The sequence below is a fragment of the Pteronotus mesoamericanus genome, unplaced genomic scaffold (assembly GCF_021234165.1).
Source record: "Pteronotus mesoamericanus isolate MK-2021 breed Mesoamerican mustached bat unplaced genomic scaffold, CSHL_Meso_final contig_256, whole genome shotgun sequence".
Classification (NCBI taxonomy): Eukaryota; Metazoa; Chordata; class Mammalia; order Chiroptera; family Mormoopidae; genus Pteronotus; species Pteronotus mesoamericanus.
The window spans coordinates 5,043,758-5,166,682 of record NW_026555108.1 but is presented as its reverse complement, the minus strand read 5'-3'; the positions used below and the strand labels follow the sequence as shown (position 1 = coordinate 5,166,682).

The 122,925-nt window shown below is 48.4% G+C and overlaps 5 protein-coding genes and 1 pseudogene across 14 annotated transcripts; 2 read left to right on the top strand and 4 right to left on the bottom strand.

The window, feature by feature from the left end:
- Positions 1-26,172: 26,172 nt before the first annotated feature.
- LOC129071140 (uncharacterized) lies at positions 26,173-26,390 on the bottom strand (annotated as a pseudogene).
- Positions 26,391-42,740: 16,350 nt separating this feature from the next.
- NLGN3 (neuroligin 3) lies at positions 42,741-62,347 on the bottom strand. 2 transcript variants are annotated; one of them, XM_054574214.1, is made up of 6 exons: positions 61,750-62,347; positions 57,097-57,156; positions 55,252-55,401; positions 48,133-48,318; positions 45,265-46,054; positions 42,741-44,649 (listed from the first exon to the last, which is right to left on the bottom strand). In XM_054574214.1, exons 1-6 carry the CDS (start codon positions 62,204-62,206, stop codon positions 43,806-43,808), a joined length of 2,487 nt encoding a protein of 828 aa, XP_054430189.1. In that variant the 5' UTR covers positions 62,207-62,347; the 3' UTR covers positions 42,741-43,805. The 2 variants fall into 2 exon arrangements, with proteins under 2 accessions (XP_054430189.1, XP_054430188.1); XM_054574213.1 differs by lacking the exon at positions 57,097-57,156.
- A 4,433-nt stretch (positions 62,348-66,780) lies between these two features.
- On the bottom strand, positions 66,781-89,041 carry MED12 (mediator complex subunit 12). 9 transcript variants are annotated; one of them, XM_054574287.1, is made up of 46 exons: positions 88,793-89,041; positions 88,178-88,282; positions 87,777-87,968; positions 87,481-87,640; positions 86,010-86,191; positions 85,732-85,842; positions 85,364-85,618; positions 84,852-84,998; positions 84,590-84,689; positions 84,330-84,466; positions 83,735-83,866; positions 83,249-83,375; positions 82,557-82,786; positions 82,167-82,247; positions 81,866-82,036; positions 81,514-81,658; positions 81,297-81,347; positions 80,846-80,964; positions 80,538-80,681; positions 79,921-80,084; positions 79,580-79,711; positions 78,941-79,168; positions 78,621-78,765; positions 78,351-78,471; positions 77,920-78,021; positions 77,706-77,831; positions 77,279-77,454; positions 76,927-77,106; positions 75,836-75,907; positions 75,253-75,386; positions 74,916-75,077; positions 74,534-74,645; positions 74,312-74,401; positions 73,487-73,596; positions 73,105-73,240; positions 72,504-72,665; positions 71,057-71,431; positions 70,699-70,849; positions 70,344-70,549; positions 70,100-70,177; positions 69,955-70,009; positions 69,792-69,879; positions 68,056-68,281; positions 67,523-67,666; positions 67,223-67,304; positions 66,781-67,034 (listed from the first exon to the last, which is right to left on the bottom strand). In XM_054574287.1, the coding sequence occupies exons 1-46, from the start codon at positions 88,889-88,891 to the stop codon at positions 66,991-66,993; spliced, it is 6,489 nt and encodes a 2,162-aa protein (XP_054430262.1). In that variant the 5' UTR covers positions 88,892-89,041; the 3' UTR covers positions 66,781-66,990. The 9 variants fall into 9 exon arrangements, with proteins under 9 accessions (XP_054430262.1, XP_054430263.1, XP_054430252.1 ...); XM_054574288.1 differs by having other exon boundaries at positions 77,706-77,819; XM_054574277.1 differs by having other exon boundaries at positions 69,792-70,009.
- A 2,179-nt stretch (positions 89,042-91,220) lies between these two features.
- Positions 91,221-95,042, top strand: IL2RG (interleukin 2 receptor subunit gamma). The gene is made up of 8 exons (XM_054574289.1): positions 91,221-91,425; positions 91,646-91,799; positions 92,023-92,204; positions 92,410-92,549; positions 93,163-93,325; positions 93,835-93,949; positions 94,208-94,277; positions 94,615-95,042. The coding sequence occupies exons 1-8, from the start codon at positions 91,308-91,310 to the stop codon at positions 94,777-94,779; spliced, it is 1,107 nt and encodes a 368-aa protein (XP_054430264.1). The 5' UTR covers positions 91,221-91,307; the 3' UTR covers positions 94,780-95,042.
- A 568-nt stretch (positions 95,043-95,610) lies between these two features.
- Positions 95,611-97,412, top strand: CUNHXorf65 (chromosome unknown CXorf65 homolog). The gene is made up of 6 exons (XM_054574235.1): positions 95,611-95,635; positions 95,762-95,848; positions 96,045-96,179; positions 96,491-96,559; positions 96,974-97,080; positions 97,302-97,412. The coding sequence occupies exons 1-6, from the start codon at positions 95,611-95,613 to the stop codon at positions 97,410-97,412; spliced, it is 534 nt and encodes a 177-aa protein (XP_054430210.1).
- Positions 97,413-97,892: 480 nt separating this feature from the next.
- On the bottom strand, positions 97,893-105,053 carry FOXO4 (forkhead box O4). The gene is made up of 3 exons (XM_054574276.1): positions 104,177-105,053; positions 99,644-100,718; positions 97,893-99,330 (listed from the first exon to the last, which is right to left on the bottom strand). Exons 1-3 carry the CDS (start codon positions 104,636-104,638, stop codon positions 99,323-99,325), a joined length of 1,545 nt encoding a protein of 514 aa, XP_054430251.1. The 5' UTR covers positions 104,639-105,053; the 3' UTR covers positions 97,893-99,322.
- Between the last annotated feature and the right edge of the window lie 17,872 nt (positions 105,054-122,925).

The window sequence follows — 122,925 nt, the reverse complement described above, 5'->3', positions numbered from 1 at the left end:
GGACCTGGGCCCATCAACAGCCATCAGGCTTCCCCCACCCCTGGCCATAGGTAGACTGCATATATGGGCGAGCTGCAGAGGGCGTTCCTGCGCTCCCTTTATCCCTTATAGCTCCCAGCCTTTAAAGGGGTATGGCTCTGGGGAGGAAAAAAGGCATGGACATGCTTACTGGCACCTTGAGGTCAAGGTGGGGATGACACTACTTCCCCCATTTGGCAGTACCAGGATGCTCTTTGACTCTCTGCTTATTGTCCATGTCTTAAGTGGGTAGGGATGAACCAAAGTATTTCCAATCCCCTCCCAAAGCCCTAAAACCACTTCAAAATGCTCTTCTGCCCTCAGGGCCAAAGCAGTTGGACTGCAAGGCGTACCATGCGCAGCAACAGATCTTGGCAATCATTAAAGTAAACAAAGAATGTCAACCATTAACTGTGGCATCAGTCCAGTTTGAAGGAGGATGTACCTGAAGACCCTGCTATTCCTGTGGCCTGAATGGCAGCAAAAAAGTCAGTGAAGTCAACAGAAATTAGTTCCTTGCCTGTGTACGCCACCTCACCTCAAGCTCACTGCTTGAAAGAGAGCCAGAGCCTCGGCTTCCCTTGGCCAGACCTGGGCATATGAATACATCAATTGATGAGTCTTTACTGGACATCTACTGGGTACTCAGTATTGGATACATGCTGGGGACAGTTGACAAAAGAGGGGAAAATATCCCAACTGTTCTCGTTTATTTTTTATCCTTACATTTTGATTTTAGAGAGAGGGGAGAGAAATATCTCTGTGAGGGAAAGTACTAAACTATTAACAGCCTAATGGGCAGGGTATTGGCTCCTCAGGTTGCCTTCCCACACCTGGAGAACGAGCAGAAATAGCTAACTTCTGCATCCTTCTCACGACACCCTTCAAGCTTGACGCTTAGCCCTGTTTTTCTGGATATGACCCAGACTCCTTTCTGATTTTTCACCCCGACCACGCTACCTCTAGTGCCCTTGGATGAAAGTCCAGGATTGGAGTCAATCCTGGAACTTTTGACTACCCTCTTGCATGCAACCCAACTGGGGACCGAACCTGCAATGTAGGCCTGTGCCCTGACCTGGCATCAAAACTAGTAACCCTTCAGTTTACCAGATGATGCTCCAACCAACTGAGCCACACTGGCCAGAGCCCTAACTGTTCTTAAGACAACATACAAAGTACTTTGCAAGTATTACTTTATTTGATCCTCAAAACAACCCTATGCAGCAGGCATTATTAATATTTCCCATGTTACAGAGGAATTAAGGCACACAGAGGTTTTCATAACTGATGTCACCCAGCTAGTAACAAAGCTAGATTTGAACCCAGGCCGTCTGGCTCCAGAACTTGCTTCATTATCTCACAACTGATGAGCTCTGCAGGTCCCATTGAGAATGTGAGTAAGAACTGGTCCCTGGCTCTAGAAGGTTCTAAGCTAGCAGGAGAAATGAGATATGCACCTTAAAAAAACCCAAAGCAGTGGACATTCATTCCTCAATTTTTTAAAAAATATTTTATTTTATTTTTTATTTTTAGAGAGAGAGGAAAGGAGGGATAAAGAGAGGGAAAGAAACTTCGATGTGCAAGAGCAACATGGATAAGTTGCCTCTTGCATGCTTCCCACTGGCGATCTGGCCCACAACCCAGGCATGTGCTCTGACTGGGAATCGGACCAGTGACCCTTTGGTTCACAGGCTGGCACTGAGCCATACCAGCCAGGGTTAATCCTCAATTTTTCTGCAAGAATGTAAAGATACATTTGAAAGAACCTGATGGCTAGTAAACACAAGCCATAGCCTGCAGGCTGACCCAGTTTACAATTAGATTAGGAGAAGGAGGGCAAAAAGGTAACTTGCCTAGTTCACAAGAACAATATTGCTGGCAAACACAGTTGTTCACGAGTTTCAAACTATATCTTCCTAGAGTCAAGGGAAGGCTTGAAAAAGCCACATATAGTAAAATTGAAAATTGGATGAACATCCCGAAGTGTTAGAGACATGTACCTTTGTTCCTGCAACAAGGGAGCACGTCCTAAATGCTATCTGTAGATAGGAGCTACCAGATGGCACTCAGATGAAGAAAAGGGTAGGTTTCATGGAAAAGGCAGAGCTGGGCTCGGGTCATGAGGAGATGGAAGGCCAAACATTCCAGGTAACAGGAAGCTGCGAGATGTGTTCAGGGAATGGTGGGCAGACCCGTTTGACCAGAAGAGAGAGCTCCTATAGCAGAGCTCCTCACAAAGGGAACTACAGGCCAACATCAGTGTGTACTCATTGTTCCTTCGAGTTCTGATACGGGTTCTTTAAGGTGATTGCAGTTCTAGGTTACAGGAAGTCTATTTGAATAGTCTGTAGCTGTAAAAAAAATACTAGTCATAGAATCGACTTCTCCTCTGCCTGTTTACTGCTACTTGAACTGATCTTGTTGATGAAGTATTGATCCTTCGAGAGAGAGGTAAGGCAAGGAGAAAGAAGGGAGGACATGGGGAGGGGAAAGGTTGGAGGGAAATGGAGGGAAGAGAGGGAAGACTACTGCACTGAGCCATGTAAATCCACTTGCTCCTGGTAAGCAGCTAAAACCAGCCTCTGCCTTGCCCTGGCTGGTGTGGCTCAGTGGATTGAGCACCGGCTTGCAAACCAAAGGGTCACCAATTCCATTTCCAGTCAGGGCACATGCCTGGGTTGTGGGTCAGGTCCCCAGTTGGGGGTGCACAAGAGGCAACCACACATTGATGTTTCTCTCCCTCTCTTTCTTCCTGACTTCTCCTCTCTCTAAAAATAAATAAAATCTTTTTAAAAAATCAGCCTCTCCCTTGAATCCTAAGCCGACTTGCTTCTTACGATGGATGTTTTGGGGGAATATTGGAAGGTTTTACATCAGCCTGGTTATTTCCTTGGATTCTCTCAGGGAGACCGTCAGGGAGATGTTGACACATACAAAGTAAGAGGCCCTAAACATAAGTGTGCTGTCTCTGGCATGGCTCAGACATCAGCCCCAACAGAAGCTTTCCCCATTCCTGTTCCACCCAGGACCAGGAGACCACGTCTCGCCAGTGACATCATCGCAGTTCAGAGGTTCAGACCCCATCCACAGAATCAATGAGCAGGCTGGTGGGAGCTCTGCTCATGACATCACAGCAATCTTGAGGCTTCCTCAGATGGCATGCAGCAGCATTGCCTCGCATGTGGAGTCCATCATCCAGCCCGTCCCTGGGCCTCATTACTGAGCAAAATGTGGCGTTGTGTATGCCTTTGATCAATGAGACAGCATTGCTGTACGACTCAGAAATCAAAGTGGACAGCTTCCAATATAAATGGTGCTTAAGACACATAGGCAAAAAACTCTTCCCAAATGGGTCAGTAAGATGAAGGAAATGGGGAACCATGAAAATCTGCAGAGCATTTCAGATGTCCCTTCCCAGCTCAGGCTGCGGAAGATTATGCAAACTCAAACTGTATGTAAGGGCTGCTAGGGAAAGATGGAGGTGGTTCTATATTCATAATTGATGTTGGTTTTCAAAAGTCCTTTTCAAGAAGACACATAATTATATGAATGGGTCTCTGCCCCAGGAATTCATATTCTTAGAAAAAGTCAACTAGAGGCAGCTAATATTTTTCTGAGGGGGTTTCTAAAGTACTGTTCTTAGTGCACCAATTCACCTGACAGTTAAGCATATACCTTTTGCTTTAAGGACAGTTTGGAGTGGGGAACAAAAGCAAAGTGCTTTCAACACCTCTCTAAACTTAATTGTATGAAATATCCTAAAACCAACCCTGGCTGGTGTGGTTCAGTAGATTGAGCTCTGGCTTGCAAAGTGAAAGGTTGCCGTTTCTATTCCCAGTCAGAGCACATGCCTGGGTTGCGGGCCAGGTCCCCAGTGGAGGGCGTGAGAGAGACAACCAACTGATGTACCTCTCACACACCGATGTTTCTCTCCCTCTTTTTCTCCTTCCTTTCCCCTCTCTCTAAAAAGCAAATAAATAAAATCTTTAAAAAAGAAATATTCTAAAACCAGAGATCACATAATCAGGATGGTACATTCATTCTACCAAGAATAATGCATAAAGATGAGGCGGCGTTTTTTGGAGCTTATAGATTTCTTGGGAAGAAGAGCCTTCTGCAGCACCATATCCACTCTCTGCAATTTGAAATTCATTTTGCCCGGGTTTTTGTGTTTTATGAAGACCTTAATTCCTGGGCCTTGAGGAGTAACACTATATTTCACTGATGTCTGATCACTGCACCAACAGAGGGAATGCTTGCAAAAGATTCCAGAAAGTTCAACACCCTTTCACTAGACCAGGAAGCCAAGTGAAAAAAGTGAAATGGGAAATTGGAACTTTTGGGCTACTGTCTTTTCTTAATGTTTTTACAGATTTTATTTACTTATTTTTACAGAGAGGGGAAGTTGGGGACAAAGAAAGGGAAAGAAACATTGATGATGTGTGAGAGAAACATCAATTGGTTGCTTCTCACATGCTGCATGCCCCCAACTGGGGACTTGGCCTGCAACCCAGGCATGTGCCCTGACTGGGAATTGAACCTATGACCTTGCAGTTTTCAGGCCAGCACTTAATACACTGAGCCACACCAGCCAGGGGTGGAATACTGTCTTAATGATGCTTTTATTCACCCAGTACAGCTTGATGTCCACCTCCTGATCACTGTGCTCTAGGGGGTATAGTGCACTGTAAGGCCTCAGGAGTGGCGCAGAAGTCAAAAGTTCTCAGACTGAATCCAACCCTGGACTTTTACCCAAAGGCACTAGAGGTAGCGTGGTCAGGGTGAAGAAAAATGGGGCTAAGTGTCAGGCTTGAAGGGTGACATGAAAAGGATGGAGAAGTTAGCTAGTTCTGCTCATTCTCCAGGTGTGAGAAGGCAACTTGATGAGCCAATGCCCTGCCCATTAGGCTGTTAATAGTTTAATACTTTCCTTCTTGTTTTCTTTCTTTATATATACACCCGTCATTGAAATCATATTGTACATACAGAAGTTGTTTTTTTTTTTTCCATAGGATCCTTTTCCAGGTCTTCCAAATGGGAATCTAACGGTCTATCACCCACCCCTTGAAGCTGAGGATCCAATAACCACATGTAAACCAGACCCTAAATAGAAGCCTTTGCACTCACCCTTTCTGTCTAATCTTTGGACTCCTCTGCTTTTCCCTCTGTTAGCCAAGTTTGCCAATAATAACACCATGCATGACTCGTTTGGGGTCCCCATGCCTCAGTAATCACAACCACTGCCCTTGCCTCTTCCTGGAACCACCCAGCACTACCATATCAATGCTTGGGGAGTGCCCAGGCGGATGACAACTCCCTGAAGGCCAAGGCTTCTGCTCCCATGCATGTCTCATAGGACAGATGGTGGGCTACTCAGGTAGGAAACCCAGGCAGCTTTCCTCCTACTCCACCTGCCCAGCCAGCCCTGCTGCACATTAGAGGACTGAGTTCTAGGCCCGTTCAGATCTGTGAAATCACGAACTCCATTGCTTTCTGTCCGAAGATCGCCACATCCCTGTTCACGTACGTCCATCTTTCTTGTCAGAGATGGGGAGCCAGAGTACACGCTCCATGGATTCCTAGACTGACCCGCCAATGTGGATTCTGGCACCTGGTCCAGGGAGAGAACACTGGGCCAAAAGGGCACCCACAAGAGCGTGAGTCCAACTCTCTCCATAACGCCTTGTGCCTCTCAGAGAACCAGCTCAGCTCCAGCCCCAGCCAATACAGCAGTGAATGCGTGTGCGCGCGCGCGCGCGCGTGTGTGTGTGTGTGTGTTTGAGAGGGGGAGAGAGAGAGAGAGAAGGGGAAGATAGGATCTATCCTGTATACCTTCTTTACCTTCTCTAAACTGCCAAATCAGTCCCTGCAACAGGATCTGAGTACTATATGAAAAGAGGAGCTCTAATACATCTTCATCCTTCACAGCCTTCATTCTAACTAACCTGCTTTCCTTAAACTGTTCCTTGTGCCTGAACAGGATAATCCTGCTGCCAATCCTCCCAGACAAAGATTTTGTCTCCCCTCTTCAGTTTCCATTCTCATCTTGCCTTTTGTTTAAAGATTATGGTTCTGCTCTATGGCTTTGCTGCCCTGCCTCCTCAAGTGAAAACCAATTCTAGTTGGATGCCTAGAGGATCCTCCTCCCTCTGCTTACCCCAAAGGCAGACACATCCACAATAAAGATTCCACAACCTGTGGAACCGCTGCTTCGGACATAAAGAGCTCCAGATCCTCTGAAGAGGCCTCCATTTGGATTATATTTTCCCCCCATAAAAGACAAGAGTGACGGACCTGCTTCACTATCCCCTAGGAAGTCGGTCTTTGGTGGCACTGGGTTTGTCAGCACGAGAGTACTTTTCAGAATGTCAAACAGTTATTGATTTCTGAATCTGAGTTAGTGCTTTACAATAAATATTAACTGCTCTTTCTCACTGCCGACATTTCATCTCACAGTGTCAGGCCTGGGTTAAGCCATAGAATGCACTCAGGTGGGCATTATTCCTAGAGAACAATGTTGTCTACGGAACTGAGCTACACATCTTGATAAAGAAGCCGTGACTGATATCACATGAGTCCCAAGAACTTCCACAACAGTTTCATCCTCATCACAAGGCTTTTTTTTTTTTATTTTGGGGTGGGGGCTCTTTTTAAGGATTAAACTGAATTCTAAATTATGTTGACAGATATGTAGCATTGGAGTATTTTGCTCAATTTTAATGATGATAAGTTTGTCTCAGAGCCCAGAAGAGCAATTATTGATGTGGATTCCTTGAGCTGGCTGCTACTTCTAATTCCACCATACGCTGTAAGCCCTTACAATGAAATTCTGCATGTCAGAAGACCGTCCTAACACACCTTTCATAAGGATGCTCAAAGCCACTAGACATAGTGTGGGATTCTCAAACTGGATGGTATCTTAGACTGGGCCCCTGCTCTAGCTGTATTCCTTCTTGTTTTAAAAGTATTTTATTTATTTATTTTTAGAGAGAGGGGAAAGGAGGGAGAAAGAGAAGGAGAGAAACATCAATGTGCGGTTGCTTCTCACACATCCCATACTGGGGACCTGGCCTGCAACCCAGTATGTGCCCTGACTGGGAATCAAACCAGTGACCCTTGGGTTCACAGGCTGGGGCTCACTCCACTGAGCCACACCAGCCAAGGCTCTTTTTTCCTTCTTAAACCAAGTTATTGGAAGATACTTTTACATTTGCTGTCTACACTTCTTCATCACCCATTCACTCTTCAGTTCCTCTCCAATCTGGCTGCTGCCCGTGTTCCCTACTGCACTGAAACTGTTTTCACCAAGATCACTTTCTTGCTGAAGCCAATAGACACCTCTCAGAATGAGGCTTACTGACTCTGAGGTCTTTGATTCACCTGACCACCCCCACCTTCTTGAAACATCCTCTTCCTTTGATTTTTTCTTTTTAATGTTAATTTTATGTTAGCTGATCACACATTAAATACATGTTCTTTATAGAAAAAACAAGAAAACAAAAAAAATTGTAAGGATGAAAATAAAAATAGCCTGTAACACCTCCACCCAGAAATAATTATTACTAATAGGTGTGAAACCTTATAGTCATTTTTAATGAAAAGATAGGAATATACTTTTAAAATAAAATTGTCATCATATGCTACATATTATTTTTTCATTGAGGTATAATTGGCATATAACATTATATTACTTTCAGGTATACAACATTATGATCCAATATTTGCATATATTGTGAAATGATCACCACTGCAAGTCTAGTTATCATCCATCACCACACATAGCTGTAATTTTTTTCTTGTGATGAAAACTTTCAATGTCTACTATCATAGCAACTTTCAAATTTGCAATACCTCACTAACTGCATATACCAGGCAGTACATTACATCTCCCTGATTTGTACCTTTACACTCCCTTCGCCCACCATGCCTACCTTGCACCCTCCACCTCTGGCAACCGCTAATCTGTTCTCTGCAATACATATTATTTTACATCCTTTATTACTTGCCATTATAGCATAACCATTTTAAAATGTCACAAAATCTGCCCTGGCTGGTGTGTCTCAGTGGGTTGGAGCGTCATCCTGTGAATCGAAATGTCACCAGTTTGATTCCTGCTCAGAGCACATGCCTGGGTTGCAGGCCAGGGTCCTTGGTTGGGGGTGTGCAAGAGGCAACTGATTGATGATTTTCTCCCTCTTTTTCTCCCTCCCTTCCCCTCTCTCTGGAGTCAAAAAAAGAAAAAAAATTTAAATGTCACAAAATTTTTCTCTAAAACAGGATTTCAAATGGCTACATCATCTCCTTTAATTTTTGCTATACTTTTCTTTGAGTCACTCATGTCTGACTGCTCCATGCTTTCCTCTTCCTCTGCCCTTGCGTGTTGATGTTCCTCAGAGTTCCATTCCATCTGTCCTTATCACTTCTCAAACTCTCTTAGAGCAGTCTCATCCACCCCCACAACTTCAACTACTGGGAGTTGCAGTGAAACATGTACTCCCAAACCTGCTGTTCCTCCAGTGGTTTCCTTATCCCAGCGAATGGTATTATATCCATCCAATTACCCAAGCCAAGAATCTGGGGAGTTGGCATTAGCTTCCCTGTCTCGCTCACCCTCCTACCACTCAATAGATAACTAAACCCTGTAAGTTATTCTAATTCAAATATAAAGAATCAGAAGTGTTAGTGGATTTAAAAAAATATTTTATTTATCTCCTTTTTAGAGAGAGGAGGAGGGAGGGAGAAAGAGAGGTAGAGAAACATCAATGTGCAAGGGATACATTGATTAGCTGCTTCTTGCATACCCCTAACTGGGGAACCTGGCCCACAACCCAGGCATGTGCCCTGACTGGGAATCGAACTGGTGACCTTTCCATTTGCAGGTTGGCACTCAATCCATTGAACTACACCAGCCAGAGCAAAATCCTGTAAGTTTTACCTTATCATATCTTTTGGCTCATCCTCTTCCTTCCTATTCCACTTCCACTGCCTTGGTACAGACTCTGATAATTTAAATTGAATTACTAAACCAGTTTCCTGTCTCCATATCCCCTTTCATGGCCTCTTCCCATCCATTCTCCAAACTGTCTTCAGTGATCTTTCTAAAGTGCATACCTGATCATGTTACTTGCCTGCTTAAAATCCTCCATTGGCTCCTCACCACCTTTGAGGTAAAATCCTCATATAACACCTTTTCCCTATTTCTTTACCAACTCTTCTTCATTCTTTGAAACTCAGCTCAGATAGTCTGTCATTTACATACAAAGGCTAAGTAGTAGTGAGACATAACCACTGTTTTTTTGTGCTAAGTTCAGGAGTTTAAGCTTTATTCTTTCCATTTTCTCTGTCCTTACTTTTTCTCCCCTGCACTGTGTATCTCTGAGATAGCACTTATCACAGCCCACCATATTGTCTGTTTTCTTGTGTGTCTCTTCCATTAGAATACTGCTTTTAAAGGGCAGGGACCATTCATGTCTATATAAGTACCTCTGTGCCTAGCATGCAGTTGTTGTTTAGAAAAAGTTGGATGGCCCTGGCTGGTGTGGCTCAGTGGATTGAGTGCCGGTCTGTGAACCAAAGGGTTGCTGGTTCGATTACCAATCAGGGCATATGACTGGGTTGCGGGCCAGGTCCCCAGTAGGAGGTGTGCTAGAGACAACCACAGATTGATGTTTCTCTCCCTCTCTTTCTCCCTTCCTTCCTCTCTCTAAAAATAAATAAATAAAATCTTAAGAAAATGTTGGATGAATGACAATTGAATGAGTAAATAGACATGGCCAACAAAGAAAAGAACTTAAGGCCTCCAACCTGTCCTTAAGCTGTCAACATGATAATGCAGTCATCTTTTATCTTGGCCATATCCAAGGCATCACTTCCAGGATTGGAATGATCTGCATAGCAGCCTTAGCAAAAAACTTGTCCAGAATGGCCTGGCACAGACCCTGCTGCTGAGATACCATAAAGATGTGTTATACATGTCAACCTCCTTGGCCTGTATCACCCATCATGGTTACCACTCTTTCAAGAGAAATGATGCAGGGAGCTCAGTCAAGAATCACTTTTCAGGGAAAGATTAATTCCTGGGTCATGGTAGCCTCCCTTTACAAATGGCCGCAAAGAGTTTCTGCTTCCACTTCCTCACCTCTTCAGCATCAGTCACTGCTCTTTCCAGCTACATGTAACCTGCTGGCTGGGGGAAATGGACCTATATTGACCTCGGTTTATTTTAAAGAATGTGTAGAAGAATTTTGTCTGAGTTGTGTCACCTTTCCTACCTTGTTACCCTCAAGTAAACTGGTTGAAAATTACCAAGGCTGCTCAGCAGCATGTTGGTGGAGATTTGCCAACAAGGTTTCCCAGATTTGCCTTCTCTCCACATGTCACTCCATGTTCAGCAACAGGAGTTGGTCTTGCTGAATTACTAATGAAGTGATGTCTCAAGACTTGGCTACACAGTTTTCATCTGATTTTGATAAATATTTGTTAAGTACCTATTGTTTGCCAGGAACTCTGTCAGGGGCCATTGAGGATGCAAAGATAACAAAGAAAGTCTCGCTAGTTTAAATAACCAGCTCTACTATAAAGTAATTGAAATATGTGTTATACAGAGGTATAAGCAACATGTGGTAGGAACACAGGTGAAGAAAAGGAAGGGAGGCGAGAACTGACATTTACTAAACACCCATCTGGCCCTATCTGGTGTGGCTCAGTGGATTGAGTGCTGTCTTGAGAACCAAAGGTTGCTGGTTCAATTCCCAGTCAGGGTACATGCCTGGGTTGTGGGCTAGGTTGCCAGTAGGGGGCATATGAGAGGCAACCACATACTGAAGTTTCTCTCCTTCCACTTCTTCCTCCTTTCCCGTCTTTAAAAATAAATAAATAAAATCTTTTAAAAAAACACACCCATCTGTGATGGCAACTCTTGTTACATGTATTATCACAGAGGTTCATTCTGACTAGAGGAATCTGAAGTCTTCATGCACTACTAGGACATCTGAGTTGGCCCTTGAAACATAAGAAAGAATTTGGCAGGAGGGAAATCAAAGTAAGAACACTCAAATTTGAGAGAACAATATATAAAAAATCAAAGGGCATGAAAATGCATGAACTGTTCAAGGAACACACAGTATTGGGCATGACTGGCTCATGGGGTATATATAAAAAGGTAGTGTGGTTACGAAGCACGTAATGATGGGCTGGCACCAGGTTTTGGAGGAGTTTTGATGCCTAGCTTGGACATTTGAATTTAACTTAGTAGGCAAGGAGGACTCACTAAAAGGTTCTCAATGAGGGGAGTGACAAGATGGAAATGATGCTTTAGGGAGATTACCTTGGTGGGGTGAACCAGGGAGGAGGTAAGCCAGAGGTTTCAAGATAAGTAACAGGCTTTGTTCAATAAATCCAGGCATGAAATTCTAAATATTTGATTTAGAGAGGTGTCAGCAATGACAGATCTAATAAGAATGCAAGAGGCAATGTGGTATAGTACAAAGTGCATTGGACTAGAGCTTCAATAGCCCTGGGTTCCAGTCCTTACTCCTATTTGCAGGCTACAGTGATTTACCTTTCAGGGAATCAGTTTTCTTTTCTGAAAAGAAAAAAGGTGAAGCTTGAAGAAATAGGTATCTTTAGAGTCTCTCGCAGCTCTAATGGCCTCTGGTTCAGACTAAGTCACTTGCCCAAAATCACAGAGCCAGGATTTGACCCCAGGCAGTTTTGTCCACAGAGGCAGTGCGTTTGCTGCACTACTTGCACATTTCTGTAGGACCAGTCAACCACATTTGATAAGGGATTAGCTGACTAGGAGAATGGAGGAGCTGTCGTGAGCACCCTCATTATGACCCTGGTAGGCCGTACCTCTCGAGGAGGGTCATGTTATAGTCTTTCCTATAAGTCAGGGCACGCCTCCGACTCAGGGGAAGTAGATCGCCTGGCCAAGACTATACCTGGTAGCGGCAAGGAATGAGAGGAGAGCAACAAGAGCTGTTGCTCATACTCAGTTTTCATTAAATGCAGGTTCACACGAGATAGAACATCAACATTACATTAATATCGTATCCTCTACATTATAACACACAGTTGACACACAACAGTTAATGGGGGATTAATGAACCCGAATCTCAGAGTCTCAGTCCCAGGTCCAGGAGACAGCATCCGCGAGCAGGTGTCTCAGTCTTCTTGGAACAGTACCTCAGGCAGCATGGAAGTTCTGGAGCTCAGTTAGGCAGTCTCCAGAAGCACATGGCCCAGAGTAGCGTGGAGCAGCATCTGGAGGTGGGAGATTTGCTCTCTTGGTGGTGGCTCTGAAGGCCACCTCAATCATACTCATATTCTTGGCACCTGATTGAGCTGGGAAATTCTGTGGCTCGGGGCCAAGAGACCCCAGTGCTCTGTCAATAAGTGTGTCCTCTCTGCAGACACGTCTGTGTGTCAATATCTTGGCTGTGCTGCCCTGGCAGGCATTTGGCAGAGCACCTGGCGTAACTTAGGTAGTTTCCCTCTCGAACCAGCGGGTCATGACTGACTGGCAGCCATCTTGGTTGACATGAGTGACTCCATTTTGTTTTATATACTTTACGGTATCTCGACCAGACCAATGCCATTTTATTGGCCCTGCTCTCCACAGGTGCCATTAATAAGGTAGTGGAGTCAAAGAGGCAAGCTCCTTGTGGAGAAAAACAATGCTTCAGACATAGTGAGTGTGAGGTGTTAGTGAAACATCTAGCTAACTGTTGGAAGGACAGGATAGCAGCTCTGGAGAGAGGCATGGATGGGAGATTTCAATCTGGCAATCATAAACCTAAAGGTAATCCTAGAAGCTATGAAAACAGATGACTTTGTGGAAAGAGGAAGTAAGTATAGGAGCAAAGAGCAAAGACCCATGGGAAGTGAGAAAGAGGGTTGGGGAGAGATAGGGAAGGAAAAGCTGACTGTGAACCCTGAACAAGCTACTTCCATTTTCTGCCTCTTTAGTCTCATTATTTGCAAAATGAGGGGGTTGGAGCAAGTTAGCTGTAAGGCTTTCAGCTGAGGCATCTTACACATAATCAAAGAAGGTAGAAGAGAACAAAATGCCATGGAAACTGAAGAATAGAATTTCTAAAAGGAGGCTTTATGAGGTCGCTTGCATCCAATACCGCAGAGGGGTCAGGGGCTGAAGACTTATATGAAGCCACTGCATTTAGCAATTTAAAAATCCTCTCCAAGGTAAGAATCTCTCTCCCCCTCACAGGTCGCTAATTTTCTGTACACCTTCTCCTACCACTTGTAAACATGAACATTCTGCAAAATTCTGTTCTCTGCGCTTTACAGAGAGGCTCAGCCACTCTCCAAGATCAACTATCTCTACAAGGTGAATCAGAATTCTCTAGTTCACACCTTTCTTTTGCACTTCAATTTTTAAAAGAAGATTTTATTTTTATTTATTTTTAGAGAGAGAGGGAGGGAAACATCAATGTGCAAAAGAGAAACATCTATCCATTGCCTCTCGCATGCCTCCAGCTGGGGACCTGGCCCTCAACCCAGGTATGTGCCTTGACTGGGAATTGAACCAGCAAGCTTTCGATTCTCAGGCTGGGGTCCAATCCACTGAGCCACATTTCCAATTTACATTTCCAATGGCCTATTGGATATTTCCATTAGTCACTGAAATTTAGTTTGCAGTAAAAATAAATAATATTAAAAATAATAGCTAACACTTATTGAGTATTTATTCTGTTTTGTCCTATAAATAAGGTAAGTAGGTTATTATCCCCCATTTTACAGATGAGGAAACTGAGGCTCAGAGATGTTAAATAATGTGTCTAAGGTCACACAATTGGGATGTTGCAGAGCCAGAATCCTTCCTGATTCCACAGCTCAAGAGCTTTATAATTCACTATGATCAACTTAAAATCAAGTCATCATCTTTATTTCCTAAATCAGCTCCGCTACCTTACTCCTCTATTTCTGTTTCATTTTCCTCCAACATCTTGCCACTCTCTTAGATCAGGTTCTCACCCCCTCATGCTCAGACGATTATGGCAAGTCTCTCAACTGGTCTCCCCACTTGCAGTCTTGCCCTTCTAATTCTGGACATGTGCCCATTCACATGGGACCATTCTAGCTTAAAAAAAGTCCGAAGGCTTCCCATTATTTGCATTAAAGTCTGAACTCATTAACATAGCCAAAGGACCTCTTCACAGTCCAACCCTGTACCTTATCTACACTGAACCACTAAACATGACATAGACATTTATATCCGCGAACCTTTACTTGTATGTCCCTCTGGAATGCCTTCCTTCCCTGCCCTTTACCAGGAGAACTTCTGCTCATCTTTCTAATCCCAGCTCTTATGTCATTTCCTCTGTCAAGACTTCTCCGATACCCAACCCCTTCTTTTCTTTTTTTTTTTAAAGATTTTACTTATTTATTTTTAGAGAGAGGGGAAGAGAGGGAGAAAGAGAAGGTGAGAAACATCAATGTGTGGTTGCTTCTTGTGCGCCCCCTAAGGGGGACCTGGCCTGCAACCCAGGTGTGTGCCCTGACTGGGAATCAAACTGGTGACCCTTTGCTTTGCAGTCCAGTGCTCAATCCACTGAGCCACACCAGCCAGGGTTTCAACCCCTTCGGAGAGAAATGATGTTCCTTCTTCTGTGCTCCCAGGCTCCTGTGTCTGTCTCCTACTACACTGCGAGCACCTCAGGGATAGTGACCACAGCTGCTGCTTCTTCATATCTGCAACAGCCAGGGCACCAGATAAATATTTGCTGGAATTGAAAGAAATTTTAATACTCATCTTCCGTACGTTTGTTATTTAACATGTGGTAACTGGTATTGCTACTTTTAAAGGAAATGCCCCAATTCTGTTTTTTAGGGGAAAAAATAGTTCACACTGACAATCACCACTTCCTTACCTCCTATCATCATTCAGTCCACTGCAGTCTGGCCTCTGCCCCAACCCGTCTGCTAAAAGTGTTTTCATTATGTTCATAAGTGACTTCCATATTAGAGAAGCCAACAGGCGTCCTTGGAGGGAACTGCTTAGTAGTATTTGATGCCATGAACAAATCTCGCTTCTACAAAATTACTCTACCTCTGGCTTCCATGATACCACACTCATGATTTTCCTCCTCATTCTGTAATGTTTCTCAGAATTCTAGCCTCAGGTATATTCTTACTCCAAGACCCTTTTTTAAAAAATATTTTATTTTTATTTAATTTTGGAGAGTGGAAGGAAGGGAGAAAAAGAGGGAGACAAATCAATAGGTTGCCTCTGGCATGCCCCAACTGGGAGGCTGGCCCACAACCCAGGCATGTGCTCTGACTGGGAATCAAACCAGTGACCTTTCGGTTGGCAGGCCGATGCTCAATTCATTGAGCCACACCAGCCAGAGGCTACTCCAAGACTCTTGCTGAGTGATTTACTTGACTCTCATGATTTCAAGTACCATCTCCAAGTTCATGGCTCCTATAGCTCTGTTTCAGATTTTGATAGTTCCTACCCAACTCCACCCCTCCAGCCCATTCCAGCTATTCAAAGTGCGAACATCCATTTATCTGAAGATTTCCCTGCTCATCTCCTGGAGTCCGTACAAGGGCAGCAGATGAATATATAAGTAGTGTTCACCTCACATCTGGAAGGGTGTTTTAATCCATTTATGTGCATGGTAAAGGGCAAAGGTGCTGGGCACTCCTGTGAGTGTATCAGATAGTGACCATTTATAGATATATAAGGTCTGTCCAGAAGGTATCCAGCCATGTAATATGAAAAATGGAGACATTTATTGAAGGAGATACTAGATACAAGAAACATTGCACAGAGAACAATGATGCCTCAGTCCCCTTCAAAATAGGCATGTAGGGACCTCACACCGTTCTCCCAATTGCCATCAGCTGCTCCGTTGTATTTTCCTGAATCTCATCGATGGTCTGAAATCTCTTCCCTTTCAAAGGTGATTTTAGTTTTGGGAAAAGCCAGAAGTTGCAGGGCGTCAACGCTGGGTTGTAGGGGGAATGAGTCACCTGGGTCATCTGATGTTTCACAAAAAACTCTGCACAAGACGCGATGCATGAGCGGGTGCATTGTCATGATGAAGCTGCCAAAATCACCAGTTGCCCATAGCTGCAGCCTTCCGAATTATCCAGATAGTTTCCACGGAGGAATGTTCAAGCTTAAAGCAAATTTGGATGCAGATTCGTTGCTCTACTCACGCAGTCATTTGAAATGCAATGGCCACACAGGACATATGCTCACTCAATGACTTCTACTGCTCCCACTGGCTAGTACAGTGAAGTTGTCATTGTTCGCACAGGGGCATTCCAGTCCACTCTCCTTGGCTGCCAGGCTACGTCGATGTTGTACAAACTGCTCTCATTATATTAACGGCGGTTGGACTTTTTCTGGACAGGCCCTATGTAGTATGTCCATCGTAAGCACATTAAACTGAGATGAATAAATTCACCTAAAGACTTATATATAGAGACAAAAATATTTACGAGATGATGCTCCAACCAACTGAGTCACCCAGTCAGGGCTTAGAAGGAAAAATATTTAAAGAGTTCATATTCTGTCTTTGCCTCTTCCCACCACTATTCCCAATCAATAAACATGTACCCTGTAGTGAGGTAGCATAGGAAATGTGGACCCAATGTTTTCTCCTAATCGATCTCCAGCACAATAGGAATCCCATGACACCAAATAGGGTTCAGATTTACAGATTTTTCAACAACATGGCTCCTAATTGTATGTCCATGACTTCATCAAGGGTTCAACTCAAGAAATAATAATCTGACCTTGATCGGTGTGGTTCAGTTGATTGGGCATTGTCCCACAAAGTGAAAGGTGGCCAGTTCTCTTCTGTTCAGGGCACGTGTCTGGGTTCTGGGTTTGGTCCTGGATGGGGTGTTTAAGAATCAATGTTTCCTTCTCACATCGATGTTTCTCTCCCTCTCTTTCTCCCCACTTTACCTTCTCTCTAAAAATAAATAAATATCCCTGGCTGGTGTGGCTCAGTGGACTGAGAGCCAAACTATGGACCGAAAAGTTGCTGGTTCAATTCCCAGTCAGGGCATATGCTGTGGGCTGGGTCCACAGTTGAGGGCAAGCAAGAGGCAACCAATTGATGTTTCTTTCCCTCTCTTTCTCCCTCCTTTTCCCTCTATCTAAATAAATAAATAAATAAATAAATAAATAAATAAATAAATAAATTATTAAAAAAGAGAAATAGCAATCTGTCCCAAACTATCTTGAATTTCTCGAGAGAAAGTTCTGTCATCTCCGCCATGAGGTCTTCCTCATGGTTTTTGTTTGCTTGCTTGCTTATTTTTTGTAAACTTAACTCTTGTTGCTTGGGAAAAAACAAAAGTATACAAGGGAGGAGGATTTGACAGCATAGGTGGTCATTTACAGATTGCTTTTCTTCCTTATAACTTATTTTAAACTAGGAAAGTTCATATTCCATTTAAAACTAATATGATCAAAATATTCTAGTATGTATATTTTCTTTCTTGCATTTCATTTTACTTTTCTTTAGTTTTTTGGTGGTGACTTTGCTTCACAAAACTATACAGCTTTCAAGAGTACAACTCAAAAAAACATAATCTGTACACTCTATCGTGTACCTATCGCCCAAAGGAAAGTCTCTCTGTCTCCGCTTCCACTCCCTTTGCCCTCTTCCACCTACCCTCACCCCCTTTCCCTCTATCTATCACCGCAGTGTTGTCTGTGTCTATGTGTTATATATATTAACATGTATATTTTCAATTTTCATAGCTTAAAAGGATTTCAAGTATCTATAGCACTTGCCAATATGGAACACATTATTTTTGTGTCACAACTTAATTACTCTGAAAATTTCCCAACTTAAAATTTTAGTGCTGCTAACTTTCTTTAAAAAAAAAAAAACTTTTAAAGCAACTGTTAGCAAAAAATAAGTTACCTTACATACAAAAAATAAATACAAATATTAAGTAAATAATAATACAAGTGGTCACAAGATGTGGCAAAAACTGTAAAGGTGACTTTTTTTTTTCTTTTTTTATTGAATTTCTTAGAGTGACACTGGTTAATAAAATTATATAGGTTTCAGGTTTCAGGTGCACAATTTTACAGCACATCATCTGTATATTGTGTTGTGTGTTCACTACTTCAAGTCAAGTCTCCTTCCATCACCATCTATACCCCCTATACTCTCCTTCACCTCCCTCCACCCCCTTTCCCTCTGGTAATCACCATACTGTTGTCCATGTCCATGAGTTCTCTCTCTTTCTCTCTCTCCCCCGTTCCCCTCTTTTTGCTCAATTTCTCCTCCACTTCCACCCAACCCTCATGAAGATGATTCTTTTTTTATTATAGTTTATTGATTATACTATTACAGGTGCCCTGATTTTTTCCCCTTTGCCCCTCTCCACCCAGCACTCCTTACACCATTGTTCATGTCCATGGGTTATGCATATAAGTTCTTTGGCTACTGCATTTCCTACACTGTACTTTACATCCCCATGGCTATTCTGTAACTACCTATTCGTACTTCTTAATCCGCTCATCTCTTCACCCATTCCACCACACCCCCCTCCCATCTGGCAACCATCAAAATACTGTCTGTATCCATGATTCTGTTCTGTTCTTCTTCTTTGCTTAATTTGCTTTTTAGATTCAATTGTTGACAGATACGTATTTTTGCCATTTTTTTGTTCATAGTTTTGATCTCCTTTTTCTTAAATAAGTCCCTTTAACATTGCACATAGTAATTGTTTGGTGATGATGAACTCCTTTAGTATTTTTCTTGTCTGGGAAGCTCTTTATATGCCCTTCAATTCTAAATGTTAGCTTTGCTAGTTAGAGCAATCTTGGCTGTAGGTCCCTGCTTTTCAAGACTTGGAGCATTTCTTGCCAATCCCTTCTAGCCTGCAAAGTTTCTTTTGAGAAATAAGCTGACAGTCTGATGGGGACTCCCTTGTAGGTAACTAACTTCTTTTCTCTTGTTGCTTTTAAGATTCTCTCTTTATCTTCAATCTTTGGCATTTTAATTACGATGTGTCTTGGAGTGGACTTCTTTGCATCCATCTTGTTTGGGGCTCTCTGTGCTTCCTGGACTTATATGTCTATTTCCTTCACCAAATTAGGAAAGTTTTCTTTCATTATTTTTTCAAATAGGTCTCCAATATGTTGCTTTTTCTCTTCTTCTTCTGGCATCCCCTTCATGTGAATGTTGGACATCTTGAAGTTGTCCTAGAGGCTGCTTATACTCTCCTCATTTTTTTCTATTCTTTTTTCTTCTTGTTGTTCTGATTGGTTGTTTTTGCTTCCTTATTCCAAATCATTGATTTGATTCTTGGCTTCATCCATTCTATTGTTGTTTTCTTGTAAATTGTTCTTTATTTCAATTACTGTATCCTTCATTTCTAACTGGATCTTTTTTATGCTGTTCTGAGGTCCTCAATAAGTTCCTTGAGCATCCTTATAACCAGTGTTTTGAACTCTGCATCTGATAGATTGCTTATCTCCATTTTGTTTATGTCCTTTTCTGGAGTTTTGATCTGTTCTTTCATTTGGGTCATGTTTCTTTGTCGTCTCCTTCTGACAGCCTCCCTGTGTTTGCTTCTGTGTATTAGGTAGAGCTGCTTTGATTCTGTTTCTTGGTAGTGTGCCTTAATGCAGCAGTTGTCCTGTATGGTTCAGTGGCACACCCTCCCCTGAAACCCAAGCTGGGTACTCCAGGTGCGCCCTTTGTGTGGGCTGAGTACACTCTCCTCTTGTAGTTGAGCCTTGGTTGCTGTTGGCGGATCAGTGGAAGGGATTTAACCAGGCCAGTCAAGGTCAAGGGTTGGCTATGACCAGTTACCACCAACCCCTACCATCCATTGAGGATCAGCTGTGCAGGGGCAGGGTGGTGGTGCTCCAACGTGGTCTGTAGCTGTCCACTGGGTGCACAGGCCCTGAGGTTTCCCGGGTGATGCAGGCTAAGGTCAGCCCACCCCCTGTGCTCTGCCTGGGGCCATCCTGCCTGAGCTGTAAAGCAATCTGAGATGCTGCTACTTGTGCTGGGCTTAGAGAGTCCCAGGTGGAGCCAAGCTGTGAATCAAGGCTGGCCTCTGCTAGTGCCAGGCCTGGGGCTCACTGAGGTCAGCGGTTGCTTGTTTGAGAGGATTTAGGAAGTTGTGCAGCATGAGCCAAGACCAGCCATTCATAATGAAAAGCAGCATGGGTGGTCCCATAAGTTGGGTGGGGTGGAGTTTCTGGGGATCTCCAAGGAGGGTCAAACAGTGTTAACCAGACTGATGGAGTCTCAGATATGGCACCAGCTTGCCAGCTCTGTGGCTCTGTGAGGGGAAGGTTTAGAAAAGGGACAATGGCCTCTGCGCCTCTTGATGCCGGACACTTCGGTTCCTCCTTGTATGCCACTGGTGCCTTTCAAGCTGCTACCCTGCTGCCGGAGCTCAGAGGGAGTGAGTCTGAGTAGGAGGTGAGTCTGTGTATGGGTTCTTTAAGAGGAACTGCTTGGATCTCCAGAAGTTTCTCCCACCAACTAAATCCCTGCTGGTTTTTGCAGCCAGAAGGTGCAGGGACTTATCCTCCTGGCACTGGAACCCTGGGCTGGGGGACCTGGTGTGCAGCTGGGACTCCTCACTCCTGAGACATCCTTCTGTGATTTTTATCTACCACATGTGGATATGGGACCAGACCATTCCATGTTCTGTGTCTCTGCCCTTCCTACCAGTCTGGATGGATATGGTTTCTTTAATTCCGTAGTTGTCAGACTTCCGTTCAACTCAATTTCTGACAGTTCTGAGTGATGGTTGCTCTATATTTTAGTTGTAATTTTGATGTGGTTGTGCGAAGAGGTGAGCCATGTCTGCCTACACCACCATCTTGACCGGATGTCCCTCAGTGATTCTTGAATGATTAAAGTTTGGGAAATATTGCCAGAGTACTCATGTGAGAACTGAGCTAATCAATGTCCTGGGAGAGTCTAGCAAGACACTCTTGCATTGAGTTACAGAAAAGATTAAATTACAATCCAATGGGTTTGCGGAGGATGGATTTCTATCCAGATTTTATGGTCTCTAGGAGAAGGCTGAAGGTGCCTAATCCAAGAGGGCAGGCACATGCCCAGGCCCGTCAGGAAGAGCTGGATCAGTACAAGGACCGAGGCTAAGGTAGAGCAGCCCAAACCTTGCTAGCTCTAGATCTGTGTTTCCAATGGTGTTCTAAACATCTCCTGGCTATTCCTCAGAAACCTCTATTGGTATTCTGGAATTCACTTATACTGTTAATTATTTTAAAGGACTTACTAACTTTTTTTAGAGTGGCTTTAGATTCATAGCAAAATTGAGAGGATGTTACAGAGATTTCCCATATACCACTGCTCCCACACATAATAGCTTCCTCCATTATCACCAACTCTACCCCAAGTGGTACATTTCTTACAGTTGATGAGCCTGCATTGACACATCATCATTACCCAAAGTCCCTAGTTTACATTAGGGTTCACTCTTTTTTTTTCTTTTTCTTTTTCTTTTTTTACTTATAAATCATGTTTATTCTATTACAGTTGTCTCATTAGGTTTCACTCTTGGTGATGGTGTACATTCTATGGTTTTAGAAAAAGTATAATGGCTTGTATCCACCATTATATAGTATCATGCAGAGTAGTTTCTGTATAATACTGCAGTAAAAATCCTCTGTACACTGGATACTAGATTTATTGGTGTGATCACTTTGTAAGTTATATAAATATCTAATAACTGTGTTGTACACCTGAAACTAATGTAACAGTTATTGTATGGCAACTGTAATTGAAAAAAAATTAATTTTTAAAAATAAAAATGATTAAATAAATAAATGTTTTAAAAAAGTAATAAACAGTACCACTAGGAAATGACACATTCATTCCTAGAAACAGTAAGGAGACTTCAAAAGAGGAAAAAATGCCCATTAAAATGCAATAGAAACCATAAAAGGTATTTCTATTGATTGACCACAGGTGGTCTATAATATTTTGTGATTTCTATATTTCATTTAAACTCTCAGCAAAAATTTAAGCAAGTGATGCTACAACCTAAGTATTATCCTTCAATAAAAAATTTCCCTGGTTCAAAAAAACCCTATCCTTCCCTTCCCGAATCCCTAACCCCTGGCAACCACTGACCTTTTTACTGTCTACATAGTTATGCTTTCTCCAGAATGTTACATAGTTGGAATCATACAGTATTTAGTCTTTTCAGGTTGACTTCTTTCATTTAGTAATATGCATTTAAAGTTTCTTTATGTTTTTTTATGGTTTTATAGCTCATTTCTTTTTAGCAAATGAATAATATTCCATTATTTGAATGTACTACAGTTTATTTATCCATTCACCTATTGAAGGAGATCTTGGTTACTACCAAGTTGTGGCAATTATGAAGAAAGTTGCCATAAATATCTGGGTACAGATTTCTGAGTGAACATAAATTTTCAACTTCTTTGGGTAAATACCAAGGAGTGGCGTTTCTGGATCATATGGTCAGAGTATTTTAGTTTTTTGTAAGAAACCGCCCAACTGTCTTCCAAAGTGTCTTCCATTTCGTATGCCCACTAGCATTTGGCATTGTCAGTGTTCAGAGTTTGGCTATTCTAATGAGTGCATAGTGGTATTTTAGTGCTTTTGTTGTTGTTTTTTTATCCTCACCTGAGGACATTTATTTTCATTGCTTTTAGAAAGAGAGGAAAGTAGAGAGAGAAACATACACGTGAGAGAGAAACATCGATTGGTTGCCTCTGGTATGCACCTGGACCAGGGACCAAACCCGCAACCCAGGTATGTGCCCTGGCTGAGAACTGAACCCGCAACATTTTGGTGATGGGATGATGCTCCATGCAACTGAACCACACTGGCCAGGGAAAGTTTTTTTGGGGGGGAGAGTGCATTTATTAAAGCTGGGGGCAGTGAAATAAGGAAGGGCCCAGGATAGAAGAAGCAACAGGAGAGTGCTTAGGCGGGGCTGCTTCGGATCTCTAGAAATATTACTGGAAAAAGTGAGTCAAGGAGGAGCTGCTGTCAGCTCACCGAAGAGCCAAAGAAAAGGGGGCTCTGGGGACAGGTTCAGGGAGTTAGCCCAGGGTGAGCTGCTGCTGCCCATTGCTCCCCTGGCTGCAGGTCTCCTGGGGACCTTTAGAGTTTAGGAGATGCATGCCTGTGGGGACGGAGGGAGGAGGGAAATGCATGGGCATGCATCCAGGAGGGAGAGCACACTTATTATCGAGTTTTAAGAGTTCTTTCTACATTTTGGGTAACAGCCCTTTGTCAGATGTGTCTTTTGCAAAAATTTTCTCCCAGCCTATACTCATTCTGTTGACACTGTCTTTCACAGAGCAAGTTTCTCATTTTAATTTTTAAACTTATAAGTTCTTTCTTTGATGGACTCTGCTATTTTTCATGGTGTTGTATATAAGAAGTCATTGCCAACAACAAATAAAAAACAAGAAAAAAAGAAAATTTTAAATGAAAAGAAAGAAAACCACATATAAAAAGAAAGAAAAAGTCATTGCATACTCAAGGTCATTTAGGTTTTCTCCTAAGTTATCTCCTAGGAGTTTTATAGATGTGCATTTTACATGTAGGTCTGTGACCCATTTTGAATTATTTTTTGTGAAGGGTGTAAGGTCTTTTTCTAGACTCATTTTTTCTTGTATGTAGAGGTCCAGTTGTTCTAGCACCATTTGCTGAAAAGACTATCTTTGCTCCATTGTGTTGCTTTTGCTTTTTTGTCAGAGATCAGTTGACCATATTTATGTGGGCCTATTTCTGGGCTTTTTATTGTGTTCTGTTGATCTCTTTGTCTATTCTTTTGTCTTGATTACTGTAGCTTTATAGTAAGTCTCCATGTTGGGTAATGTCAGTCCTCCAACTTTGTTTTTCTTCTTCTTCAGAATTGTATTGACTATTCTGAGTCTTTTGCTTCTCCAGATACACTTTAGAATCAGTCTGTCAAAATCCAGAAAATAACTTGCTGGGATTTTCATTGGGATTGCAGTGAATCTATAGATCAAGTTGCAAAGAACTGACATCTTGACAATATTCAGTTTTTCAGTCCATGAACTTAATGTATCTATGCATTTATTTAGCTTTTCTTTGTTTTTGTCCATCACAGTTTTGTCATTTGCTATATATATATATATATATATGTGTGTGTGTGTGTGTGTGTGTGTGTGTGTGTGTATATATATATATCTTTTTAGATTTATATCTAAATATTTCATTTGGGGGGTGCTAATATAAATAGCATTATGTTTTTAATTTCAGATTCTACTTGCTTGTTACTGGTATTTAGGAAAGCAATTGACTTTTGTATATTAATCTTGCATCCAGCAACTTTGTTATAGTTGCTTTATTAGTTCCAGGAGCTTTTATTGGTCAATTCTTTTAAATTTTCTACACAGATGGTCGTATCACTTGCCAACAAAGACAGTTTCATTCCTTCCTCCCCAATCTGTATAACTTTTCTTTTTCTTGTTTTATTGCATTAGCTAGAACTTCTAGTACAATGTTGAAAAGGAGTGGTAAGAAAGGACAATCCTTGCCTTGTTCCTGATCTTAGGGGAAAATCTTCAAATTTCTCACCATAAAGTATGTAGGGTTTTTTTGTAGATATTATTTATCAAATAGAGGAAGTTTCATTTTATTCCTAGTTTACTAAGAATTTTTATCATGAATGGGTGTAAGATTTAATCAAACACATTTTTGCACCTATTAATATGATCATGGGATTTTTCTTATTTTTTTTAGACTGTTGATGTGGTTAATTACATTAATTTATTGTACCAGCCTTGCATGCTTGGGATAAAAACCCCTACTTGGTCATGGTGTATAATTTTTTTTATATATTGTTGGAGTTTGCTAATACTTTGTTGAGTATTTTGCATATATGTTCATGAGAGATATTGGTCTGTAGGTTTTTTTTTCCTTGTAATATCTTTGGTTTTGGTATTAGGGTAATGCTGACCTCATAGAATGATATTTGTTTTGCTTCTATCTTATGAGAAAATTATAGAGAGTTGGTATAACTTATTTCTTAAATGTTTGGTAGAATTCACCAGTGAACCCATTTGGGTCTGGTGCTTTGTATTTTAGAGGGTTATTGATTCAATTTCCTTAGTAGATATAGGCTTACTCAGATTGTCTATTTCTCCTTGTGTGAATTTTGGCTGCTTGTGTCTTTCAAGGTATTGGTCCATTTCATCTGGGTTATCAAATTTGTGGACATAAAGTTGTCCATGGTATTCTTTTATTATCCTTTTTTTCTTTTAAATTTATTCTTTTATTGTTCAAGTACACTTGTCTCCATTTTCCTGCCACCACTTTACCCTGCCCCACCCTATTATTCTTTTTTAAAAAACTTTATTCATTTACTTTTAAAGAAAGGAAAAGGGAGGGAGAAAGAGAGGGAGATAAACATCAATGTGAGTATCAGGTCCCAGGTACATCAATCAATTGCCTCTTGCACACCCCCAACTAAGGAGCTGGCCTGCAACCCAGGCATGTGCCCTGTCTGGGAAATGAACCAGCAACCTTTTGGTTGGCAGGTCAGCACTCAATTCACTGAACTATACCAGCCAGAGCTTTATTATCCTTTTAATGTTTGTGGATCTGTAGTTATAATCCCTCTTTCATTACTGATATTAGTAGTTTGTGTCCTTTCTCTTTTTTCTTAGCCTGGCTAGAGGCTTATTAATTTCATTGAATTTTTCAAAGACTCTGCTTTTATTTTCATTTCTTTTCTCTATTGATTTTCTGTTTTCAATTTCATTGATTTCTGTTCTAATTCTTGTTATTTTTTTCTTCTGCTTACTTTGGATTTAATTTGCTCTTTTTTCTAGTTTCCTAAGGTGGAAACTTCGATTATTGATTTGTAGATTTTTTTTTCTAACACTATAAATTTTTCTTGCTAATACTTTATTTAATTTTATTTATTCTTTTAATCTTCACCCAAGGACATACTTATTGATTTGAGAGGGAGAGAGAGAGAGGAACATTGATTGGTTGCCTCCCATACCTGCCCTGACAGGGAAGCAAACCCACAACCTTTTGGTGTACGGACAATGTTCCAACCAACTGAGCCAGCTGGTCAGGGCCACTCCCACCTTTCTGATTTCTGTTTACAAAATAAATCTAGTGTCATTAGATTTTATTTGTTTTTTTCTCTTGCCCTGTTGCCAGAGGTACTGCAATACTGGGTCAATGCGCAGAGTGGATGGAGCAAGCTCCTATTCCACTTCCCAGCTCCAAAAATTCATTTGAAAAAAAAAAGAAAAAAAATCCATTTGATATAATGTCTTCAGATAGAGGACGTATCAGATATTAAACTGATAAGAACAGATACTACACTTCATCTTAGTCAAAAGGCCAAGAAGCCATAGGTGTCATTAGATTTAGCATGATTATTTACATAAATGCATCAGGAATGATAATTGGCCACATAGGCCTTTAAAAGTTTGCTTTGCTGGAAGTTTTCATAAGGAATTTCACATTAGACTTTTAAAAGCCATCTGAAGACTAAAAGGTCCAGTCAAGAACTTGCCACCGGCCCTGGCTGGGTAGTTCAGTTGGCTAGAGCTTTGTTTCCATATGCCAAGGTTTCGGGTTTGATCCCCGGTCAGGGGCACATATAAGAATCAACCAATGAGTGCATAAATGAGTGGAACAACAATTCAATGTCTCTCTACCTCCCCCCACCCCCAACCAGCCAGAGCTGTTAGTTAAACATTTACTAGTACACCACTAGACACCTCCAACTCAATATGTTCCAAACCAAACTCTCCTCCTGTCAAACCTGTTCCTCCTCCTAGAGACCCAATCTCTCTGTGAATGATGTCACCACAGACTCAGGTGTCAAGCAAAAAATCTTTGGAGTTGTCCATGGCTCCTTTCTCTGCATCACTCACCATATCAATCGCTGAGTCTTATCAACTCTCCCTCAGAATTCTTTTCCTGAATTAATCCTCTCTGTCACTATCTTAGTTCAAACTCCCACCATTTTTTATTTTAGTAAAAATATTTTATTTCTTTACTTTTATAGAGAAGGGAAGGGAGGGAGAAAACACCAATGTGTGATTGCATGCCCCCTACTGGGGACCTGGCCTGCAGCCTAGGCATGTGCTCTGACTAGGAATGGACGTTTTGCGAAACGACATCCAACCCACTGAGCCACATCAGCCAGGGCAAACTCCCATCATTTTTTGCCTGCACAATTGTAATAACCTCTTGAGTGGTTTACCTGCCTGTAGTGCACCTGGGCACTATTTCCCATAGTCTTCCTAAAACACATGAATGCAACTGAATCACTTGCCAACATGAAGACTATAGCTGGCCCTCCTTTACCTGTGGGACAATGTCCAAACTCTTTATCCTCACCCAGAAAAGCTTTTGTGTCCCTGACTGGTGTGGCTCGGTTGTTTGGGCATCATCCTGCAAAGCAAAAGGTCATTGGTTTGATTCCTGGTCAGGGCACGTATGAGAGGCAACCGATCGATGTTTCTCTCCCTTTCTTTCTCTCTGCCTTTCCCTCTCTCTAAAAATAAATAAATAAAATCTTTTAATAAACGCCTTCATAATCTGGCCTTTAGACTCATAGTTCCCACCTCTCCCTACCATATACCCCAGTATGAATTCCATATTGTTCATCAAATGTGTCCTACTCTTTCAAAACGTTTTGCCTTGGCCCGTGTTATTCCTTCTGCCTGAAATCCTCTGCACCACTCAGAGCCTGGGGACTTTCTCCTCCTCTTTAAAGACCCAGCTCAGCCCTGGCTGGTGTGGCTCAGTGGATTTAGTGCTGGCCTGCAAACCAAAGGGTTGCCTGTTGAATTCCCAGTCAGGACACATGCCTGTGTAATGGGCCAAGTCCCCCATGGGGGGCTCACAAGAGGCAACCGCACATTGATGTTTCTCTCTCTCCCTTCCCTCTGTCTAATAAATAAATAAACAAAATCTTAAAAAAAAAAAAAAAGACCCAGCTCAGGGTTAATATTCTTTGTGAACTTTCCCAAGAAAAGTTAGTTTCTTCACCTCCATACACATAATCTGTTTGTACCTCTAATAGAGGATTAATCACATAGTATTGTAGCTGCCTGTTTTTTACAGGTCTGTCTTCTCCACTAGACAATCTTACCCCAGTGCCTAACATTGCACTTGCAACATAATGGGAGCACAAAAGTGTCGTTTAAAGACTAGTTAGGAGGGTGAATGAATGGAGTCGATTCCTAGCTCTGATAACTGGACTGTTAACTGGTTTCTTGTATAAAAGCATCTATCTTAGGCCCTTTTTCTGGTGTCTCCAGCTCCTTAGTCCTACCTTGGTGCTCTGTCTGGCGCCTTAGTCTTCTCAAGAATAGCGCTTCATCTAGCTCTAGCCAGACCTTCTGACATCTGGCACTCTGCTCTGGAAGCCCAGGCCCCATTGCAGAGCCTCTGTCGCTGGCTACCAGATACCCTGGCTGCCGACCACCTGCCTGTCCACGCTTCCTGCGAGTGTCTGCTGCATCCTGGTTACCCAGATGTTTCCTCTACCTGCCTGTCTACATAGCTGGCTGGGGGCTGTGCTGCTGCTTTAGGATCTCCTGCTTTCTACTAGTTTGCCCTCCCTGTTCAAACTTCCCTTGCCACGAAAGTCATCCTATCTCTATCATTGTCCAACTAAAAGATTATGTAGTGCACACTGATTAAATTCATGAACTCTAGACTCTAACTGACTAAATTCAAATATCACCTCTTCCACTTATAGCCAGTTGTATGATCTTGGGGCAAGTCACTTCATGTGTTTGAACCACAGCTGGCTTATGTGCCAAATGGGCCTGATAATGACAGTTACATCATAAGGTTAATATGAGGTTTAAATAAAATAATGTGCTTAATACAGTACCTGGCACATAGCAAATACTCAAGAGCTATTTGCTATCATTATTATTTTTATGTTCCCAATATCTGTGACAGAGCTGACACCCAACAAATGTGTGTTGAGAGGGGAGGAGGAGAAGAAATGAGAGTCACAGGTTATTCAAGCTTTCCTTATCAAAGTCTACTCAATCTGCTAATCCTACTCCCACCTCAGATGCAAACACCGTGTAGCCATTTGGTTCTGTAATTCAGCTGTTTGTGACATCCTACCTCCTTCAGGAATCCTTTGCCATCAAGAGCCAATAGCTTTGCTCTCCTAATCTCCCGAGATCTAAAACTCTCCCAATTGCCCACCCCCACTTTCCAGCGCAATTACATGCATTTATCCTGACTCCTTTGCCCCAGATTGCATTGACCCCTAGATGTGTCACTGGTGTCACCATCTCTGGACTACACATTTTACACATTAGCCCACTCCCCCCACTACGTGTATGTGCTTTCTGTATTTTCGGTGTCACTCAACCCTTATTGCCTCTGGTTGTCAGGATAAGGACTGTGTGTAAACTAATGAGAACAGACAGAGCTCTGGCACAGAGAAATGTTTAAGAATTGTTTTGTGATAAAGATTAAGGAGAGGAGGTAGAAGCTGGAAGGTGGAGAGGACTTGTGTCTCCCCTTACTGTTCACCCCAGCAGGGGCAGAAAGCATGCTGTCTCTTTCCTGGTCATTGGCTACATTCCACTCAGAGGCCGGAGGGGCAAGCCTGGACAATGCAAATGAGCTGTAGATGGGACTTAGCCAAGGGGCCTCCACAGGGAGAGCACCGGGGCTGGCTAAAAGGGAATAGCAAAGGAAGGTGCCTACATTTCTCAGCACCTTCTTTGTTTCCCCAAGCTGCAAAGTACTCTTTTCTCCCAGAGACACAATACCAAAGTGCAAAAGCTCCCTCCCATGAGGAGCCTGAGTCTGAGAGCACTTGCAGACTGGGTGGTCTCCTAGTCTTTAGCCTTTGGTATGACACTCAGGATCTGTCCTGTGCCCACTATGCACAAACCCTATACAAGGAAGGCAGTGTTAAACCTAGGCAGAACTGGAAGGTGTCATCACAGGTTTTTGCTGTGGCATAGATCGCCAGAGCATGAAAGAGCAATTTAGCCTACAAGTGCCCAAAGGGGACAAATTTAGCCAGCTCCTCACCAACTTCCTACTATAGATCTATTGGCTTCACTTGACCTTGTCCAGGAATGCATGCTGTGAGCACCTGCATGGGCACAGTGTGGCAACGGACTCTTGCCCCCGTGAAAGTCCATTCATTCACCTATTTAAAGAGACTGGGGTCTAGGACAGTTTCTTAATTCAGTCTCAGCTCCCTACTTGGTTTTGCTTCCCTTTCTCTCTCCCCTCTATTAACGACTCAATGTCTGTTTCCTCTTCAGGACTGCAGTCCCCGGCATAGTGGTCATTTATGCCTGATGCAGATGCCGAAGAGACCCACAAAAATGTTTGGGAACTTTGAAGCCTAATTTGTCTGCCTGGACTCCTCCCTCACTGAGGCCGGCGTTGGAGTGGGGCAGCTTGACCTCTGCTAGGTACTCAGAGCTGCAAAGCGTTTTCAGTTGAGCTGGAAACAGAGGCAGAAGCCCTGCTGGCATTTCTCGCTCACCCACCCCCATCATGTGAAAGGCAGAGTTCAAAGCACAGTGACAGGTTAAGCTCCTTATAAGGAAATGAACCTCCTCTTTCCTGCGCGGATCTTTTTATTTTTTCTTTTTTGCTTCTATACGTTTAAAATGCACTGTAAAAACTATACCGACAGATTCACAAAACCCATTCCCCTGAGAGTGAGGGACAACTAGGAACGAAAGGAGAAGAGATGGGCGGGGCGAGTCTGAGAAAAGCGAGTGAGCGAAAAATTTCAGGGATGAGTCATCAAAAAGAAGCTGGGAAAGAGCGGAACTAGTCATCTGAGCTGGGAAGGAGACGAGCATTCATTAGACCCAGATCGTGTCAATCACATCTGTTCCACAAATGACCTGAGAGCCTGCCGGTCTTCTCAGACGGAAAAGGGGTCCCGGTGGGCGGTCTCAAGGCTTTGAAATAGGAAAAGGCAGCGCAAGCAGCCGTCAGAGGCGTCTGAGGCAGCGCAGGCAGGTTTGTTAGAAAGATGGCGTTTGCCATCAAGGTCACATGGCCACTTTAGGGCACTAACGGAAATGCCGGTGAGAATAATAGAAAGAGCCACCATAGGATCCAGATTTTCAGAAGCAGTCTAGAATCTATTTTTTTTTCCAGTTAGACTCGTAAACACATTTGTGTTTGTCAGAACACCTGTCCTAAAAACATCAAGATAGTATGTGAAGGGGTGGAGTTTCCCTGGGGCTCTTTGCTCTCAGGGAGCAGGAGAGAGTCTGGGGAGCCCAGAGCTCAGGGTAGAAGGCAGCAGGGGCCAGGCCAGAGGCCGCCTGGGAAGATGATTGCCCCAGGGTCTGCAAGTCTCACCACATCTACGTCATGCTAAAGTGTACGCAGCTTGGTCTAACCTCTGACCTCTCACTTGTTTTGATTGCCCTGTATATTGCACCAGATAAATTTACCTACAGTTAGATTTTTGGTTGATCCACTATAGGATAAGAAATGTGAATTGACCCATTAAGCCCTTTGTATGTTCTTAACATTTGGTTTCCTAGCAAATATTTCTTTTTAAAAATTGCAGCCCTATTGTATCTAAAGTATAGGATAAAAATGGATTTGTTAACTTCTTAGGCAGTCCAGTTAGGGGGCCTCCATTCATGCTGGCTGGTTTAGGAGGGACCAGAGAAGAGCCAGGGCATATACAAGTAGTGATCCGAGAATGAAGCTTTCTAATGCAGCGAATTCTTTCCTTTTCCCCTTCAGCCATTTTCATGCCCCCATCCACTGTCCATACTCCAAACTAAGAGCAGGCACTCAGAAGAACCTGAAAAGGCAATGCCTGAGACAGTGGGTCACTGCAAGGGGACCTGACATGGAGGCAGTGGAAGAAGGATTAACTTTTTCACTAGCTCAGTCTTGTCCTTACTCAGCCGTCCCAATTTGAGCCATCCCCTCCTCTTACCCTCTACTACCCCATTGTGAGGCATCATCAGACCAATCCAGTTTTAGTTTTACTGACTACTTTGAATCTATTCAGGAAGAGGATTAGAGGAAAAAGGGGCCACCAACTCTGTTCTATTCTCCAGGGCCTCAGTTCTCTCTCCTCTAACTTTTTAAAGATTTTATTTATTTTTATTTTTCTAAATATTTATTTTTAGAGAGAGGGGAAGGAAAGAAGAGAGAGAGGAAAAGAAACATCAATGTGCAAGAGATACACCGATCAGTTGCCTCTTGTGCACCCCCAACTGGGGACCTGGGTCACAACTGTGGCATGTTCCCTGACTGGGAATTGAACCAGCAACCCTTGGTTCTCAGGCCAATACTCAATCCACTGAACCACACCAGCCAGGGCTATTTATTTTTATTTTTAAAGAGAGGGGAAGGGGGGAAGAAAGAGAGGGAGAATGTGGAGGGTAGGACCAATAAAATGGCATTGGTCTAACAAGGTAGCATAAAGTCTATAAAACAAAGTGGAGTCACTCATGTCAGCCAATATGGCTATCAGTCAGTTATGACACTTTGGTTCAAGAGGGAAACTACCTAAGTCACGCTGGACGCATCTGGCAAGGAGACACACCTAAGATATCTGCACATGTGATCAGAACACCTGTGTCTGCGGAGCGGGACCACCCATAGGTAGGTCCACTTTCAGGGTATGACTGAGGTGGGCCCCAGACCACTGCTGAGACAGCCGAGCTCCACACGCCAGAACGCTGCTCCACGCCACGCTGATCTCCCTTGGCATCAGCCACCGGAGGCTCTGCCCTGCTGGACTGGGGACTGCATCTGCCCGCTGCCCGCCTGGCTCCAGAGATCCTTCCTTGCACGATGCTCACAACTCCCTTGCCCACTGTGCTGTCTCCGGGACCTGTAGGCTGAGGCTCTGGGACTTGGGTTCATTATCCCCCATTGATTGCTCTGTGTGTGTGTGTGTTATATTTCTCTTAGATTGTTAGAGAGTAGGATGTTAACATATGTTGATGTTCTACTTAGGGTGAACCTGCATTCAATAAAAGCTGAGTGCACAGTATAGTTACTGTGTGTGACTCGTGTCTATTCCTTGGTGCTGCGTTGCTCAGTAGGCAGCTAGCCGAGCAGTTGCCTGGCTGACTTATAGGAAAGACTATACCACGAACAGATGCTTGTGACATACAGAAACATCGATGTGTCAGAGAAACATCAATCAATTACCTCTCATACGCCTCCAACCGAAGACCTATCCTGCAACCCAGACATGTGCCCTGACCAGGAAACAAACTGAGTGACCTTTTGTCCACTGAACCACACCAGGCAGGACTGCCTCCCCTAACTTTTTAGCTTCATGTAGCTTCAAGGAGCAGATCTCTTGAGGAGTTTGGGCTCAGTCACTCTAGAACAGTATAGCCCACTCAGAAGGAAACACTTTATTTAAAAAAAAATTGTTCTTGGCCCTGGCTGGTGTGGCTCTGTGGATGGAACTTCGGCCTGTGAACCAAAGGGTCGCCAGTTCGATTCCCAGTCAGGGCACGTGCCTGGGTTGCAGGCCAGGCCCCCAGTAAGGGGCGTGTGAGAAGCAACCAAACAATGTATCTCTCTCTCTCTTTCTCCCTCCCTTCCCCTCTGTCTAAAAATAAATAAAATCTTTTAAAAAGTTGTTTTTGACATTTTACAGCAGTACTTCTTTTATTGTTTACACTGTTATAGATGTCTCCATTTTTCCCCCTTTGCCCACCTCTGCCTAGTCCCCACCCCCTTCCCTGTAGCCATCAGCGCACTGCTGTCTGTGGCTATGGGTCATGCATGTATATTCTTTGGCTAATCCCTTCCCCTCCTTTCATCCAGCCCTCTCCTCCCTGCTCCCTTCTGACAGCTGTCAGTCTATTCCATGTGTACATGCCTCTGTCTCCATTTCGTTCCTCTGTTTATTTTGTCCATTAGATTGTACATAGGCGTGAAATCATATGGTATTTGTCTTCACCACCTGGCTTATTTCACTGAGCATAATGCTCTCCAGGTCTATCCATGCTGTCACAAAAGGTAAAAGTTCAGAAGGAAACACTTTAAACCTGAGTTTATAGGGAACCAGACCCCTCACAATAATTTCTCTTGGCCACCTCTGAAAAGGAGATCTTATATGTCATTTGTTACAGATATTCAAGCCATTATAAGAGAGTGTGTGTAAGTGTTGGAGGGAGGGTACATGGCAAAACAATCCTGCAGTACTTGGGGAAAATACGCGTTCCCTGGGGGGGTGGGTACTCTGAGGAAAGGGCTGCCATGAGGCCTGGAGCAGCACTTTCCCTTTCTCCCACTTCTTTTCCATTATCCAGACCCCAGAGCGCCTCTGAGTGGCTGGCTGTACCCTCCTGGCAGGAAGCTAACCCATCCCTAGATGCTAGGTGGCAGTATAGTGCCCTAAATTTAGGAAGGAGGCAGCAGCCGTACAAGCATGTTATGTGCTATCTTGGACACCAGGTGGCGCCAAATTATAACCTAAGTCCAAAGAAACCGGCAGGAAATGGACCTTGAGAGCCCTTGAACTATTTTCCTCTCTCTCCCTGCTCCTTACAGGGAAACGAGAATAAGAAGCCTTTCAGATAAAGGGGAAGGTAACTCTCCTTCCATGAAAATGCTTGACTCCTTAAGCTAGAGCCTCTTCCAGCTGAAGGTTTCTAGGATTTGTGGCCTTAGTCTCTCTCCCTCTTGTACCGAGGGTGTCCAAACTTTTGGCATCTCTGGGCCACACTGGAAGAAGAAGAGTTGTCTTGGACCACACATTAAATACATCGTGACATGTAATCACAGAAACAAAAAAAATCTTATAATGTTTTAAGTAAATTTACCATTTTGTGTTGGGCCATATTCATAGCCATCTTAGGCTGCATGTGGCCGGCAGGCCACAAGTTGGACACCCTTGTTTATTTCTCAGCTGCAGCAGATAAGGAAAAAAGTGATTTCCTGGAATCTTTCCAGATGCCTCCAGCCTCCAGAAAAGTTGTTTTTCTTCAAGGAGGTCAGCTGAAGAAGAGACGTGAGGCCTAAGAAGCTCTGCTCAAACGCAGGCCCCCTCCTGAAGGACCGAACTCTTCAGCATGGTGTGATGACTGTGTCTACAGAAGTCATGATGTGGCTGACCAGCCTCACGGCCTCTTACAGGCAAACAGGACTGCTTCCAGCACCTCGAGCATGAGCCACGGATTCCATTCCTAGGTTCCTCCACGTAGAATGCTGTCCTCTCTCAGCCATTTCTATCTGTTGGATCTGTTCCCCTTGTCGATGGGCAGATAGAACTCTATGAAGCCTTCCTTGATTTCCCCCAGTTTAAAGGGACCTTCCTCTTCCATATCACCACAATAGCTTGTGCGATTTGTCCTATTTTTCTGCTTTCTATCATAGTTATTTGTGAACATATCTTCCCTGCATGTCAGATCCCCAAGGGCAAGGTCCATATCTTATTTATCTTTTTTTCTTCTTATTTGTAGCTTATTTATCTTTTTTCTTTTTATACCCTATACTGGTGAAAACAATAGGCAGTTAATAAATTATAATGAGGATATCTTACATTCATATGGGGCTTACAGTTTACAGGCTCATTCACATCCATTTTCCCATTTAATTCTCACAACCGCCCTGTGAGATAGGTGTTATCATCCCAATTTTACAGAAAAACAAACAGACTCAGAGAAGAGAAACAACTTGCCCAAGGTCATACAGCTAGGAAGAGACAGAGATGGGTATAAGTGCAAGTTTTCTGACCCTAAATTCAGTTCTTATGACTTTCTACACCAGAGCTGTTGGCTGGAAATCTCTTCGTGAAGACTGAAGCCATGGGACTTATTGTAGGAACTGGGGAAAGAGAAGCCAAGATCTAAAGGTCAAACTTCTCTCCTTCCCTCCCCGCACCCTTCCTTCCACTTCCTTGTTTCCAAAGAGGATTTCAGAAGACAATCTTATTTTGTTTAAGAATGTCCTGGTGTGAGATGTCCTTGTGGATAAGAAGGGAAGATGTGGGGTGAAGACAGGGCAGTAAGCTGTATTCACAGCTGGTGACTAATGGATCTTTGTCAGCCTGGAGGGAGGTCCCCGGCCTATCCAATCATTTAATTAACAACTTGGATCAGGACGCTGATGACATGCTGATCAAATTTGAAAATGATGTGAAGCTGGTTTCGGGAAGATCCCGAGGGGCCACAACGAACCAGGAAAATGAAATGGAAAGTTTCATAGTTGAGTTTGTTCAGACCAAATGCTTAAGTGTAAGGTAGGAGAGAGACATGACTTTGGAACAATCTGTGTGAAAGGTTTCAGGTATTTGAGGTGCCTGTAAGCTTGTTATTTTTGAAGATTTTATTTATTTATTTTTAGAGAGAGGGGAAGGGAGGGAGGAAGAGAAGGAGAGAAACATCAATGTGAGGTTTCCTCTCACGTGTCCCCCACTGAGAACCTGGCCCACAACCCAGGCCTGTGCCCTGACTGGGAATCGCAGGCCAGCACTCAATCCATTGAGCCACACCAGCCAGGGCAATATTTTTGGCACAAACTGCCTGAAAGGCTACTGCATCTGGGGCTAGGATGAGGGAGATGACAGTGGCACTGCCTCTCTGCTCCTTAGACTGCAGGAGAGGGCTGTCTTTAGCTTTAAATACCACACAGGCACTGGGGCATTAGCGACCTGCAGCACTCACAGGAGAGAGAGACCAGGAATGTGAGAGGACTTGAAAATCCTCATATATGACCTACTGGGGCTGTTTAACCTGGAGAAGAGATCAACGTGGTGACGGTGGTCGTTTGGGATCCAGTTTTCACATATTGGAAGGTTCATAATATAGAAGAGGAATTCAGTTTGTTTTGCTCTGTATGAGGGAGCCACCAGGAGCAAAGGGCAGGTGCTATGGGAAAACATATTTTGACTTTTCTTAAGAACTTTACCATGGCTCAGGATGACCAAATATTATGCAACAGTTTGCTTGGAAAGGACAAGGTTTTCCCATTACTAGAGGGATTTAAGCAGATACTAGATAACTATTTGGCAAGGTGGTTTCAGAAGGAAATCAAGCATCAGATCACAAGGGAGGGGAATTGGGCAGTCATCAAAGCTGTTTTTGACTGTAATTTTGGGATGTGGGTAGGGGGGTTGGAGGTGAAAATAGTTGCAGCCCTCAGAGTAGGTGCCTCTTAACCAGTTATTATCTCTGCTTCCAGTCTCTCCTCCTCCAGCCTACCAGCATCTAGGCTCCAGAAATATTTTCCTAAATACTTTCCCATGAGACCCTCCAGTATCATAGAATTTCAGTAACCCTACATGGTCATCTGGTTTGGTCCTTTGTCAGATGCTTTCATCGCCTTCGCATCATCCACACAAAGTGGTTGTCCAGTCACTGCTGGAATATCTCCGGTAAGGGAGAACTGCCTACCTTTCTGGGCAGTCCATCCTAATTTCAGAGAATTCTAGTCACTAGAAAGTTCTGCCTAAACACAGTGAAATGCTTACGTTAGGATGTTGAGATTTGGGGTTTTCTTCTCTGGTTTGGAAAATGTTGGTAATAAATTTTATTTTTTATTTATTTATTTTTTGTTTTTATTTTAAAAAAGATTTTATTTACTTTTAGAGAGGTGAAAGGAGGGAGAGAAACATTCATGTGTGGCTGCCTCTCACGCGCCCCCTACTAGCGACCTGGCATGCAACCCAGGTATGTGTCCTGACTGGGAATCGAACTGGCAACCCTTTGGCTTGTAGGCCGGCACTCAATCCATTGAACCACACCAGCCAGGGCTATTTTTATTATTTTTTATTATTTTATTTTATTTTATTTTATTTTAAGACCTGTATGGTTTTCTTAACCAATGTCACACCAACAAATTCAATTAAAAAAATAAAAGAGAAAAGAGAGGAAGAAAATAAAAAGATCTGTTCATTGTTGTCCCAGTTAATAAATTTTAAAAGGACTTCAGGAGGCCGGAATCATGAGCTGAAACTTTTATTATCATTTTTTCATTATAAAAAAAGAAAGGAAAAAAGCATCTTCCTTATGCCAAACTAAAATCTGCTTCCCTACAACTTTCATCCATGAGATCTTGGAGCTCTTAGACCTACACACAGAACAAATCTATAGCTTCCTCTTCCCCATGAACCCAGTAATGAATTGCTGACAGTGGACAAACTTCTCTTGGGATTTGCCAGTCCCTTCACTATTCTCACCACTCTCTCTCTGGATATACTTTTGTTCATAACTCCTTTGAAGTGTGATGCCCGCAACTGAACAGAGGGCCTCAGGTGTGGTCTGGCCCATGTAGAGTAGCACAAGATGATCACCTCCTTTATTCTGGACACTATCCTCTTATTAATACAGCCCAAGGACCCAAGACTTTCTGTAGGAACCAAACCACGCTTTTGACTCACAGCCTACGATGAGCTTTCATTTACTCTAAAACCGTCTAAGCCACATCTCTCATATCCTACACTGATATTCCATCTTGGAATTCAAACAAGTGACTTTATATTTGTCCCCATTAACTTTCTTTTTTTTTCACAACTGTAAACATTATTGGAACCAACTTCATATTTGTACATATTTTTTGAATATTTGTCATATCTGAGGTTCAAGACTATGGCCATCTTGTTCACTGTTGTCCTTCTAGTTCTGGATACAGAATTGATAGTCAGTTCTGATGAGCTCATTGTAACCCATATGTCCTGGGATTCTCCATCTTCCAGTAGTGATTCCTCAGCTGTTGTTGAGCTCTTCTCCTAGTTGATGCACTGGAACTGCAGTCTGTGCCAGGCTGCACTTCCCAGGTATTTCTGGGGGTCCCTGAGGAAAGCTACCCTGTTCCTTGTATCTGTTCTAGGTCTTTCTCTGGGCTTCAGCTCTTAAGTTCTCTGTGTGGGACATCTCTCACTGCCTTAGCCCTAAACACAGTGAAATGCTTAGACCTCCTACTGGATGCCTAGGAGCCTGGATATAAGAACAGGAAAATGTACCACAGAAAGGTTATGTCCCTGCTAACTTTCACTTTACTATAGTGAATCCACCATACCAGACTCTCGACATGTCTATGAATTCTGATTCTGTCACTTTGGCTTTGTCTCCCAGCTGTGTGTAATTTTTGAATTTGATCTAGTGGCATTAAAACAGAACCCTTTTGTGTGTAGTCATTCAGTTGGTTAAGAGTCTGCCCACGTATATCTGTATCCACCCTGAATTTCTACATACTGTCCCAAGAGTATCATGAGAGAATGCTTTGCTGAACTCTAGATACACTGAAGGTGTAGCATCCTCCTCATCTACCCAGCCAGTCATCCTTCAAAGGAAATGAGCTGAATGGGGGATGATTTGTTTTTCCTGAGACCATGGAGGTGAAAATAGTTGTAGCCCTTGGAGGGGCTGAGCAATCTTCGCTTCCCTTTGTAAGTGCTCACCAATCATCCTTTTAATCACTTGTTCTAGACTCTTGCCCTCAATCGATAGTACACTTATTAACCTATCATTTATGGACTTCATCTCTTCCCATTTGTTAAACTGTGGAGCCATGTTTGCCCATCTCTAAGCTTCCCTGTGCATCTTCTTCACTGTCTACAGCAGTGGTCCCCAACCTTTTTGGCACCAGGGTCTGGTTTCATGGAAGACAATTTTTCCATGGACCAGGGTTGCGGGGGATGGTTTCAGAATGATTTAAGGGTGTTACATTCAAGATCACCTGTGCAGCCCAGTTCCTAACAAGCCTGGACCAGTACAAGTCTGTGGCCTGGAATTTGGGGACCCCTGCTCTATGGGATTTTCATAGCCACCACCAGTTGTCCTACAACGTGAGCTGCAGGTCCTCACACTGCACTGAGTTGCTGTCAACCCAGGCTATGAGATGCAATTACTCAGAGCAGCTAAAGACTCTTGGAATAGCCTGCCTTTAGGGGCCTCTCTCAGGTGCTCACTCTGTCCTTTCTACTCTGGAAATTCTCCTCACAGAAGAGAAACAGCAAAAGAGAAGCTGAGGGTGTTTCTCTCTCTCTCTCTCTCTCTCTCTCTAAAACTGTTGGCAAAAGGAAAGGTCAGAGCGTTCCATGACTCATCCAATAACACCCTCACTCTTCTGCGGTTATGAGGACCTCCACAACCTGCCTTTTCAATCTGATGCCCAAGCATTTAACTTAAACCCTCTACTTCAGTCAAGTCAGTCCCTCGCTTGCAATTCATGCATGCCTAGACCTTCTCATGTGATTGGTCTGGCTGAGCCTTTTCTCCCAATTTGGAGTGTGCACTATGCCACCCACCCACCCAAATGCCCCCACAGCTTTTCTTGCAATTTCTCCAGCCCCTTTAACCTTGACCATAAAACAGAAGTCATGTTAAATTATGCATTTCACTCATTTTATCATAGTTCAGTTTTGTTTTCCTGATAGTATGCACCCCAAGAGGGGGGAATGTTCTATTCATCACAGTATATAAATTTGCACAGGGCCAGGGCTACCATTTTGACAACCATACTCCCTTTCTATGGATATTTTCACAGTGACCAACCCCTGGCCTTCACACACACCACACGTTCAGACCCCAAGATAGCTGTGTCCAGCTCTTGAAAAGACTAATACAGAAACCAGATAAATCTAGGAATGCAGGCTGGACCCAGTCTAGGCACTAATGATTTTTGCAATGTGAAATAAAATCTAAGTATGTCCTCAGCCCCTCTTTAAACAAGGAGCTGGGATTTTGAGCTGGGCTCAGGGCTGGCTGTCAGCAATGGTGCTAAGGACACTCAAACTACCTGGGCACAGCACTGACTGCCAATGAGATTGAAACCCTGCCTGTCTTGGAGGCTGCCTCTTCCACCCAGACCTTTCAAAGGTGTGAAAATGAACTGTAATCTCTCGCTGAGGGGTCCCAAAAAGGATTGGAGCTGGGTTTGCTATAGCACCTTGAGTTCTTAGAGGAGAGGCAATGTCTAAATCCTTCCCAAATAGAGAGGCTCCTAAGTTGGAGATAGACACACACACCTACACACACGCACCCAAAAGAGAGGAGGCCATGTTTGGTAATATCTGAGATGGAGCGACCAAAGGATTGTAACAAGACTGACTTTGAATTGAGCTAAAAAGGTCATGCAATTGGCCCTTTGCTTCCAGGAAGATGAACACCAATGTTTTCCTTAGTAGTCTTTTGTTCAGTTTGGCAACTGTTTTGGAGGACTTATGAAGTGACTTACAAAGTGCCATGATCACCAATCCATATCAAAGCTTCTCCTTGTGTCTAACTTAATCTTTTCCTCTCTATCATTCTCAGAAGAAATGGCAGCTCTGTCCTTATTTAGGAGTTAGATTTTTAAAGATGATATAACACACGTGTCACATAGTAGGTGCTCTACAATTACTGAATGTTACCTCACCATGTTCCTCCTAACTAAATAAAAAAAAAATCTAGTCCTTTGGCACATTGTTTTTGGTCTTCTCCAGACCCTCTCCCACTTTTCCACATATACTGAAAAAGTGTTGACCAAGGGCAGATACATTATACTTTAAAAGGTATAACCAATGCTAGGTAGAGTGGAAAAAGTTGAGGACCGTGGGAAAGGTCATATATTTCAGGGCTGCATTCCAGGTCTGTTTCTAATGTTAACTGTGACATTTTGGACTTTTCTGGGCCCATTTCCCCAATTGCAAAATAAGTGTGTTGGACTAGATGACTCTGAGGTTATTTCTAATTCTAAAACTCAGACTCTGATTACTTCCCAGCAAGTTCATGCTATATTTTTGTTATTATATAGTAGTATTCATGTTAGTTTGGGAAAACAGAAAGGGAGGGAAGGAGGAGAAACCATTTCTACACTATGGACTCATTCAGCTGCAACCCACGCTTACACTCTGCCCCCAGTTCTTTTGTTAACTCTACTGTGTCAAATGAATCATTGCCTGTCTCTCTTATCCCCATGCACCATATGAGTAGATTGGTTCTTGGTTTTGATTCTTATACCACCTCATGTTTCTCCCTTCTGAACATCTTCCTGTTGGGTTGGTTCATCTCCCTCATTTTGTCAGGGTCACTTTGAAGAATTCTAATCCTGATTTCTGAGGTGTCAGCAACCCCACCCAACCATCACACTTGATGAGCAAACTACTGGTTCAGCCCTTCAGGTCAATAAGAATAATATGAAATACCATAATGCTAACCCGGTGGAACCCCATTGAATCTGTCCCTGAGGGTCTATAGGGAACCACTGATCATAATCCTGGAGAAAAATTGTTCCCAGGGCCCCAGTGACTTCTCCAGTTCCAATCCACAGAACAGGACACAAGCATTTCTGGGGAGAAGAGGGCCCTGCTCTGTCAGTCGCCCAAGGCCAGGGAGTCCACAGACCCGATGCCTTGCCGGATTCAGACATGAGTAAGAATCTCAGCATGTTAGAGGTCAGACCTCCTCCCAGTCCCCAGTCCAGGATGAGGGCAGGGTGGTGGCCCCAGTGGCCTTGGCAGCGTGGGTGGAGGCGGCAGCAGCACGATGGCATACAGAGGAGAAAGAAGTGTTATTTTTGCCATTTCATTAGAAGGCCACGAGGCGCTAAGAGAAGGCTTCCGCAGCAGGAACCCAGAGTCCTGGGGACATGGACGGCAACCTGATGAAGAGTGGAGAGGCCTTGATGCGGGCCCAGCAGAGTGCAGCCCAGACATGCATCAGCGAAAGGCACGGGAGGCAGCCGGCTGCTGGTTCCTAGCCTGCAGAGGCACCCAGCTGGGAGGTCTGTCAGGGCAAGGCCTGCGCAAGGGAGGCAAGTTGGGAGTGCTAACTGGATTTTTTATTTTTATAACAAGACACTGTGTTTAAAATTTTTACAAAGGACAAACTCCATGGGTTTCCGTTAGTGTTTTAAGAACTTTTCTTTAAAAAAAAAGAAAAAAGCCAACAACAACAAAAAAAAAAACACTGCCTTTTGGAAAGAGGAATGACAGACACAAAAGAGACTGTAAATAAAATGGGGTGAATTTCTGATAGCATTACCCCAAGGGCAGAGGCAGAGCCCAGATTATACCTGGGCCCGATAATGACATGGCCTCCACAGAACTTCATTCACCAAATCTACGCTGCAGACTCTGCAGCCTGCCATGGGGACATAGAGATGGCCGGACAGTTCTCCCCTATGGCCCTCCAACCCCATGCAGCGGTAGCCCCTTCCTCCTTCCACCCATGGTCTTACTCAAATCTGTTTCTTTCTCACGGGTCCTGTTCCTTGGTCGGATCATGTGAGCACTGGGGTTCCCAGAGCCAGAACGACCTGGGCCTGGGGCTTTCCCTTCGGCAGCCTCTTTGCACTCACAGGTTGGAGAAACATTTGTTCCAAATTTTTTTTAAAAAAATCAACAAAAACAAGACCCAGAGAAAAAGACCAAGTCTGGGGGAGAAAGAGCTACTGCGCTCTTTACAGCTCCCAAGTCTGGAGTTGGTCGGTGGTGCGGTTCCAAGAGAGGTGGAGGGCGAGCACCAAGGGGGTATCCAGCTGGTGCTCTCAAGCCCCCAGGAGTGTCTGGTCAGGCTCAAGGAGCTGGCTTCAGCTGCTGTTCCATGGGTCCTCAGCTTCCCAAGGACTCATTTGCGTCCCCATTTGAAGGGTTTGTTCAGGTTTACTTCCTTATTTGTGTTTTTGTACATGCGGGCGCATGTCCACATCTATGTTTGTGCAGGTGGGTCTGCTGTCGGGCGTGGCTGCGTGCGTATACATATATGTCTGTACGTGTGTGTGTGTATGTGTGTGTGTGTGTCTGTGTCTGTGTCTGTGTGTGCATGTGTGTTTGTAGATCTGGGAGGGAGGGAGCCGGGAGATAGGCTGTGCTCTGGGCTGGAGCTATACCCGGGTAGTGGAGTGTGAGTGGGGCAGCCCAGTACTGTTGAACCCTGCGGCAAAGGTGTTATAGGGGTGCAACGTCTGCAGCCCTACCAGGGAATTGGGAATCATAGTGATGGTGTTGGGGGTCATGAGTGGGATATCATCAGGGGAGCGCCGCAGGGTCAGTGTGTAGTCGGGCAGCGCAGTGAGGCGTAGTGTGTCGTGGGGGGGACCGGCCTCACACTCGTGGTGGGTGGGGCCGAGCTGTAATGCTGCCAACTCCTCCTCAGGAGCAGCTCCTAATTCGGGGGCCCCGGCTCCCCTCTGAGGGCTAGGCTGCCGCAGGGGCTCCTGACGCCGTTTGTCCTTGCGGTAGTAGAGGGCAGCGAATGCCAGAACGTTAAGGAACAGAAGGGAGGCCCCCACGGCAATGGTGACACTTAATTCAGTGGAGTAGTCACGAGGGTTCTCCACCAAGAGTGGCCCTGCATCCTGACCCCCGTTCCAGGACCCTTGGGCATTCTCATTGCTATAGGCAGGGGAGATGGCTGGCCGCTTGGTGCTCCAGGTCTTGCCATTGGGCCTTCGGGTGATGTGGGAGCTGTGGGTGGTATCCGGAGGCGGCACTTTGGTGGTTGTGGACGTATAGTGGAACATGTCATGCAGGTTGTATAGGTGGGGCACCAGGTGTTTCCAGAAGGCCACCTTAGTGGCCCGGTAATGATCGCGGACCCTCGGTTTCAGCCCGATGTGAAGGTAGAGCTGGTCTCGGGGATTGTATTTGGACCAGGCCACTTCCTCAAAGCGGTTGGCCTTGGTGTGAATGAACTTGGTGTCCTGGGGGACCGGCTTGTTGGGATCCCTGCAATACCACATGGAAATCTGGGGTTACCACTATACCTAGATGAGGAAAGGGCCCAGCATTCTTCCTTTCACACCCAACTTCCCACTGTTTTCATCTTTTTCAGGGTCTCCCCACTCCTTTGTCCATACTCCTCTTCTTCCCCAACCTTGAACTCCTATTGCCCACAGCATCATGGAACCATACAGTCCTTCCCTGTGCCTGTCCTGTGAGATCATGCTGTGACACTTTTTCTTCTCACATGCTATTGAGCATTCATCAATCTTTTCAGCTGCCCAGTTTTCCCGAGAGCCCTTTAAAGGCTCTTTCTGAATGTACTTTATTCCTACTTCACATGGCCTCTGACAAATTAACCTGGAATCCCATAGTTCAGCCAATGACTCTCACTCCTGCTCAGTCCTAATGTCAACTGAGTTCTGAGCCTCAGACAAATTTTTTAGAGAAGGAAATGGCATGAAAGACTCCAAAGGAAGAAGTAGGGAGGCCAGGTGAAAGGCTTAGCAAGCAAGATTTGGGGAATACCTTAGGAAGGGAGATGATGGAAGAGGTTTAGATAGAGGAGCAGAGGGGACGGCATGCTGGGGTCCTAAAGAAGAACCCCCACTTTCTCCTTACCCGGTCTTGGCAAAGTTGGTCCAGTAGGTCATGACGACAGCACTGAGCATAACATCATTCTTGGAGAAGTTGCAGGGGAAGAGGTCAGTGGGGCCCACCATAGGGACACCGAAAACATAGGGTACTTCGTCCCCATGAGCTGCATCTGACCAAGCAGGCTTCATGAGGCTCTGGCAGTGATGGTAGAAGGCGTAGAAGTAGGTAGGTGAGCCATAGCGGGCATGCAGATCAGCTGTTACTACTGAGGGCTCCACCCACTGGTGGTCCGTGAAGAGTGCCACCAGGGTTTTACGGCGGGTCTCAGGGTTGTCACGGTCTGCCCAGTCTGTATACATAAACTTGATGGTCTCCCGTAGGGTGTCCTTACCCTCAGGATATCCGTACAGATTGTCCACAAAGTTGGAAACTGAGTAGTCAAAGTCAGTTCCAGAGACACCATCCTCAGGGTCCACCACCCCTTCCACAAACTTGAGCCCCTCACCCTGGTTGACACCTAGCATGATGTCATAATTGAGGAACTCACCCTGTTCCATGAGAATCTCGGGGTCATCAGGAATGACATCGCCATCAATCACAGGGCCAAAGGCTACATGGTAGCGAGCTGGCTGGATGTCCTGCTCTACCAGCTCCTTGGCACTCTTTTGCCGAAGACAGTCCACCATATCCACTGTGTCTAGCACATTACAGCCCACCTTGTCTGCCAGTAGGCTAGTATACTTCACTGGCTGGTAGTTCACAGCCCAGCTAGACAGAGCAGAACCACTTTGGATGATGGCCCTCTGAAAAAGCCCTACGAAAGACAGGCAGCACCAGGTCAGATCTGTTTTGTCACCCACAGCCCAGACCCCCCTTGCCTGCCTCTGACAGGCAAATCAAACAGCTCCCCATTCCTTTGTTACTGGTGCTGCCCTCTGGGTTGAATAGGTTGGGAAGGAGAAACGACCCTTTGGGCTGGAATGATTGGTGAGGACCAGAGGAGGGGTCGCTGGGTCCCTTCCCTGACTGGTCCCCGACTTGCTTCTTGCTTCCTTGTCCTGGGGCAATGGTTGGTAACTTGGGGGTTAAGGACATGCCAGGAAGGATTAACCCCTTGGGTCCCAGACATCAGCTTCCTTATGCTCCCTCTCTTTATCTCTCCTTGTTTTCCCCTCTTGCTTCCTGCCCAGCTGGGCCCAGTTCTGTGCCAGCGCACCACCAGGGAGCTGGCGCTTCCACCACAAAGGGGTCTTTTTCATGAGAGATGAGAAATTCAGGCAGGAGAGAGCCTCACATTCTGGGAGTTTGGGGAAGGATTCTGAGGGCAAAGGTCTTGGGGTCTGAAAGTCTCCAGGGAATGTGCTCTCCCAGTCCATAGTCTCCACAGACCCTTTCCTTTTCTTAAAGCTACTGGTGCCTCTGATCCAGATTTTCCCCTTGTTGAAGGGGAGCCAGTGTTCCAAACTCAAAAAGTGAATGATTCTTCCTTAGGGAAGAAAAAAGGGTATCATTCTCTCCCTGGCCCCAACATTGCCAAAGGATAAGCTGGGCCTCAGGCGCACAATTCCACTCCTCTAAGAGAAAGGCAGTTTGCATGGGCAGGAAGAGAGGGAAGGAAATACAGATGATGACTTAAGAGATGGCCTCACTTTTCGAGAGATTGTTCTTCATGAGTCAATGACAGAAAGGCAGTGAGAACAAATCCTTAAAGCAGCCGAGCCTGCAGGGACACGGGCCCGCTATGAGACAGAGCAGAGCGCCAAGAAAGGCCTTCTCCTCCCGGGGACAGTCCCCAGTCAGAGGAAGCACTGTTCGTCCCCCTCTTCAGACAGAGGCACCCTCACAGCCAGCCACCTTACTCTCCTTTGTGGAAAAAGGGACCCTTGCTCCCATTAACTGTCACGTAGAAACACATTCTAAGGTAGGATGCAGATCCCACCCTCGTCTTCCCCCGCGAAAGTAGTCCCTGGAGAGATGGAAAGGGACTTTCTAGGTCAGAGGAGGTAATTCTTCTCTCTCAGAGAGACAGGCCTTCCTCAAAGAGAGACTGAAAGTCTTCTTGTGAGGTTATCTCTAACTCAAGGGGTTGATTTCAGTGAAAACAGCATGTCTTCTCTCACAGGTGTCCTGACTTCATAGAAGAGCACCTTTACCTCTCAGACACAGAATGTGCTGGAGTCCGGAGGTGACAAGAATATTTCCTATGAGCAAAAGAAGGGCCACTTCAGCTCTCTTGGAAGAGTGGAGGGACTCATGGCCAGGAGAGAGGGTGTTCTTGGGGCTAAAAATCAGAGTTTCCCTTGGCAGGGTAGGAGGTCTGGAGTCTGATAATAGGTGACCATCCCTCAGAAAAAAACTGCTCCTACAGGTTAGCAGTCCTCACTCATCTCCCCCCTCAAGGACAGTTCTTCAGGGTACTGTACAAGAACTGTATTTTCATGTACAGTTCTTCAGAGAGAAAGGTGAAGGAGTGTTTCTTACACCTAAAAACTAACTGCCACCCTAGGGCTCTATCTTGCAGTCATGTGTCCTTCTCCAAACGAAAGATTTCCCTGACTCAGAAAGAAAATTGGTCCCTTCAGAGAGAGGCACTGGGCTTCCACTCTCCCAAATAAGACTCCCACGTCAGAAGAGGATGGGAATGGGATCACTTTCTCAAGCTGCAGGTGGGACTCTCTCCTTTCTCTCCCACTGGGAGAATTCCTTCTTCCCCTAGCAAAACATTGGCCTTCCCTTCTGTTTCTCCGCAAAGGGATACTGAGCTGAGGTGGGCTGACTCTCCTGCTGCTCCTGGGCATGGAGTGGGACGCTCGAGAGCCTGCAAGGCCTGAGGTGCCGGGTGGGTAGCCAGCATGCTTTGCTCGTTTATATTCTTCCCCCAGAACTACTCACCCTCAGAGTGATGTGACAACGTGAGGAGGCTGACACAGGACGCACCAATGCCCGAGCCAAAGACGGTAATACGGCGCGGATCGCCACCAAAGAAGGCAATATTCTCGCTCACCCAGCGGAGGGCCTGGATTTGGTCAAGGAGCCCATAGTTGCCCTTGGCAGCCTGATCTCCAGTGCTCAGGAAACCTGGATTCAACAAAGGGCAGGAGGACAGTGAATACGGAGGGATGGAGGGTGTGGGGTACAATGGTAGCGGGAGTCGGGGCTGTAAGGACAGAGGATGGGCATGCAGCTTAGTTCTATCCGCCTAGCTAGTATAAAGCAGTACTCCTTTCTGCAAGGTCCAGCAAACATCAGCATGGCAAGGATCAGCTCCCTGCCCCCCACCATTCTCCGGTTTGGAAGGAGGGATCTCCAGACCATTTGAAGGGGATGCCTCCTGCTGGGAAACTTAACCTGCAGGAACTGCACATGGCCAGGACCCAGCAAGCTCTGCCCTGATGTGCTATCCACGTCATGACTCAAGCACCTGGCGAGATAGAGTGCTAAGAGCAAGGACCCTGGACTTAAATTCCTTGGTTCGAGTCTTGGCTCTACCACTTACTAGTGAAGTAGCTTTGGGCAAATTATCTAAAATCTTTGGGCTATAGTTTCCTCTTCTGTAAAATAGGGATTAAAAAAATTACTCCAATGGGTTGTTACAAGGATAAAAGGAGTATGAATAGACATCTCCAATATGCTGAGCACACTGTAAATTTATAGCTACTTCTCTTTACTCTTCCTTTTCTCTCTGAAGAAAGTGAAGATCCCAAGATGCAACAATTCCTAAGCTCTCCTTGCCCTTTCTGAACAAGCTAGTCCACCTCCACTTCTTTCTGGGGCTCCGGATGCCCCCTTCCCCTCATTCTCAGGGCAGGTCTTTATTTCCTTCTTCCAAGGACCTAATGAATCAGAAACTCCGGGATGGGGCCCAGCAATCGGCGTTTTTAACACACTCTCCAGGTGATTCTGATGCCTGTTAAAGTTGGAAAACCCCTGGATTAGACCATCTTTTTAATCTGGTGGAGAAATAGGGAAGTCAGTGCAACGCGTTACCACAGAAACACGTCTTCCCGCCCACCCAGTGGGATTTGCTGCCGAGGAGACATGTCACCATGGAGACTACCTTCCCACCCACCTGCTGGGATTTGCTGCTGTGGAGACTTGTTGCCATGGAAACTACGTTCCCACCCACCTGCTGGCTATCCCACAGAGATGTCCTATATTCCCCCTGCCCCACCTTGCTTCCATTTTAAGATGGATCCTGCTGCCTCATTTCATCCCTCTTCCCTGATCCCTAAGCTCCTTGGAAGGCTCTATCTCCTCCCACCCTAGGCTTTCGGGAGGATTCTTTCCACGTGGGTAATCATGGTGCTCCTATACTCTGGAAACCCATACCTAGATCAGTATTTTTTGACTCCACAGTGAAAAGCTCATTCACAGCACCTGGCGCCACCTTTGTGAGAGGCCATGTTTGAGGAGGCTCCCTCAGCTCACAGAGAGTTCTCTGACAGTCCTGGAAGTCCACGGGAAGAAGGTGAATTCAAAAAGACTCGAAGAGGCACAAGACATCCTCACTGTCTTTCTCAAGTCCTTCCGTTTCTAGCTTCTGCAAGAGAGCTAATTTCACCCTCTTCAAGTGTGTTATTAATTTACCTTTGGTACAATTAAGTATGTAAAGTACTTAGTTATTCCTCTCAGGACCTAGTCACAAGCCCTCTTCAGCCCCAGGTTCCCGATGAAGAAACGAGGAGGAATTAGAGAAAGCCTGAATGAGGATGAATGGAGGAGCCCTTGTTCCTCTAGACAGGGGGACCCGCTTCTCCGGGCCCATTCACAAACTGAAGCTTCTCCAACAAATCTTCAGAGGACTTAAGTCTTCTGACCGCCCTGGCTGGTGTGGCTCAGTGGATTGAGTGTCAGGTTGTAAACTAAAGGGTCGCCAGTTTGATTCCCAGTCAGGATACATGCCTGGGTTGCAGGCGGGGCACCTAGTAGGCGGTGCTTGAAAGGTGGCTACACATCGATGTTTCTCCCTCCCTTCCCCTCTCTAAAAATAAGTAAATAAAATCTTTTAAAAAATTTAAAAAAGAAGTATGCTGACCAAGATTCAACCCAGCTGTCCAGGCCTTGAGATCCCCTGGCAAAAATCACTAGTGCTTCTCTTAGCCCACCTGTCACGTTCCCCACCACACTTTCCCTGTACCCTCTTTCCCTTTTCTCCAATTTGGGCAACAGCAGACTTGGACTTAGCCTTGGCCAAAGAAGGTGTCGTTCAGTGAAATGTGTCAAATACATCTGTCCTAATCAGGGACAAGAGCCTGCATTTAGGTGAAGTAAAGTCAATTGCTTCAACATGTACCAGTTTCCTGGGTTCGGAACAAAGGCCTGAAAGGGCTGGGGTGGGGGTGGCTGGTGTTGCTCAGTGGATTGAGCACCCGGCTGCAAACTAAAGGGTTGCTGGTTCGATTCCCAGTCAGCGCACATGCCTGGGTTGCAGGCCAGGTCCCCAGTGGGGAGCGCGCAAGAGGCAACCACACCTTGATGTTTTTTCCGCTCTCTCCCTCCCTTCCCCTCTCTCTAAAAAATAAATATTTAAAATGTAAAAAAAAAAAAGGGCTGGGGGAGGCAGGGTTCGACCATCACCCTCGGCTCCTTCGGCTGCCAAGAACCTTGGGATAAGAAAGAAGCACTGCACTGAAGCACGTGGATGAAGCCTATCAACCCTCCCTACTACAAGAGTCCTGCTTGAAGTGCTATATGCAGCAGTCTCAGGAAGATGATACAGCAAACATGACCCACCACCAGCCCACCAAAGCTGGCAGTCTGGGACAGCAGTCACCCACTGCCGGCTCCCCTGCAGCTCAGCCATCCATGCAAAGCACATGAGAATGAGGCTGAAATACCAAACTTCATAAACTGTTAGAGTAAATCTGAGCCAGTCTCTTTGGACCCAAGTCTATGCTGCAGTACATGGTAAGTTGCTTGTCAACAGAAGACGGGAACCTGGCATATGGTATCAAATCCAGATATCCATGTCACGCAAGGCTTGATGTTTACCAGGCTTTCGGTTTGCCTGAAGAGTACCTGAGCAAGGATGTAGGATTAAATTCTGGAACCCAGAGTAAAACTTGGCAAGCCCCTGCTTCCCGAGCCCCAGGGATAGCCACATCCTATATCCTGCTGGGGTCCCTTTCTTTTGTTGGTCTCAAGCCCAGTGGGAGCATCTCAAATAATAGCTACTCCTCTGCCTTGGACATTGTCCAAATACATGAATTACTCAAGATGTCTAAAGAAGCACCTTAGAGTGAACAGTCTGTTTGGGCTCAGCGCTCCAGAAAAGCGGGTGGGAGGGAGGGTAAATGAATACACATACAGCAGGTCCTCAAATAACGTTTCCTTCAACCTCATTTTGTTGTAATGTTATAATGCTGATGAGATACCACAGGAACTTAACTCATTTGTATGAGGGTGTCCAACCTGCAGCCCACGGGCTGCATGTGGCCCAGGATGGCTATGAATGTGGCCCAACAGAAGACTGTAAATTTACTTAAAACATGATGAGGGTTTTTTTCTCTGTGTGTGTGTGTGTGTGTGTGTGTGTGTGTGTGTGTGTGATTACATGTCACAATGTATTTAATGTGTGGCCTAAGACAACTCTTCTTCTTCCAGTGTGGCCCAGAGACGCCGAAAGGTTGGACGCCCTGATAGCCTATGGTCAGATTGGTATCATTACATGTTGTTCCCTTTACAGTCACAGAACCTAGCAACAATACTAAGTGAGGACTTGCTGTAATCGAGGTCCAAAACTGGCCACCTGTTCTGGGATGGTTTGAGAAGCAAAACAACAAAGCCTCAGCTACACTGAGGAAAATTCCCAAGTGCCAGGGACAAACCCATGTTCTACATCTGGCATGAAGAGACAAAACCTTCTTGTATGTACCCAGAACCTAATCAGTGGCTTACTGATTTTATTTGTGTTTCAGAGCAGGCACTGAAGAATACACAGGAAGCAGTAAAGAACTTCTGATGGAATCTTAGTTTATGACTCCTTAGTTTATGTGGGTAGTATTATTTTGATCATTAACTGCTTATGCCCAAAGAATAATATTTCTGCCCCCAGATATGCTGTTTTGGTTATCCAAATGAGAGGAGGTTGTCAAGTTGGGGGTTCTCAGCCTGGATTTCATGGATGAGCTTCAGTGGGAACCATGAAATATTGTGTGTGTGTGTGTGCGCGCGCGCGTGTGTGTGTGTGTGTGTGTGTGTGTGTGTCTCCAGGGAGAGTCAATAGCTTTCATCAGAATCTCAAAGGGGTCCAAGGCTCCCCAAAAGGTTAAGAACTTCTGCTGCAGAAGCTTAAGGGTCAGAACAGTGGAAGGGTCATGAAGTGATCGGCAAATCATAGGGAGTGCTCCCCAGCGACAGACTTCTGTGCAGCCCACAGCTCCCAGCTGACGCTTCAAACCAGAGTGTCTCCTGTCTGTCTCCTTCCTGTGTCACCTTTCCTCTTTGCTCTCCCCTGTCATTTTTCTCTCTTCTTTCCTTTCTTCCCTCTTCCCCGCCCCCACACCTCCTCTCTCTTTCCGTCATCCATAGCCAGTGCAATAATATGGAACTGAAGCACAACCTTAGTATTCTCTGTACTTTCCAATACATGTTTGAGAATGAAACTTTGTGTTTATAAATTTTAGAAGCAACTGAGTTGAATGTTTTCTATTACTATCATTAAGAAAACAAAATAGCAAAATTCCTTTTGGCCTTAAACTACCAGGTGAGTGTGCCTGTATATCTGTGCATGAGTATGTTTGCATGTGCATCACTCTTGAGGCACTGTGCAGCCTTGGAATGTGGGTTTGCAGCCACCTTCATGGGACATTTTTACTGTCATAGACTCAACTGCCCTTTCTCAGCAGGACAGTGCAGCTCAGGAGAGCCCTGCTGTGATGTCTGGGGCGACTCAGAGAGATAGAGGAGCAGCAGCATGATGGACCCCAAAGCACATCACACTGTTGACCGGCGGGGGAGATGCCCTGTGTGCTTCATGCCCGGTCTCCAGCTGCCACTGAAGGGCACTCAGGCTCCACTTTTTCCAGGGAATGGCACTTCTCCGGTCTGAACGCCCAAACAGCATCTTGCTATCCCACATAGTATTAAGGGTAAGTCAAGAGAAGATTGCCTTTTTGCAGACATAACTGCACCCACCAGTGAAAAGCTGTACCGAACCCTCTGGGATTAGAACTAGCAAAGCAATATCCTCAAAAGGAAATTAAAATAAGGTCCTGTCAGCCAGCTAGCCATGCAGGAAGCCATGCCTAATTACTGTTTCAACACAGAGGCCGACGGACCCAACAAACAGCCTGGACCCACACTGCAACCCTGGGGACACAGGCCCTCCTGGCTCCAGGGATACAGGGCTGCCTGTGCTCTCTGAGGCCTAGGTGACCGTCTGAAAAGGAGAAAGGACCTGTATGCTTAGTCACTCTCTCCGAGGCATGTGTTTACCTCAAGATCTTTGCCACGCGTAGGCATTAACCATCACCAGGGAAGGTGCAGGGTGGAGCAGCAGCCTGAATCACTGAAACAAGTGTGTGGATGACAGAGTGCGTTTGGGGAAGGGCATGTGTATGTGTAGGAGGAGGTATTTGAGAAATAAGTGTATATGCATGAGAGTGTGTTTGTGTAACGCGTGGGAGTGAATGGAGATGTCTGCATGGACAGAGTAGAAGAAATGTGTACGTGTGTGTATATGGGGTAGATAAGTGTGGGTGGGCATGAGTGTGGCAGTGAGTAGAGATGTGTGTCCATGAATGGCTGGGTGTGGATATATGAATGTGTATACATTTGTAGGGTAGTCTGGGGAATGTGTACCTATGTAAGTATTGGATGTATATATGCAAGGTATGTATGGGACCTGTGTAAGGTATGTATGGGACCTGTGTGTGCGCATGGGTATATGTGTAGGGGGGTCAATGGGTGTGTGTATATGTGGGGGAATGTAGATGTAGATGTGGAAGCAGGGCTATGAGATGCATGTGTGCAGTATTTTTTTATGTCTGGGGTGGGGAGGTGTGGATGTGTGGGTATGGGTGTAGGGAGGGGGAACATAGGTAGTGTTTATGTAGGGAAGGTGAGAGACAGATGTGTCTAGGTGGGTTTTGGATGGATGCAGAAGTGGGGTGCATAGGGGGAATGAGTTTGTGTGGAAAAAATATATGTATGTATATGTAACGTATGTATGTGTGGAGTTTGTGTATGAATGTGCAGGGCGTGGGTCTTTGTGTGGAGCATACATATGGGGGTAGAGGAAAGTGTGATTGTGGTTATGTGCGATGTGTATGGGTGTAGATATGGGTATAATATGTGGAAATAGAGATATATGGGAATGTGTGTGTGTGTGTGTGTGTGTGTGTGTGTGTGTGTGGAAGGTGAGAGAAATCTATGTACATGTGGGATACCGATATGCAGGGTATAAGAGATATATGGGCATGTGCGTGTATGTGTGGGGGAGACTACATGTGCTCAGTGTATATAAAATGCTGGGGGAATGTGTGTATATGTGAGGGGGTCTATAGATGTGGATGTGGGGGTCTACATGTGTATGGCTATGTGTCTATGCTTGTAGGGGGTGAGAAATCACTGTATGCATGAGGGTGAATGAGGGCGGTGTGCATGTGTCAACATGTGAGGCTGTGTGGGTGTGTGGATATGTGACTGGCTAGAAGGAATATCTGTGTGTGTGCTGGCTGTTTAGGGCTGTGTGATGTCGGCGGGTAGGGACGAGGACAGGATGCTAGAAAATTAATGGGCCCTACAAGACTCAGCCAAGCAAAAGCCTGGAAGCAGATACCTGGCTTAAGGCTTAAGTGAAAGTGCGAAGTTTGAACTGAACATCCAGGAAAGGGCCTGGGGCCATAGCGAAGCTCCCATCACTTGGGCAGTGGTAATGGGATAACATTTTGACAGTGCTCATTAGCATCAGCTAGAGAACCAAGGACACCAGGTGTTAACTCCCCAACACCCCTTCCTCCCTCCTTGAGAACCCAGGCTTCCTTCTAGGCGCCTAGCAGGGAACCATACCTAGCACCCCAACCCGATAGTTGAGGGTGATGACGATGACGTTGCCATAACTGGCGAGGACGCTGCCATCAATCATGTTGCCTGTCCCTTCCATATAAGAGCCTCCATGAATGTAGACCATGACGGGCTTAGCGCCACTGTCCCGGATGTCTGTAAGGAGAAGGGGTGAGACACAGGCTGGGTAGGATGCCCTTCCTCCCCCACCCCCGCCAGCCCTGGGCGGGGAGGGGTGTGGGCAGCAAAGCTATCCCAGGTGCCAGGACACCACCACCATCTCTGAGGGCAGGACTCACGGGGCTACTCAGCCTGGAGCTCAAGCATCAGCCAGAGACACTTGGACTTCAGTGATATTTTTAACAACTCTGGTTTCAAGCGCCTCCCAGCAGCCAGGCGCGCCCGATACAGTGAGGCCTAGGTAGGCTGTGAATGGGGCCCTTGAGGCAGGGGTGGGAGCAGGAGGAAGAGGAACAGCTGGTCCCTTGGCTGGATTGAGTGAGTCCCTGCCCTGAGCACCCCGGAGTCCTGGGACCTGATATGGCTTTAGAGATCAGGGGCTGGGGAGCCCTGGAACCCCCAAGACTAGACCAGTTCCATGGAAATACGGCCATTGGCAGCAGCTGGCCCCCCAGTGCAGACAGAGACAAGAGGGCTGGGAATAAGGGGTAGCACAGGGAGAGAACAAGGAAGAATGTGGAGGAAGGGCAGTGAATGGCAGAGATGGGGTAGGAGGAACCTTAGTGACATGGTCTCTCAGCCATGTGCTCATGTACCCCATTCTCCCTGGGCATCAGGCAGCCTTATCTGGAGCCACTGGGGATGTGGAAGAGGAAAGGGCAGAACTAGGAAGGAGAGACCCCACCCCCGTCAGCATTAGGATGAAGATGGAGCCTCCCAGAGGCCATACAGCGAGGGACCTTAATGTGGCTGCTCCCAAACCCCGGCGGCCCCGGGGGCAGGGACGGGACTGGTGTTCAGGAGGAGGCTCCAGCCTGATCACCTCTACTTGCAGCCTCTCAACACTGGGCCACGCCAGCGCAGCCCCACCAGCCACCAGTGGGCCCCCTGACCTGTCTGGCCCCTCCGGGGGTGGAGGGGCAGGGCCAGGGCACGGAGGTAGAAGGGAAAGCTCTGTGCCGCGGAGCAAATACACCGTTTTCCCAAGGACGAAGGAAGACTGCTTCAGCCATCACTCAAGGATCTCATGCCATCTACCGACTGCACTGTGTTGTCCTGGCTTTGGCCTGGCGCCATCGTCCCCAGTCCTTCTGGCCCTGTCCTGCACCCACCGCAGCACCCCACCCCAAGGCCCTCTCTGTCTTGCTGGGAGAAGGCTGGGGAGGTTCTAGCTAGAGCAGTTTGTTGTCCAGCCCCTTTGATTTGTCGCTGCCTCACTCCTCAGTTCAACATCCTGCTGAGCCCCGTCCCAGCAGCCAGCCTCCCCAGAAAACACAGGTGTCCCCTCAGTGAAACAGGCATCTCCTCACCTTTCCTCAGCCCTGCTTTCTCTCCACTCTCCCTGCTGCTCAGTAGGGGCAGGGGCCCATGAACCACAGCAGATGGGGAGGAAGCTGTCTCCAGCAGTAAGACTGAGAATGGGTGGGGGAGCGGGGCGAGGACTTCCTCATGGCTCTGCTTGTGGTCCCCTGCTCCCCGCCAGCCATGTCCATCACCCTGGATCTCCCAGTGGCCAATCAGGCCAAAGATGGATGAACAGCCCAACGGCCTTGTACAGAAACAGAAACACACCAACGGACGGACAGACAGACAGACGGGGCTTCTCCCCATCGAGAGGGGGAGGGGCTCTGTGCCATGCACCAGCCGCCGCGCCCTGCAGCCCCCAAATACCTTCATCTTCATCCCCGTCATTATCCGCTAAGTCCTCGCCCTGTTTCTTAGCGCCGGATCCTGGGGACCAGACACGGGGAGACACAACAGCACAGAACAGAGAACAAAACAGAGAGAGAATTCAAAAACAGCATGACTGCAGCGTGGCCCAGCAAGCCAGCTCTGGGCCTGGGCCCAGGACAGGCAGGAGGGATGGCAAGAACTGAGGGAATGGGTGGGCTGAGGCCCAGACCTTCATCAGGATGATGGTGTTGCAGGCTCCTGCTGTGCTGGCCTCCCTGCACCTCCCTGCCCCGCCTCCCTGTCCCCAACAGCCCATCTGGACCAACTGACCAACTACCTTCCCTGCTAGGGAGGAGGTAGCAGCAGGTGGGCCAGGGCACAGAGCCAGAGAGCCACTCAGGGAAGGGATTTATCCCGTCTGCGAGGGGCTGTGCGTGTGTACACAGGCAGGCTGAGCTGGAGAGCGGGGCAGGCACTGAGTGTGCGAGGCGGCATTGCCAGCATGTATGGATATGGATGCGAGCTATCAGGGTGGAGCAAGGTGCCAGGGATCCCAGCCCTGAGCTCCCCGGGCCCAGTGAGCAGGCTCAAGCTGGGCCTCAGCTGACCCTGATTCCCACAGGAGAAAATGGGAGATGAAGCTGTCCCTCTGGTATTCCTTTTCAGGGCCCCTGCTTTGGTTAATGGCGAATGGAGTTCCTGCCCATAGGAACCAGGCCTGAGAGCAGCAAGCTTTGCTCTGAGATCTAGAGAAAGCCAGAGGAGGGAGGGGAAGAAGGAGGCGGGAACAGAGAAATGCAGTGGAGGGGAGGAGAGAAAAGGAGAGAAAGAGAGACTGAGATAGGAATAATGATAATAGTTCGTACTATGTACCGAGTATTTATATCATGTGCCTGACACTCTACTTCTGCCATGTGGTTTGATCCTTACACCCCAGTGAGGTGGCTACTATCTTTATTCTTGTTTTCCTGATGGGGAAACTGAGATTCAGAGAGGGAAAGTGACTTGCTCAAGATCACAGAGCTAGAAAGTGCTAGAGGTGAGAGTCAATCCCAGGTCTGCTTGACTCCAAAGCCCATGGTCTTTCCACTGCACCATGCCATCCTTTGGGGACAGGGAAAGGGGAGGGAAAAAATACATGAGAAAAGAGGTGGAGCATGGAGGGGAAGGGAGGGAGGGAAGGGGAGAAAAGAAGAGATCAGAGGAGAGCAGAAAGACACTTAGGACCTGGGGGTTGGCTGGCACCAGTTGTCCTTCCTGTTCTAAGGACACGAGAAGCACACCTTGAGAATGAATGGCTCCGGAGAAAGGGGACCCACTGCCTGGATGCTGGGCAGTGTGTGCAAACAGAGGCCATTCTGCTGGCGCCCAGGGCTTCCCCTTTTCTCTAGGACACCAGTTACTCTCAGCCTGGAGGCAGCAAAGAGCCTTCTTTCTCAGCTGGCCTGGGCTCCGGTCACTGAATTCCCTTCCAGCTATTAATCAAAACAGGAACCGCCCTCATAATACAAAATGGCTTTTCAACCAGGACACGAGCCCAGCCCAAGAGGCAGAGACCGCCTCCAGCTTCCCAAGCTTCCAGTGGCTTCTACCGTCTTAACACCTGCCATGAATGCTCCCAGAGACCCTGTGAGACTCAGGGCATCACCATCCACACAGTGGACAGTGCCCCCCTCCTACACAGAAATGAATCACTCATCCCTAAACATGAATCCCCTCTAACTTGCGGGGAGTGGCGGTGGGGGTGAGGATGGGGCAGGTCTTCCTCAGGAAATCCTTTACTTCTCATGGGCCTTGATTTAGAAGATGCATCCCTCCCACCCTCCAGGAGTGTCCCTGGGTCGCTGTACTGCCCCAGCCTCCCCCACACAGATGCCTTTGCACCTTCAGCTTGGCGCTTGCTGAACAACTCCTTGCTGCCGTGCCTGTCACCCAGGCCAGCCCACCCGCCATCTCCCATCCTGACACGGTACCACTGCAGGACCCCAGCCCGGCCAGCCATGCCTTTCCTGAGGCACACAACCCCAACCGCCTCTGTGGATGAGTCTCCTCCAAATGGCCAATGGGCCCTAGATAGGGAACTACTTTGAACAGCTCAATGACCAAATGACCTCCCCCATACCGTCTGAAACCCTGCTTCCCAAAGTGGCCTGTAGGGTGCAGCTAAACCAGCTGAGGCTAAATACTAAGCTAGGAGCTTCTTCAGAGCGGTGATCAGACCTTCAGTTATTACTAAATCTTACCTCTGTCTCATTCATATCTCTCCATATCCCAACAACACCTAGCCTTACCCCCAGTCAGCTATCATGATCGGTAAAGGTATCAGGGTGGAGCTTATAGCCAGCTCTCAAGCCAAAGTCTCAGGACTGGATTGGACTGCCCTAGGCTCTTACTGGGACCCTGGGGGAGATCATTCCTCCTAGGAAATGGATAAAGTTAAGGTCATCCCTCCCACCACCCCACCCAAGTAAGTAATTCAAAGGAGTAGGTTTAAGGGGCCCCTGCTTTCTGAATTCATTGATAAGCTAATGGCATGTTAAGGACAGACCAGTCCTCTACCACCTTCAGTTGAGGAAACAGAGATTCTTAAAGGAGAAGACTTGCCTAAGTTCTCCCTGTGAGTTAGTGCGGAGCTGGGACTCCCTTGGTCAGGTTTTGTGGCGGCCAGACCAGCACCACAACGCTTCTTCATATGTGCAAAAAAGGTATTTACTAATAGCCTACTGTGTGGAGGATCCTGGGCTGGTGTGGGGATAGGGTGGGACACCTCCTCGGGGCAGCAGGCCTCACTCACTGTTTAGTGTGCGTCAAAAGCACCTAGTGCGCATGCCCAACATGGAGATCCCAGGCTCTGCTCCCTGACATTCTCACTCAGCAGGGAGCACCCAGTCCCGCTTAGGGGAACCCTGCTCTAGGATTTCAAAAGAAAGCAAACTCCAGGCTTGCCTAAGGGATCAGGCTGATTTTCCACCAGTTCCTTAGGCTGTTACTGTTTCCAGTTCGGCCCAACCCATCCATACTTCACCAGTTTTCAGAGTTGGGGAGGTGGGAATGACTAGACGGGAGTTGCCTCGCGTGCTACAGTGGAAAGATCGCTGCCCTGAGGGTCAAGAGACCCAGGTTTTGGTCCCAGCTCTGCCACAGACCAGGGATGGGGCCTTGAGCAGCAGCAAGTCACTCCCCTGGGCCTGTTTCCTCACCCATGAAATTGGGATACCGATTCCCACCTTAGAAGCTCCTAGAGATGTAGGGAGGGTTTTATGAGGTAAGTATGAAAGCACTTTACAGAAAACATAAAGCGCTATTCAAACATGAAGATTTATTACACAGGGGGAACAAATTCCTCCCAGCAAGAGGGTCAATTTTAAATGCACGATCTCGTGCCTCCTGTAGAGTCCATAGTTCCCAGAGACGCCCGAGGTCTGCCACCAGACCTGCCCCAGTCACTCAGCTATATTCTGGCTGGAGGCAGCGGGGCTGGGGGCAGGATCACTAAGCCTGTGTAAGAGTATGGCCTCAGTTTCAGGGCTGAAGAGTTAAGTCTAGGCTATCAACCCAGAAAAGAACATGGAAGGATGAGCCCGTGGCTCCCCCACCAGGAAAAGGGCAGAGCCTCTGGCCCCATCTTAGCTGCCTTGAACTCTCCTGAGGTGGCCTGGGGGAGAACCAGCGGCTCTGTCCTTGGCCCATGCTTAAGGGTGGAAGTGGGGACTGGGAAGACTGGAAGAAACAAGGTTGCTGCTTCTGCTCTGAATCTGCCTTAGGCCACCAGATCTTCCCTGAAAAGGCAGCCAGGGCCCTTGGATGAGGTGGAGCTTCAGTCTGCTCACCGACCGCCCCCTGAGCCTGGGCTACTTGAAGGAAGGCTGGGTCTTCAGGGGTAAGGGCAGGTGGGCAGGCAGCCCTCCCTCTCTCTCTCTCTCTCCCTCCCCGCCGGCTCGCTACCTACCTCCTTTCCTACAAATTTTCTTGTTGGGCTTTCGGGCGCATTCCTTGGAAATCCGCTTTACTGTAAAATGAATAAAAAACTAAAAAATAACAGGAGGCCTCTGCCCAGGGGCATGCATCCCCCCACCCCCAGGCCCGAAGAGCTGCTCTGCAGGTGGCACGTGGCAGAGAGCCTGTCCCACCACCTCCTTGTTTCTGTCACTTACCTTAATGTGACCCCCGCGGGAGGAGGCACCAGCTAGTCAAAGAGGAGGCACCTAAGCAGTGCCCACCAGGCTTGTCCCCACACCCCCCGCACACGCACCCAGCTCCCTCGGCTACAAACAGCTACCACCTTTCAAGGCAGGTGGAACGGCAACAGGGGGCTTGGCGGAGCCAGCATCCTCCCGCGGGCAGCTGCCGACAGTGACCCATACTCCCCCAGGGGTCCCCCATCCAGTACTCTGGCCCTAGACTTGTCAAAGCTCTCAGGCCTGGCCAGGCCCCTCCTGGTAACAGTGTCACTCACACATGGGAGCTCAGACAATGCTGGGAGAGGGAAGAACAGGGAGGAGGAAGGGGGAGGCCAAGCAGAGTGATGGTTAGAAGCATTTTCATAGACAGACAGACGCATGCTGCAGGGCACACAACCACATGCAAGCCAGAGACACACCGGAGCAGGTGGGAGGCGGGGAGGGGACAGTGCCTGGCCTCAGCACTCACCATCCTCCGTGGGCACATAGACATTCAGGTAGAGGCAGTCTTCATTGGGCTCCTGGATGTAAGTGGCGACGATATCCAAGTTGGCAGTGAACCAGACGGGGAGCATGACTTCGGGCACAGCTGTGTGGATGTTCTGGGGGCACACTGGGGGAAAGTGTGTGGCGTTCCGGATGCCTGACCAGGACGGGGGCGGTTCCGGGGGCAGGAACCGTTTCTCGCCGATCGGAGGAGCTGCGTAGGGTACCCCCAGGTACTGGTCCACAGGCCCCAGGATCTCACTGGGCAATGGTACCCGGGCACCCCTTAGCTTCCCAAAGTGAGTATTGACTGTGGGCGCTGGGGCCTGAGTACTGGCCCTCAGCACCAAGCTGAGAAACCACAGGGTGAGGCACAGGCTCCGGCCAACTGTGGGCTTGGGGCTCAGGGACAGCAAGGGCAGGCCAAGCCGCAGCCACATGTTCCGGGCAGGGGGACTGGCAAGAAAGGCAGACTCCAGGGTCACAGCATCAGCCCAATAGGCAGCCCCTTCATGGCCACACTGACTTGAACCTCAAAACTGAGCTCTTGAGGGACACCTGCAGGCGCCGGGCCACGTAGAGAGCAGGTCGTCCAAGCACCACAGCTTCAGAAAGGGGACTCCCTCAGGGCCAGACAGGCCTGTGGAAAGAGGGAAGTATTTGTCATCCCAGACGGTCAGGAGGGCTATGGAGTGGGTCTTTGGGGCCCGGCTGGGCTGGGGCCCTTTCTTCTCCAGTTAGGAGAGGTTTCACTTGCCCACGGGTCCAGGGACCCACAGACGATCTCCGCTGCCAGCCAGAACCATTCAATGTGCCTGGCCATGGTTGGAAAACCCAAGGGCCTTGACAAAGTGACAGTGGTTGCCACTACAAGTTCTCAGTCCCCAACCTGAATTCCTCAGCCAATGGAGCTCATGGGGGCCAGCTGGAGCCAAAGTTGCGTGTGGTAGCAGGGCTGAGGAGAACTGGAACCAGAGTTGAGGTCCCTGCTGGGCACGCTGCACGACCACTGAGCTCTCTAGCCCCCGCCCCCCCAGGACAAAGCCCACAAAGGGTCGGGAACCACACTCTGGCACCTTATGGCACAAGAAGGGAGAGCAGCAGATAGGCAAAGGGTCCCAGATAGGCAAAGGGTTTCAGATAGGCAAAAGGCCCCACAGAAAGACCCCTCATGGTCAGGGGGGGCGGGAGCAGGGGGCGGGGAAAGGACAGCCATTTGCCAGAGACCCTCCTGTACGTTTCTCCTCAGCCCTGACTGCTCCCAGATCCTGAAGCCTCGGTCATGGTCATTTCTGTCAGCTATCTCTGAGTCTCACAGAGTGCCAGGACTCAGGCAGAAACCCTTCTGCCTAGCACCCTAGGCATTGTTGATGCTCAGCCAGCGGAAAATAAACAGCGGAGTGCAGGGAACACACACTCAGAGACTCACAGAAATAAACTCACAAAGTCTCAGAGAGGGAGTGACAGAGACCAAGCCGGATAACAGACACTGCAATATTCACTCACGGAGACATACATTCCAAAGCCGCAGACATCCCCTCACAGAGTGCCACATTCTGAGACAGAGAGCGTCACCGATCCAGAGACTGACAGAGACGTACATTCCGAGACACACAGAGACTTACTGAAATATAATCACACACCACTCAGGTAAATATCCAGAAACACATGCAGCATGAGGGTGACACATAGGTGGAGACAGAAACAGAAATAGCGACACAATCAAGACACAGAGGCCTTCTGACAGTTCCACGGTCAACACATATCCACAGGCACACAAAGACACTTGTGCATGGACACACACACACAATTTTATTTTCCCCCAGTTCTCCAGCTTTCCAAGATTGCAGGCCTTCTCCTTTAAGACTTAAAGAACTGCCTGAAGGGGTGGGGGAGGGAGATTGGGAACCGCCCGGCAATCGGCCACCTCGAGAGGGGAATGAGAGAGAGAGAGAGAGAGAGAGAGAGAGAGAGAGAGAGAGAGAGAGAGAGAGAGAGAGAGTGTGTGTGTGTGTGTGTGTGTGAGAGAGAGAGAGAGAGAGAGACAGAGAGAGACACAGAGAGAGACACAGAGAGACACAGAGAGAGAGGGCGCGCGCGAGCGCAGAAGGAGGTGAAGGAGGGAGGGCGGGCAAAGCGACTAAAGGGGTGGGATCTCAGAGAAAATGGGGAGCAAAGTATGGGGGGGTTAGATCCCAGGCACTGCCCATAATGTACCCGGGTGCAGGGAGGAGGGGCAGGGGAAGGAAGGGGTAGGAGTAGGGAGGTGGGGCAGGAGGGAGTGGGTGTGTGTGTGTATGGGGGGGGATAGTCCGCAGCTGAGTTCACACAATCCCCCCATTCACCATCTCCATGGCAACTCTGGGGCACAGACCGCTCATTCACACGGCTTCCCCACCAGCACCCCCCCACCATTAACCCTCTCGGTGCCGCCCCTCCCCACGAATTCCATTAACCCTTTCCAGATGCCTCCCTCTCCGGTACCCCTTCGGCGCCAAATGTCGATCCCCTTTGAGTCAATTCCCTGCAGCCCCTCCCCCGTGACCACCTAGACAAATCGACCCCCAAACGCCCTCTGTACCCTAGGATCCACTGTGAGTCCCCAAGGCCAAGATCTGCATCCTGGTCCAACTTGCAATTTGGGAGAAGACAAGGGGAGGTGGCAGTGCCGGGGATTAGAATGGCATCTGGGGGTACTTTTTAGGCTGGAGCAGTGTTGGGCGAGGGACATTGTGCAGGAATGCACTGGTATTGCAAACCGCAGTATTGGGGGCTACCAGGGCTCTAAAAGGAATTGAGGGATGGAGCTGCATTGGAACGGGGGAGGATAGGATAAAGGCCTCTGTTGTGGGGGGGCTGCAGAGAGTGGGGGAGGGAGCCTGGCTGTGAGATGCTATGATGGAAAAGGAATGGAGCTGCACTGCGGGGGAGGGGGGACTGGCAACGTGCAATACGGGAATGGGGTTGGGGGCCCTCAGTAGGGGTATTTTGATGAGCATGCGGGCCGGGCTGTGGAAATAGAGGGACCATGGGCGGGAGGATGGAAGGATGCGGGATTCGGGAAGGTGGAGGAGCAACGGGGAGCGGGGGAGGACTGGGGTGTCAGGGGTGCCCATGAAGAACATGGGGTTGAGAAGGATGGGGAGCACTGACTGGGGAGTGGAGGAGCCCGAGCTTGGGAGGGGGGTAGGATCGGGGCAGGGTATGGGCAGCTAAAAAGGATGAGAGACCGGGGCAGGCGGCCTCACCTGTTCCCCCGGCTGTTGCGAGCAACCGAACCGGGCCGCGGACCACCCATATCGCCTCCAGGCCAAGGGCTCTGCACCCGAATCCCCGAGATCTGCTCTCCGGCTGCCTGGCTGCTGTGCCCGCGCACCGAGGGGGCGCGCTGCGCGTGCCCGGACACGGGGGGGCGCGGTCCCTGCCATTAACTCCTTTTGTGCCAGAGATGGCTCAAGTCCTGGGGCATGGCCCAATTCCTCCCATGCTCAGGCATGAAGTGCTCCCGCGATCCCTCTTCCTCCCACACACCACACCCATATCACAAACAGGTGATCTTCCAGGGCAGCTAGTCTGAACTTTACCTGCAAAGCTTGAGACCTTGAAACAAAAGGAGAAACTGAGGCACAGCCTGCAGGAGCCCCCCAGTCATACTCCGTCAAGGCACAGCTCCATCTCACTCAGCATCCCTCACCCCTCCTCAGCACTGGGGCCCTGGTCAAAGAGCACCAGTTGTGGGGGGCACTTTGCCCTCATCCTGTTGTTCTCCCAAAGGTCAACGAGGTCCCTTTCTGCTGCTTCTGGTGGGGAATGTCAACCTCAGACTGTCAGCATGTCTCCCCTCTCGACCCGGCTGTCTTTGTGTCTTGTGTTCCTGTGTGTGGTCCACCTGTTCAGTTTGCTTAGCACCCCACACCCGGCAAAACCCATGGGCGTCCCTTATCCCAGCCAAGCCTTTACCCCTGTAGCTCCTCAGAACGCTCAGCAGGAGAAAGCTTCCGTCATGTTTGCCTTCGCCCTGTCAGCGAGGTCCATTCCTTGAGCACACAACTCTTTAGTCCGGTACTTCGTGGACCTCAAAGAGGGAGTTTTGTTTTTTGGTTTTTTTTGTTTTGTATTTTATAACTTAGGTATGGATTGGTGCTCCTGGTTTTAGCAGCACACTCAACCCTCCCCAGTGATATAGTGCAAATACATCCTGGGTGTTATCCTGAGGTTATCAAGTCATCCTGTACGCCCACCCACAGGGCTGCAGCTGGTGCACTTCCCGCCCCGGCTAGGCACACCAGAAAACGCCATGGTGGTAAACCAGTTGGCTCTCCTGGAGAGCCTTAGATCTAGGGTGTCAAACCTGCAGGCGAGGGGGCTGCGCATGGCCCCCTCGCAATTGTGACTCTGCAGCAAACTTTGAGTTATCACTACTCTAAGATGGGAGTGACCCACAGCTACCCTGGGTAACTGCCAAGGCGAATCGTGTGAAAGCAGGCAGTTCCATCCACACCCGCCTTTCTCCCCCTATTCGATGGTGACACTCGCTAATGGAGGGTGGTTTTTCATCCCAGAAATGTGAACTTCAGGGAAGGTCTCTGTCTAGGATACCACTTGGTGCCCGAGGGGGACCACACAAGGGGGCAAAACAGGTAGTCAGTGTCTGCCACCCCCTCCACCCTGGAGCTTGTTTAAAACGCATCATGTGGGATGGGTGGAAGAAGAGTCAGGTTCCATTGATTTTTTTCCTCTGCCTTGATTGGCCACTGCCCAATCCCAATGGTATATCCGCCATGGGGAAAAGTCCTCCAGATGCTGCATACTTTAGCTGAGAAGGTAAACTGCCCTTTTTAAGAGACCGAGGGCCCAGGTAGCAATCCCATTCAAATCGAGAAATTTAGGGGATGGAAGGTAAACAGGAAAGAGTATGTGAACAGAATGAAGGCTCTGACTTGTCCATGCAGACTCCGGTACTCTCCCAATGGCCCACCCTTCCCAGACATGCAGAACTCACACGCGCCCTTTGCAAAGAAGCTCTGTGTATTGGGTGCAACAGCTCTGGGGTCTCTATATAAATAATATACAAAACCCAACAGCTCAATGGCTCACATTAACAAAAATACTAAAAACTCATTAAAAATGGAGCCTGAGGGAAGAGCCCCAACCACTAAGGGGATTGAGAGTTCAGAGAAAAGGGTGGGGTCACATCCAGTCACAAGCGGCTCCTCCAGGTGGCTCAGTAGCGTCCAAATATGTTGGTGCTGGGCTGTGGCTGGGTATCTGTGAAAAACCAGAGATGATTAGGGGTGGGAGGCCAAGCAGGGCTGTGGGTAGGCACGGGAGGGCTATTCAGATGCCAAGGGAAGGGATGCTTCCCCCCATAACCTGACCCGGAAGCAACTGCCTCAGCTACCCACCCCCCGACAATTTATTCCATGGGGCTCTCCTGGGAAGGCAGGCAGGCTTACTGGAGAGCTGTTGCTGGAGCTGCCGGACCAAAGCTGCGGTCTGTTGCTGTTGCTGGGTCTGCTGAAGTCCCTGGCGCTGGAACTGAGGTGGAAATGGGAAGTGGAAGACTGAAGTCGAACCTTCTCCTTGGAACCTTCCACTTCCTTCTCTAGCCTCATCTCTCCATCCCTTTATAGCATGCCATGCATGCCTTGCCTCCTACCTCTACCCCATGGCACGCTGTCCCCAACCTGGCTCACTGACTGCATGCCCAACCTGGGCAGCTGCCCCTGAGCCTGGGGCTTTAGTCCAGCAGCTACCTGGGGCTGGGACTGGGGCTGGGGCTGGGGAGGAGCCGCTGCTTGCTGCTGCTGCTGCTGTTGCTGCTGCTGCTGTTGCTGCTGCTGGTGTGCTTGCTGTTGTTGCTGCTGCTGTTGCTGCTGCTGCTGTTGCTGCTGCTGCTGCTGTGAGAACATGAGAGCTACTTCTGAGGAGGGCGAGGCAGCTGAGCCCAGGTGTGGAGAGATGGGGATAGGGGAAGAAGGAGCGGGGAAGGAACTTTGGGTCCACTGCCCTCCCTGCCTCGCGGAGGGTACAGAGAAAGACACCTAATCTAGAGTCCCCAGCAGGTAACTCCCAACTGTCTCCCACTGGGACTCCCAGAAAACAAAACGGGGCGGGGGGAGGAGAAGGGTAAACTGATTTCCTATGATCCCACTGCAAGCCAGCCACTCTGCTGGGTGCTTTTCCTGCACTGCCTCAGTCAGTCTCTATAAACAACCCGCAGGAGCCTAGGCCTCTCTCCCTCCTTCGGCTCCCAGGTCCCCCATGAACTATGAACTCCAGCCCATACCCGCAGGATCTGCTGCTGCTGCTGCTGCCGGATATGGTATTGCTGTTGCTGTTGTTGCTGCTGTTGCTGCTGTTGCTGCTGCTGCTGCTGCTGTTGCTGCTGCTGCTGTTGCTGCTGCTGCTCAGGCAGGATGGCAGCTGATCGGACGGCAGCCTGGACGCCCTGAGCGCCCAGCGGTGTCAGAGTACCTATCATAGGCGTTTGCTGCAGTGCCTGGTGTGAAAACCTGCGGAGAGAAGAGACGTCCGTCCGGACGTCAAGGCCCAGGTGGGCAGAGAGGTGGAGAAGCCCCAGGTCCTAACCTGACACTTCAGCAAGTTATTTCATTCATTCCTCCTGTCACTAACCAGAAGAGTCTATTGGGGTCCTGACAGCTTTCTAAGAAGGGGAATAATAAGGAGCAAAAACAATACCCCATCTCAGTGTCTCATTGCCTTGGTGGGTAAGAAGTTTTCAATTCTGTTTTTGCTATTTTTCTCTTATAAAAATGAAAAAACAGTCTCAGCACAGGATAAATATTTTGTTAACACTCGGTGAAGTTTTAGTTGTTGGTGGTCATCCCCAAGAACATTCCAGGGGCTTAAAGACAACCGAGTTATACTGCTCCTTCCACTGCCTCACCTGTACATCACTGCACCAGGCTACTGGCCGGGCCCCTGTCTCAAGTCTCGCACCTTCCCTATGCACCCTACTTACACGTTCCACATCAATCTCTCGACATGCCCAATTTGTCCTGTCAGTTTCCTGATCCAAAGAGCTTTTCCAGAGCTGCGTCCCAGTTCTGCACGCGCATTCAAAGCCCTCTTCAACCTGCCCACTCCTAGCCTGTTCCTTACGACTTCCGTGGCATGGATTTTACCTCCATCCAAGCTCTTCTCCTACCTGTCCTCACTCCAGCCCCCATGTCTTTGTTCACGCTATGTCCTCTACTTGGAATCCCCCTCCTCCTCCTCCTCTGCACAAACCCCCATCACAGCTGCCCTTCAGTGCAAGTCTGACCCCCTTCACAACATTTCCTCCGATGACTCAGGCCCACAATGACAGCACTACCCACTTTCTCCAGGTTCCCATTTGATTCCACAGCACACAACTGCACACCTGATCCTGTCTGTCCTCAGAATGCTCTCTAAATATTCTTCTGTGTAAGTCTCGTCTCTCCAACTAGAGTTAACAATTCTTTGTGGGGAGGGACTTTCTAGTTCCTTTGAAAAAATGTCTTTCCTCACCCCAACCAGACCTAGCACAGTGCTGACCACACAGCAAGCAGTTAATACATCTAAGTAAAGGCCTCTGGTCCACCGCACAGTGTTCTCAATCCTAAGCTGCAGAGCCTCAAGGCACGCTTATGTCTTAACTAAGGCTTGACTAACGTTCAGCACAGTGGGCGGACATGTTCGTTGGTCCGTTCCAGCGTGAGACTATTCTGATGCCAGCTTGATGCCTCCTTATCATGCAGTGTACCTATGAACCCCAGCTTTTCTCTTGTTGTAGTCACATAAATCATCTCCCTTCTCTGGGCCTCAAAGAAATGTAGGGAAAGTAAGTGTGAGGCTGACTACCGGTCACCAGGGTCCCTTCCTGCTCTGGCATTTTCTGGCAATAGGGCTACGTGGTCAGCTAAGTGTTCTCGATGTCTCCAGGTCTGACTAGTCCCATTGCCTCCAGGCACAGGTTGTCGCAGGTCAAATGTGCCTCTGTACCTCAGTGTCTTCACGACCCCCCGCTCCCTCGGGTACCTTTGAGTGGAGGTCAGCCCATGTCCATAGGTCGGGGCCTGCTGGTGCACATAGCCACTGGGCCGCTGTTGCAGGTGGCGAGTGGGATCTACAAGAGTAGGATTGGTAGAAGGGTGGGTGCTCTGATAAGGCTGGCTGGAGTAGCTGGGGGGCACCATGGTACCTGCGGGGCCTGCGTGTTGCTGCAATCCCACATGAGAAACATAAGGAGTGTAGCCCTGGATGGAAGGAGGAGAGAGCGTCAGGGACAAGAGCGTGCAGAACAACTTGCCTCGAGCTCCCCAACTTGCACCCTCTCGTGCCCTTACCTGGGAGGTCTGCAAACCGTAGGAAGAGCTCGGAGTCATCTGGTGGACAGATGACTGGCCCAACATCCCCTGACCTTGCTAAAAGGGAAAAAGGAGACAAACTCAAACTCCTGAAATACTTCCCACCACCTCGTCTCCTGTATCTCCCACTCTGCATGTCCTTGTGAAGATCCCAAGTGTCTCCTCAGTCCTGTGACCCTCAAATGCCCCTCTCCCTGGGGGCCCTCCCTACTGCCCCTCTCACTATCTTTGCCTGGAGCTGTTGGCGGAGGCGCTGTCCTTGGGGCACCGCAGGCTGCTGCTGTCGGTACACGGAGGTCTTGTAAGAGGAGGGTTCCAGCCCCATGACGCCAGTCATGGTCGTGGGCAGCACTCCAGGGTAAGCTGGTCGGGTCGGCAGCTTCTGCATTGGTAACCGCACGGGGCGGTATGGGTCCACACGAGGGCCACCTGCAAAGGGGAGCAGGCTGACCTCTCTCGACTCCTTGTCCCTTCATCCCCAGGCTCGGTGACCTGGTTACCCGCAGCTCCTAGAAGGGGCATCCTCCCTCAGGTGGGAGGAGCCCAGATAAATCTCTCATTCCTGGCCTGGCACCAACCTGCAGGTAGTGGCTGGTTCTGGGTGTAGAGGCCTATGGGGCCCTGCCGGTAGCTAACGTGGGTTATGGAACCAGGGTTAGCGTGGTGCAGGAGGTCTGGAGGCACTGTCACGCCGTAGGGGCCACTCCGTCCTGGGCCCATTCCGTAGTCCTGGGTGAAGAGCAGAGGACAAAGGTGAGGGGTGGTGGTGAAGGAGGTCTAGGAATGGTGATGGGGAGCTGGTTCCACACGGTGAATTTTTATAATTCCAAAGGCCACTCTGCCCCATGGGCCCCTACCCCCTCCCACAAACCAGAAACCAGACAGATCATGGGGAGAGAGTGGCCGTGGAAGATGTGTCATGGGGGCGGCACTAACCTCTGTCTTGGTGGCCGGCTGGCTGCGTTTCTTGCCCTTGGTGGGTTTCTTCTTGCGTTCCTCAGTGCTGGCTGGAGCAGCCCCAGGTTTGTCAGTTTTGGGGGGCTCTGGAGCTTTTTTCTCAGGCTCTAGCAGCGTGGGAGCTGGGGGCTCCTCATCTTCTGGCGGCAGCGGCAGCGGCTCCAGGTAGTAGGCCCGGGGCCGGGGCCGCAGGTGCGTGTGGTAGAGCAGCAAACGCTGCTGCTCCTCGCCCCGAGCCACGCGCCGGTCCACCCGGACTGTTCCGAACCAGCCCCACGACAGGGGCGCTGACGGCTTCAAGCCCTCAAAAAGATCCCAGGGAGAGATCTTTTGTTTGGTGGAAACCTGCAGACCCTGCTCCAGAAAAGGAGAAACAATAAGCGGCTGAGGCTTGGAACACAGAATTCAGACCTTGAGGACTTACAGGAAAGGGGAAATGTCTGCAGGCGATCAAAAAAAAAAATCACGGGCAGATTTAGGGGAGGCAGTCAGAGGAAGACAGAGACACATACGTGCACATGGAGGACAGGGAGTTTAAGAGGAGACAGGGTGATGGGTGTGTGGAACACAGAGACAGAGACACACAGAGACATTCCAAGGAAGACAGAGACAGGAACAAGGAGAGAACAGGCAGCGAGAGACTCAAGACAGGCAGAGAGAACAAAGAGATGGGCAGAAAGAGAAAGGCAAAGTGAGAGTCAGGCAGAGAGAGAGACAGAGAGAGAGAGAGAGAGAGAGAGAGAGAGAGAGACAGAGACAGAGAGAGACAGAGAGAGAGAGAGAGAGAAACAGAGACAGAGAGAGAGACAGAGATACTCACGAAGAAAGACAGAAGCAGATGGGCCAGGGAAAGAAATGAGGAGAATGTAAACATGAATGGGTTTGACTTTGGATTTCAAACTCTGCATCCTCTTCTTCCTCTCTGCCATACATATTGATTATGGTTACTCAACATATACTGCAACTGACAGAGAGAGGCAAAAGAGAAAACTGTGCAGAGATGGGTCAGTAGAGGGAAAGAGATGCAGCTATGAAGGAGATAATGGGCTGTCAGCCAGGCAGATGGGTGGGGTGCAGGCAGGGGCGAAGGAGGGCAGGAGACGGGTGGGGCAGAGGAAAGAGGAGGGCGGAGTGCTGAGAAACGGGTGGCATGTTAAAAGGTGGGTGGGAGTGGTGAGCAGTGGATAGGGGTGAAGGGAAAGACCAAGGAAAGAGGGTGAGACCCCCAAGATCGGGAGAAGTATTAAGTTAAGCGATGCGCTCAATGCCCCAGAGATGGCTCTCACCGCAGAGCCTGATTGACACCGTAGCCTGGTGGCCTTGGTAGCTACAAGGTTAATGCAGGAAAGGTTCTGGTCCAAAGGGGCAAAAGGCAGGGGTGGGAATTGGGAGGCAGGGGTAGGGGCTGAAAGACAATGGAACGTGCCTCCTTCTTGAAGATGGAATCGAAGCCAGCAATCTTGTTGCCCTTGGTGTCAATAAGGGAGCCCTGGGGCTCACAGGTGATGACATCTCGGGTCTGCTTGGGCAGTGGCAGCAGCTGGCGAACCTTTTCCAGACTGTCTGACTGGCGCTCCCCCAACTCTTTCTGCAGGCACAGTAAGAGGGAACAAGAGTTCAAGAATACAGAAACAGGCTGGTGTGGCTCAGTGGATTGAGCACCAGTCTGCAAACCATAAGGTCACCGGTTCGATTCCTGGTCAGGGCACTGCCCAGGTTGTGGGCCAGGTCCCTCTCCCTCTCTCTAAAAATAAATGAAAATCTTTAAAAATTAAAAAAAACTAACCAAAAAAGAATACAGAAATAGGGGGACAGGAAGTCTCAGGGGACAGCACAGAACCTGGCATGAAAACACTCAAGTCCATCCTTGCCATACGAATAACGAAGAAGGAACAACTGTGAAAGAGAAGGGTGGGGGCTCTGGCCAGAGCCAAGTCCCAGAGGCTGGATGGCCACCGCAAGGTCAGGAGACAGGGAGCTGAGAAGAGTCCAATTTCCCAAGCCTCGCCTTTGCCTCCGCTGCTCACCCGCAGCTTCTTCACCAGGTTCATGTAGGCACGTTTGTTCTCCTCCATGCTGCCTTGAGAGATGCTGGACATGTCCGCGGCCAGGGTCCCATTGATGAGCACACTCAGCATGTCCAACACAGTAGTGAAGAGCTCGCTAATACAGGAAGCCAGGGAGAACACCGGAGAAGAAAGAGGTGAAGGCAAAGGCCTCAGGGTTGGACCCGAGCAGAGAGTAGTGCTTAAGATGTCACCCCAAGGGCATCGAAACCAGGTGGAGAACCCAAGGCCCCTGAGTCCGCAGCACCATGGGCCACACCGATTGCAGTAGGTCGTGCACCTGGTGTGGGGGAAGGGGGACCCTCTTGGGTACAAAAGTCCAGGGAGGGTTGGGGTGCTTTACTTGTTGGACTGCATGTCAACAGTGCCACTGATGATGATCTCCAGAAGGAGCACTGCCCACTCCGTGGTCTGCTGGGTGCTGCGCTGTACCGTGTCGAACATGCCACCCACCTGCCAGGACCGCAGCAGGTCAGTCAAATGGCTCAGGGCAAAGGCCAGCATTTAAGGAAAACTGAGATCAGAACCTGGGTTGGGTAGGCTAGGGACATCTGAGGTCAGTGTTCCAGTTGTACCTATGACTTGTTACATGATCTCAGGCCAATGACTTAATCACGGACATCTGTGGGCCTAGGTTTCCTTACTTATTAAATGACAGGAGTCTGCCCTGGCTGGTGTGGCTCAGTGGATTGGGTGCCAGCCTGCGAACCGAAAGGTCGCTGGTTCAATTCCCAGTTGGGGTACGTGCCTGGGTGGCGGGCCAGGTCCCCAGTTCGGGGTGTGCAAGAGGCAACTGATCAATGTTTCTCTCCCTTTCTTTCTCCATCCCTTCTCCTCTCTCTAAAGGTAAATAAATAAAATCTTTAAAAAAAATGCCAGGAGTTGGACTAAAGGATATCCAGGATCCCATCCAACATTCCAAAGTGGGTTTCTAGGTCTTCTAGGACCTGGCCAGAATCTAGGAGAGCTGAGGCTGGGCTCCTGTCAGGATCCAGTCTCCTTCACCACTTTCAGGCCCTGCTTCTTTTAGGAGATGGGTGAATGCCTGAAGACCCACAACCACCCAGGCCCTCCATCGGCACGCTGGAGGCTTCCCTGGGCTGGGGCTTCTTCGCTCCACATATTGAACCCCACGCCCTTCCTTGTTCTTCCCAGCTTGCCCTCTCACCAGGTTGAGCCGCAGTTTGAGGGCCTCATGCATGAGCTGCTTTGGTTTGCAATCATCTAAGTACTGGTCATCTCGCCAATTATTCACAATCTAAGACAGAGACAAGTAAAACATACAGCTCAGGGACCTCCCTATTTCCATTCCAAAGCACCCACGGTGTCCACGTCTTGGGTGCATCCTTCTCTGCCCTCCTGCCCAGCCCTGTGCTCCGGAGATCTATACCTGGTGCACCTGGCTATAGAGGGAGGTAAGGAGTCCCTCGCGCTGCTCATCCTGCCCTTTGAGACAGGTCAGCACCAGGGATAAGAAGGGCTGCTGGCTCAACAGGGACATGCTAGAGATAAGAGGAAAAGAAAAGAAAGAGAACAGGACCATAGGTCAGAGATCAGGCAGCTTCCAACCTCATCCCCCCTCAAGCCCTAGACCCTACTATGTTAAGTCTAGCCGCTTGCTCAACGATGCCCACCCTTACCCTCTGATTTTCCACTTTTCCGCAGGTTTTATTCTCACCCCGCTGCCCCAACTTTTCTTCTTCACTGGGCTGCCTCTTCTCCTTTCTACCCCTCGATCCTGCACCCCCCCACCCCCCGCACAGCTGCTTTACCTCTTCTGCTTTTGTCGATCACGTTCCTTGCGGGAAGAGGAACCCAGGTGCTGGCCCTTCTCCAGTTCTTCCCCAGCAGCCTTTAACACATGCCCCTGGACTGACGTGGGCAGTTTAGCAATGAGGGGGGCCACCAGCCAGACACCAGAGCGCTCTATAGAACTGGAGGACAGATAGAGTCCTCAGCGTTACAGGGGAGCCAGGCAAGCTTGGTAGATTCCAGCCTCTCCTTTCCAGGTGGGCATGCCTGCCATCTACCTCCACATGGCTGAAATCAATCACGTTGCCAGCAGAGAGACTCATAAGGGGGATGGGTCCTAACACGTGTCTACCCAACCTGAGCACGGGCTTGGTCTTGTTACTGCTGGGCATGTTGCTCGCAGTGTTTCCAGAAGACGACCCTGTCTCCGCTGACTGTTGAAAAACCTCGATTGTGGCCTTGGCAATGTTCTCTAAGAGGGAGTTCATCTCCTGGGGGGTGGGGAGGAAGGCACAGGGATGTTAAATAGGTAGCTGGGGGTGAAGGAAAGGGATGGTGGCAAAGAAGGGAGATGGGGGCAGATGAAGGCACCTGTGGAGGTTGACAGGAGGGTAGGGACACCACTCTGCTGGGAGTCATGCCCCTCAGGCCCTCCAGATTTTTCCAGTTTCCCACTGTCTTCTCGGTGACACACCTCCTTACAGTTGCGGCCCTCAGAAACGGCCTCCGCCACTGCCACCACCAACCTTTCCCATAGTTCAGAGCCCCAACACTCCCAGCCCAGCTCCCATATCAGCGGCTCCACACGCCAGCCACGTTTCCATCCCCTCTTATCTCAAGACCTGCAGGGTAGGACCTAGGTTCTTCTATGGTGGACCTCCTCCCGGACACACGGAGCTAGAAGTGAGTATGGGAAAGAGAGGGCCAGGGCCCCACTCACGTTGTTTGGGGTCTGCTTGATCATTAGCTGCAGCTCCAAGGAAGACTGGCGCATGGTCCACTGGTCCAAGTTCTGGGATAGAGACCCCACCCCCAAGCCGGTCAGCATCGCGTCACCCACAGCCACTCATCACCCCAAGGCCAGTACCTGATCTGCACATCCTTGAACCACACACTGAGAGGGAGCTCTGTGGCCCCCGCTTTAGGAAAGACTGCATGTAAATAACTCAAAAATGGCTGAAAAAAAATCTAACGTCTTTTAAAAGTGGTTCAGGAAAGATTTCACATCCTGCCCCAGATTCCCATTCCAGGGCCTCGCATTCCTTAGCACAAGGAAGTTCTGCTTAACACTTCACCTAAATCCTTGATGTTAAAGTGGGAGCCTGCTTCTCCTGTTTCAAACCAGCTGCTCAAAGTCCTTCCCAGACCCCAAGGCTACTGTTAGCTAATTTGTCTTCGGCATTATCTCCTCGGGGCTGAAGAGACCTCATTCCTTTAGCAGCTCCTTAATGGCTTTATTTTCCCACTTTGCAAGTCACCTGAACAACTGAAGCTGCTAAGCACAAAGGGCACATGCATGCCTGGGGTCACAAACTGACTCTCAGCTTACTTAACCTCTTCAAACCTCAGTTTCCTGAAGGGCTGAACAGAGATAGTGATGGTATGAGAGATAGTCATGCCTATTTCTCAGGGCCATAAAGATTAGATGTACACAGGGTGCCGAGCCGCAGTCCCGGCATGCGGGCAGACACTAGCGCAGCCACTACTGAGTACTACGACTATTCATTACTGAGCCACGGCCAAAATGCCAAACATGCGAAGCCAAAAACTAGGCCCCCCAAACGCCATGCCTCCCTCCGATAAGCTATAGGCCCACACCATCCAAATAGCCGAGCCCTCACCCAGCAGTTCAAACTCTAAAGCCTACACCCTTTCGGCTTGACTTCGAAACACTGTTCCTCACGCCACCCCTCACCCACATCTCTGTCTGTCTTCCTGCTTAACTCCACCTCTTTTTTCGCTCAAGGTGCCCGTGGTTTGGGCCCCGCTGCTCCCACCAAGACCCCCGAGGCCTCGGCGAGGGGGGGCTACCTGGAGAATGCGCTTAATGCGCTGCCGCTGGGGGTTCTCCCCGTCCTCGTTGTCCAGCAGTCGGTGTGGGTAGCAGATGAGCTGCATGAGGCGCTGGGCCTGAGCACTGCTCAGCACTGGGTCTTGGAGGTCATTGCTGTCCTCACACAGCGATTTAAGGCAACGTTCTCCTACCCATTCCTAAGGAAGCTGATCATCAGGGGACTGGGGCGACCAGTGCAGGGGGGGTGGTCAGGAATAAGGGGGTTGGTGCGGGCCATGATGTATAGTAGAGAGGTGGTGTGCCCATGGCTGCGAACAGGACTACATTATACACAGGCATTGAGGAGGCGTGGGGGAAGGTGAGACTGACCTGTTGGCAGATGCTGCGCAGCACGTACTTGGCATAGACATCCAGACTGGCTGTCTCCACAGAGATGTTGCGGCCACCCTGCCTCCGACCGCCACTGCCCCCTCCTCCCTCCTCCTCTGGAAGTTCTTCTGTCCCTCCTGTCACAGTGAAGCCTGAACCCTTCAGTTCCGCATCCCCTGTGGTCCACAGGCAGGAGATAGGGAGGGCAGAGTGAGATCCGAACCCTGTGTGGAGACCCACCCCGGACCCACAGAGGCAGCAACTCCCCAAATCCTCCCCTACGGGACAGAAATATACTTCCCTCCCTCCTCTCCTCCCTAAAGGTCAGGAAGACCACCTTCAGGAGAGAGAAAGAGTGTCCTTTGTAGTTTAGCTGGCACTCCACCCTATACACACTTCTGGCACCACTCCCTTCCTACCCCCATACCAAGTACAAACACAGCCTTGAGAACAGCAAACACAGCTCCATCCACGATGCGGTTCTGGGAGGCAGCCAGCAGGTGGCGGTCACAGGAGGAGCGGATTCCTACAGTAGGCTTGTCTGGGGAGGGAGCTGAAGTCAGGGGAAGCAAAAGTAGAAACAGTGGTGGGGGTGTAGCCACACTTTCTACTGCTAGCTGGCTCAGATGGGGATCACTTACTTCCATCTGACTGGCAGGGATTGAGCTGAGGTGTCTTGAAAAGGTGGAGGAGGATGCGGCAGGTGAGCCGGGCCCCGGGCTCAGAGTCCTGTTCGCTGCAAGCTACGGAAAGGAAGACAACGCAGATCGGGCAGGATGAAGGCGGGCTGTATGTGGCTTTGTGGAGGTGGGCAGTCAAAGGGGAGAGGAGGTCAGGCAAAAGCAGAGAAAACAAGATAATGCTGCAGGAGATGCGGAGCAGCCAACTGTTTGCTGTGGAAGGGGCGTTCCTGGATGGGTTACAAAACAGGCAGATGAGGGCTGCAAAGGCAGGGCTAGGAAGAGGAGCCCCAGCCCGAGGCACACCACCGGGCCGCGAGGGAGCCCTCCACAGGGCGTGCACTGGAATGTGGGGTCTTAGCCATTCCGGGGGTCCTGCACTGGCAGTTTACCGGCATTCAGGAGGGAAGGGATGGCAGCACAGCGGATCAGGTCCTCTAGGAGCAAACACTGCCGAGCGATGAGGATGGCGACGAAAGTAGCCAGGGAGTCGTGAAAAGACAGGTCACTGACCTGGAGGCCAAAGCACACAGATCACAGCTCAGGGCGGAGAGACGGTGCCAACCCGGAACTCAAATCGGTATGTGCTGCCTCGGTTCCTGAGGGCAGGCCCTGCCCTGTCCCCGGCCCAGGCCCCAGCGGGACCCCCGCCCAAGTCTCACATCTACATTGCAGAGGAGGTCGTTGAAACCACAAGTGCCGTTGTTAGAGGAGCAGCACAAGGCCTTGAGTACTCCCAGCCATTCCGCACTCAGAGACTTGCAATAGCCAGTCAGCTCGGCACACAGGATGGCGATGTCATTCACCCTGGGGAAAAGGACAAATGCCCTCAGGAAAAGCCCTGTCCCACCAAAGCTCAGACTCAGTCACTTTTCCTCTGCACCCCGGCAATAACCAAGGTTGCAGGGCCTCCCCGGCATCTCATCCCTCCCAATACGGGGCAGGAGCACAGTGCCCATTCCTCACTCAGTACGCCCCATACCTATCGGGATCATGGTGCCCCACACAGACGTGCATAAGGGCATTGCAGACAAAGCTGTAGCGGTTAGCAGGGTTCTCACTAAGACTCTTGCCTAGCCCCGTGTAGGTGAAGGTGTGAGCGGCAGGGTTCTCCAGAGTGTCAATCATGAACTCGGGTGCCCAGCGCATGTTGGACTCCGATGGCTCCACGTTGCAGTAGATGGTGTTCTTCACCTTGGAGCAGAAGTCACTGCAGGGGCAGGGGGAAGGAGTTAGTAGTGTTGGAGGTCTGGTGAGGTAGGGGGCCGGTCAGGAAGGGGAGAAAAGAAAAAATGGAGAAAGCGAGAGACCGGGGACCTTGGGACAAGAAAGAGAGATGGGACAAAGCAGACTAGGCCAGAAAGGAACCCAGGGAGAAGGCGGAGGGGCCTCTGGAGGCAGGGGGAGGAGGGTGGGCCCCACAGAGATGGGCTGGAGCTGAGGCCAACGAGGAAGAAGGCCCACTCTCAGGAACCAAGAACACGTGCAGGACAAAGTCCCCAGACAGCCCTGCAGAGGCAGTGGGGGTCCTGAGCTGTGCTCTGCTCCCGTGGGCGGGCGGCAGCGGGAAGGAGACAGGACGGGGTCCCGCTCTCAGCCCCTTCCCTCCCCCCTCTCTCACCTGAACAGCTCCCCAAACTTGGTCTTTAAATGGCTACAGGAGGTGTACAGGTCATAGAGATAAGCAAGGATACAGCGTTCTGCAGACGAGCCATCAGACCGGTTCATCCCATGTTTCACTACGCCACACAGCCTGTCATGAGAAAGCGAGGCCAGGGGGTCAGCAGAGAGTGTGCGGGGGCCTGGCACACAAAGGTCCCCAGACACAGATTCAAGTCTCTTGGCAATACCCTCCCCGCCCCAGCTGAAACCACCGCGAGCGCCCCGCACAAGCTTCGCAACCACTTCTACCGGCATCCACCGGAGCCCTGTGTGCTTCAGCGATGGTGAAGCTCTGCTTACCCCTCAAAGACCTGTGCCATCTGGTCCTGGTTGAGGATGAGGCAGGCATGATAGTGCCGCAGGACAGCCACGATGCACAGGCACAGGCTGGTAGTGTAGCTGCCCACTAGGTCGGAGGATTTGAGAAGCAACTCGGCCTCGACGACACTCAGTTCATTCAGCAGCTAGCAGAGTGAGTGGGGTGAGAAACAAGAAGCAGCCCCGCATGTTACACAGAACCCCGCTTCCCCCAGAGAAACTGGCAAAGCCAGGGCCCGGCTCCGGCCTGCTGGAGCCGCCTCGGCCTACATGGGCCCTGCTGCCATATGCTGCTGCCCTTTACTCCATTAACTGCGTCGGCCACGTCAGTCTCTGGGATCCAATTCTATGAACTCCACAGCGGGAGGACAGCCTGTGCCCGATGCTCTTATCTGTGTCTTGGGCCTCCCCAGGGAACGCTTGAGTCTCTGCTCCTGCCGTCTTTGCTGGTGTTCCACTCCCCCCACCCCCACCCCCACCCTGTGCTAGTCTCTCTGCCCCTCCAAACAGCCCGGGACTCTGCCTTGAGCCTGTACTAGCCTCATGACCCTGCGCAGCACAAACTCTTTCCTCTACCCTTATCTCCCCAGCTTCCCCACCTGAATGGCAAAGTCGATGAGGCCACTGATGCTGAGTGAATATTCCATGAGGTCGAAGATGAACTGCACATGCTGTACCAGAGGCAAATGGTAGGACATGCCAAGGGCAAAGCTCGTGATCTGCTCCAGAACATTCCGGGAGACCTGATAAGGGCAGTGGGAGTGAGAAGGGAGTGGAGAGATGTGGGGGAAAGCAGGAAAGGAGGGCGGTGGAAGGGATGAGACCCGGGAGGCTTAACCTGCCTGGAGGGAAAGAAGACAAGGCGGGAGGCCAGAATGTGGGAAGGGGGCTGGACTTAGGCCCACACCTGAGCTGTGACCTGGTGTTGGTCATAATGTGAGAGGTGCTGGAACTTAGCAAAGATGTCTTCAGCAGTGGGGAAGGCTTCAGGCCGGTTGCGCCGCCGCTTCTGCCCATCCTCCCCACCTGAGGGGACAGTTGCAAGGAACCAGTCGGACACAGGGAAGATAAACTAGTTGACAAGGGGTGGGGTGGGGAATGGAGAGAAGGCTATGGGTTGGGGGTGGGAGGGTGGGTGGGAGGGAGGGAGGGAAAGGGGGAGGAAGGGAAGGGAGGGATGAGGGAAGAGGGGAAGGGAGGGCCAAGGGAGGGGTGGGGGAGGGATGGAGGGCACAATGAAGTGAAGGTTTTGAGGACCACAGACTATGTGGACCTTAGAGGAATACATACGGGGAGGTGCTAGGTTGAGGGAGGGAAGGGAGGGGGAGGGCGGGCATATGGGGCTTACTGTGAGGTACCTAAGAATGTCAGGTCTCCAGGATTCAGAGGCACAATAGGAGCAAGCTGGTCTGCAGAGGGGGGGAATGAGGGGGGAAGTTTCAAAAGGACTAGAGCTCTCAGGAGACTCCAAGAGACAGGACATTGGGGCGTGACTGGGAGTGCCCTATGCTGGGGAAGGGAACACTGTCTAGGGCGCCCTTTGGGGGTGAGCCAGTTAAGGAGCCTCAAACCCACCAGTTTCTGCTGTCCCCTTGCGGTTCAGAACCTTCAGGATATCCTTGGTAATTTTCTTGATGGCATGGCGGGCATCATCTCGCTGCTTTCCCACCCCAAACAGTACGACCAACCGCTGGTTGCACTCATGGCTGCATGACTCCTCCTGCATCCCAGCAGCACCATCAGACTCCGGCAGGGCATCGCTTTCCCTCCTCTTAAAAGCATGCGCCATGCCCCTCAGCAGCCCAGCGCTCAAGCCCTTCCTTCCCAGCGCGCTGCACCCTCAAGAAGGGCTCCAACCCCTCCGCCGGTCCTGGGACAGAAACCTGGGCTCAAAACAGACGGTCGCAAGGTATTGGGGAAAGAGTACCTGGGGGATTGGAAAGTGTGTGGCATACTGCACGTGCCGTGGCTGGTCGTACAGAACCCCGAGAGTCCCTTCTATCTTTTCCTTGGGTGGCGGCTTCACCTCCTTCTCAACATCTGCCTTCTCCGGGGACGGACTGCCCTTCCCCTCACAGGGCATCGTGGGGGAGAACAACTAAGCGAAGGGTGAAAGGGCAGACCGTTTAGAGGAACAAAAGTGGATGAAGGGGCAGAAAATAATTCCCAAAGAGGCGCCATGGCAGGCCCTCAGGAGCTGCGTTATCCCACACGAGGCTCTGACTTACTGAGAAATCAGGCTTCTCCATGTCCTCAAAGAGCACACTGGAACTCGGGTCGATGTCCATAGACTCCGAAAGCCCTGGGTCCTGAGGGCACAGAACATAAGTGGAGTTGTTTTAGCCCCGGGGAGCTTGCTCGCGACCCTCCAGAAAAGTTGACGGGGGAGCTGGACAGAGGAGACCATAGTGGGAAAAGCACCAGATCTGGATTTTGGCAGCATCAGGCAGGCGTGAGGATCCAACAAAAAAGAACGACGCGAGAGTGCCTTGTACACCAGGGAGCACGCAGCAGGTGCTCCCCTCGGTACTAGGTAAGGGACTCTCAGAGGACTCCGGGGGCCAGGGGTGATGGGAACATGGGAAGAAGGCATCCCGGGCCAGGAAAAGCTCACTCACCTCCAGCTTGCTGCTGCTGCTGCCCTCAGCCTCCTTGCGCTCTGGGTCATCAGCAGGGTCGTCAAAGGGAGAGGGAGGCCGGGGACCAGGGGCTCCGAAGGCAAGGTCCCCTCGGGAGATGAGGGTACAAGTATACATGTTGTGGGAGAAAACATCATGTCGAATCAGTTCACAGAACAGCAGTACCAAGTTAAAGAATTCCACCCGCTCGCTCTCACTCCGGGGGTCCGCTGGAAGGGAGGGAATGAGAAAAGGTGAGTCAGGAGAAGCAGGAAAGAGATGGGCAGGAAGAGAAACGGACACACCTCAGGCATGCTCCTCCTAGAGTGCCCAAGGTAGGCGAAAAGAAACACTGATGAACAACAGAACAAACAAAAACTGCCAAGGGACAAAGCGCGGTTGGTTACCCCACCTCCTGCCCCACACACCACCTCGTGAAGGAATATAGCATCTTTGTTCCTAAGTGTACGTAACAGTGTTGCAATCGTTCCTTCTGGTTTTTGTTCTTCTCTTTATTTCTCTACTCTGTGAAACTGTAAGATGATCAAAGGCTAGAATTATGTTCACAACTCATTCAGCAGAGAGCCCAAGACACAAAAATATACTAGAAGGCCCTTCATGATGCTTTCTGATGACAGTAATGGGTAACTGAGTCTAGGCCAAGGCAACCAGAGGGTGGCAGGGGTCCATACTCAGCATGGGAGCCTGGGTATCCAGAAACTGCAGGAGGACATCCTGGAAAATGGGAGCACTAGGAGCAGAAAGGGAGCCAGAGGCGATGGAACCTTTCTCATCTGCAGCTTCTGATTCTCCACAACGCTGTAAGATGAGAGAACAAACTGCAGGATTGTTTTTCCCTGTTGCTTTGCTCCTTCCTCCATGTGTAATCCTGAAACTACCACCTGTTTTGTCTCCACCCCGAGCTTTTTCATTCCATTCCCCCTTTGACCTCTATTCTCTTCACTCCCAACCGAAGCCTTGGCGGCTTCTGTAACTCCGACATCAATCCACTCCCCTTTCTACTGTCGCCTCATGTCCTCGACCTTCCCCATAGGTTCTCTACTGCTTCTTTATTCTCACAACTTCAACTCTGCTCCCACTACCAGCTCATTCTGTCTCCAACCCCAGCTGCCACTGCCCCACTGTACGATCGTATTCCTTTCTCTCTGCACCCTAACCTCAGCTTCAATCTCTGCCTGTCTCTTCTCCAGGAGCTTGGCTACCACCATAGCACGATGCCGACCAGAACGCTTGCAGCTGACAGCCCATTCACACAGTAGTGATACCACAGCATCATCATCTGAGGAGATCTGGGGACCAAAGGAAGACAGGAGCGAGTAAGATAGGGCTGAGCACAAAGAACTCAGTTGCAGTTTTGTAAACACTGGGTCCCATCTCATGCCCTGGCTGGTGTGGCTCAGTGGACTGAGCATCAGCCCTGTGACCTGAAAGGTCACAGGTTCGATTCCCAGTCGGGCCATGTGCCTGGGTTGCGGGCCAGGTCCCCAGTTGGGGCACGTGCAAGAGGCAACCAGTCAATGTTTTTCTTGCACATCGATGTTTCTCTCCCTCTTTTTTTCCCTCCTTCCCTGCCCTCTCTAAAAATCAATAAATAAAATCCTAAAAAAAAAAACAAAAACAAAAACTAGGCTCCATCTTAAAATATCCTAAGACCAGTAAGATCTCCTGGTTTTCATGCCTCACCATGCCTCCCCCTCATATACTGTTGCTCTTGCAATGTTTTCGGCTCGTTTGGTTCCCCTTCTTGCTTACCTCATGCCCATCCTTGCTAGGCCCCAACCCAAAGATTCGGTTACAAAGGGAGTCAAGAGAGTTGCTGAAGTCAGAGCGGTCAAAACTATGGCTGTCCAGCACTTCCAAAGTATGGAGCACCCGTCCAATGGTGAAGCCTAAGGAGGGAAAGTGGCAAAGGGGATGTAGGTGCCCATGCGTTCCAACTCACAGATCCCTGGCCTTACCAACCCCACCCTTTCCTGAGGCATCTTTCTTACTATCTTCCGTCTGGCACCCACCTGCTGTAGCTTCCTGGCACTTATCAAAAGACCAGCGAACCTCAACTGCCTGTCCGCGCTCCTTGATCTGCTGTTCGATCTCCCGCAACTTTGCACGGACCTGCAATGTCGATGAGGAAGGCTTTCAGGATGTCCCAAGGCACTCAGAAGGTCAGGCCTCCCCACCTGAAAGAATACTGCTGGACTCCAACTCACTATTTCTGAAAGAAGGACTGGGCCTCACCTCCCAGTCTGGGGGTACTAGGCAATGGCCCCGACTTACCTGCTGAGTGAAGGCACTGTTGCCCTCTGGCATGGGCAGGTTGGAGGGGGCAATAGGCAGGTGGTCAAGTGGCGAGCCAGTCTTAATTCGGCTATCAGTCAGCGAGTAGTGCCAAACCAGAGCACTAGGACAACACAGGAGGATGGTCTGCCAGACAAGAACCGCTACATCAAACTCAGTTGCCGTGCCTACCTCTCTAGAATCCCATTCTCAGACCCAACCCTTAGAGTTCCGATCCAAAGTTCTAAGTCCCTGGGGTGGCATCATCCGCTCTCTGAGCCCCTTCCCTCATCCACTCTCCTAAAAGCCCTCGGGAATACTATTCAGCCCCGGAAGAGAACTAAGTCACTGAAAAGGAACTAACAGCCCATGAGTGAAAAGCAATAACCTCCAAGCAAGTACTCAGTGCCAACTCCCACCTCCGATTTAGAATCACCCCCACTTCCCAGGACAGGCACCCAATGCCTCTCAGGGTGCCTCTGAACACTTCCTTGGGGCCACCCAATACCTACCTGAAGGATACAACTGAGGCCGAAAACAAGGGGCCGGTGCTGAGGGCACATAAGCAAGTCACTAAAGGGTGTGGAAGGTGTATTGCTAGTAGGGGGCTGAGGAGCAGGGGTGGTGGGCAGTGTGCTTGTTGACTGAGCGGACATAACGTGAGCTGAGTGACTGCTCATGCCGTCCAGTTGCAGGGCCAGTCTTCGCGTACAGAAGTAGGCAAGGCGGCGGGAGAGGTATGCGGATTGAACGAATTCCCCAGAGTACTGTGAAGGCACAATGAGCAAATTCCTCGGTTCTCTCCAAGGGACACTGCTGTCGCATCTCATTCCTCCTCAAACCCTCCCTAGACCCACCCCCCAACATTCCTAGGCCTTACTCGAAGCAGGAGGGGCAGCAGCAGTTTAAGCAATTCATCCTCCCCAGGGCGGATTTTCTCAAAACACTCAAGCACCCAGGTCAGGAACTCGTGCCTGTCCAGCATTCCATCCTACAGGAACCAGGGGTGGGAAAAGTATTCATTTAGCCAAAGGGCTGTTAGATAAGAGGCAGATACAATCAATGAGAGGATAAAGAGAAGGTGGCAGGCAGATTCCGTTCTCTACCAGCAGAGTACAAGATCAGGCTCAATCCGGTGTTCTACGCAACAAGCCCTACCTGAAACATGAACATGGCCAGCTTCTCATTGTAGTCCCACTGCCGTATTGCCAGCTCTACATCATGGGGCAAGGGCCCTATAGTGGAACCACAGCCCCCACTGCCTGCAGGCCCTGGTCGGTAGTACTCAGCCATCTTTTGCAACTGCTCCCATAAGTACTTGGTGATGATTTGAGTCCACTCTAATGGAAAGACGGGGAAAGGGCTCCGTTATACTGTCCCTCTGCTCAGAACACCTTCTGTTCCCCACCCCATCCCATCCCCCACCCCACTCCAATCTCCATACAGCAGTCCCTGCTTATCTGGAGTTTTGCTTTCCGCCTTTTCAGTTACCCACAGTCAAAAGCGGTCTGAAAATAACTAAGTTTTCCCAACCATCCACATCATCTGTTCCTGATATCCAGCCATCAACACTGTCATTCATGGCTCCATGATCCAGGATCACCCAAAGCAGATGATCCTCCCTCTGATGTATTGTCAGAAGGTCAACAGTGGCCTCATACTAGATCACAATGGCTATGACGTTCACCTCACTGCATCTCATCGCTCGGGCATTCTATCATCTCACATCATGTCAAGAAGAAGGGTGGGTACAATACAGTAAGGTATTTTAAGAGAGAGACCACATTAACAAAACTTTTATTACAGCATATTGTCATGATTGTTCTATTTTTAGTTACTGTTGTTAATCTCTTATTGTGCCTAACTTATATATTAAACTTTATCCATAGTTATGTATGTATAGGAAAAAACATAGTATATATTGGGTTTGTTACTATCTGACGTTTCAAGAATCCACTGAGGGGCCTGACCAATGTGGCTCAGTTGGTTGGGCACTGTCCCACAAAGCAAAAGGTTGCTGGTTCAATTCCCAATCAGGGCACATGCCCAGTTGCGGGTTCGGTCCCCAGGTGGGACACATTTGAGAGGCAACCGATCGATGTTTCTCTCTCACGTGGATGTTTCCCTTCCTCTTTCTCCCTCCCTTCCCCTCTCTCTAAAAAAAATAAATAAAACCTTAAAAAACAAAAAGAATCCACTGAGGGTCTTGGAACATATCCCCCTCGGATAAGGGGGGATACTATACTCCTAAATCCTATTCATCCTCTTTGGCTCATGTCAACTGTTCTCAAAAGAAAGTCATGTTTCTGTCCACTGAAGTCTCAAAGAAGTCTCTGCCTCCCCTTTTGACACTTACTACTTTCTATACTTGATTATGTGATTTGTACACGTGCCTTGGCATTCCTACTAGACTATAAGCATCCTAAGGGCAGGGATTAGGTACTGGTCATCTTTATAGTCCAGTACATGCACACAGTAGACACTCAAGCTACTGAATGTTTACTAAATTGAGAGAATGCAACGTACAAGCAGATAGAAGGAGTACAGACAAAGAGAATAATTCCAAGGGTCTATCACTCCTTGAAGTGATCAGTGGTGGGACGGACCCTTGGTGTTAGAAGTTACTCACCCATGAAGGGGTCAATGACATGTCTCTTCTTAACCTTGGTCTCAGTGATTGCTGCATAGTAGGCACAGGTCATCTTAATGAGCCAGGCAGCCCGCATCACAGGCACTGTGTATTTGGCTAAGTACCCAAACACTTCTTCCTTCTTACTGAAAATGGGAACCTGGATGGAGATCACAAAGAGTGAGACCTCTATTGCCACTACAATATGTCGGCCACGTAGCTGAATCTGGGAACAGGAGGGTACTTGGTACCCATGCTCCCCGCCTTGGCCCGAGGAACAGGAAACAGTACCTCACCTTCTTGGCTAGTTGTGTGAGTGGCTTGGTGCCAGCCAGGTCAGTGAACCAGGTGTTAATGGCACTCTGGGATCGTGCAGTCACCAGCCAAAAGTTGTCCTTCTGGTTCACTTGGGGCTTCCTGCGACCAGTGTCAGGGAGGGTGTTACAACGTAACTTCTCTGCAATAATGCTGCTGAAGTTGGAACTGATCTGAGGGAAGAAAACTATACCTCAGAGTGGAAAGAAAGGGCAGAAAGAGGTGGTCTTGACTTTGAAGGGCAACTGGCAACATGGTAGCATTAGGTTATGAAGGAAAACTCAGCCACTTAGGTCGTCCCTTTAAGTCTTCCCAACTCACGACCTTTGCTCCTTCTCAGATTCTTCCAGCCTTTTCCTTCAGCCTGGCAGGGTTTTCTCACCTTGGCAGGATTGAAGTTGACATTCTTGGCACTGCCATGTTCATCCCCAGAGACAGCAGGCTGGTTATTGAAACCTTGTTTTACATTCAAGGCCGTCAGTTCGTCCTAGGGCAGGAAAGCGACATTTTAGCTTTTCTTCCCCTCTTGGGGGTAGTGGTGGTGGGAGAGGAGGGCAGGAGGAAAGGAGGGAAGAAGAGGGGGGACAAGGTAGGAGGAGAACTCTTAGTAGCACAGATTGTTATTTAGCGCGAGGCCCTGATATTCATTTAGACCCACCCTCATCCCCCCAAGTCACTCAGGTTCCTCATCACCCAGAGCTCACCCAACCGCACTCTTTGCCTACATGCTGCCTTAGACAACTTTCCGAGGGGTGTGTGTGTGCAGAAGGGGGTGCCTCCAGCGTGGCCCCTCCGTCCTTCCGTAGTCACACCCAGAAACCGCCCCCCCCACCCCGTGTCCTCCAGGTTCCACTCTCCTGCACCCACTTTACTCTTTCCCCTTTCAGGACTTTGGCTCCCATCAGACAGCTCCGCACCCCTTCCCCAAAGCCTCGGTGATTCCTCCCGTGCTGACCGCTGGCCCTGGCCCCGCGACAACCCCGGTTTGTGAACGTACCTCCTTCTGTTTGGGATCTTGTGGGTACACATCGGGAGGCCCCAGCCGCGGCCGCTTCAGGGGCCGGTGTTCGTAGCTTAAGATCCCGAAGGCCGCCATCTTGCCCAGCCCGGACCGCCGGAGGCCCCAGCCGGGCCGGCTCGGCGGGAGGGGGAGCGGCCAGGGGGGCGGCGTTGGCGAGGACCGCGGCCGAGAGACAACAGGGGGGCACGTTAGAAACTCTCGATCATTGCCGGAAACTACCGAAGGGAACCGAGGGATGCCGGAAACCGTCGGACAATACCGACCTCTGCGGGGCGGGGCCGGGCCAGCGAGGGGCGGAGCTCCGCGCCCTGGAGCCTTTTGGCCGCAGATCGATTTCACTCCACCAGCAGCTGCGAACGGTCGCGAAGCCGCGCAGTGGGCGGAGATGCGAACCCACGAGGCCGGAGGCTGTCGCGTTGCCGAGCTGTGACTGGTGCTGGCTGCCGGGCGCCTCACTCAGTTCTTGGCCTAGAATGGGTGCTCGATAGCACTGGTTTCTGCGTCGGAAAAATGGGTGTACTTAATGGAGCTTTCAAAGGACTGTTTTGAAGATTAGAGCCCTTGTATGCTGAGAAAGCACTCACTAAACCCCAAAGAGCTAAATCTAATCCCTCAAGGTCTTTATGGTCTAGCACTGAGATTCTTTCTTTTACATTGATTTTAGAGCGAGGAAGGGAGAGAGAGAAAGAGAGAGATCTGTGTCCCACTTATCTATACATTAATTGGTTGCTTTTTGTCTGTACCCTGACCGGGATTGAAGGTTGTATGGGGATGGTGCTTTAACCAACTGAGCTGCCCTGCGGCAAGGCCTGGCGCTGAGATTCTTAACCTTTTCTGATTCACAGCCCCTTTGAGATGCTGATGGAAGCTGTGGCCTTTCTCCCACAGAAGGGAACGTAGAGACGAACAAAATGTTGCGATTCTTTCCAGAGAGATTCTTACACTCCCTGAAGCTCATCCATGTATCCCCTAATTTCCAGGAATTTCAAGTTGCTCTAGCGACAGAGGCGCCTACTAAGTGTCAGATTCTTTTTAGACATTATCTCATTCAATGAGTTAGGGATTACTTTCATTTTATGGACAAGGAGGTTGATTTTCAAAGAGCAGAAGTTCACTGGCCGGTTCTTATATAGCTACTAAGTAACACATCTGAGACTGGGATTTCTTTTTTTTCTCCACTCTCGGGCCAATAGTCTTTCGATGACGGTACTGCCTTCTAGAGAAAAGACACAGTGCTGTAATAAAAGTAACATTACAATAAATAAAAATGAAACTAGCAAATGACAAAAATAATAACAAAGTTCTATTGAATCACAATGGGGACACACATTAATTCTGATTGTGGAGAGGAAACATTCCGCTTGGAGGAGGTAATATTTGAGCTAACCCTGAGGAATTTTAACAGAGAAAATTAGGGTGGGTTACAACATAAGCACAGTGTCTGGCACATATTAAAGGCTCAGTAAATGTTTGCTGAATAAACAATTTTTGTAAATAGTCTCTCCTATCAGCTCTGTGTTTTAGGGAACATAAATCTGGCAACGGGATGAAGAATGGATTAGAGAGCAAGGGGCCTTTGGAAAGACAGGCCAGTTGGTGGGTTGTAGTAAGAATCATGACTAGAGGGAATGAAAGGCTGATTTAGCACAGTGGCTGTGCTCATGGGAAGGAGGGCGCTGCTGGGAGAAGCACCATAGAAAGTAGAGCTGATTGGATTCTCAGGGTGAGAAAGGGGGAGGAGTTGGAGATGACTTTGAGCTTTCAAGTCTGGATGACTGAGAGGGTGATGATACCATTAACTCAGATGGGGAATACAGGAAGGGAAGCAGATTTAGGGGAAGATAATAAGTTTGAAGCTGGCACTGTTGTCCCTCCATTTCCAGAATCTCCATCTAAGTCAGATCTCCTCCCCAGTCTCAACAGAGGCCCAGCTCAGCCAGGAGCTAAGAATGGATGTCCTGGTTTGGATTCAGTCAGAGGAGAGAGAGCTATATATGTGCCCACAGGAGTCAAAACTGTATTTTCCATCCAGCCAAGAGAGTAGAGCTTTGACAGGTTTCAGGGTGGCTGAGCCAAGGAAGGAACATAGCATAGGATGGGAAAGAAGTTCAGACCTTCCAGTACATAGGATGAAATGATTTGGATGAGAAGGTGATTGGGAATGGTGGAGATGGAGATGGTGTTAAGATCCTGCCCAGGATCTAGGTGGTCTAAGGACTCTGCAGTCTGTGACGATGTTATAGACCCAGACTACTTAACACTACTGCACGGCTGCGCGGCGTTACACCTACAGATTAGATCAACCACGTAATCTCCCAGAAGACTTTGCCCGTCAGAGCACCCTTTTGCCACACCCTCTTAAAGCCCTGGTTTCTAAGGTTCTTTCCACCGGAAGCTATGACAGAAGGAAATGTCTGGGTGAGGAAGGGTAGTGGGTGAGGGGCCCAGGTTCCTGACACAGTACACGCAGGGAACGAAGAGCGAGAGCGCCATGTTGAAGCGACCACTGCCACTCAGATTCCTCTTGTTCCTGCAGCTGCCTTTGCTTGGGGTGGGGCACACCCCAGTGGTCCTCACGCCGCCTAATGGGAATGAAGGCATCACAGCTGGTGCGTAACCTGGGACTGGAATGGGTTGGTGATAAGGGAGGTTGTCGGAAGGGGCCATACAGAAATCTGGAACCTGCCACTGGACGTAACAAGGATGTGGACAGAGTTTAAGAGTGCTGTGGGGAGGGTGGGGGAAGGGTTTCCCTACCTCATGCTGCTGCTTCTTACGACCATCATTTCTTCTCTCCCCTCCCCCCACTTCATTTTCTCCCTGACCTAGATTTCTCCCTGACCTCTACGCTCCCTGGGACCTTCGCTACATCCACCCTGCCCCTCCCAGGGGTTCAGTGTTTTGTTTTCAATGTCGAGTATATGAACTGCACTTGGAACAGCAGCTCTGAGCCCCAGCCCACCAACCTGACGCTGCGCTATTGGTATGAGAAAGAAAGAGGGGATAGCACAGGGGTGGAAGAGGAGGTGGGCTGGATGTGAGAGACTGCATAGGAGCCAAGAAAGAGGTAGCCAGCACTGCAGGCTCTCCAACATTTTCTCATGGGGTAAGTCATAAGTCAGCTCAGAGCAGATGAGGATGGGCTGTGGATGTCTGTAGTACCCAAGTTTACCCCCGCGTTCCTCTTCCTTCCAACCCTTCTCTAGGTACAAGAACTCTAATGACAAAGTCCAAGAGTGTGGCCACTATCTCTTCTCTTCAGAGATCACTTCTGGCTGTTGGTTGCAAAAAAAGGAGATCCATCTCTATAAAACATTTGTCGTCCAGCTCCAGGACCCTCGGAAACCTAGGAGGCAGGCCATACAGACACTAAAACTGCAGGATCTGGGTAATTTGAAAGGGGGCTCAAGAGTCCAGGGATTGCGGGACATTGGAGTATATAGAGCCATGTTCCTTCACCGTTAGTGTACCTGGGCAGAAAGGAGGGGGTGCGGGTTTGGGAGGAGGGGAGGAGGAGGGATCAGGAGCACTATCTTCAGGATCCTGACTTGTCTAGGCCAGGGGAATGACCACACACACACACATATCTCCAGTGATTCCTTGGGCTCCGGAGAACCTAACTGTTCAAAAGCTGAGTGAATCCCAGCTGCAGCTGAACTGGAGCAACAGGCTCTTGGACCATTGTTTGGAGCACATGGTGCAGTACCGGAGCGACCGAGACCACAGCTGGACTGTGAGTGACTGGGGATGTGAACGTAGCAGCTAAGACCAAGCAAGTGGGGATAAAGGATTCAATCAGCCAAACAGGAGAGCCTGACCCCAAGCTCCTGTTCTCTGCCTTCCGGTTCTGTCCACCCTCTGCCTTCCTCCTACTCTTTCCTTAGCATCACCAAGTGAGTTTTCATTAGGGTTTCCCTACCCGCAGTCTTCCAAACACCAGACAGGCAAGTAAACCAAAGGAAGCCTTTAAGGGGACCTGGAGGCTGTGGCCGGTGTGGCTCAGTGGATTGCGTGCTGGCCTGCGAGCCAAAGGGTTGCCTGTTCAATTCTCAGCCAGGTTCCCAGTTGGGTGTGTACGAGAGTCAACCACACATCCACCTCGATGTTTCTCCCTCTCTTTCCTCCTCCCTCCCCCCTCTCTAAAAAGAAATAAAATCTTTTTTTAAAAGTGGGGGATCTGGAGAAAGGCATTAGGTGCTAGTCAGTGAAGGGAGCCATGAAGCTTGAGTCGTCAGAAGAGGAGGGAGGGACTGGGAAGAGCCAGAGGATGACGTGAGGGAGGGCCGGCCATTTTGATTCTCCCTTTTATAGACATCCACCTTTCCCTCACTCTCTTTCTCCCCAAGGAACAGTCAGTGGACCACAGACAAAGCTTCTCTCTGCCTAGTGTGGATGGGCAGAAACTCTACACATTTCGTGTTCGGAGCCGGTATAACCCACTCTGTGGAAGCTCTCCACATTGGAGTGAATGGAGCCAACCGATCCAGTGGGGCGGCCATACTTCAAAGGGTAAAATGGACTGCAACCCACGAGCGCAGCGCCGCAACCTTTCTAGCACCACTGTCTTTTGCTCTACCTCCTTATCCCTAACCTTCCGAATTTGGTGGCCCATCTCCCCTCGCTGTTCAACCCCAAACTCCAGGAAGCAGGGGTCGATGTGTTGTTAGGGTAGGGGGATGGGTTGAGAAGGAGTCGAAGGAGCGCTCAAAGGGGAGACAGCATGTATACGCTCTCCCTACAGCATTCCCAGGACGGTGGATTTGGCTTTGGAGCGACCAAATCTCAACCAAATGCCTCTGCCATTTACCGCCTCTTTGATCTCGGGCACGTCGCTAACCTCTTTGACTGTCTTTCCTCATCTGTAAAAATGGAGATACTAATTGGTCCCTCCTCTCAGGAGTTGTGAGGATAAAGCATATGGAAGGTGTTTAGCACAGTAGGTGGGGCTCTACCAATGTTGGCGCATCGCAGGGACGCGCCAAGCGTTAGGGCTCTTTTCCCTTTCCTCTTCTCCGTAGAGCCCCCGCCGTGGTTTGAAGTGGAAGCCGTGATCATCCCCCTTGGCTCCATGGGACTGATTATTATTAGCGTCCTCGGTATTGGCCTCATCTGCGTGTACTGCTGGCTGGAAAGGTGAGATTCGGGAATCCCAGGAAAAAGAGGCAGGGGTGGCTGGGGCTGGTAGAGGACGCTCCTGATTCCAGGGCCTCTAGAAGAAGAGGGCAGGACAGTGAGGAATGACGGGGAATCGGCCAAGTGGACCGGGGATGGAAGGAAGCTGCAGGCACGAGAACATGGAATCCCTTTATTCCATATGGGAGAACTGGGGGGAAAGGGTAATCAAAGAGCGTCGCCAATGTGCTCTTGCTCCCTTTCTCTCCCCCTGCCCAGGGTGATGCCCCGAATTCCTAACCTCAAGAGCCTAGAGGATCTGGTTACGGAATACCACGGCAACTTTTCGGTGAGAACATGGTCCTGGGCGGACTGCAGTCTGTCAACTGCCGACTTCCTGCAGGAAGACAGACAGAGTGTGGGGGGTGGGCGAAGGGGAGAGGGAGCCTGCACTAACTGTCAGTATGTGGCCGACCAATTGCGGGGTGGAGAAGGCAGAGAGAGACCCGCGGAAGAGCTGATTATAGATTGGCTCAGGCAGATGGAAACGGTGGTATTGGGAGCCCAGGAGTCTGTGTGTCCCTTCCATAATCACAGTGGTGAAGAGAGCGCTCCCTTGGCACAGAGCCTGGGTCTTTTATTTCCTGCCCGTTATTGACCCCTGACCTGGAGATATCTGTCTTTAGGCCTGGAGTGGCGTGTCTAAGGGCCTGGCGGAGAGCCTGCAGCCAGACTACAGCGAGCGGCTCTGCCACGTCAGTGAGATCCCCCCCAAAGGAGGGGCTCTCGGGGAGGGCCCTGGGGGCTCCCCCTGCAGCCAGCATAGCCCCTACTGGGCCCCCCCGCGTTAAACCTTGAAATCGAAAACCTGAGCCCTGATACCCTGGCAGAACTCCAGGGTCCCGGAGCCTAAACTGTACTAACATCCCCTTATCCAACCCGCCTGGGCCCAATTCTCCCCTAGCCTCACTGTGGCTGATTTTGAATTTTGTGGCCCCTCTTCCTGCCCCCCCCATTCAGTATCTACTCCTTAAGAATTGCCCGTTTGCCCTGTACATGTTTCTCATCTCCCGCAATCCGGCCCTTCCTCTTCACAGAATCCTCCCTCCCTCCCTCCCTCCGCCCTTCCCTCCCTGTTTCCATTTACCCTTCAGTTGTTCCCAAATCAATGAGAAATAAAGTTTCTGCTGATAATCATCAAGAATGTCTGTTGTTGGGGCAGGGGGCAGGGGAAACATGAGGTACAGTAAGAATGGGGGCCATGGCGCTGAGGGTAGGGAAGAGGAGCGCTAGACTCCAAAAAAAATGCAGTTCCAGAAATTCAACTTTTCTCTAAGGTGCCCTTCCGGGGTCCAGTTTAGAGTTAGGTTGACCACGTTGCCCCAATTCCCAATGAGTCTTCTACAGACCTCACCCAGGCTCTTCTCTCCTCATCCTTGCTCTGGGTTCCATTTCTGACCTCATAATCCCCCCACTGCAGCCTCTGGCCCCACCCCCTAGCGATGTTGGTTATCCACAACTGCTAACAGCTCTCTCCTGCCTTCCTGGCCTGGGCTTCCTCTGGCAATGTAATCCATCTGCCTCTCCAGTCACCCAACCCCATGGATTCCCCCAAGCCTCCAGAACACACCCCTTCTCCCTGACTCATCAGGCCTCTCTCTGAAGAGTAAGACCTTGACAGTATGTTCATCTACATCAAACATGGAGGTGAGGGTCAGTCATCACGGAGGAACTGGAGTCCGTGTGTAGGGTTGGGAAGGTTTGAGGGCAGTGGCGACCACAGGGACGGTCTAACCAGGGAAGGGTCATGTTCCCCATCCCATCTCTTCTCAGATAATCAGTGTTTTATTGTCAATACCAACTGCGCTGTTTGCCACTTGCTGACTTACGTCCGCAGTAAAGTGGGGTTGCCTAAAACAGGTGAGGAGTTTGGGGAGGGGTCTAATGACCAAGGGTCAGAAGCAGGAGGGTCATCTCTGGCCCATCTCTGGCCCCTGGGGCCTCCTGCTGGCAAGAAGAGAGGTCCTTGAATCCGCTTCTGGATAGGATTGCTGGTTCCTTTTGCCCCCACTCACCTTCCGGAGCTGCCCCAATTACCCCTGTGGCCTCCCTCCAGACACCATCGATTTGTGTGATACAGCGGGGACAATGAAGTTGTTCTTCCTGATGAAGATACCTGGAAACTATGCCAACAAATTCCTTACAGCTCGAAACACCTACTATGTTTGTAGGGTGGCACGTGGGACACCAGGTAGAGGCTGGGGAGCATTCCGCAGAGGTGGAGCAAGGCCCTCAGGGTGGATGGTGGATTTTGGCCTTAAAATAGGGCACCCTCAACCAGGTCCAAGTGACCGTGTCTGGTCAGCCTAAGAAGGGGCACTGCCTGTGACAATAGGTCACATTCACGCATACCATGTGTCCCCCCCAACCTGGATGTGAGGGGAGGAGATAAGGTCAACCAGCTCAGGGTAGTGTTGAGTGATAGGGTCCTGAAATCTTGGGCTTTGGAAGGGTGGAGCCTGGGCGACACGGACTGGGACTAGCACACTGCTGTATTCACAGGAACCCCACTGCAGAACGCCTACATAGCCTTTGTACCCCTCCTGAAGGATCCAGATCACACAATAATCGGTAAGGAGCGTGGCAGAGAAAGCGGGGAACGTACAGTTCCGCGTGTAGCTGGTGATGGAGAATATGGGGTGGGGCTGCTGTCATGCAGCGAGGAGGATCACAGGATCCTGCGAAAAGGGGAATAGGGTCCAGGTCCCCTTTAGGAGGGATGCTTAGCTCAAACCGGGTGGAATGGGTGTCATCCCCCCCTCCCCCCATTTCTCCGCCATCTTCTCAGTATATCTCCCTGTCGGCACTCGGTCATGTCCATCTTTCCCTTCTTCTTTTCTCTTGGAGCTGAGGCATCTTCAGACCACCCTTCAGGCTAACTTAAGGCCGGGTTGCTCCAAATGATCATTGGAGTAATGGGAGGGACACGGAGGGTAGGTGAGGTCACTCGTCCTCAGAGGCGGGGTGCCTTTTCCTGGTTTCCAGATGCCTTGCGCACACAATGCGACATACTGGAGAGGAGCCGACAGAAACTGCTTGGACTCCAAGAAGCAAAGAAAATCTCTAAAATGGAATCCACGGTGAACCTTTTAGTAAGATCCCCAAATGTAGTCTGTCCCGGCCCCCCCGCTTCCTTCCAAGCCAACTGGACTCCTCCACCACTGAGGAGGCCCTCTGGGACCCCTTTCCTTTCCAAATTCAACATCCATGCCCAAGCCCTGCCTTCCACCTCCTTTGTCCCGCCTTTGGCCCTAGTTTGCAGGGAGCTTCCTTGCACGAACCTCTGTATCTGATGGACCCTTTCCTTTTCCAGACCAAAAAGGGTGACGACAAGACTTCTCGCAAGGGACCGTTCCATAAGGCCAGGGTAGGCTTTGTCACTACAACGAAGCAGAAACCAAAACCAAATAAAGTGACCAAGTGAGAGCAGCAATACTAAGTATGAGATGACTGGAATTTAATGTGAGGTTCCTTTTTCAAGAGACCCCCTTCTCCCAGGAGTTGCAGGGAGGCTTAAGCACGTCCCAGGCACCCTGGAGGATCTGAGGGTGGATAGGAGTAGCAAGAGAGGGCTTGGGCGTGCACATGGGTGGGGGTGAGGGAAGAATGGGAAGCTTAGTACAATGAGCCTTTGAGGGACAGAGGGACCGAGTACGGGGGTGGGGTCTTTTCTGGTCAGACTGCCGAAGGAGGCCTATCAAAGCCGGCCCACTCCTGCTCGGGTTAGGTGGCGGACGGGCCACTTCCCTCCTCCCACCCCCACCCTCTGCCCCTGCAGAAATTCCCCCACCCCCACCTCTCAGCCTCTGGGCAGTCCCTCCCGCCAAAACTTTGCCTCTCCCCCTCCCTCCCCCTTGTCCGAGGCGGGTAGCAAAGCAGCAGAAACCAGAGCTGGTTATAGGCATTTATTGAATTTATTCATTTATTGATTTGACACACTACCCCACTCAAATCTAGCACATGATACAATCTGGGTAGGCCAGGCACTGACACAGGAAATGATGGGAACCCACAGCAGGGGTGGGGGAGGGGACAATGCAAAGGGGACTGGGGGAGGGGCTGCTTTGGGGGCTGGGGTGGAGGAGCCCCAGATGGCCTCCCTGGCAGGTGCTAGTAAACCTGATCCACATTCCCCTCCATCCAGGCTCATTTCCCAGACCCTCAGCCAAGCTCCCCAGCTCCCCCTTCCCTGTCCCGCCCCTCCCCCTGCCTGCCACCACACACACTTCCACATAACCCCTGTAGTCAGGCAAGGGGGAAGAAGGGCAGGGACAGCTGTCAGGGGCCTTGAACAGGGAGGTCTCTGTGCCTAACTTTACCACCCTAAATCCTTCCCTCCTTCTCTTCCCCCTCCCACCCCTTCCCAGGCCACAAACTAATTCCAGGCCTTCCATGCGCTCCCCCACTGTCACACTAACCCGTAGCGGGTCAAGGGAGAGTGTGGCTGCATCCTAATACCACGCACTCCTAGGCATGAGGTGGCTGAAGGCAGGAGGCTGGCTGAGCTTTTGTGGTAGAGAAACTGAGCTAGTTCTGCACCGACCTTGCTCTAGACCTGGCCCACGTGGGGGCCTCCCCTTGCTCGGGGCTGCTTCCCACTGCTGCTCCCCGGACCCTACCCCCCTTCCCCTTCCCCAGGTTTCCCCCAGTAATCTCTGTAGTGTTTGCAACATGTCACTATGACAAAGCCTTCAGAAAGGAAAAAAAGAAAGCATTCTCTCCATCACTAGCACCTTGCCACTGTTAAAAATCTCTATATTTTGTGTTTATAGTTCTTTAAAAGTTTATAAAAAGCCTTTCTGTTATCTGCAGTCTTCCAAGGGTCATTTGGCCTGGTGAGCCACTCCAGTGCTCAGACCTTGGCCCTTCCAGGTCCCCGCTACCCCGCCCCCCACCCCCCACCACTGGCCTAAGAGGCCACTGCATACAAACCCCAGGCTCAGCGTAGCCTGGACCAGCTCAGATAAGATGCTACAAAAAATCCTGCTCCCAAAGGCAGAGGTAAGGCCACTGGTGACTTCACATTTCCAACAGCACTGCTCGCCCCTGCTACAAAACCTAGGGGGTGGGAATGGGGGAGCCGAGGATGGCTCCCAAGAGGGGGCCTTACCCCTAATTGGCACAGTGAAAATAAACCCCCTCCCTTTCCCTCCCCCCACAGTTCCTACACGGGGCAGCTTTATCTTTATAATTTCCTCAACACCTGTGTGAGTAGATCTCACCCTAGCTCTAAAGTAGGATCCCAAATTCCCGGGGTGAGGTCAGGGGTCAAAAGTGGGTATGGGCACCCCTGGCTCCACCTCCGAGGCAGGGGACAAAGCTTCCAGCCATGGCTCAGGGATCTGTGGGAAGAAGAAATGGAGCACAAGGTAAGAGGCTCACCGGGGGCATGACCACGTTCCACCACCACGGCCCACACTCAGGGAAACAGGGACAGCCCCTCTCCCGTCTTTCTGTGCTACCCGGTAGGGCTGGGCACCGCGGTGGGGCCTGGAGGTCGTACTGGAAAACGCTGCCACTCCCACACGACAGCCTCCTCCCGATCCCCCGGGAGCTCCACCTGCCCCCCTGTTCCCAGCCTCCCCCTCGCTTGGACCGAAGAGGTAGCAGGGCCCCCCCTCAACCCCGCGCGCGCCTAGGCTGGGGGTGCGGTACCTGGCTCGAAGTTGAAGTCCAGTCCCTCGCCCCCATCCATGAGGTCACTGATGATGTTATCCATGTCACACTCCAGGTTCTCCAGATACATGTCAAGATCGAGATCCTGAGGCATTCTGGCTTGGCTTGTAGCTTCGGTAGAAGGTGTAGGCACAGGAGTCCCCAGGGTCTTGGGGACGGGAGCCCCCGCCATGACTGGAGGCGGTGCTATCATCGGAAGCGGGGGAACCAGACCGCTGGGGCCTGGAGCCTCTGGAGGCTTGGGACACAGGCCCACTCCTGTGGCCACATTACTGGAGGAAGGTATGCCCCCCAGCAACAGAAGTGTGGGAGCCTGGGACAGAATGGGATCTACCTGGGTCATGAGGACATCGGCAGGGGGGGGTGGTGTGTCGGAGGTGAGCAGGGCCTCCAGGGACTGGGAGCTGGAGAAGCACCCCTCTCCTGCTGCCAGCGGCCCCTCTGCTGGGCTGAAGAGGGAGGTGCTGTAGGTGTGCAAGGGGCCCGGAACCCTAGGATGCTGCAAAGAGAAGCCAGAGAGACTACTCCGGGAGAGCAGGGAATGGGAAGGTGTTAGATTGAGCCCATCTAACAGCTCCAGATCTTCCTTTAGGGGCGGAGGGACGCCCCCTGCATAGCTGCTCACTGAGGCTGGCATCTCCTCCGCCGCCGCGGCCGCCGCCGCCAGCACCTCGGACTCCGGCCGCAGCGGGGAGAGCCGGGTGCTGACAGTGCTGGCGTTCGAACTGCTTCGTGGACGGAAGGTGGTCCACACGTCGGCTTCCTCGCGGTTTCGAGAGCAAGGGCTGCCTGACCACTTGGCAAAGTGGCCAACGGGGCTCGTCGGAGTGGCACCTTCGGGCGGAGCTGGCAGCACAGCTGGCTTCTTCTTGGGCGCCTTGCTGCGGCCCCGGAGCAGCTTGCTGCTGCTATCCATGGAGGCTGCCCGGCGGCGGGGCGCCTTGCCGCTTTTGCCCCCCTCGGGGTTCAGCATCCACCAGGAGCTCTTGCCGGTAGCCTCGTTGTGGACCTTGATGAACTTGCTGTGCAGGGACAGGTTGTGGCGGATCGAGTTCTGGAGAGGGCAGAGGCGGCAGAAAGGGGGCATGAGAGGTGCATAGGGGAGGTCAGTGGGCCACAGGCCGGCCTTCCAGGGTGTGGGGCGCAGCCGCGGCATTCCTGGACACGCAAAGCTACTCAAATACAGGGGGAGAAGCGGCAAAGGTAGGGCTGGGGGTTGGGAAGGAGACCACACACACAGTTCCCACCCAGAAGACAAGCTGCTCGGGCCGGCGCAGGGGCACCAGACACGACCTGAATAACAACCTACTGCACAAGGGCAGAGCACCCACCCTGCAAAAGCTCAGAGCATTCAACTCCTCCCAAGTCTCTGGGGGGCTGTCTGGGGCTGGGGGGCATCAGGCCGCCGCACTCCTGGTTCGGCAAGAACTAGGCTCTGATGGGAAAGAGCATTCCACAGCTCCACCCCTTTCCTTGAGTGCTGGCTTGGGTGGAGTTTACAGGACAGTGGCGCAACACCAGCCCAGGACTGACCCACCCTGTCCTGAGCCAGTTCTCTGAACAGGCTGAGGGGCTGGAACCTTGCACAGCTGGCGCTCCACTCCCCACGGAGCATTTGGGCCCCAGGTCTCCAGAGGACTATGGAGAAGCCTTTTTTTTTTTTCCTGATTTCTCCCAATTCGTGGACACACACCCTCAACCACATTAGGGCCAGGCTCCTCGCTGTGCCTCAAATACGCAAGGCGCATTCCTCCCGCCCTTCCTCCCTGGCCTGGGGAAGAGCTCCCCTCTCTAAATTCTTCTGCTTCGTCCAGCCCAAGCTTAAGTCTCCTCTTTTTTAGAAAGTGGTTGCTTGACTTCTGCAGCCGAATTTCTCGTGTTCTTTACGGTTTCACAGAATTGGTCGCTTAAAGTGGAAGCGCCCAGGACGCAGATCCTATCATCGAGACAGGCAGCGCCCCCCCACCCCAGTAGCGCCCCTCCTCAGAATACCAAGCTCTCAGTACTACTCAGGCTCCCGCTACAGAATCAATTATTTCTTGCCTGATCGCTGGGGAGGCCTCCAGGGGATGGAGAAGCTCCCCTTGAGTCTCTGTAGGCTCTTCAGTGCCTTGGTATTAGAAGCTATATGTTCTCCCTTTCTCTCTCCCCTTTCTCTCTTGCTGCTGATATTCTTCTAGAGATAAGTTAGGGTGGGGTTTTTTTTTCCCAGAGGCCCAGGGAATGGAGACTGGCAGACTCTTGAGCCCCCAGAGCAGTTTCATTCCACTGGTTGCCCCAGGCTGGTTAAGACACCCCTCTGTGCCCCCCACCTCCCTTCTCTTTCCTACTGCCCTTTGGCCGCTTCTCCTCAGGAATTTGTGCATGAGACCTCCAACCTTAGGGGCATTTGACCTCTCACATGGAGCTCTCTAGTGTTTAGAAAACTCAGGCAAAGTCCAGAAGGGCTTGGAGCAACTAGGAGGCTCAGGCTATGGAGAGTGAGAAATCACCATAAGCATTTCTGACCCCTCTAGCTAAGGAGATTCTTTGCCTGGAGAAAGATGCTTAAGTAGTTCTTTCTAGCTGAAGAACTCCTTGTCTTCCTGGGACCCTACAGTAATGGCACTTGAACTGCTCCTTCAAGGAACCACACTTGGCCATCCAGCCTGCGCTCTTAGTAACCGAGGACCGTGGTGACTGCTGGTGCCATGAATTCCCCCCCTTTTCATTCTCCAAGTTTGGGGTCTACTGAGAAGACCCCTCCCTTTCCCTACTCCTCAGTACCCATGAGGCCCGGTTCTTCATCCCCTCTTCTTTAGGTTTTGGAATTAGTATATGGTACAGCCGCCAACCTCGAGAGGTGAGCTCCCTAAGAGCCTGCAATTCTTCTTACCTGTTCGAAGGAGGATGCCTGTTAATTGCTCCCCAAGCCACCTAAACTAAGCTTTCTTGTTCTAAGTGGGTGCCGCCCCCTGGTGGGGTGGTAGTAACCTTGGCAAGTGACCAGTTAAGCCAGTTCAGGCATGAGGTCCCCTCCGAGTAGGGGTGGGGGTGGGGCTGGGGGCTGGGCTGGGGGAGAGCCTGGAGGCCCCAGGCTCAGCGTCATTTGGCTTTGCCATGATTCCAATGAAGGGAATTTGGCAGCATGGACTAGCAGCCACACATATGGTTTATAGTGATACCTGAGTTCAAGTCCTCATTCTACTGAGATTAGGTGAATTTCCTAACTTTTTAAACCTTAGTTTTCTAATATGTAAAATGTGGGATCTCAGAATTGCTGTGAAGATTAATAAAACAAAAAATTAAAAAAAAAAAACACTTTGTAAACTAAAAATCCCGGCGTAAGTGTCAATTACAAGGAGCGACTACACTCCCACAGCATAACTAACAACTCATGGTTATTTCTTCTACCCTGGAAAACCGAACCTAAGGGAAAAGAAAAACAGCTGTGTAGGCCGGGTCCAAGGAGGGGAGCTCTTTATGAGCTGAGGCTGTGGTGTGGCAGTCTACCCAGAAATAGTGCCAAGGGTCTCAGTCAGCTGTCCCGTTTTCTGTTCTGCCCAATCCCTAGGGCTACTGCAGATCTGATCGCTCGATCTCTTATACCTAGGAGGAGACCCTCTCCTCTTAAAAGCCCCTGTACTTCCTTGTATGCTGACCTCATCGCCTAAGGGCGTACAAGACAATCACAGGGGTTGAAGCTCCCCGATCTCACGATGAGAGCCCCATACTTCTCAACACGAGTTTTCAGAGCATCTAGGCGAGATTTTTCCTCCCAGTTTCTTCATGGAAAGCCGAAGGAACACCCAACCTTGTGCGCTAAAGCCAGCCTTATCTCTCTTTGTTTCCTTCATGACTACTATTCCTCAACTTTCCCCCCAAACTTGGAGAGTCCCTCACTAGAGAGAGTTTCTTGGCATTATCAGGTAAACTGAGGCAGGTATCCACTCATGACCCTTTTTTTTTTCTTTGTGGGTTAGGTCAGCTCCCTTACCCCGTGAATATCACTCTTTTTACCTTTTGCGAACTCCACTCCCTCTTCTTGGGAAGAGGAGTTCTAGAGCAGAACCTCTCCCCTGAGGTATTGCGAGGCGAGCAGGGAATCCAAGTAATCCCACAGGAATGGGAGAAAAGGTGTTGGGGCGGGAGGTGGGGGTGGAGGGAAGGCTAGGTTTATGTGGAGAACCCACACAGCTCCTGCAGTGCATAGGATAAAGGCTTCTCTGTGGGAATAAGTGTTTGGGGCAGCCCAAGCCAACACTTGTGCTGGGAGTGTTGAGCAGTGAGCAGAGAATTCAATTTTCTCCAGGGCCAGGACAGTGTCTTATTCATCTGTGATCCTCCAGCATTAAGCACTGAGCGTGGCATATATACTATGTCCTAAGTACGTGTTTGTCTAATGGACGATTGAAGGTGGACTTCTGGGGTGGGCTGTGTATAAAGGGGGGGGTGTCCCAGAATAGCAATAAGGAGGTGGGGGGGGCCCAGGGGCAGATGGTATTGGGACGGAGGTAAGGGGGTCAGAGTTACCTTCCATCCTGCTGAGCTGTTGCTGTCACCCTTGTCCTTGAAGTAGGGCACAGTGCGGACCATCCACTCATAGATCTGGGCGAGTGTCAGTCGCTTCTCCGGGGCGCTTTCAATGGCCTGGCTGATGAGCTCTGCATATGACTGATTTCCCCAGGCATTCCGGCGGGAGCCTCCCTTCCGAGGACCTGTAACAGCCCCCAGGATCCCGGGCTGGGGGCCCCCTGCCGGTTCTGGGAGCCGGGAGGGCAACAGGATTGGCTCTGAGCGCCCCTCCGTGTGTACCTTCTCTTCCAGACCTGGATCCACCTCGGGCGGCTCGGACGGCTCGGACGGCTGAGTAGCAAGCTCTGGTCGGGGAAGGGGCCAGGTGCAGGAGCGGGGACGGCTCTGGGGTTCGAAGTCGGGATCGAGGTCTATGATCGCGGCAGCCTCTGTGGCTGAATTCTCATTCCCAGGATCCATACGTGGAGCTGGACCTCTGTCGCTCAGCGTTCAGAGGAGCCTGCCAAAGTCCCTCGCGATGCCGCCCCCCAGGGGGGAAGCACCCAGGGCCAGGAGGCACATTCCTGCCAGTCCTCAGAAAGTCTCCGACTTCCCCCTCGCCCCGTACCCTAGCCCCCCAAGCTGTCCCTCCCTTCCACACAACTCTGATTCTCTTCGCGACTACAGCCTGCAGCCTCAGAGCTCTTTCGGAGACACCACCTGTAACCTCCGCCTAGCGAAGGCACTTTTTCTCCAAGCTCTCACTCAGCTTCCTGCTCTTTTAAACCTGAGGCACCGTAGCCCCTCATACATTGCGCTCCCATCAGCGAACGTCTCCTTAGCTGCAGTCCCACCCCCTTTTAAGTTGCTGCCCCCCGGACACTCCTCCCAAATTTCCTCCACCCTAATCACTGCCCTCCCCCACGCCCCGCTCCCCCGCGTCACTTGCCCCTCCCCTGACTCCCCCTCCTCCGTCTCTCCTCTTCCTTCCACTCCTAAGAGGGTCCACGTCCCCTCGGCCCCAGCCTCTCTTATTCCAGAACCAATTCCCCTACCAACCCCCCCCCCCCCCGCCCCCCGGGTTTCCCTTTTGTTTTGCTCCGAGCTGCAGCCCCGCCTGACGTCTCTGTTTACCACTCGCCGAGGCAGCCATCTGCGCACGCGCCTAGACAGTCAGTTGGGAAACCGAGTTCTTCAGTCGGGCCACCCTGCTCAGGCCCGAGGACTGCATTTCCCGTCCTGCTTCGCGGCCAGGAGCCTGATAAGGGCGGCAGGAGAGCGGCGTGGCAGGATATCGGGAGGTGGAACTTTATCAGAAGTTGTTGCCAACTCTTTTTCATTTTTCATCTCTTAAAAATAATTTTCCTCCTCCCCCCGCCCCAGCTTCCTGCCCCCTTCCTTGTGATTCGGCGTCACCTAGTTGGCTGTGTTGAGAGATGCTAGGGCTTTTCCTTCTTTCAGTTAAGAGAGGGCAAAGGGGAAAAAAATGCAGTCTCTAAGAGAAGCAGGAAACTGAGAAGCAAGAAGCAAAGGAATAACTAGGAAACAGGCTGTGAGCCTGTTGAGGAGTCGCGTGGCGGGCAACGTAAACACATGGTTAGCTGGCGGTAGGGTCCCCCCCACCCCTCCTATTGCCCCATACTCAGTTCACACTGACAGTGTGGTTGCTGACCAATCAGCTTTCTCCATTGGCTCTCCTGGTCTCCCTGTAAATATTGATAACCTCCAGGTTCTCGTCTTCGGCGGCTTCACTTCTCATTCAGCGGGTCCCAAACTGAACTCGTTTACCCGCTTCTGTACCCACACCCCTATTCTCTCTGGTCACCCATATCTTTGAATTTGGTGAATGGTTATCCTGATCTACCCAGTCTCCCAAGCTAGACTTAACCGCTCACCTTCTCATCTCTCTAGCTTTCCACATCCAAATCCCTCTTCGAGACCTTATTTATCATTGGATTAAACTGCAGTGTCATCCTCATCGGACCTCTTGCCATCATCAATCTTTACCCCACTACAGTGCGTTTGCTGCTGCCGACAAAGCTATTTTTTTCTAAGAAACCTTCCTGATACTAGCAGCTAAAATGTATGGAACGCGAATTATGTGCCCAGCCCTGTGGCGATTGCTTTCCGTAAACATGAGCTCATTTAACTCCTCAAATCAACCCTGGAAAATAGGTACCACTATTACCCTCACTTTATAGATGAAGACACTAATGCTCAGACATTTAATGGACTTGCCCAGAGTCACACAGCTAGGAGGGAGAACTGGGACCATATCACTTATATGCGATCATATATATGTCCTTGCTTAAAAACTCCTTTGCCCTAGCTGAGGCGACTCAGTGGATCGAGTGCCGGCCTGGGAACCGGAAAAAGCCACAGGTTCGGTTCAGGCCAGGGTGTGAGCCTGGGTTGTGGCCCAGGTTCCCCCGCTGGGGGCGTGTGGGAGGCAACTGATCTACCTATCTCCCGCTCCCGCACATTGATGTTTCCCTCCCTCTCTTTCTTCCTCCCTTCCTCTCTCTCTAAAAGTAAATAAATAAAATCTTTAAAATAAATAAATTTTTAAGAAACCCTCCTTTGATTTTTCCCATTGCCAATGTGACCTAGTTCAAACTTCCCACAGAGGGTTTCTTCAGAGCCAAGCCATTTCTCGCCTTTCTTCCTTCATCTTTTCACTGGGCTCACTAAGTTACAACCAGTCAGAATTTTACACTACTTCCGGGAAATAGCACCTCCACTCTCTACCTTTCCTAGGATGCCCTCCCCTCTCCTCCCCCTCTCCCCAAGTCTCTTATTTGGGAAAACTCATATTTGGCTGTCTCTGTCCCTGTCAGGTGGAGCTAGTTCTTCCTTTTCTATGTTCCCCAGCACTTTGTGCAAGCTTATGTTAGATAGCACAAACCATATTGTATTGTAAGTATCTGTTTGCATGTATGTCTCTTCCACTAAACTGTGAACTTCTTGAGGGCAGAGACAAGTTTTATGTATCTCTTGTGATCCCAGCTTAGGGTCACGTAGTAGACATTCAATCAGTGAACTTGTGTGGATAGTGCCTGGTGTTAGACCATCTGCAGTGTTGCTTGACACATGCTGCTCTGTGGTGACCAGGTGTGTCTCCTGTCAGGAAGGGTTTCCATACAACCTGGGATTTTTCAGAGGCGGCAGCACACTGGGCTTTCAAAGTGACGTCTTGGTTGTGCAGATCCCTGCTTCCTTCTGCTCCGATATGCATGTGTCCTCGCTCTGTCATGGGGAAGGTGAAGAAAAGACCACCTTTCCTTATCTGAAGTCCAAAATAAAAGGATGAGACATAGTTGTTCACAATGCCTGGCAAACGTTTCCAGCACATGCCTCCTACTCCTGCCTGGAGTACTTGTCAAGTGCCGCTCGAGTGGTGAATTTGGTGGAAGAGAGAGCCTAGTGGGCCACTAGGTCACAAGGAGCTCTCGTCTAACTGCAACAGGTGTGGTGGAAGATCATGAAGAGCTGCTGAGACAGGGAAATGGCAGGGTGGGGCAGGCACCTGTCCTGGCTTGAGTTGTATCTTGTATTGTCTCCCTTTGTGCGTTTGTTTGAAAAGGTCCACCTTTCCACCAACTCATGTCCATCACCTCCTTAAATTTCCAATTCAAAGTTCAAAACTTACATGCTCTTGGAAACTTTCCCCGACTAGTCCAACCTGACGGATCACTTATCTACTTTGCATCTCCTGAACCTCCTTGAACTCAGTTTGTATTCTTTAATTTTGTGCTTGCGGACACACGGCTTTTCATTCCTTATTTTTTGCAGATATTTCCTATATTTTCTTTTTTGAAAAGATTTTATTTTCAGAGAGAGGGGAAGGAAGGGAGAAATAGAGGGAGAGAAACAGCGATGTGCGAGAGATAACGTGAATTGGTTGTCCTTCTTGGACGCCTCCAACTGGGGACCTGGCCTGCAACCCAGGCATTTGCCCTGACTGGGAATCGAACCAGCAAGCTTTCAGTCCACAGGCTGGCACTGAATCCACTGAGCCACACCAGCCAGGGTGGCTTTTCATTTCGTAGGGGCATGTCGTTTCCCCAACTACAGTATAAACTCTGCAATCAATCAAAAAATGGTTACTGAGCTTTTCTTGTTAAGATGACAGTATACGTCAAAACTCTGGACAGTTAAAAACAACCATAAACCGTAGGACCAGATGATTTAGGAGGGTGAGCTGCAGGGCCAGTGGAACGGTAAAAACACTATGACTTGAAAGTATGCGTCTTAGAGAGGCCGTGGGTATTCACCTTATTACTGTGGGAGTGTTAGAATAGACAGTATAATATACATGAGTCCAGAGAAAGAGTTAGCAATGTGGCCTTAGAAAATAGAGGAGACAATAGTAGTAAAGAGGAGTAACAGGAGGCCCCCCAAACCACTAGAGTCATAAATGAGGACCAGATATGGCAGGACATGGTGGGGAGGGAGGTGGCACAGGCCTTTTTCCCAGTTGCAGTCTCAGAGTTTATGGTCTCAACTGGCTCCCCATTTACCACTTGTTTTTTTCTCTCTTGAAGGGCATAGAGGTTTGGCTTTCTTGCCTCTTTCCCTGCCACCGCCCACTCTTCTCCCTGGGGGCCACCCCCCCAAGCCTGCTGCCAGACAGGCTTTATTCATTTGAATTGAAAGACATTTCCCCACTTCTCTCTTATCCTGCCCAGCGCTGAAAATGCACACAACCCCCACCTAGGGTTTGTATAGGATTTTTGCTAGTGACTGCAGGGAAAGAGGCAAAGGTTAACGAAAACAGCAATGAAAAAGTTCAAGGAATCTCAGAAAGCACCACCTCAACTTGTCCCTGGCCTTCACAGACACGTAGAAAACATATTTTTAGTAATCTTCTTCCCTAAGACTTCCTTATGTGTTTCTGTGAAAGATTTCTAGCTCTTTTTCTTAGAAGCCAGTACCACCCTTCCAGCCCTGTTGTTGGTTTAAAAAATCTTTTCCTTAGTAAATATTTCTTAGAAGCCTACTATTTTCCAGGCACCAGGCTAGGTGTTTTCATGTAAAGTGCACTTAAATGGACTGAAGCCCTCAGGTTCAGCCCCAAGAAGATCTGATCTGGCGCCACTACTGAGTTCAAGGCAGCATTCAATCCTTTCTGAACCCTGGAAGCCGGTCCGATGCAGTGAAAAGAGCACTAGATCGAGTCAGGAGAGTTGAGTCCTTGTCATAGCTCTGCCACTGACTACTTGAATAATGATACAATGACACTACTATTAATGAGTAACGTGTATCAAGTTTTTAGTATGTGTTAGACCCTGTGCTAAGTACTTTACATGAATCATCTGATTTAATCTACATTCTAAGCATCTAAGTTAAATGCTATTACCATTTTCCTTTCACACAGGAAAATGAGAGAGGGTAAAGGGACCTCCTAAAAGTCCAGAGTTCCTAAGTGGTAGAGCTGAGTTACAAATCCAGGCAGGCTGACTCTAGAACTTCCACAACTCAATTCATGTCTTCTGGCTGTGGTTGCTTCAGTTGTTAAACGGGAATGTTATTAGATCTCTCTAGAGTTTCTCCTAGCTCTAAAATCCTATCTCCTATGATCTTCCATCTGGGTATAGGACCCCAGATTGCCCTTTTGGCCTTAGGTTGCCCTGAGCTTTCACTTCCCACCCACGCAAATTCGGTCCTGGCACCTGTATAAGATCCATAAAGCTTTGTTTCCCAGGTTTTGCACTCCTCTGAACTGACCTTTGAGCTTCCCCTTTAACCTTTCCTGTAGGCCTCTATGGTCCTAATGTTTGAAAGTCCTACTGGCATGATATTTACCAGAGTTCTTAACCAAAAAGTCTCCAATACATGAAAACATGCTTATATTTTAAAATTGCATGAAAAGAGCATATGCTCATAATCGTGTTTCAAATACATTGAGAAGAGATAGAAGTGTCAAAAGGTGTTAACTAACTGGCTATCTTTTTTCTTTTAACTTGCCTAGAGTTTTCCAATTTATTGTGACTGTGTATAACTTTTACATACATTTTTATTGACGTGATGGGGGGGGGAGAGAGAGAGAGATTGATTTGTTGTTCCACTTATTTATGCATTCATTGATTGATTCTTGTATGCACCCTGACCGGGGATCGAACCTACAACCTTGATGTTTTGGGATGATGCTCTAACCAATTGTGAGCTACCCGGCCAGGGCCAACTGTGTATAATTTTTAAACTGGGGGAAATGCTTTATATTTTATCTCTTTCTACAAGGGATTTGAGGCACTTTACCAAAAAAAGAGTACAAATGTCATGAGATTATAGAAATAGAACATCAGAGGCATGGAAAGGGAGAGAGAGCTAATGTGCTATGACTGAACATTAAATTCACCTTCTGGGGCAGCCAGGGGACAGGGGGAACACAGAATCCTTGTTATCAGAAGAGAAGATACATAGCGATTCCTCAAGAGAGACAGATTTTCCTCTCATTAAATTATTTTTTCCCTCAATCGAAAAGACTGGGCTACAGCAAACAAAATTTTTTGAAAGAACTAAACATTTTGAATCCCATTGCCTTCAAACAACTCTCATCTTTGCCTATCAGCTTTCAGTTCTTGTCCACAGACACAAATAATTTTACATGGCTGCAATTAGAGTCTATATGCCATTTTGTGTTCTGTTTTTTTTCAATGAACATATCATAAACACATTTTCATATTTAGTCTTCCAGAGTTATAATTTTTTAACAGCTACATAATGGTCCATTGCGGGCACTAAATTCCATACGAAATATCTCATTTGGGATTAACATAAGGGACAATGTCCTCAGTAACAGTTTCATAACACACACAGAAGAGATTTTCATATTACTTTCTTATAACACCCTGGCTAAAAGCCAAGGGTGTAACATTAAAGCCTTTCTGCAGGGGCTGAGCTAATGTGGCTCAGGCATGTAACTTTCTGGTGCTCTAATTTGATCTGAGGATACAACATAAAATGCCACCACTCCTAAAGGAGAGGATGGATAGAATGCCCTTTACAATACATCCCATAAACATCTGTTCTCACAACCAGGCTTTTGCTAGGACCTCAGAGCCTGACTACATTTATTTTCTGATAAACCCCAGAAATGTTGGTATGCTCCGTTGTTGACTGAGGCAGGATCCATATGTTTTGGAAGCCAGACGAACAAACAGGTGGTTAGGTGACAGGGTTTACACTCTGTCTTGAGAGTTGAGAAGCTTGACCAGTGTTGCTGTCTGCAAGGAAATGTACCCCACATCCCCGTGAAGATAAGATGCAGGTGAAGCTAGGCTTTTCCTAGGACACAGCCTTTGGATCTGAGTTCCACACCAAAGAGGAGGGACTTTTGATCTGAACAACTTTCAAAACCCGTAACCAGTCAAGTGGCTTCAGCATAAGGAGGGAAGTCTCATAAGTATTCCGATGGATCCTCTGGTTTTAGGAATTGTAGGGTCCCGGTGTGTCTCCCAGGCCAAGTTGGCTGCAGAATGGGGTTTTATATTGAAAAATTGAATGTTGGAGACTGTCACCAAAGACAATTATTATAATTTTTTTTAAAAAATATTTTTTTAAAGATTTTATTTATTTTTAGTGAGAGGGGAAGGGAGGGAGAAAGAAAGAGAGGGAGAGGAACATCCATGTGAGAGAGAAACACCAATCAGCTGCCTCTCACATGCCCCCAGTTGGGGACCTGGCCCACCACCCAGGCATGTGCCCTGACTGGGAATTGAACCAGCCACCTTCCATTCACAGGCTGGCACTCAATCCACTGAGCCACACCAGCCAGGACTAAAAATTTTTTACGGAAATGATGTTGAGCTGTTATTTCTGGTACTAATTATATACCAGACCAAAATGCTTCTTAATAACTATACCTCATATGTGATAATACTATGTCAGCAGCATAAAGGTGGATTCATTTTTTTATTTCATTTTTTTATTGTACTAACATTATAGCCACAAAACAAAAACCTTTAAAATAAAAGTTATTTATTTATTTATTTTTAGAGAGAGGGGAAGAGAGGGAGAAAGACAGGCAGAGAAACATCAATGTGACCGAGAAACATGAATCGGTTGCCTCTCGTAAGCGCCCCATATAGGGACTGAACCCACAACCCAGGCATGTGCCCTGACTGGGAATCGAACCAGTAACCTTTCACTTTGCTGGATGATGTCTAACCAACTGAGCCACACTGGTCAGGGCAAAACTTTTTATTTATTTTATTCTTTAAAAGGTTTTTATTTATTCATTTTTAGAGGGGAAGAGAGAAAGAGAGGGAGAGAAACATCAATGTGTGGTTGCCTCTTGCATGCCCCCCACCGGGGACCTGGTCTACAGCTCAGGCATGTGCCCCGACTGGGAATGGAACTGGTGATCCTTTGCTTCGCAGGCTGGTGCTTACTCCACCGAGTCACACCAGCCAGGGCAGGGCAAAACCTTTTTAAAAATAGAAAAATAGAAGAAAATAATTATCCACAATTCAACAATCTTTTTTTTTAAAGTTTATTGATTTTGAGAGAGAGAGAGAGAGAGAGAGAGAGAGACATCAACTTGTTATTCTACATATTTATACATTCATTGGTTGATTTTTCTATGTGCCTTGACTGGGTATTGAACCTGCAAACTTGGTGTATCAGGATGACGTTCCAACCAACTGGGCTACCCAGCAAGGCCGCTCTCCACCTCTCTTAACACAAATGTCAGGGTTTTTGTGTAGTTCCATTATTATTTTAACCACCATATTTTTACATTTTTATAGACATACTGTATATATAAATTTGAGTCCTATTTTAAAATTGTAATTACACCATATGTGAATATATTTTCCTTTAAAAATTTAGACTATTACAGGAAAAACTAAACATCTTGTTGGTCCCTTATCCCATTTACCTTTCCCCTTCTCCCTGAAGTTACCATAGTCATGAGTTTGGTATGTATTCTTCCAGACCTTTTTAAACATAAAGCCTTACATAGGAAAAGTGTAGCATTATTTTGTGTGCAATAAGTTATTATATTCAGCAACTGACTTTTTCACACAGAAATATTTTTGAGATCTGTCTTTATTGATACATCTAGTTCATTCCCTTTAACTGCTATACTGTATTCCTAGTGAATATACCACATTTAGCCATTCCCTAAAGGAGAATTCTGTGTGTGTGTGTGTGTGTGTGTGTGTGTGTGTGTGTGTAGGGCTAATAAGTCTGCTAAACTGCTTTGAGTTCCCAAGTGTCACTGAGCACATTAATGCAAAGAGACAACCTGAAGTAAGAAAAAATAAGTCACTTTAGATGCAGATGCAGAGACGCCTGGTCCCAAATAACTATTCTTTGAGTCCAGAGTTACAGTGCTAACCAAGAGAACTTTCTGTGATGATGGAAATGTTCCACATCTGTACTGTCCAATATGGTAGCCACTAACTACTGTGCCTATTGAGAATTTGAATGAAATGTGGCCAGGCAACCAAGGCGCTGAAGTTTTAATTTTATTTCATTTAAATTAATTTAAATTTGCCCTCGCTGGTGTGGCTCAGTGGATTGAGTGTGGGCCTGCTAACCAAAGGGTCGCCAGTTCGATTCCCAATCAGGGCACATGCCTACATTGCGGGCCAGGTCCCCAGTGCGGGGGCGGCGCAAGAGGAAACCACACATTGATGTTTTTCTCCCTCTCTTTCTCCCTCCCTTCCCCTCTCTAAAAATAAATAAATACAATCTAAAAAAATAAAAATAGATTAATTTAAATTTGGTCATATGTCACTAGTGGCTACTGCATTGGCCAGTGCAAGACTTTAGCACAGGGTAGTGGAAGTCACAATATTTTATACCACAAATTACATCATCAGGAGCTCTAAGACAATTGTACCGCACCCTACAAAGGTCAATGGATAATGCTAAGATCTTGTATTGGTCTTTTTACATGTCCCTCTTTTAAGGTTAAGTCTCTTTGTTCCAGGTTTCCAGATGGGTTAAAAGATGGATTATCATATGGAAAAAACAAAGTTGCTAGAAAGCCTGTCTTTCTGGGAAATGACTGTACTCAAACCAAACCATGTCGAAATTCATTTCTAATCCCAACACCCTCAGTTGACATTTAATAAACTAAAATCCCCCATCAGTCATTCCACTAGCCCAGTAAAAGCTTCAAGGATGACAGAAGTAGTACACAAAGTCAACAGAATAGTATAAACATCTTATGAAAATGGTCTTGGCCATGAGCCAGCATTGTTCCGTGAGTCGAGTTACGTGTCATAGATGGGGTTTAGACCCAAAGAGAACTTATCTACTTTCTTGTTTACCATAAATGATTCCCCGAATCCCCATCCAGATCTCCTTTATCACTCAGAAGGTTCCTGACTGTCCCGCATAGCCTGCTAAATCTATAACTCACAGAGATAGGCACGTGGTTGTGCAATTTGCTTCAGGAGTAGGCTCCAGAATGTCCAGATTTAGTGTCCAGCTGATCTTCTCTGGCAGCATCAGGCAGATATGACAGCACATGTGAGCTGAAGAAATACACAGCCGGCCCCTGGGAGAAGCAGTGAGACATGAGGCACAAATTCACACTTAATACGGACAATAATAAAGTAACATGAAAAATATGCTAACTATGCCCGTTATAAAAATCCGTGACTAGCTCCTCTTTTTCATATTGGCGCCAATGTATGAAAGTATATGTACCTATCCTCTTGTCTTTCCCTCCCCCTCCCATTTCCTGTTCTTTTTTGTTTACTTTCTCTGATCTCTGCTTAGTCTCTCCTTTTGCCTCTGACAGTCTCCACTGCTGATCCCCTTCTTTTCCTGAGGTCATTCTTACAGCATTCTTCCACAAAGTCATGAATTCAGTTAATCCACACGTGGTATCAGGCTATTAGATATAAGTTAAAGAGAAAGGAAGCTTAAACACAGTCCTGTTTTACTTGTGATTGTGGTCTGGTATACAAGGTGATTTTTACCTAGTCGAAGAATTTTTATTTTAAACCTTTGAAAGAAAGTCCGCCATCCATGTATAGGAGTAATGCATATTTATTAAAGAAAGATTGTAAAATACAGGAAAAAAATTAAGTACCCGTAGTTCTATCATCCAACGATTACTTCGGGTGATATCTCTTTCCAGTATTATTTTTTTCTTCTACATAGATCTTTAAAAAACATTGTCATAATCACACTATATGCATAATTTTGTATTTTTGTTGTTTCCCACTTAACATATAAGGATGTTTCCAAATGATTACACAGGTTCATCACTATAATTTTAGTGCCTGCACAATATTCTATCAGTTGTGTGTAGCATAGTTGAATCATTTCCCAAGAAAAGCTGGCCATTTATCTTGAAGTAGTATTAAAATGAGGATTTTCATAAGCATTAATTGCCAAGGATCTACGTTAAGGACATATAGATTGTCCCAAAGCAGTAACTGCCCACGTAATCACAGGAAAATGATAGGTCAATGAAAGCTGCAGTTTTTCAGAGACAGTAGCTTTCTCCATAAAGTTTAAGAGAGTGTAATAGTAGTGAATCTTACAATAGTGTCAGAACCTCCCTCTCTATGATGACAGCCTGGTGTGACAGAAAGAAAACAAATAATTTGGAACCAGAATTCTTTTTTTAAAAAAATATATAATCTTTATTATATTTTCCATTATGAATTTTTTCCTTTATTCAATAAATACTAATTGAGCCCTGGCTGGTGTGGCTCAGTGGACTGAGCACCAGCCTGTGAACGAAATGGTCCCTGGTTCGATTCCCAGTCAGGGCACATGCCTGGGTTGCAGGCCAGGTCCCAGGTGGGGGGTGTGTGAGAGGCAACCACACATGGATATTTCTCTCCCTCTCTTTCTCCCTCCATTCCTGTCTAAAAATAAATAAATAAATAAAATCTTTTAAAAAATTTAAAAAATAGTAATTGAGTGCCTGTTATATGTTAGAGACTGCAGATATACCAGTCAGAACAATAATGTGCTTGCCCTCGTGGAGCGTAAAGTCTAGTGAATTTCCAGGCAATCAAACAAGTAATTACATACACCATGATAAATACTGAGGTTGGGGAAATATAGGAGGCTACATATTTTATTTATTTTTTTTAAATTTTCAGACAGAGAGGAAGGGAGGGAAAGAGGGAGCGAAGCTTCAATGTGTGATTGCCTCTCACACGCCCTATACTAGTCTCTGGGCCCACAACACAGGCATGTGTTCTGACTGGGAAGCGAACCACTAACCCCTTGGTTTGCAGTCCGGCACTCAATCCACTGAGCCACACAAGCCAGGGCTTAGTTCCATTATTTTAGTCTTAAATGGAAGCTGCTTTGAGTCTGCCCTATGCATGTGTGATTCAGGAGAAGTCTTGGGGAGAATCTATGCAAATAATTCAGGGCTTCTCTTCTCAGGATCTCTTTCTGAGCCATCCTCTCACTTTTTAGAGACTGTTGTTGCCCCAGGCCCTGTCTTCTGTTTCTCCCGGCTTAAAATGATGAGACTTTCCTAATATAATTTTAGTGGTATGGCTCAGTGACTGCAGCCTGCCCTCAGGCTAAAACCATAAAAATGGGAAACTTGGCCCACGCTGTTCCTAAGTTCCAACCTTCCTCCAATATCTGCCTGCTCTTGTTCACTCTATGGAGTTTTCAGGTGTGTACAGTTTGTCCTGAGTTTATAGTTGTTATCTGTTGAGAGTTTACTCCATCAGACTTGAGAATAGAACCTGTGATAATCAGATGAGCTTACGTCATATTTTGGGGGGGAAATCATAACCCTCAAATTCTATCTCTTGTACATTTATCATTTCTCCATATTATTGCCCATATTTCCTTCTTGCTTCAGAGGGAGAAAAGGCTAATTTGTTTACTTTCTCCCTTTTTCCCATCACCTCTTTTTTGGGGGCAGGAACTATTACTCATCCATCCGCTCTTTCAGGTGTTCCGCAAGTAAGTATGAGCTAATTTGTGCTCATGATGTAAGAGTAAGTAAAAGTAAGACCCTACTTCGCTGAGACTGCTCTCCCTAAGGTCATCAAAGGTCTGACTTCTTATTCACCATATCAAATAACTTTTTCTCATTCTTATGGTCTCTAATTTCATTGCTCCATCCTTCACTGGTTCTGACCAGCTTCTCCTTAAAACTAATTGTCTTCCAGTTCTCTGACCTCATTGATTTCTCCTCTCATTTTCCAAGTAGAAGAATTCTCAGACTTTGTCCTTGGTTTCTGTCTTCTCTTGTCCTTGGCAGTATTACTCAATCTTAGTGTTTCAACTACCACTTCCACGCCCAAGATTCCCAAGTCTTTATCTTTAGCCCTGACCTCTCTCCAGGGATTGAGACTTGAATTTCAGCTGTCTACACCTGGTTAGCTAACAAACATGTTAAACTGCACGTAGTCAAAATTCAATGCATTATCTAGCCCCCAAAGCTACTCTTCCTGTGTTTCCTATTTCAGTGAATTCCTGATACTGGAATCATATAATTAAATAAGAGCTGGATCATGGCTATTGCAAACGGGATTTTTGCATTCGTTTGACAATAGGGAAACCTCTACGGTCCCTTCCAGTTACGTGATTCTATTAGGTTCCCAGCACAGTGCTAGCCATTTCTTACAAGGAGCTCACAGTCAAATTGGAGAGAAGACCATGGAGTGATAACTACTTCTGACTTCAAATGCAGCAGGAACTCAGAGAAAAGAGTGTACATTGAAGTAGTAAGAGTAGACTGAGCTAAGTTCTTCCAAGGTAAAAGCTGTGTCTTCTATTTCATGTTCATCCCCACAGCACTATTCTCCACACATTGTAGAAACTCCATAGACTCTGAACGATTTTGTAATCATTATTAATGTTTATTGAGTACACACTGAGTGAATAGTTTTTCTCTAAATGATGTGGGGGTTAACCAAAATTTGATGCAGTTTCTGACCTTCTTCAATCAATCAGTCAACCAACAAATATTTACTGAGTGCCTGTTATTTGCAATACACTGTGCTAGGATGCAAGATGCAAGAGCAATAGAAGTCTTACTCTCTTCCCTTAGGGAGTTTACAATGTGGTTGGTAAGAGGAGACATAAATGCACACAAAGCTAATTAAGAATGTGAGTCAGAGCCAAATGAACATTATAGACAATAAATCTGTAAAAATTTTTAAAAGTGCAGATTACTGTACACTGGATGGATATGGAAGCTTTATGGAGGAGGGGGGGACCTATGCTGGGCTTTGAGGGTTGGGCAGAAATTAAATAGGCTTGAAGTTCTCATAGTTATTAAGAAGATAGAATTCAACACAAACATTTTGAGGCTAAAGACCAAACAGATGAAGAACATCTACGCAGGAGTAGGGAGCCTACACTAGAATGTTACTGAGCAGTTAGTGACATCCTACCCATCTCCAACATACACATTTTTTGGGGGGGCTTCCTTTCTCTCCTTTTTCCTTTTCTAATATTTTTTCCACCTTACTTCCTTTACGGTAGCATACTGGGCTAAAAGAATCTTCTGTGAGAGGCAGGTTGAAAAAACCTGGGCTCCAAAACGTGACTTTACCACTTATTATAAGCCTCCTGTGCCTCATCAATAAAATGCAGATACAAAAATAGCACCAATGTCCTAGGATTGTTTTGGGGATTAACTGAGTTAAAATATATAAAGTGCTTAAGGAGTGTTTGGCACATAATGAGTGTTCAATAAATGTTAGCCTTTTTTAAGGGAGGAAGGCTGGCTAATTGCAACATTATTATCTTTCCAGGTCTTATTGTTGCTAGAAAATTCAGTATATAATTAACCTGTGTGGAGCCGGAGGCCACACTCTTGTCAACTAAGGAGTTAGGTCTTTAGCAACCCCTGATAAGCACGCAGGGACACTGACACACTTAGGTCGCAATACTTTTACCCAGATTGTCCTCACCCCTAGGCAATCCAGAGATACTTTACTAAAATAAATACAATCACTAAACTTAAGTAGACAAGTTGAATATTTAAAGGACACTTCATCAACATAGGGAGGGAATTGACAACTTTCAGGAGGAATTTAAAGTACAGACTATCCCAAGGGAGGTGCCAGGTGAAATTAGGGTTTAAATGAACCTCAAGAAGGGGAGAAGTCACTAATGGTAGTAGGCAGCTGGATGGGTGTGTATGGAAGGAGAGTGCGCACCACAGAAAGGCCTTTCCACTCTGGGTCCACATTCCCTGGAGTACAGGCTGTATGTTATGAGGGCTGCTCTCTGGTTTTCCTCACTGCATAACCTCTTTTGTACTCAGACCCTCCCTTCCTTTACTCCCTCCCTGCAGTTCCAGGCCCCTGTTCCCAAGAACACAAAACACCCCAGATTATAGGGGCTTTTGGTTTGCCATTTCCTCAGGACAGCCTGAGTAAAGACTAAAAATTCTTGTCAGTATGGTTGCATAACATTGAGGCGGAGGTTGTGCAACCTCCTTCGGAAAAAAATGTAAGGGCAGGAAGATAGATAGGTGTCTGTCTGATTAAGGTACAGTATTGCCTGTGCGCAGCAGGATGAACTAATGAGGTTCCTTCCATTTTAAGGGTTGTTAATCTCTATCTCATATATATATATATTTCCCACTCTGGGCTCTTTTTGGCAAAGAATGAACCTGGTCAAGGAAACTCAAAAGAGGAAAATGGGCATCGCTCACATGGAGTTCTGATGTCACCTGTTTGCCACGAGATTAGATTCAGCTAATATTTTTTTTTCGGTGGGATAATTGAGGTACAGAGGATAACTGTGTCTTGCCCGATGTCACTTGATAACTGTGAAGCTCTGTGCCTCGCATGAAAAGCAGAAAGTGGTGTGTGTGTGTGTGTGTGTGTGTGTGTGTGTGTGTGTGTGTGTGTGTGAGCCAGCTGGTAACAGCTGTTATTTTGTTATTACAGCAAAGGATTTAATTAGCCCAGTACCCTCCACTCTCCTCTCTCCACCCTATGAAATCTCTTTTTAAAAAAAAAAGCCGTATATTTACACCTCATTGTGAATTTAACTTGCACAGTTCTCCTAGCGCTGTTTGACTTTAGGCCTTACCCCTTACCTGTGTATTCAACTTCTCGCTTTCCATGAAATCCTCCCCCGCAGCTACGAAACAGTTAAGTCTCCTCCCTCACTAACAGACAAACCCTTTGACAATGCATTGCCCTCTAGCATTGCTTTTTCAGGCGAGCCTCTCAAAAGAATGGTTGCTACTAGATGTTTCCACTTTCCCCCCCATTTAGTTGTTAATTTACTACCATCAGGGCTCTACCTCTAGTGCCCCTCTGAAAGCGCTCTCATTTAGGTCATTGTCAAATGGAGTGGGGCCCTTCGGCCTTATCTCATTTGACTGTTCTACTGTATTAAACATGGTGGACCACTGACTTGCTCCTCTAAGGGACACTTTTTATCCCTTCCCTCCAGCTCACCCTTGTGTGCTTGTCTTCTCTTTCTACCTCTCTGACCACTCCTTCCTGGTCTCCTTCACAAGCTTTTCTTTCTGGGCCTGCTCCTTATTTTTTTTTTTCCTCAAAGGCAAATAGTCCTATTTTTTTTTTCATTTTAAAAATTTATTTATTTTTAGCGAGAGAGAGGAAAAAAGAGAGAGAGAGAAGCGTTTATTTGTTATTCCACTTATTTATGCATTCATTGTTCGATTCTTGTATGTGCCCTGAAAGGATTGAACCGGAAACCTTGGCATATCTGGATGGTGCTCTCTAACCAACTGAGCTACCCGGCCACAGCTAATTTCTTCCTGATTAAAAAAATAATATGTTCACTGTTTTAAAAACTATAAACAAAAACATAAAATCCAACCGAAACCCCACCACACAGAGGAAACCACTGCTAACACTTTGATTTATATCCTTCTAGTCTTTACAAATTATGTCATATTCAGTAATACAAATGGTATCATATTTACAATATTTTTACCAGCTTTTTTCACTTTTTCATGCGCATCATTTCATTTCTTATCAATGAGTATAGACTATTACTTGAAATGGATACATAAGAGAACCTTGAATTTGGCCATTTACAGGAGAGACTGAGTTTTATGATGGAAGTGACTGAGTCACAAAGCCTGTAAAACACAGAACCCACTACTCCTTTGTAAGACTTGTCATATGAGCAAGTTCACAAACTAGAAAAAAATGGCTACAAAAATATTACACTGTATAAAATGAGCAATTATTTGTAAAGACAAGGTCCATATTCTGGTATCCTTATGTGAGTATCTGATTATTTTCTCAGAATCAATTATTGAAAGTGAAATTTTGAGTCAAAAGTTTTGATAAGTAATATTAAAAATATTTTTAAAATACAGCCCTGATTGGTGTGGCTCTGTGGCTTGGGCATCGTCCTGCAAACTGAAAGGTCACTGGTTTGATTCCTGGTCAGAGCACATGCCTCAGTTGGGGGCCAGGTCCCTGTTTGGGGTTGCACAAGAGGCAACCGATCAATGTCTCTCTAGCACATCGATGTTTCTCTCCCTCTCTTTCTTCCTGTCTCTAAAAATAAGTAAAATCTTAAAAACATATTTTTTAAAACACCAAAGTACTTAAACATAAATGAGAAGAAAATGAAAAAGAACTCTCCCTGCTGTCTCTGACTCCCGTTCTCCAGTTTTGCTGTCCAGGGACAACCAGTATTACAGGTTTCTTGAGGTCAAACGTTTTTAAAAATACACAATGCCAATTTGCCCCTCAGAAAGGCTGTACAGATTTATACTCTCATTGACCCTACATGCCTTCACCAATTTTAAAATCTTCTCTCCTTGCCTCTTCACATTTTTTCCTTCCACACTGTATGCTGACTCCCAAATCTCTAATCATAATCACAGCCTTGAGCTCCAGGCCAGTATTTCCAGCTGCCTGCTGGACAATCTCCATCTGGATGTCCTACAGACACCCCAGATTTATCTGAACTGAGCTCATTGTCTTCCCTCCCAAACTTACTTTTCTCTCTGCAATTCCAATGTTCAGTGTTTGTTGGTGGTACCAGCATCCACCTAGTTATATAAATCAGAAACCTAGGAGTCCTTTTTCATTTTCCCCCCTCTCCCCTCAAGTATTAATAATAGCTAATAGTTACTGAACACCATCACCACATATTCCAACTGTTATTGGCGATACTCTCATAATTAGTCACATTCCATTCCAAATAGATCTTCCATGTTGCCTGCAAAATAATCCTTGTAAAACACAAATCTGATTGTGTGTTTTCCCTGTGGAGACACTTCAGTGGCTCTCTATTGCCTACATCATAAAGCCTGAGATACTTTGCTTAATATAGAAGGATCACCCTCGTTTGCCCATCCCCAGACAGCCTACTTCTCTAAGAACTTTCATTACACCCTCTGAATCGACAATAATTGCTTAAAAACATCATGCTGTAGCTTATCAGGATGACTTTGCATGTTACTCTCTCTGTAGAAAATTACCTTTCCCCATTTCTACTCCTATTCGTCCTTATGTGTTTTCACGTCTGTGAAACTCAGATATTTCCTCCTCCAGGAACATTCCCTAATTCCTCCAGTTATTCATGTCCCATGTGCTGCTTTGAACATTTGCTTATTTTGTATCTCTCATATTATATTAGTTTTATTTACTTGTCTCCGTTTCTAGAATGCTAGCTCTTTGAGGGCACTGAGTCTCTTATTCAATTCTAGGTCTTTTAGTGTTTAGCAGGGTGCCTGGCACATAAGTAGTTGCTCAGTAGATACTGGTTAAACTGAATTAAATAACTTAATTGTGAAATTTTAGGGCCTTGTACTCTGTTGAAAGAATTTCAGCCATTAGTGATATGGAAACTTTTTTTTT

Excerpts from the sequence above, each read along its gene's own strand:
- MED12 (XM_054574277.1), bottom strand. The coding sequence starts at position 88,891 with ATGGCGGCCTTCGGGATCTTAAGCTACGAACACCGGCCCCTGAAGCGG. Across the intron at positions 83,867-84,329 it reads CTAGCAAGGATGGGCATGAG|ATCTCCTCAGATGATGATGC; the intron begins GTAAGCAAGAAG and ends TTTGGTCCCCAG. Across the intron at positions 75,908-76,926 it reads GCATTAAGCGCATTCTCCAG|AACTTGGACCAGTGGACCAT; the intron begins GTAGCCCCCCCT and ends TCTCTATCCCAG.
- IL2RG (XM_054574289.1), top strand. The coding sequence starts at position 91,308 with ATGTTGAAGCGACCACTGCCACTCAGATTCCTCTTGTTCCTGCAGCTG. Across the intron at positions 91,800-92,022 it reads AACCTGACGCTGCGCTATTG|GTACAAGAACTCTAATGACA; the intron begins GTATGAGAAAGA and ends ACCCTTCTCTAG. Across the intron at positions 94,278-94,614 it reads AATACCACGGCAACTTTTCG|GCCTGGAGTGGCGTGTCTAA; the intron begins GTGAGAACATGG and ends ATCTGTCTTTAG.
- CUNHXorf65 (XM_054574235.1), top strand. The coding sequence starts at position 95,611 with ATGTTCATCTACATCAAACATGGAG. Across the intron at positions 95,849-96,044 it reads AGTGGGGTTGCCTAAAACAG|ACACCATCGATTTGTGTGAT; the intron begins GTGAGGAGTTTG and ends GCCTCCCTCCAG. Across the intron at positions 96,560-96,973 it reads TCCAGATCACACAATAATCG|ATGCCTTGCGCACACAATGC; the intron begins GTAAGGAGCGTG and ends CCTGGTTTCCAG.
- NLGN3 (XM_054574214.1), bottom strand. The coding sequence starts at position 62,206 with ATGTGGCTGCGGCTTGGCCTGCCCTTGCTGTCCCTGAGCCCCAAGCCC. Across the intron at positions 57,157-61,749 it reads CTATGTGCCCACGGAGGATG|GATCCGGCGCTAAGAAACAG; the intron begins GTGAGTGCTGAG and ends TCTGGTCCCCAG. Across the intron at positions 48,319-55,251 it reads CTATCGGGTTGGGGTGCTAG|GTTTCCTGAGCACTGGAGAT; the intron begins GTATGGTTCCCT and ends TGTTGAATCCAG.
- FOXO4 (XM_054574276.1), bottom strand. The coding sequence starts at position 104,638 with ATGGATCCTGGGAATGAGAATTCAGCCACAGAGGCTGCCGCGATCATA. Across the intron at positions 100,719-104,176 it reads ACAGCTCAGCAGGATGGAAG|AACTCGATCCGCCACAACCT; the intron begins GTAACTCTGACC and ends TGCCCTCTCCAG.